Genomic DNA, 144,179 nt, shown 5'->3' on the forward strand with positions numbered 1-144,179 from the left:
TATACTGTCACATTTTTTAAAATTTAATTATTTTTTTTTTTTTACATCCTTTTGGCTCCAAGACTGCTGTGTAAAATCTGTTTGATCTCTTGATGTGAGATCATACTCTAATGATAAAGCTGAGTCCTAATTGATTTATTTCTATATAAGCACTTTGGAAAGGGCTGTGCAGGGAGTTTCAGTGCACTTGAGAAAAGAATTCTGAGTCATGCTGAAGACTTACTTGCTCTCCTTGAATGCAGAAAATAAAAGGAAATGCCTCCTGGGCTACTGTTTCCATTTCCACACTGGTCTGCCTGGTTGCTGCCATTGAGTATTCTCCTACAAAGTCTGCCACAAGCACATCCAAACACATCTCTTTTATGCACTGGTCCCTTATATCACAGAGATATGATCCAAGTCTCAGTTCTAATATTCAAAAGTCCAGTGACTTCAAAATATATATCTAAATAAATTACTACATGGGACTATGATGGTATTAAGAAACTTATAATTTCAATCAAGATGAAACATTCAAATACCTGATGGAGACTAAACCATCTGTTTTTAGCTGCCAATCTAAGCCATCATTCAAAGTAAAACTGAGGAAGATGGTTTTGTTGATATTTTTAATCTCTTTCTTTCTGTCTTTTCTGTTTGAATTCAGTTACAAATTTTTAGTTTTCAGTAGGATGGCCCTTATCTTTAATCTTTAAAAGAATCTTTAAAATTTTAAAAAATCTTTAATCAGACTTAAATTGAAGTTTTTTAGATAAACTGTTGAGATCTGCATTCAGTTTGGACACTGTTTTGTTACCTGGGTGGGATCATTAAAGTTTTTTATCTCCCATTTTCAGATAGGAGCTTCTATCAGTTGCCATTCTCAGAGTGAAACAAATCAAATATCCTTTTTTTTGTAAAGGGCTTCTCCATTTGTCTTGCCAGAAGTCAGAGTCACATTTCTCATACTGGAACCATCATCAGGTTGTGTTGGCAGGACCCACACACTGTTCCAATGACAGAAATCCACCTGTGCTTTCCAAGATCTCCAAACGAGCTTTGTAGGGCTGTCTGCTGCTGCCCAGTTATGAGAAATGTTGCTGTTTTTCAACCAGAGAAATACTGGCTGTTTTTAGCAAAGCAGATGCTGTAAACTGATCTCATATTTATATAAATATCTCACAAAAGCCACCATACCAATCTCCACTGTACCCTCCATATTGGTAGAAGACTGAATGTTTCTTAAAATAGTATGAAATTTTAAATTCCAAATATTTCATCTTGCCAAGGAACTTTAGGTTTACAGTTCTCCCGTGGTCTCTAATAGATGTGAAAATAAGTATTCACTGTAAAGTTTTCTTTATTTTTTGTTACGTTTCAGTCCTGTTATACAATTCCAACTCACAGATATGTTGGCACCAACATACTTTGTTGTTGTCCCAGTGACCCCTAGTCTTGGCTAGATGTTCTCTTAGTCCCATTATTTACACATTTCCCATTGCTAAATGTCCCTTTTCCCAAGTTCCATTCTGTCTTGTCTTGACTGAAGCTCCTAGAACTGTAGAATATCCAACAAGTTAAAAAAATGAAATAATCTTAAAAGATTCCTCTGCCTGTGATGAGGAGTGGAGCCATGCTCTGATCATCATCCATTGTTTCTCTCCCCTGTCAAATGTTTCACTTTTGACATTCAAGCATCCTCTATGTAATCAGGAACAATTTATCATGAATTTAAAAGTGAACAGTATTTCTAGAGTAGATACTTTCCTGTTGATTTTCCAATTCCATAAATCCACTTAATTGTCTTTTCTTTAAATAAATCAGCTACTTTTGAGTGCAAGGCATCCTATAGCCTTTTACCATCAGTATAAATTTAAATATTTATATTTCTTCTAATCATTGGAGCATAGACAAAGATCTCCCAGAGCAAAGGAATTCTTTTTCACAGGAAATGTGTTGCTATTTTCCAAAGTAATTTAACAAAGACTGAATTAGAAATGAATACAGCAGAATTTCAGATTAGCTGATTATCAAGTGTTTACTTATCCACTAGATTGAACCAAGAAACTCTGCAGTAACTGAAGACTTTCTCTCATAGTAGCAGCAATACTCACAGTAGGGAAAATTACATTGATTCTCCCAATAAGTTCTGAAAGTAAGTTCTATGTCCCTAAACCTGTGCCCAGTGTGAAAGAAAAAATAGGTAGATGGGTATATGAACACCCACCACAATTTTTCAGCCTCGATTACTAGAATATACAATGGTGTTTCGTCTGAAAAACTGGTAAATCCATAAGCAAATGATGTGTGAAGCAAAGTCCAAGAAAATTCCTTTGTTTATGGCTGTCTGGGAAATTGTGTCCTAGGACTGCCTGCTTTCTCACATCTGTTTCTGTCCATGTAAATTTCTTTGCTGATTGCCTTGTTATAATAAATTAACTCGTAAAATACTATTCGCATTTTTCCCATTTGATCATACTGAAAACCTTGTTTTTTCATCAGGTCAATAAAACTTTATAGATTCCTATTCAGATTGCAACATGTACCAAGACATGGTACATGTTTCCTTCAGCAGACAAGAGCCTTCAAACACGGTTTGGAGCATCATTTTAAACAAGAGGAATCCCTTTGTTACCACAAAATTGTTTTCCCTTTGCCCTTTGGATTAGTTTCAATTTACCAGTATTTACTTTTAAAGTATAGAACACAAAATCAAACCAAACACTGGTGCCAAGTTACTATGCATCAATGCCAATTGTTAAAAACTCTTTTAATCTCTGTTTTCAACTTGATCCATATGTAAGGCAGCATTAAATTAATGATTGCTCTCACCTTTAGATGAACTGTAAACTCACACCCTGACCACCCACAGTTCCACAACTCCCATCACAACACAGCTGGCACCTTTTCAACCCTGCTCCTCCTTGGACCTGCAGATCCAGAATACAGCCTGTCACCACAATCACAAGCCTTTGGACACTTAATGCTTTAGGCAGTGCTGCTGTGAAAACACTGTGGCTAGGAAGCCAAATAAACTTGTATTTTGATTACAGTTTGCAACAGGAAATGGAACCAGAATGCTATATTCATGTTGCCAAATTTTAAAAGTCATGACAGAGATGACACAGCATTCTTGGAGTCTGGATGTGTGTTGGGGATGGTGAGAGGGGGGGTTTGCTTGGTGGGTTCTTTTTTAATTGAAACATGGGATAACAATGAGGGCTGCTGTAATATTCCACAAATATTTTTACAAAGCCCTGTGGAATGAGATCTCTGATCCTCTTCTTTAGCTATTGATGCTTAGTTAGATGGTGCTTGTGTCACACTTATGCCTCTACCAAACTCTTGCTAGATCAGTGAAACACAGACTTTTTTCTTTTCTTTTTTTTTTTTATTTAGAAGAATGCTCTTGAATCTTATCTGAAGAGCTGTTTTGTTTACCCCAATAAAATGTATATCATCATCAAGGAATCATCATCAACGTATATCATCATCAAGGAATGCTCTTCAGCATCAGGGACAAAACACTTTTCCTTCTTGACTAGCACTTACTTGATTCACTGTTTCATATATTATACACCAAAAGAAAAAAAAATCCTACTGTCTATGTAAGTCATCAAAAATATTCAGAAAATTAACAGAGACCCATTTCTGATCGGCACCTGTAGGAGCTTTAATAACTAAAACTTTCCAAACTGCAGGTTTCTCATTTCAGCTACACCTCTCATATTCTCTCTGGAAAGCTACCAAGAGCTGCAAATCATGAGTTTTGCACAAACTCAAATTGTAAGGTACCTTTCCTATCAGGAATTACACATTGATTAGCTATTTTAAAACTCAATGCAATGTAGTTATTATCTTGACTTATCTTTCAAAGGCCCAATATTTGATGAACGAAAATTCACAACTCATTTTGTGTATTTGAATACCAGTTAGGCTAACAGGTTGTGGATCCTTGTGTCAAGACCATTTGAGTAAGTTTGCCTTACTCAAGACACATTTGAGCTTTCACAGATTCTTTCCCATGTCTACTAGCCAAGTCAGTAGATTTCACTTACCAAGATACAAGAAAAAGCAATGAGACTGATTTGTTCATTGTCAAAATCCTAATTCTTTATATGCTTGAAGGACTTTTCTCTAACATGCTCCATTAAGAATGTCTGTAACAGCTGTATTCAATCTTTTGACACCATCATTGTCAATCTGAATTGCTTCCATTAAGCTTGTATTGTTTATTTATCTTGTAAAATAAATACAATTTTAAATAATTCAAAACAATAGAGAACACAGATAATACATATTTTCACTGCCATGGGTATTAAAGTGTTTTTTGAAAAAAGGTCATCTTGTGTTTGCAAAGCTGTGTGTCTCTACACAACTGCAAGTGGTTCAGACAGCATGGCTTACTAAGATCTATTTTTGTCTTCGTTAGACATTTTAAATGGCAAGACAGTTAATTATTAATTCTGAACATATCCAGGACTTCTGGAAGGTAGGTTAGAGGTTTAAGTCTACATCAATGATCATGCAAATGATGTGCACGCCTTGCTTGCCAGAACTGCCTCACATCATTGGTCTGCTCCTCAGAAATACACACCTGAAAATCCACTTGAATGAGCTTCCGTGCCATTCTCCCTTTTTCTCTTCCTCAATATCATGATATAACACACTCTTCATTTCAGGACCATTTGGTCATCCTGTAACTTGAAGATCTGAAGTGTATAATCAAAAATGTTCTTGCCTTTACAGTACAAACAGCACAATTTCATATAAATGATGGATATTTTTAAAAATATCTAGCACTCTTAGTGCTATTAAATGATTTACCTAAAGGGAGTAATGGAAGTCATACACTACCAATGCTCCACAGAAATTCTGGTGTACAAAGATTAGATGATGCAATATAGACTTTAAATATCTATTAGTTCATAAAATATGTAAATTGAAAGATTGTCAGGTCTACAATTTAATATTTTAATTTACAGAGAAATTTGAGACAAACTTTTTGTCAGTAATAGAACTGTCTGAAAAATCCCAATAATTCTCTATTGACTTGAGCTTATTCTAGACAACGTATTATTTTTATATGTTTCCTCTTTTAGAAGACAAAATTAATACCTTTGGCTGATTTTTGAAATTCATTGTATTATGACAAAGTAGTTATCCTAAAATAAAAAGGGACAATGACCGAATCTGTATTTTCTATTGTATCACAGATATATATATAATCCATCATGAGTCAAATAACCCACTAAATCTGAGAAACAGTGTCACTATAAGTAAAGACAGATAGATCCTGCATGTTTTTTTAAAACACAATGCACAGACATACATCAAATACAGTTAGTATAATTTCATACAGTAAAAGAATACATTATTGGTTACTGGAATTAGTGGAATATATTCTGTCTACATGGCCATGCTGAGATTAATTGATTCCAAAACAGGATGACCTTAAAATGATGAAGGGTTACTTTAAATTAGACCCATACCCATTGCTGCCTGTTAAAACATTTTCAGGTTTTATCTTGAAACATCAGCTTTAAAATTATGGGTATTTACTTTGTGTGTGTATATGTTTGCTTTTATATATAAAGTTAAGATTATCCAGACAAATATCAAATAGCCCCAGGCACTGACTGAAATTTATGCTTTATTTTCTTTGCAAATCATTATGTTCAAGCTCTACCACCACTTTGGGAAGCAAACCTGTAAAACATCTATGCCTGTTTAACATGCCCTGTGCAATTACAGAACATTATATCAGCATTATATAATTTTTAAAAAAATGTTCAGTCTAATTACAGTTGAACTATTATTTTGACTTGCTATGTTCTAATGGTGTGTTTGTTAATTTTCAAGAACAGCTTCCATTTCATCTCTCCCAAATGTTTCAAAGAGAAACATTAATTCAAGTAAAAAAAAAAAAATTCTAGAATTTTAAACCTTCTAATATTTTCTATGAAGTCAATGCATGACTTCCTTTGCAAAAGAGCTGCCCATTTCCTTCACACACAGTGTAATCTCACATGTTTACATCTCTAAAATTAGCACCTATCCTCTTCTGTTTGGCAGTTGTGAAATAGATTGCACCTTTGATCAGGAGTTCATCTCACTAGAGATAACTCTCATTCCCAACAGATACTGATATATGAACCCTTTCAAAGAAGTTATGTTTGTTGTTTCTCTCATTTAAAAAAAAATAAATTAAAATTTGTTAAAGCCAAGGCATTAATGACGCTGACCACATCTCACAATAACATTACCTTTTATTAGAGATCTTATTTTACATATCCCCATAAGATATAAAACCTTCCAAGAGAAAATATCAAAAACCTTCTGCTGAAATCAGTTTGTTCCAGACAATATGAGCAAGTAAACCAAAGAAAATTAAGATAAAGGAATGTAAAAAAACCCCAAACCATAAAATCAGAACAGATACAACTCTCATATGGAAAGTAATTACAAGGTTTTAAGCCATTTCTTATACAGCATTGCATTTAAAATCATACTGGCAAGGTAAAGATGCTTGTTTCTCTTAACCAATAGCTACAAGCCCAGCAGCTATAAAGAGAGAAAAATATCCAAAATAATAACATTTAATTAGATGGCCAATTCACAAAAAGACAGCCTAAGAATTAATTAAGACTCATACAAAAAACCCCAAAAACAAACAAAACAAACAAACAAAAAAACCCCACAGAAATCCAACAAAAACCCAAGCCAATAAAAACACAACCTCATCAACAGCAGCATTCTGAATCAATTCTGGGAAAATTATTTTTGAGACTTTGACTGGGGTTTTGATTTAGTTAAGGAATTTAGGAAATTGAAAGCTGTCATTACACAAAAAAAAAAAAACCCAAAAAATGAAAATAAAAAAGCAAAATAAAGGACAAGGATTACATCTGCTGGTTAAGGAAGATTCAGGCATCATGATTGTACAGCTGATGATAAAAGTAAAGAAAAGTATATGAAGAATTTTTCAAAGCAATTCCAAGAGGCAAAATACTTTAAAATTTTATTGCATCAAAATTTTCCTTTTCTGCCTAGCAAAACTGAAATAGTATTTTGAATGTTTTCTTGCACAGAACACATAAGAGACTCTTAAACATTTTCATCCTGAAGAAGCAAGAAAATAAATGTTATGAGAAATTTCTGCTGGCAAGTCTACTAAGCTTTGAGTTCCAACAAAACCCAGCATTTTCAAATATTCTTTCTAAGAAAAGTTACAGTACATGTTTATTGCATGAAAACATCCACTTATTGGATCTATCTGATTCTTCCATTTGTGGTTAGTGGTTCCTATATTCTTGATGTAACTTGCACCAGATCCTACTAAAGTATTCCCATTATTACAAAACACACAGTAGATTGAATTAAGAAAATCTACACAATCTCAACAGAGATCCAACCTCTGACAATACATAAAATCAAAGTCTGACTTTCATTTTCTTTTCAGATAGCCTGTAGCTACATGAAATAATTTGATAGACTTTGATTTTTGATATAATTGTTGAACAACAGGATGAAATTAAATACAGGAAGCAATATTAAGAGTTAGCACATCTTTTTACCAGTTATGAGGACTTTTCATGCATTACTATTAAGGATAAGCAACAAGGTATGGAAAAGTAAAGCATAAGCAAGAGATAGAAGAACAAGCTATGAAAATAAATGAAGGCTATAAAATGGGATCATACTCAAGTGAATGTTTATATATAGTAACTGTAAACAGCAGCTCTACTTAGGGAAATACTTTTCACACTTGGATGGCTTAGATACTAAATATGAATTATTATGGGAAAAAGCAAAGTCTCCATTCTTCAGTAACATGAACACTGGCAATGTAAGTGAGGTTGCAAGTTTGTAAAATGTTGTTTAAAATATAGGCACATGATTTGGAATTAACAGGTCACTACAGTCTGTGACATGCAAGCACATTTCTTGATGGGTTTGCAAACTATATCTTGCTTACTATCAACTCTCTGCATCAAGCTGCAATTTTCTTGAAAGCAGTTGAATTTAGCTTCTACAGGAATTCTTTTTTTGTTGGTGTTTCATGTCATGACATCATATTAATACATTCAATTAGTCAAAATGTTCAGAATAAGATAGCACAAACTTGGTGCAGGAGTACATAGATCAGTGTGGCCAACATTGTCCAATAGGAGATACACAGCTTAAATATTATATAAACTACCTTTTCCCCAAAAACATTAACATAGACACCAAAATTGTAACAAGACATATCAAAAAATAAGGCACATTTATTTTGATGTGGTAATCTTGAAATAGAAAACTCATTTCAGAGAACACTGGTATCTAAATGAGTTTTATAAAAAATCTTGTATTCATGACAATTATGGACATTTCTCATCATGGTAATGGAATAATTGCACATATCCCAGTGTGTCAAGTAACAAAATGGGAGTTTTATTAAACATTTCCATTGCAAAATTACTTTGTAGATTCATGTTTTTCTATTTACATAACTCAGGTGAATGGTAGAAGTATTAAAATCTACCATCACTTATCACAAGTACTGCAGGCTTTCATTTTACCACAATTAATAATCCCCTTTGTATTGAATAAATTGAAATTAATTGTGGAATAAATTGAGATTATTATCATTTATATAAATGATTGCAAATATTTGGACATTAGCTAGTACACAGGAGCATTTTATTCCATTTTATTTCCAAGCTGCATCAGGACTTTCTACACTGAGTTATTTGTACATAAATTAATCAAGAATCAGGAAAAGAAGGCTGTTTAAAATCCAATCCCCTATTTAAGAAAATTAAAATACCAGAAACATCATTAATTAGCATTTAACCTGAGATTTAATCTGTTGAGAGGTTAACATCCATAGAAATTTCTTCACTTGTTGTATTAACTGATCATGATGTTGCTATTTTATGGGGAAAAAAACCTGACCAGAAAAAAAAAAGTTGCTTGCAACATGGCTTTTCATTGTGTTGGTAAAAAAAAAAAAAAAAAATTATAGAATGCATCTTCTTCTCACAGTATCCAGAAGCTGGAATAACATTAATGTGCCTCTTATTGCACAGGAAACTCAGAGGAGATACATTTGCAGACTCTTCTCTATCTCAGTATTAAAGCAGAATTTCATCTCAGCCGAATCCGGAACGTATTTATCTCCATAGAACTCATATTTATTTCACTTATATTTCTGGCATCTGGAGGTGAATGCATCAAAGATAATGATGTGGGTGTAAGACTTTCCACTCTGAATTTGCTAAAGAGTTTATGCACCTTTATCTGGAGGGGAAAAAAAAAAACAAAAACCTACATTTAGAAAAAGCAGTAAATACCTTAAAATTGCAGAGCTCCTTGCAGGAACCAGCAAAGAAATTCTCATGCCATTTTGAATATTTTTAAATATCATAATTAAATACTGTACCATAATTTAGACCTTTTTAGACAGTATTTACTTGCTATATTTCAATGTAATTTAATTAGAATATTCAAAAAGTACTAGAAATATTTGGATTTGAAATCTTGTTTTAAACAACGTTATATTTACTCTTCCCCCCAAAGAAAATCCCAAACCTATTTCAAAATTTTATTTAAAAGTTCCTATAGATTAATAACCATACCTTTCCCTGAGTAGTGGAACAGAGAAGACCCATGCCTCTGTTTGAAAATCTACAATCAAATCCCTTTCTGTGAAGAATCAGAGCAGCTTCATCAGATGGTTTGGTATCTACCTACAAACAAACACTACAGAAGATTACTCACAAAGTATCAGTCAGGAAGACATTTCATAACATGAAAAATATTATCATATAGCAGATGTTACATTTACGCCTTAAAAAAGGTTCAGCCTCGATTGAACTGTCATGGTTCTTTTCAAATTTTATGAAGCTAAACAAAGAAAGAACTAAATGGTAAAGAGTTGAAACATGCAATGTACTACAGAATATAAACATAAGTCATTGAATTTAAAGGTCAACAGATACACATGTACAGAGTCAGGACTGAAGTGTAGCTATCATACCTGTATTAAATGGCTTCCCACAAAAATTATATGGCAAAACAGAAAACAAACTAGAAATCATATGCTAACTACTGTATGCAGTTTTACTTATTCAATGGGATTATGCTGAACAAACTTTCATGTAGCAGAACTGATCTCAGCTTAAGGTATACAGAAAAATGTACACTGAAATACATATATGAAATAAATGTTATGTTTATTTCTAAGATATTCAGTGCTTTTGAGCCTCAACAGATATTAAAGAGTAAGCTGTTCCTCACTGGATTTGTGCTCCACACCCTCTTCAGATCCAGTGGCCTCCCCTGGACATGCTCCAGCCCCTCAATATCTTTCTTCTGGCTGCACCCCTACAATCACTGTAGCCACTTATTTACTACGACGAATTACATTATTTCTTTTTTTATTGTTGTTTTACATTCTTCAGCTCTTAATTTTATTATATATATCTAATAAGAGCACAAAAAGGGTGGTTCTATCCGAAGCCATGCTAGTTCTTCAGGCTATTTTTCTCTTGCTTGTTTCTGGTTTACTTGCTCTTACACTGGTGCTTTTTCACAAAAGCATCTGCCATGAGTTAGGTTCATTTTGGTGCTGCAGGATGTATCTATTGCTTGGAGAAAGCAATGCCAGCAAGCATTAGGCACTCTGTGATGCATTAGCTCCTGAAGGTGTACCAAACAAGAGGTCTTCATCTAACAGATTTTGCATGCTAATTTCTTTCCATAAAGGAGATGTAGATCAGCTTGTACCAGCTTTTTTGAAACCTAGCATGACAAAGAATCAGAGTACAACAAATTCATAGTATAAAGTTCATACAATAATAAAAATATAAGCTTTGTGGGTTTAAGTTGCTAATTTAAAATAGTAAAAAATTTACTCAGTAGTATTTGGAGTTGAAATGAGATATTTTTTAGCAAAAAACTGAACGTTAGAAACTTTGCATAGTTTACAAATCACGTATAAAACTCAGTTTGAAAAGATTCTGTGAACAATAGATTATAACCACCAAAAATCAACTCTTTAATTTATGAATAGTGCCTACATTCAGCATATGAAAGAAGTTTCCAGTATACATAAACACTGATGGCAAAAGAAGTTCACTGGAACAGTGGTACCACTTTCACATGAAGTAAGGTAATAGCTGTGATATTTTCCCCCTCGTACTATGAAACACCTGACTTGGTTTTCATTGTCACTGATGTGACAGTGTTGCACTCAAAAGTAGATATTTTTATGCACACAAAATAATACCGTCTGCCTAAACATCAGATTAGTGAAACATTAAAATTCATACTGAAAAAGCCTGACTTCCTGTGGGGTAAGTTAATGATAGAAATGACAAGCCAGTAATGGGTATCAACACTTCCTCTAATTCACTTAAATTATCTTTTAGTAATCTGCATAAAAAATGCATGCATGCATTTCAAATGATGGCATGAATATTTCATCTCCCAATTTTTTAGAATTAAATATTATCTTAATTAAGATTCAAAAGTTTTAAAACAAAAAGGTAACAAACAATTAATGTCATTCTGAGTAAAAGTGCTTTGGTCAGTATAAATATCTATGATTTAGTACTCCACCTTCTACCATGCACATAGCAACCCTGTGCAAAAAATAAATCTGTTCTAACTCATTATCAAAGCAGCTGAAAGACAGATTACGTTGTCACAGCCTCCACATCCACTTTAACTTACCTGTTCTTGTATCATCTCTAGGTAAATTAGATTAAGTACATTTAAGGTTAATGAATGTCTGAGCAAGGATGAACTTACCTACATCTTCTAAACATGACCAAGCTAACTTCATGAAAACCTGTAACAAACTCCTCAATTCTCAACAAATAGCAACATTCTTAACCTTGTAAAACTTTACTGCACTGTTTTTCAAGAAAAACATCCCCAAACACACTAACTAGCTTTCTTAGAAGAGCTGACAAAGTTTGATTTTATTTTGATCTCTGAGAATTAAAATGTGGCCTTATAAGAAAATTGTTAGACTTTCTCATAACCAGTATCCCAGGGCAATCCTGCTAAAATTTTGATGAGCAAGAAAAAAATGTTTAAACTCTTTTAAATTTTTAATTTTTTTAACTTTTTTTAAAATTTAACTACTGTAAGTTAATAGACACACACTGCAAGGTTTTTGCAATATGGCAAATTTATGTCATTTCTGTTAGTATAAAGGGACAAATCTACTTTGTTCTAGATCTTGAGTCCCAGTTTATTTACATCAGGTAAAATGTGTTTCTGATTTCTCAAAACCTGGAGTTCTATTAAGAAAAAAGATCTTTAAACGTTGTAATCCCAATGAATTGGACGCTTCCATGACAAAATGAGATATCTTACAACAATAACAATATTCTTTCTGATTTCTACTTTAAATATTAACTTTTTCTTTTTTTTTAAATTTGGTACGCTCTAATCTGAAATTGTAATGGATTATAGAAAATCAGCTTCAACAGTTTAAGCAATGGTGAGGCGTATATCACTGGAAGAAAAATTCATTGTGTCAATTAGCCAGCATTACGTCACTTGTCATTCAAATTCTTGAAAGCTAGAGAAAGGATGCAGAAAATGAGAAGAGATTTACAGAATTATTTACAAGGCATAGCACCAGTTTTGCTGTGGGGAAGAACATTCTGCATCTATAATGACAGTTTTCCTGTCCTCTGACTGCTGTAAGCTTTCACTTTGAAGTGGACATATTAATGCTACAAACTCAAGAGCTGTCAATCAGCAATCAATGAAACACACAGCTGTGGACAGGGAAGAGATCATAGCCTCAAACAGTCCTATATCAGTTGGAACAGTGGGGCCAGAACAGCCCAGATAAAATCAGACAATTCACTTACAAGTAGTAACGTTGAATTAAAAAAGCAGACACTGAGCAAGCCTGTCTTTTCACAGCTTTCATCCCCAGATCATACAAACAAGAGGATGGATTTACACCTCAAGAAGAGACAAGGAATATGTTCATGAAGAGTCTGCCCCTGAATTTGGTGTGTTGAAGTAAACCTGTGATGCTGAGCTGGTTGATGTAAATGAAAATATACACAGTGAAGTATGAAATATTCACTTCACATGAAGATTTAATTTAGTATCAGGCTTCTTCCTAACTTTTCAAAGGCACAACACCTACAAAATCAAGAGATTTTCCACTTTGAAATTCAAAATAAGAACCAGTCACAGCTGAAGGAGCTAACACAAGATTGAACTACTTACAGAGAAAGCATGAGAAAGCAAATATTGTTGAAGTTTTAAAATACAGATTAAGACAGAATGAAGAACAGATTAAACAGAATATAATCTGATGTTAATACAGACAAGATCAGCCATCATGGAGACTCTAGAGGAAAAGGGATAAATCGTTTGTATCTAAGTATGGCAGAATTAAACAGGGATTTCACTGTGGTAGCAGCATTGGTGAATAGCACTGCAGTACAACATAAAGCTAACATAATCACATTTTAAAAGGAGCTGAAAAACTGAAAATAGTTTATAGAACAGTTGGCATGAAAAGAATGTAAAATTAGTGCCAGTCCTTCAGTTAATCAAAGGGAAAATTAAACTCTGGTGGTTACATACCTTTGTTTCCTCTGAAGGAAAGTGTTTTTCAACACTCAGTACAGAAGAGCCTTTTTTTTGTTTGACTTTTTTGTTGGTATTTTGTTTGTTGGTTTGGTTTTTTGGTGGTGGTTAGATGTCTGGGTTTTGTTTGTTTTGATTTAGTTTTGGTTTGCCTAACAGAGAATGTTTTCACAGGAACCAATCATGAGATCCTGTTAGAATAACTAAATTAGGTCTTGTAATTAAGCTTAAAACCATTTTACCAATAAAATTTGGGTTAAAACTATACTCTTTCTTAAAAACATACCCAGAAGAAACTCTAATGGCCTTAAATTGAATTCTTCTAATACAGAAAAGGCTGAGGTATATGAATGGTTCTCTCTTAAATTTTGGGAATTTATTGAAATATACCTCCTCCAGAGATAGAATCCTGCACTATGCATATTAATACCTTGTGAAGAAAACAATCCCTTCATTTCATGTCACTCAAACAGACACAAGTCTCCAGCTCTTGTGGAATTACCGAAAGCTTGTAATCACATTGTAGTTTATCATATAAAGCTGCCCACAAGGTACTTTACAAGAATAAATTATTTGACTATATTAATAAGCTTTATCACATGTTTGCTCATAAAAACCAGTGGTTTGACCTTACCTTTGCTTGGATTGTTCTCAGATTGACAATATGCATGTCACAAGGCATGGATGACATCAGTGGAGAAAAAGTATTTATCAGCTCTGGGACACCTGAATCTGCATTTGTTGTCATTGGAATTACAGGATGATTTAAGAAAAGAGAAGTCATATGGCTAAGAAGTGATGGAAAACTGACTGGTGCCTTCTCTTCATTCTGCAAAATATAAAAGAATGATTCAAGATAACATATTACCACATCTAAATTTTGAAACCCACTTACTTTATACATTATTCCAATAATTACATAGAAAATTTTAATTTCTAGGCTGCCCATTCAACTTTTGGAAACTTTTGATAATGCACTAATTTTCTTCTGTTAATAGGAATACTTACTTTTTTTTATAAACAAAAATCTTTCAAAATTAGGATGACACCAAATTTTACAGCATTCCTTGTGTTTCTGTGTTAGCCCCTGATGTTTCTCCAGTACAGTTCAGAGAAAAAAATTAGTAACTACTTAAGTGAGTTGCTCCTATTTATTCAGTATCTCTTTCTATGTGAAGAGGCAGACAGCCTTTTGCAGGTCTCCTTTTCCACATCATCTTCTGACCTGTATTTCTTGATTTCTCCAACTTGTATCCCAAATCCCACTTCCTATTTTAAATCTATTTACCTCAAATGATTCACTGGAAGAAATAGCAGCTAGCATCTTTGTCTTGGTCTGTATTGCAAAAGATTTCTTCCAAAAATTTTATTTCAGTGTCACACCAGCAGGAACCAAAGGTATATTGTCCAAAGATTTTACAAATTTTGTACTTTCCAAAGTTTCATATTTGCAGTGTTTTCACTTGGCTGCAGAGGCTGCCTTACAAACCTGAGATGACCAAATCTTACATATTCACAACAACCAGTTAAAGCTCCAGAGAAGCCAAGATAAGAAAACAAAAGAACTTTAAAAGGCAATTTCTATTTTAGAATGTCAGTGATGATAAGAGTAGAAATGGAATTGAAAACTTCTTTTGCTCTTATTTTTCCCTTGCATACTTAATCAGATCAATCCCTGCTTGTTGGTGATATTTAGTGAAAACTTTGCAGTAAGTTTATTGAAAATATAGTATCTTAAGCACAGATACATTAAATTTGCACTTTATGATAGGCTGGAAACATTGAATTAAAAAACAAAAGGGAGACACTTAAAGCAAAGGGGAAGATTATTTTTCACCTTACAACAGACAACCATAACAGTAATTTCTGTCTTGGGGTGTGTATGCATGTATGCATATTTATTTGTATCTCTGCAGTAGCACAAAATAGAGATGACAGTGAAGAAATTCAAAATATTCCAGGCCTGAATCAATGCAAGATGGTAATTCTCTTTTATTCTTGGTGCTTTCCTTATTAATAAGTAACACTCTGCTCTTTGGTATCAACTAGGCATTGAGGCTTAGTATTTTTAAGAATATATTATGACCGCCAAATGCTAACAGTGGATTGTTGTAGAGGATTGCTCCTCCATATGTCTCATTGCATTTATTTATACTGAATTCCATGTGCTATTTTAGGGAGTCTCTAATCAGTATTGAGTCTAATTCCTCAGTTTAGCCTTGATTTTTTTTTTTCCATTACCTTGAGAAGTTCAGCGTTACTGGTAGACTTCCATGCCATTATTTTCTTCTGTTCTAATTACAGTATGAGCAAGCTTGCTCTATGTACAGTTTAATCTAAAAGTCTTCCATTCAACTGTCTGAATGCATGCCCTCCCTATATACAGGGAAAATGTGCAGATCCATGTTCTTTCAGAGTTCCTTTTTCTACCCCAAAAGGAACACTCTTCACTCTGTTGCCATAGAAGTGGTAAAGTCTGTCAAAACATTTAATTGCCATTTGTTTTCTCATCTTTCACCTTCTTATTTTTTCCCCTGTAATTTGATTGCTTGCATCTGAGAACTTAAAATTAGGTCTTCATTCACAAATGAATCAGAAAAATAACCTATTCATCCTTTTATAATATTTAGAACAAAATATTTCAATAAGCACAGCCTTGAAGGACTGGTAAATGCTAGGTTCAGAACTAATTCAAATTAGTCCATTTTTTCTCCCACTGCACCTGAATGTGGTATCACAGGCAGGAACATTGTTCTTATGCATTTTCCACTTTGGAACTAAGACTTAGGTGGAGATTTTATAATGAATCTTGTATTCCCACATCTGGAACAACAGTCAGTTCTGGATGATTGCACCAGCAGAAAAAGTCATTCACTAAATCTGTGTAACAGCAATGGGAATGGAGCATACAGAAGGTCAAGAGCTGCCAGGAGATCAAGGGAAAAAGGGTTTTGCAAACATGGTGAAGACAATGCTTTCACAGAAGTCTGCGAAGGGGCTCTTCAAATCACACTCTCCGCTAGGCACATCACAATCGTGCAAGGGTTGGAGTATGTCTTTCCCCTCAAGTCTGGTGATCCAGAATTTAAACAGGACTGTCTGGAAAGAGAGATGAGAAGGGTGTGCACACACAAACAATGTAATGGGAAGAATAATTACTCTGTGCACACCTTCACCATGTGGATGGCTTTCAGCAGCACCCTGCTGATGCTGCATTAGAAGAGGTAGTCCCACAGTCCTAATCTAATTAAAGTATTGCTCTTTCAAAAGTGACATTATTTCCTCTATTTCCATGACAGCATTTATCACTCAAAGTGTGAATGGAGCTCCTCTGGCAGCCTTACAAATGTTAAGTACTGGCAAGAATCTGATGAAAGCCAGATGATGATGTGCTGGCTTAATGAGCTCAAATCAAAGCAAATACTGCCTTTTTAACCATCTTACAGTACATCCATATACAGTTATCCAATTGGAAACTGTGTTGAAACACAACTTGAATATGCAGTAGACATAAATGGATGTAAATGTAAAAAAAAAACCAACAAAAAACCCAAAAATAATAGACTTAAGTGGATTCTCATTTAATCTTCCCTTGTCATTAAAAGTAACGTGAATAATTCTAAATTTTCAGTTTTGAGGAGACACAAGCCATAATCCAATTTAATATTAGATCACAATTTGCAACAAGTTTTACGAATATAAATAGTATGAAATTATAACATTATGTATATAATTATAAATATAAAATTATATTTATATAATAAATAAAATATTAAATAATTTATAGAAATATAAAAAGTTCCTTTATATCAGAAATTATCTATTTCATTGATAATCATGGAAATAATGGAAAGCTTGGGTTGGAAAGGAGTTAACAGTCAACTTGTTCCAATCCTTCTGCCACAGGCAGGGATGGATGAAGGGGACCAATCTGATTTTTATTTATGCCTCAACATACATTATACCTCAGCTGAAGGATTCCTATAGGGGCTGTACATGTGCTGGCAACCCTGTTCCCCAGGGAGGCTTCTCCTGGCAGCTGATCAGGGCAGAGGAAACTTCCAGGATTGGGCTGTGAGTGATCCCCCGCCACTCGGCAGTGGGGCAGATGCACGTAAGTATGGGAAAAAATGCCTGGGAAATTGGGCTGTGGGAGGGACTTTAGCACACAAAAGCAGGCAACTACAACACAAGGGAGTGCCTATTTGCTTTGGGTTTCTTGGAAGGATCAGGAGCTCACTCAGAGGGTCAGCTTGACCCTCCTCCCCTCCTTGGGCTTTTCAACTCTGTGGTCCTGCTTCCCTGCCCACACCTGCTTTGCCCTTCTTCACCATTTCCATGAAATTTGGTGTTCTCTGCTGCTCCCCCCTGCAGAGACCACTGCCACTGCTCTATTTCCTGCGCTGCCCGCTGCCTGGGTAAAAAGTCACTCTGCCTCCAAGACTCAGAGGGTTTTCTGGCAAGAGCTTAAATTCAGTAACTAAGGTCTTCAATTAGAGAGGGGAAATACTAATTAGACTCTTCAGAAATCATTTAGTAATTGAACAGAAGACAGCAATGGAAAATTCATAGAGAATTCATAGAGAAGAAAGTAAAGCTGAAGAAGTTGATAATCGGACACCAATTTAGCTAATGGAGAACCAATGAACTTTTCAACGCAGACAAGTATATCTAAAATTTCCCATATAAAACCAAGGAAAGGAAACTAAAGCAGACAGCTTATCAAATCACATTATCTTGACTGTTTTCTCCTCCTCTAGACTCCTCTCTGCAATGACAAAGTCACCAAAAACACATTAATTATAACAGTAAACCCCCACTGGCATCCACACTACCAATTATAACACGCTGAAATGGGCATACTGACTCAGTGTGTATGAACAATCAAATAAAACTGGAAACAGGTAGAATTCTGGGCCTGCTAAATCAAGGGATGCAGACTAAAATAGTCTGATAACAAACCACTTGGATTATTGCTGGAAAGAAAAAGTTTCTCATTCTCTTTCATGTTGTGTTAGGACAATTTTTATCAACCTTCTCTCTAACAGATTCAGAAAACCAATGGGCAGCACATTTCAAAGGAGAATATTTCTGGACTTAAAAATTTAATTTGTGGAGCAAAAACACTTTCCAGAACATCTTTATTACCAAAGCATATGGAGACAGTATTTTTAAATATCCTAATCATAAACTAGCAACTGACAGCAATCAAGAATGTGAGTCAAAGGATTCTAAAGGCAAAATCAGGAAAAAAAATTGTTTCTTTCTGTACAATTCAAAGACTGAAAATCCATCAGTATGTTTGATGTGATGCTGCTTCTATACAAGAAATTGATTCTGTAATACTGTGCTAGGCTGCTCATAGGTGAGAAACAAACAGCAGACAACATCACTGATGATGTGAATTACAGGTTTACAACATGTGACAAAAATAACTGACAGGGTTTAAGGGCAGATTAAATAAGAGCAGATGTCTACACTTTAAAATTACACACATTTTTCACCAAATGCAAACAGTTTGAATCCTTAACTACAGTGGCTCCCCACTTGTGGAAGGCGGAGTCTCTAAGCAGGAAGAGAATGAGAAAATTGCATGTTGTTCTATACACACATTGCCCTAAGGCTCACAACTTAGAAGAGAAATTCAGGTTTTGTTTCAGACTGACACTAGTCTAGTTCATTAAATTGACATTAAGTAATAAATGGCTTCAACTTAGTAATAGGCTTTGCATGCAAGACTGTCTGGCTGTTATCTCACCAAGTGAAAATCAGATGTTCTTGCTTTAAATTAATTCAAAGTTGCACACTGTAATGCAAAAAGAATAATCAAAGTCTGAGAAGATCTGAAAATCCTGCAGATATGGGTGATTCATTCCCTTTCCTCTAAGGTTGACACCTGAAGCTAGATTTTCACATGTCTGTAACAACTCCTAGTCATTTTCAGAAGGAAGGAAGACAATGGATCTTACACCCCTAATACAACAAACAGCAATTAATGACGGACATAAACTGGATTAATTCTTCTGAGCTGAGTCATTCCCTTTTGGTGTCCAAGAGTGCAAGGATAATGTGAGCATCTGACAAAGAAAACAGTGACCAAGACTTCAAGCAGTTTTGAAAATAGCTGGTGTTTGCAGAAGGAAATTTTGCATGGAAATCAAATAGGGTCATAGGAAGATCTTCTCTGTGCCTTGGGATTCTGAACATCTAAGACCTTAAAGCTGCACAAAAATCTTCAGCAGAAAAATCTTCAGGTAATCTCTGTAAAAAAATCCAAGCTTAGACTAAATAGATTTTTAGGAAAGCCTGGGTAACTTGCAACAGAAATGACAGTCACAAATATAAGTACTGAACAAGCAGATATCCTGGAATCTTAAAAAGACTGTAAACAAGAATACTGATGCCAAATTATTTTCTGCTATACCAGAGCATTTGGCATTCCTGAAATGCTGGGGGGGGCAAAAATAAAGATAAATATAAGGATTAGAGTTATTTGTATATACGTTTTTCTCTACACTTAAAAATCCATCAATTCTGTTACATTTTTGCACATCAAAGCGGGTTTTTTTGGTTTTGGTTTTTTTTGTAATAGGTTTCAAATACTTTAATTGAGAGCCATGGTCTGGAGTGCTTAGGGTCTTTTGACAGCTATTGAAGAGACCAGGAAAAGTCAACTCATGAGAGCAGATTAAATCTGATTTCATATCTTCACCTCAGGGAATGGAAAATTTTCTATCAATTCACTTGGCCATTGTTAATAAAAATGCATTGGAAATGCATGACTGCCACGCTAACTGAAAGGGGTTCCTGGAGGCTGATTGTAGAAGAAATGAGAATTCTGAGGCACCATAAAATAGCCACAAGACTGGATGTTGTCTCAGTGACTCTAAAATCACCACGTATTTTCCATACCGGTATTTAGTCGGCACTAAAACTGCACAGGAAAAACCTGGGACTGTTGCAGGCAATCAAATCCAGGGAAATCTGCTTCTACTGGATGAATTTTTCCCAGTCTACTAGAGCCAAATTTGGCAGTTTCCAGCAAGAGGAGACTCCTCTCATTCCAGGCTGCTGGATAGGAGCCTGCTGTGGTCCTGCTCCTCCAAGACCATGCAGGAGAAAGCCAGCACATTATTCCCATTAGGCATGTACGGAAACACATGGCCATCCATGTGAACAGAGACAACACCTTTGCCAGAACACTTGGGTAACAGAAGTAGAACAGACAATCCAAATCTGATTGTGCCCTCCAACTGACCAGGTCTGGAGTTCTAGACCTCGATTCATAAAAATACTCAACAACCTCTGATACCTCAATGTGGACTATAAACCCTTCTGATATCCAGGTCTGGATCTTAGGCTTCCTAATGATTCACCAGGTCAGACTTCACTTTCTTCCAGGAGCTGGCCTGTGGCCTGTCAGCTTGCAGTTTGCCATTTACAGGCACACACAGAAAATGCAGGTCTTGCCAGCAACTGGAGACCAGTTGTACTGGTCCCGCTGACTATAGTGTATCTCTCCAATAGCTGTCACACAAACCTCTTATTCTGCTTGTTCCCTAGTCTTACCTGAAGCTGGCTAATGGCTCACACAGATTCAGAAAAGGTTGGGTACTTGCACAGGAATCAGATTTAATAATCCAGAATGGACTGTGGTGATCAATCACTGGACTTCATCAGACCCTTTTATGCCCCTTTTACCCCTACTTTTTCCATTTGTTACTCCTCAATCCTTCTCCTTCCCCTCCTGTGTCAGTTCTACTGAACATCCCATAGCTATCCTCTTGTTTTACAAAAAATAAAATAAAATATTTTAAAGACATAATTTTCTTAGTCTGGGGCAGTTTCTGATGATTCATCTTGTTGGGTTTCACACCAGGAACAATCTAATTTTCTCCCTTTCATGGTCTCAGGAGCAGCTTGTGCTCCACTGCTCCACTTACCACAGTTCCTTTGGTGCTGCATTTAGTAAAGTTAGTGTTCAATCAGGTGCCAAAACAGAAATCATGTTCTATAAAGAGATCATTTGGAGAACACCTGCTCACTGGTCTATGGAAGAATGCAGATGGTAAAGGAAGCATCTAGTCACCATGACCGTAAGCACATCACCACAACTGAGGCTTTTTACTAAGCCTCATTTGTGGTGATGTTACTAAGGCTGAAAAATACATAGCCATAAAAATAGCTGGATGAAAGTGATCAGAAAAGCAGATAGATAACAAGACATGTTTCTTTGGCAATAAATGTATTTTATACTTCAGTTATAACCTTTCCTATCAATTTTATTTCTTCTCTTCTAATTCTTCTTAGAGTGTTTGTATTACTTAATAATGGCACAGGAGGAGGGACTTAATGACTAAATAACTACCCCACTTTAGGCTTGTGGAAGGGACCTGGTACTAGGTTTTACCAGATGATTGGCAAGAGCTTACCCTGTTCCCAATGATGGCAGAAAACAGTGATCAGAAATTTTCTGAAGCTCAGTTTTGATGAGGAAGTAGTTTAAAAAACTGATGCTAAGGACAGATAGTACACAGTGAAATCTGCTAATTACCAGGCATTGGAACTCTGCTCCTTATACAAAGTTCTTGCTACTGGTGGAAACTTGAATGTGCAAGGAGATTATTCCCAGAGTAATTTCATGTGAGAATACAAGAAGAAGCAAGAAGGATCTGCACTTTCTCCCTACTTTAGGGAGGATTCTGCCCTACAGTTTGATCTTGCAGCAGGAATTAAGCCTTCCTAGAAGTGGTGATACAGAAAGGTTTAAATTTCAGACATAAAAATGAACCGGCTCAGATAAGCTCACCAAAGAAAGTAAAGAGGCCTACCCTTGTCCTTTGATGAACTATATGAGCTAACAGTGGACTGACCAAGGTTTTATACTATGCATGATACTGAGGTAAAATTCTTTCTACCCAGAGACAACAGATGGGTACATACAAATGAACAGATAAAACCAAACCAAGACAGGCATAGCTGGATGTCCAGAACCCAGAGGCAGACAGTCCTCTGTAGTATCTACTCAAGCCAGGAGTCAGCTACAAGTGTCTGCTGCCCTGTTACAGGATGAGAATGCTTCATAACAGGAGAATAAGAATGGAGCTTGTAGACAAATCAGTCTTTATTCAAAAGCTCTCTGCAACACATCTTTGTCACTGTATCATGAAAAAAAAAAATTTGAAGGAAATGAAGCTGTAAAGTGTCCTGAAATAAAAACAATGGCAGTGCTTGCCTGAAAACAGATAGTATTTGTAGATAAGAGAGATAGAAACATTATTCTTGATTAGCAAACACAAAGTTCCTGCGTAAGAAATACAGAATAAATTATATTGTAGTAGAAGAAATAATGAATTAAAAGTAGTGTTTCAAGCAAAACTGGAAAGTAACATATACCTAAATATCTCTTCAAATGAAATACAAAATTAGTGTTCAGCCCTTACTACATATATGCGGTAAGGCTCTAAAGAAGATGTATTTTGTGTGAAAACGAGATGGAAATGTCTTTTCCTTCTATGGCCACCACAAACCCCCAAAACCTTAATACATATTTGATGAGTTCACTGTGGCAGTTACAATTAAAAATGATCTTAGAGTATCTGAGCTTGTCACACAGGAGTTTGGAAAAGCTTCTAAATGGTAATAATTAAAGCAATGTCAAGTTTCTGCTTTTTTGAAACATCAAGTTAATTATGTTTGTTAAGGTGTGGTTGCATGTAGCATAGCAATGCACAGTATAATAAATAGCTACAGTGAGAAACATGCACATGCATTATAAATAAGCACATCAATAAGGAGCAAATGCAACGCAATAATAAGACAAAAATAGCTGTGTCACCAACCATAAATTTCTAGAGAAAGTAGGTACTTACAGAGATTTAGTAAGTAAAAAGAGTAGTTGTACATGGTGGAAGAAATGGAGTTTGATTATCTCCTACATATTTGTGATTTTATTAACTGTATTATTGTTCCTCTTAACAACCTCCCCCAAAAGTAACAGCCATTTGAGCCACTGAATCCTGGCTCTCTGCTTGAGCCCAGTCTATAAATCCAGTTACATAAATAAACTAAGTCAATGTATGAAACAGGAATCTGAAGAAGTAAATGTTTGCCTGGCGTGGCATCTTTTCTGCAGCTATGTGTTTGATGAAATAATATATTACCACTTTCTATAGATCCTATTTCTTTCACTCCTATACTGTCATAACATGCTGGGATTCAGAAAATAACAGGATATTAATTATTATTTTTCCAAAACTTACAATAAATATAAAGTAGTCTGTATTTTCAAAAAGATAGAAATATTTACTGTTTTGACAAGTATTAATAAACTGTATTCAGCTTCATTCTCAGCTAAATATTAATCCCTTTAATTTAAAAATGACATGGATTCAGTTCTTGGTTAAAAATCTGAAGAAAGAAAAGACAGTCTTAGAAGATGATTCAGAGATATTCAAGCCAAAATATGCTTGCAGGAAGAAAATGAACATATAAGAAGGATTAGTTACATCTAGTAGAAGAAAAAGTTGTATGTAGACATTTTATGAAAAATACAGTAAAAAACATCTGAAGCCTGAGGAACACAGTTATCAATAAATGAGGTGAGTATAATGTAAAGTGAAATGAGATTGGGACAGTTCTTACTACAAACACAGCTCACTTAACAAACAATACTGTCATTGTGAATAAACATTTAGTATCCATCTTAGGGGAAAAAAAAACAACAACAACAAATAAACAGAAAATATAACCACCTCCCTCCCAAGTATTTTCCCTCCCCACAAATACAAAACCAAAAAAAGCTTCAGCAAAACCCATCAACCTGAAGTCTTCTGCAGAGACAGTATCTGAATGAGTATTTATGACTGATTAGTTGAGCTAGAATTCAAGAGCCAAAACCTAGGTAGTACTAGGATTAAGAATCTATTAGAATATAGACTATTTGAGAATTCCAACAACTATTAAGAATTTCACCCTATCCACCCACTAGACATGTGAGTCTTACACTTCAGGACACTCATGTGGTTTGACCCTGCCATTAAAATTTACAGCTTAGGATGGGGTTGGGGGAGAAAAAAAGTATTTCAGAGATATAAATGAAAACAAACTTTTGGTAGATATTGTGATAACAAAAACTCTCCACAGAAATTTCACCAGTGATGCACAATTATTTGAATGAATTTTAAAGATCTGCACATGTTACACTTCACATACTCTCCTTTTTTGGGGAAGTTTCACAAAGAGCAAAAAGCATCCTGTTCTTCAGAATTGTTTTTGAGGAAAAGATAGAATTATATGTTCTGGAACACTAGGAAAAGCTTGTAATGGCAAAGATGTCAGATGGTCAAAACTTTCTCCTCCAGTGGCTCCTGAAGTCAATAATAAAATATGGCTTGACAACGAAATCTAGGTCAGTGTATGAGTCACACTGTAGCTGATTACATATATAAACTGCATAATACCATCATAATTTTTTCTGACGTGGTTATTTTTAAGCTATTATAACAACTACCTTCTGAGTAACTGGGCTAAAAACAAGTGTGATTGCACATCTAATGAAACAGAAAGAGAACTACCACTTTAACACTGAAACAGTAACATGAATCAGAAAATATTATGAATGTTCAGATATATTTTGAAAAACAAAATTCTGGAACATTCTAACTATATGAAAGGGGAATTCCAGATACAACACCAGAAAGAAAACGTTTCCTTAAAACATCTTGCTTGGCTCCTGGGGCTTGAGTACATTGGATCAGTTGGGACAACAGCACCTCTTGGACTGTGCCTACACCCCACAGCTCTGATTCCACTTTCTATGAAGTCCTTTCAAGAGTGTATAAGAACCAATGGCCCTTAAAGTCTTCTGCAGCCATTTAAAACCATTATAAGCTCAGCATGAAGAGTTAGAGGGAAAGGAAGATGGTGGAACACAGGTTTCCAAAGCACCTCAGGAATTTTTGATTGTAGTATGTAACTGTCTCTTCTCCTTTGAAAGATTCTCAGGAACTTGCACAGAATCTTTCAAATCTACAGTAAATTTTTAACAAAGAATTTTAACAAAGAAAGGGAATTACACTGTTATTCTTCTGAGATGATACTTGTATCACAAACAAGTTGGCAAACATATGCAAAGACACGTGTAAATAAATATTCTGCTAACTAGAGAATCACAGAATTGTTTAGGCTCCCTTTACTCTAACTGAGGGAACTTCAAAATGTTTTCCAATGGAGTGTTTTGGTCTGAAGCAGCAGCTGTTCTGAAATTGAACTGGTGGCCAACTCCACTCAAGGGGGCACTGTGTTACTTTGCAGAGCAATCTCAGTGTGTGTGTACCGGTTTCCTTTTAGAAAGAAGTAACCAAGGAGCTTCCCTGAAGTATGGAACCATACTCTAACCCATCACATCTTGATCATGGTCTGAATGGATGACTAACCTTTTATCTCTGTTCTGACACAAAAATAAATTGCATTGAGCAGGGACTGGACTGGAAGAGTTCCAGATGTGAGTTACTAGTGAGTTATTTTATGGTTCTACAGAAAGCACCAAGGCTGCACAAAATGTCACCGCAAGCACTATGGCACTAACTGATTTGATCTGCTTCTGTTGTTTCAAATTATTTTCTAATGTAAACATAGATTTCCATGTCCAATAACCAGGTCCACATTCTAATTTAATACAACACAAATTACCCTGGGTACTAAGGAATTTTTGGGTGGCAGTATAGATCCTGCTGCAGGTTTCCTCTTGCAAGGATGGATTAACCTGTGCAATGCTTGTTGACACAGTCAGACTGCTGCTGACCTCAAGTTAGCTTGGGTAGCTGCACATCACACTGATACATGCAGTTAATATGCAGTCTGCATTATACATAATGAGGAGCTAGAAAATCATAACAACATGTGCAACCTGAAAGAAAAACAACCACTGTCAATCATTAGATGGTGAAAATTAGCTTTAAGCTTGATATTATCATCCTCTCACAGTGGCTAATGATATCCATCATAAACCAGAATTAATTCAGATTTATCTGCATATTCATTAGGAGCTTGGTATACAACCTCTCATCTTTAGCTATGCAACGGTTTTAAAATATACTCAGTGCTGTCATCATGATTCTACTGCCTCTCAGTATGAAAATGTACATTTGATTTTGTCCTTCTCGAAAACGATAGATTTAAAAAAAAAAAGAGAAAATACAAAGAATGGAAAGAAAATTGAGGTTATTCAAAAGACTAAGATACAAAAAGGCAAACTGAAATACGTGCAAATGAAAAAAAACCCACTTACAACAAAATGGTTTCAACTTTCCTAGAATCATAATGAACTGAAAAGATTTTTATGTCTGGAGTCTAAATATTTCCTCCTGAATCTTATTTCCTGTGAATTCAGCCAGGACAGGAACAGGAGCCAGCTGACTACTGCCTCTGAGGAGCTACCTATCTATCTGAAGCCTTGGGAATCTTTCATTTGAATTGAAAGTCAAGATACCACTCTGGTGTTATGTTAAATAAGTTACAGGTCAGTTACAGACTGGGTAATGTTGCTCCCTATATGGTTAGGCTACTAGAATGTTCATCCCCTATGGTTATATCATTGTGTCTTCCTTTGTTCTCATCTTTGGTTGGTCACCCCCACAGAGCTCCCCTGGTTATTGTTGTTCAGCTTTTGGGCATTGTCCCTATTTTCTTTTATTCCTTATTAAAGTGTTATTTTCCTGGTGCCAACCATTACTCCCTCTCCTATTTATTTTTTTGTCACCCTCTGCCCTGAAATCTGGGGACCTAAAGGTTTTTTGCAGCCACCCCTCACTGTGACAGTTTCTTAAGAAAATTATAAGAGGTTTTCTCTTTCTACTCATTCAACAGAAACAATTTGTCAGCTTTTGTTTAGACTCAGTTAACATTGTTAAGAAGCAGAACTCACACTAATTAGCAGCTTTTTAAAGCTTGTTCAGTAAAAAGTAATTAAAAACAAAAAAAGAGACTTGCACAATGGTACCCCACTTGTATGTTGAAGTGTGAGTGAAGAAGTAGGTGCTGCAGGATTTATGTGAGGAATAGTGAGAGATGAAGTCTTTACAATCAGAATATGCAAGCAAGATGACAAAACTCCCTTGGAAGCTATATTTCCTTAGTTCTACAGCTCATAGAATAATTTCTTTACTGAGTTCCTTGCTGCTGCAACAGAAATTAATATTTACATCTTAATTGGCAGAAAAAATCCAGTCAGTGAATCCTACCACATCTGTTCCATGTCTTCTTTCCAGCAGCAGTCGGAAGACATTCGCTGTAATCTTGTTATCTTGAACACCTTGTCCAAGGCCACGGTTGTCATCCTGCATAAGCCGACGATCCATGATCACTTCCAGCTGACCTGAAAGAGCAACATGAGGATTATACTAGTATCAAGAATATGTAAGGGTTCTATTAAACATAAATAACCTGCCCTAAAATTTAACTTATTTTAAAAAATCATAATATTTCTCTTGAGTTTGGAAGAGTTAGTGATTGATATTGCTAGGACATACAATGAAAGCAGTTTATACCACTAGACTGTGGCTGTTTATAACCTTAAAAAAAATTTTCACAAGCCTTTCTGCAGAATGTCCAGCTTTTTTTACTTTCAGAGTTTATATAACAGTTTGATATGAAAAATTATTACTATTAACTACTATTTGCAACAAGGATACGTGGTAACCAAACATCCAAGATAAGAATCACCCCCAGGTAGCTGCAGTTGTATGGAGAGAACTTCTGTAGAATTATCTTCAGCTTGTACTCCATTCTTTTGTTTCACATTTGAAGCCAGAAGGAAAAATAGCTATCAGCAGGAGTGTATAAATACTCACTTCTTGTATGGATAACTTCACGTGTGGGAGTAGGAAAGAACTTTGCACTGGATAATCACTGAGCATGAAATTCTGAGTTTGTACTGAACTGCAGCACGGCCACTCAAAAAATAGTGCTTTAAGCATGATGTTAAATTATACATAGCCTGGACAAAGAAGTTCACTTTTTTCTCAAGTGTATATCTCCAGAAGGAAACCAGATTGGGGCACGTAATTAAGGCTGTTATAGTTTTTGCACACTGAATCTTCAAATAAGTGTACTTGTTTCCTAAATAAAACTGGAAGACTGAAGTGCTTGTATCCTGAGTAAGAACTCAATTTAAGCTTCCAGAAAAGGCTGCTTACTAAGGCAATCTTTTTTATATTTCAGTGTTCTACAAACACTTACCCAATTTTCTCAAATACTCGTTCTTCCCTTCCCTCGAGTACAAACAGATTTTGTTTATCCAGGGCAGAAATCAGCTGACAATGAGAAAGAAAAAACCTGCTATTTTGAACCAAGGTACTGTTCATGTAACTTTCAGATGGTGGGCTATGCCTTGAGACACACCTGTGTCTCAGATACAGGAACACAGGTACTGAGGGTTGCTTGCCTAAACTATAAGATTTTTGAATTTTCTTCCGTGATCCTTCTGAGCTCCTGAAAGACCTTCAGAAAAAATGTCATGAAGTATACCCAGCAACCACAGAATCTTCAGCTTCATTTCTGTTCTTTTTTGAGGAATACAACATGTCTTCAGTAAAAGGCAGCCAATTTACTAATTTAATGAAATATTACTTAATGATAACAAAAATCAGATTAATTTCTTCTCCTCTTTTTCTTAGTGGGTGCAGAGTAAATATTTGATGTTGGTGTATCTTGAATGACATAATACAGTTTGTCAAAGGGTGAAACAGTCAAGAACTCAATATCATGTCAGGTATGGGATGTATCTGTTGCTCTTTTATTTAACTGGGGTAGGTGAAAAGCCTGTAATGTCCTCTGATAGATCTGAAACAAGTGCTCACAGGAGGTCAGTTTCTCCCTGATGCTTGCCTGCTAAACATGTCAAACAGTGCCAGCCTTAACTTCCTAATTTGATGGCAGAGAGTGGGGGTGTCTGTGGATTAAGATGTGCATTATTTTGTGATGCAGAGACTAAGATCGTTAAAGAACAAATACAGACATTATTATCAGGTAATAGAGCCTCTGCAGACTAATTTAGTCCCCAATACCCGTTTAATCAGTGCTTAACAACATAGGTGGTGTCAGGGTCATTCACAAGATCAGGCCAATAAAAATTTGGTTTTCAGCATGGGGAGGCATGAAATGGGGAGGTCTTGTATCCAGTAGACTTGGAACAAAAGGCTGGTATTTTCCACTTAGGTTTTATTCAAGCATCACTGTAAAGATCAGTGTTAATTCTCTTGCCCTAAAGTGAATTAGGTTGGCTAATACTGCCACCAATCCAGCATGGTATTCACCTTTTGTCAGAACTGATTATTTATGACATTTTTCTTAAAAGAAACTGGGAAGTAGGGTTTTGGTGCAGTTTCTGATGGACTCTTTCTCTTCTGAGTATTCATTCCATTATTATTCAAAACCACATACATTTAAACGGACAATATATATTACAGCAAGGAATTATACATCTTAAATTAGGAATTATATACCTTGTTTTGCCCAGTACCTTTAGCTTTATTTGAATTTGAATACCTCCCCCATTCAATAGACTGAAAAAATGTCCTCTGTTTCCAGGCTGGAGGATCATCATACCCTTTTCTGCTTCAAGGAGCAAGACTGTGTCTCTTTTGGAATTCTTAATATGAATCGTTTTTTTTATTATCATCATATTCATCAGGTTTGTCAAAGTACTCCATTAAATTTTTGAGGTATCATTTTGCTTCAGAAGTATGTTCACTCTTACCCAGGGCCACATTTATCCTTTTTTCCACTAACTCGAATCTTCAAAAAAGCTGCTGTTGTTTTTCCTTGACAGGAAAGTTAGGCTATGCTGTATATACCTTAAGACTGGTGCTGTCTACACTAAAGCAAACAAACAGAACAAAAAACATGATCAGCATCCTTCTTAAGTCCTCTCCTACCTCTCCTCTCTCTCTACAAAAAAAGAATAAACCCTTTAGCTCTGCTGTTTCATTGCTGAGTTCCACCAGAGTTCTTGGGTGAAAAACAGCTGATTCTGACAATTTATTGCTCCTTCTGTCTTTTTCACTATCTTTTTCCTCTGCCTCTCATTTGAGAAGAGATCTTTCATTGAAGATGACAGGTTCTCATGTGGGATCTACCTCTTCCTCCTCTGTTATGGACATATTCTAAAACATGTCAGAGTTGGAGAAACTTACTTCCTCTCTTCAAATGCTTGTAGGTAACTCTGTGAATGAACTAGTTCAGAATACCATGAAGGAGAGACCTTTGCCATATCTATCATCTTGTATTTACCATTTTTCAAGCTTGCAACACCTAGAGACTGAGCTGAATGAAGTGTCAAACGAACGCCAACATCTTGGATATAAGCCATGGTAGTCATGGGATAGATATTTGCTTGAAGAGGCAACTTGCTCATTGTCAGTCTAGGCTGGATCTGCAATGTGAAAACAAACTTCAAAAATGTATGTTCTTTTTATGCAATTAAATTTCAAAGACATTTTCAGACATTTATCCCATGTGCTTTGGAAGACCAACAGCCACAAAAGCATTCACTCAACTGTGTTATTTAGGTTTTTGGAGATTCGTGGCTAAAATTACCACTTTGGAAATGGTAACTTCAATGTACTTTTAGATCAAAGAATATTAAAAAAAAATGTGAAAGATTCATCAAGGGAACCTACAAAAAGGGAACCTACAAAAAGGAATAATCACAGTTATAAAATGAGATAATTTTTTTTCTCCGCTAAAGAGCAAGCAGTGAATAGATTTAAGGTACCAGAAAAGAAATTGTTGGTTTATAATGGGCACTTATTGAAATGCTGTTGAAATTCTTGAATGGTACATGACAATTTAGTACTAGCATTAAAATTATTTTCATGTTTAAACATTCACTGTCTCCAGCAAAATGCAGTAGTACCAGTAACTGAAAAACTAATAGTCCTTTACTCAGGAGTCATGGTCTCCCTTGTGTTTGCAAAGCTGTTTTCAGCAAGAAAGGAAGGTAAAGAAAAACAGTTTTTCTCTTTTGTGTGTGCTGCATAGTTCAAGCTAAGACAATAGTCCTTTGCTCAGATGTATTACCAATAGAAAAACCATAATACATCTGAAAATACATCACTTATTTCCAACACAGCAACAAGCAGCTGCTCACCAGGTCTGGCCCTTATGCATACTTATCACTGTATTATCCAATGGGTTTTATCTAAATAAACAGAGCAGAGGGAAAGAAGGCATGCACATATACAAGTGACTACATGGTGACTTGTCATAACTGGCTGTATTATAATTCTTGTCTTAAGAAGAATATAAAGGAATATTCAACAAACTCCTTAAAAGCTTCTGGTTATTACTTCTTGGTCTGGTTTATAACCATATATATTTTTATAACCAAAATATATTTTATATATTTTGTAAATATATAAAATAACAGGTATTACATATATTTATATGTATATAATTACATATTATATATATATTATATATAGTATATAAATATAAGGTACATTTTTTTAAAAGCAGTTCTTCTAAATTATTAGTGCAATTTGACATGAGAGTTTGTTTAATGCACTTTACATTTAGCAGCTGACATACTAAGGTTTTACAATTAAAAGATGGTAATTACCTGATATCCATTAAGATCAGTAAAGAATCTATTTTCACTGTTTATGTCAGATGAAATTCTCATTGCAAGTTCGCGATTATATTCTCCTCTAATGTCCACAATATTGGAAACTTCAACAGACTGACCTTCCAAACCTAAATGAAAAAGATGCATTTAAAATCTCTTAAAAGTGATTGCCACATGTATGAGAATGACTGTGCTCCCAGGACACAGTGACCTAGTTTTTCCTTTCTGTTATATGTAACCAGATATTGGAAGACAGTTCAGTTAGGTAACAGATGATTGAGCAGTATTTCGAATTCTGTACAAATTGAACAGATAATCTGAGAGAGAGAGAGCACTGAAAGGGAACAGGAGCAATACATGGTAAGAACCAATGTGAGTTCCAGTAAAATCAGTAGGAAACAGCACACAGCTGTTAAGTGTGGTCTTTAAATAAATATGCCAGAGCATATTTAGACCTGGTCAGTAACTTCTCCCCTTCACTCTTAAGCAGCTGTCACCATTCCTAGAAAAGAATGAAGTCACCAGTTTCGTGAGAGAACTGTTCAACTGAGCAGGAAACTGTGAGCAGCTCCTTTAATCAAAGAAGCGAGAATCTTCCTTAAGGACAGTGAATTAATAAATTTGAACTGATGCAACCACAAGCAGGATGCAAAAATTTGTTGTCAGGGTTTATATTTATTAAAAGAAGGATTAGGTGTCTGAAAATTCAGACAAGTTGTGCAGTGAGATTTTTTTTTTTTCTCCAGCACCTTATAATAATAACTTACAAGTTATTATTAAATATTTTTAATAATAACTTGACCTTTTCAAACAGTTCAAGCCACAGTCTGGAGTGGAATCATACCATCATTCAGCATCACCACTTCTACCCTTTCTGTAGTCTAATGGGATTAATGATTGCAAAAATAATTTCACCAAGCGGAACAGAGATATCTGTTTGTTTCCAGATCTGTTTTAAAATCTGAAGGCCACCTGCAGAAGTACAGCAACTGTTAAAATGTTAACATTTACCAATGGCTATTAAACTTCACTGCTAAATGAAAAACACTTGATTCAGCTAATTACTTCTATTTCCCCCAAAACTAGTCTGGAAAATGTGGATTTATACGCTCCACTTTTGATGCTCCCAGTAGTAGATTTTCCAAACATTTCAAGTATTTTTTCCAAATATTTAAAAGCATATGTATGTTGAAGAAGAATACAGTATTTTAGTTTAGACTATCATCAATTTTGTATTGCATAATTTGAGATAATACAAAAATACAGCTATGAAGGAAATAAAGTATGACAAGCTTCTGATAAAAAGATTTAAAAAATCATGCTAATATCAAAAACAGATTCCAATGGCAGCAGAAGTTAAAAAATCACTGTGGTCAATTACTGAACAGAGCTGTCAACCCAGAGTATTTTCTGCCCAAAATCAACAGAATTTTAAAGCCAAAAGTGGTAAAAACTATTTTTTCACCAAAATTGCTGAAGAAGATGTAGGAGTTGGGAGCAGTATCCAACAGCTGGATTCAGTATCCAACAGCTGGATTAGCCACACAATCAGTCTTGCTACCCCTTGACAATCAGGTAAGTTACAAAAGGAGTCCTTATTTGAAATCAAAATGCATTTATACACATGCACATATTGCTTTTTTTCCACATGCTTTGTTACTGTACATATCTAGTAAGAGTTCAAAATACCTTATTTTAATTGCAGTAATGTTATATAAATAACTCCCCTTACAAAGCCAAGGAAATAGACATCAGCAAAACAATGATGCAAAGCTGTCAAGTTTTAAACTTTGAAAAAGAACATTTGAAGAAATTTAAATAAAAACACACAAAAAAGCAAACAGACAATATACAAAATATATTTTGCATCGTTTTTCCTTGTCAAAGCTAGAAGCATGGTAAAGGACTTACCCATGTACACATGTAATGGTGTAAGTATTGAAACATTGTGATGTTCAAAAAAAATATGTCAGAAAAACCAAAGGGAAAAAAGTACATAGTACACTCAAGAGGAAAAATAAGTACTAGGAATTAGCAAGCAAGTGATCTTCCCTGACAACTCATTTTCTATGAACTGTGAAAGTAAAAAGCAAATACTTCTAGCAGGAAGTAAAATACTTCTAGCAGGCATTTAGTAGCAAATTAAAGAAAAAGGAGTACTACAGAATAATCCACTTTAAAATAACAACCTCACACTGACCAAAAAAAAAAAAAAAGCCTTTCAGGCTTTTTCCCTCCCCTCCACTACAATAAATATTGTCCTGTATAAGTTCTGTCCTTGCTGAGAATTTTAGTTTACTAAGACTCACACAGGAGTGTGAGTAACTTTCTTTCCACATTCCTGGCAACCTGGTACCTCTTGACCTCAAGGTATCTTTTTTTCATATAAGATGATTTTAAATATTTGTCACATAAAATGAAGAAACCATAGTATTGAATATATGTTGTGTTTCCTGAGGATCTTCAGCAATGAATTACTATGCAAACTCTTAGCTGGTGTTCCTAAGGAGTGTGAGTTAATGTTTGACCCAGAATAACTGTATCAACTGGCAAGTGAATTCTGATCAGCTTTTGGCATCTGTATAAACTCCAGCAACTTCAAACTTCAATGTGCACATGTCACAAAAACAAAACATCTGAATCAACTTTAGTTCTAGATCAAAATACACTAGAACTAAAAAAAACAAAAACAAACAAAACCCACAAAAAACCCAAAAAAACCCCAGATGATGTCAACACTATTTTTGAAACTTAAAAGAAAAAAGGAAAAGAGCAAGCAAGACTTTCAAAGTACTTATAACTTTTTTTTTTTTGTAGAAGTTGTTTAGGAACAATAATTAAATATGATAAATAGGATTTTTTAAAAAACGTGAAGACAATTTTGATTCCTACAGTAAAGTTGGTAATACAAAGCATGTAAGCTCCTTGAACAGAAAACATTAATCTGAGCTTCTTTATTTCAGAATAATCCCAGAAAATATAAATAATGGATAACAGAAAATGCATGTTTCTTAATTACAGAAAGATACTCTTAAGCATGTAAACTCAATTTTCCATATGAAAATACTTGTATACAATCACACCATTTCCTCCTTCTTTTACATTTTCTAGTGGCCAATTCAATCAAGTTTGGAAGGCTAGGGAGTTTCCTAAATTACTGTATACCTAGAGTTTCCTCGGAAATCAGTAGCTGAACAGTAGAGAAACAAACAACTGAAAGCCTGACTGAAGAAAACAAAGGAAAAATGATACGAGCCAAAAGTTCTAAGAGCCAAAAGTTAATGTTTGGGGCTGGTGCCTCTCAATAGACATAGACAATTCTGTCATGAGTTCTCCCAAGCAGATAAAGGACACAGGGGGACAAAGGGAGGACATAAATAGCTAAAGCCTAAAGATGTGAAGTAAACTAGACCTCTCTATTAAGGCCATTGATATATATTGTGCTTCCATCAGTAAATGTGAAACTATGAAATAAACTATGTTTTTACATTATCTCCAAGGTATTTCTATTTTTTTTTCCTGATTGTCAAAATGTACTGCTAGTTACAGCATTCAAGCCTGGAGAGGCATCTCCAACAAATTTAAGTTTGTTGTTTAAGTACACCAGCTTAATGATTAGCATTACACTCAGAGAGAAAACACAGTGCACTGGAGTAAATACAGCTTCATCTCATGAGTTCTGCACTCCTGCACAAATGCATTAAAACATTAAAAAGACAGGTAGGATCTAAGACCATAGTGGTGTAAAATAACTGGCAAGATAGAATTTCACAACTCTTACCCTGGACTTTATACAGCCGCATGGTATGTGTCACATGGTGAAAAAAACAAACAACTTCCGAGAAAATTTTTCCATGAGCAACTCTTATGGTAGGTGGGTCTGTAAAAATATAAGGCTACAAAAAGAAAACAGAAGGAGTGAGTATTTTGGAAGTTTTGCAAAAACATAGTGTCAATAAAATAAAATATTTAGTAAATATTAGAATAGCATCCTCTTAAACCATTCTAGATCTAAAAAAGCTGGAGATTAAAAAATTACTCCTAATCTGAAATTCAGCAACTTCTCTTCAGAGCCTTACAATTTCTTTAGCTAAAATTAGGTTAAATCTCATTAAGTATTTTATGAGGATTAATGGATTCATACAAGGTCTACAGACAAGCACATGAATGCATTGATACTGCATCCGGACTGAGCTCTTTTGCTAGCAAAATTACAACTACTAACCAGTAATTAAATACTGTGGTTTCAAAATTTGGGGCAGGTGGTTTAACTGCTTCTGTCAATGGTACAGACTGCACAAGGAAAGCCTCCCCTACTCTACCATGTGGATCAGTTTGCCTATCTTTTGACAGTAGAAGAAAAAGCTCTTACTTCACCAGAAGCAGCTACAGTTGCCAGTGGAGCTCTCTGGAATGCAGGGTAGTGTGGACCTGATTTTCTGACTCTGAGACAGCCTGTCAGACTCAGAAAATCAGGTCCAAATGGTAGGGCTCGGAATCATTATGAAATGTCAAGAAGGACAGTGGCTTACTACACATGCTTCCCACAGAGTAGGATAAATTTTGCATATTCACAATTGTCAAAGAGACGAAGAAAATTATTCTTCCATGTAGTCACAGTATATAAAGTCTTGGCTAGGTAAACAGTGACTTTTTTTTTTTTTTTTTTTAAGCAGTTGATCCCACACTAAACTGTTTGCACCTGATGGAAATAAATGGATGGCTGCAAAGGTAAAAATTAATTAAATACTGAGAGTGTACAAGACAAAAATCAAAATACAACACATGCAACTACTTCAGCAGGGAAACAGCTGTAAATAAAGACTTCACTCAACAAAGCCCCATCTCAAATGCTTGAAAAACACATTATTCAGAGGGATCTAGGCAGAAAACTCTCAGAGGGTGGCTTACTTCTGTACACATAGCAAGGCCATAAGGACAGACCATGGTCTTTCTTGAAGCAATGACACCAAAGATCAAATGTATTTTGAGGAAAAGCAGAAATTAAGCTTACATACATACACACAAAACACACTAGAGAAAAATACGTACATGTAAATATCAATATTCTCTGAGCATATAACTGTATGTATATTTACAGGGAAGATTTTGAGAAGTATAAAAGGAAAAACTGAAAGAGACTTTCAAGGTTGAAAAGCCCACCTTTTCTATCCAACATACTTATTCTTAGAGCTTCAGAATATTCTTTAATAAAAGCTTTGCCAGAGCTACAAGAGGCAACTCTGCAATTATCAACAATTATCAACTAGGAATATTTTGTACAGGAGCTTGCTAGAGAAATCAGTTACTAATACTTTGATAAGACTGTTTGGAGAGAGAGAGAGAGAGGGCTTTTTCCTACTGAAAAGAAAACCTTATCCAGTTAATCAATAAGAAACCTCCAAATAGTGTTTTGGACTTCCTGATAATCTACGTGAAAAAATGATGGAATATTTCCATATGATCTCATCTCATCAGTAAGACAGACAAATGTTATCTGTAATGCAAAAAACATTTGCTAGGTGAGAAATACAGAAGGAGTATTCAGGGTATTCAGGGGGCACATAAGACAGATGAACTATTATGCTAAAATGAAATTCCAAGACCAGATCTTATTTCCATGAAAAACTGATAATGTTCGTAACTGTAGACTGAATTCTCCCCTTCTAGCAGAAGAGATTGATATTTACTTTCCTATTATATATAGGAAGAAAAGACAAAGTCATTTAATCTGTAACTACATGGCTTCTAGAAGTTAAAAATCCCACAGAGGAGGAACTGGATGATTGACCAAATGGTGGAATAGTCAAACCCTTCAAAATCCTCCCTGCAGGGCAGAGCAACATGAAGATACCTAAGCTAGTAAAGACAGACTGAAACAGCACCTAAAGGAACTCTCAGAAAATTAGCCGAGAAACCTGAGGTCATCAGGACAAGCCAATTACCTGTGACCAGTGACCTAGGAGAATTAACTTACACAGAGAGCAGACTGCCAAATATATTCTGTTATCAAAGTTATGCAGATCTTATGGTCTTCTGTAGTTTATAAGAGTATTTCTTGCTGGGTTCTCACTGGAGCTAGCCAGCAAAATGAGAGAGATGCTGGATGAGTGACACAGGAATATAAAAGGCTGTGCACTTATTAGAAAAAAAATTAACTGAAGTCATTTTAAAAATCAAATATTAAAGAAAAAACAAAACGAACCTGAACATTTGGAGGAGCTCTTTCCCATTGAGCTTTTTAGTATAAAACATGACTGTGATATTGACAACAGTTATGAAAATACATAGAAAGCTGAAATGAGATGGACATATCAGCTGTCAGATTCTGGGATATTGCCAGAAATAATAAGTTCACACACCTGAGCCTCCAGGCTGCACACGTAGCCAAATTGGCTCTTCTGAAGATTAAGACAAACACACACATTCTGAACTAAACAGAAAGATGAGCTGATGGAAAATGAGCTGTTATTTTACAGATATTGCCTGAAACAAATAGTTTTTTTAAAAGTAGTAATTCATAATTTTGCTAGGACATGCATTGTATTTGCAAGTCTCCAATTCAGTCACAATAGTAGAAAAGTCACAAAAGAGGAAGGTGGCTTACAAAGGCAGATGCTATCACATAGTTTTGTGGATCAGACAAATTCTTTCTGATAGAAAGTGCAGAAATATGATGTACACTCAAGTTCTCAAGGATGACTTATGTTCCCTGATTGTTGAGCAAGCAGGAAAAATGAAGTAAAAATATGGCAGTGATATAATAGGAAAGCCTTCTAATTCATATTTAGTGCTTAGAAAAGCACTAATCCTAGAACTTGATTTGTTGATAGTTACCAGGAGAAATTCCAGGCATACAGAACATATAAAGAGAAAATTTTCCAAATTTGCCTCACCAAAAACATTTCAATCAACCAAGTTTTTAAGAAGGAAAACATATTTATGCATTGAGTGTGCAATTCTAGTATCATTGTAAAGATCCTTGGTGAGATGCACAGGTCTGTGAAATGATCTTGGTCCTGGATCTGAAATACAAAGGTATTTTTGATGTGAAAGTTTAAGTCAATGTGGAAAGAACAAACAATGATAGATAACTGCAAAACTGATTCGACAAAGTCCTTGTCTCAATTCAGTGTTAAGTGTGCTTTGTAAACAAGTATGGACTAAAGGACCTTCCACAGCATGAAGTAATCTGTGATTACTCACACCTTGAACTGGAATAAAAACACTTTGGTTTCATATCCAATGGTTAGTCTGAAGAGTCCGTTTTCTAAAGAATTAAAATAAATAGTTGCTGTAATATTTGTTCCCCTCAGCTCCAGTGGAATTAATTCCATTGTACAAGATCCAGCAGACCGGTGAGGCAGCTTTTGTTGAGCCTGGAAATCAGTATTCTTCAGAAACAGGACAACAGAATTATGGGACAGAGGGTTCCAAAATCATCTTTCTGTACTCCTACTCAAGAGAAATAAGACAAGCTTCCTTTGTCAAGATAGTGGGCAGGAGGCCTGGGAAGAAGCTAGCTAGGAATTTAAAGGGAAAACACCTGGAACAAAATAATACCTCGGGATCCCCAGGATATATTAAAATACTTAACATCAAAACAGGTGCCAAAGGATGGAAATAACTGGAGATATACCTTCACCAAAACATTTACATGCTTGTAATGAAAACACAGTGGCATATTGCAGCCTGGAGGCATGAAGCATGGACAATAAGCTTTCCCCCTCATAGACAAGTGAAGCACTCCTAACCATTTTAGTAGGGCCAGGAAACCTCTGGTAGTGCAGCACACTGTTGGTCTGGGTGTCAGAAAAACCATGCCCAGGGGAAAGCTTTCAACCACAGATGGAATGTTCTGGACGGGTCAAAAATATAAGTAAGTAAGTAAGTAAATAAATAAATAAATAAATAAATAGATGGATAGGTAGGTAAAGAGATAAATAGATAAATAATTAAATAAATAAATACATGCATACATACATAAAATAAATAAATACATACATACATAAATAAATAAATCTCAAGACAAAGCCTACAGGAAAAGGAGTTTCTCAATAGCAGATTGCCCCTTATTTGGTAGGGTTTGATATTAGGCTGAGCTTGTATTATGTACTTTAGTTCTAGCACTAAGAGATCTTTGCAAGGGAAAAAAAAAAATCTATTTTTTTATGTATTCTGTTAGTACATAAGTACCAGTGGGAGCTACTACATACACAGTATCAGAGAACCAGCTGCCTGAGGGAGAATCAAAATTTACTACTCTGGGTGTATCAAAAAACATCACTTTGATACTGAAAAAATTATTTGTAAAACAAAACAATCAACTATTCGCATTGATCCCATAAACATTTAGTATCTGATGCTTTGGAAAAAAATGCTTTTCTCTATTCCCTACTGATACCAAGGATGGCTAGTAAGAAGTCATCAAGTATTGAGTGGTCTTAAATACACATAAGAAAATACAGTCATTAAACTATCTCAAAGTTTATTGAATACTTAGGGTTTTTTTTTCCCACAGATCTACAAAAAACAAGTTGGACATTCTTCACAAAATCACAGGAGATAAGAAACATGTTTTGCCTCCATGAACAAGACATCTTGTTTATATTTGTTGTGAAGTCCAAGGAAATCCCTTCCTTCCAAACCTTGGTAACACTGTCAGCCAGTTACACTGCACTGCCATTTTAAAAAATTAAGATTCTGCCTTACTCCCTGGTGCCTTGCTTTTTTGTTTTGATTTTCCATGGTAGGAGCACTGTCCTATCTCTCTAGATCTGCAGGATGGAGCCCCCACTCTGTGCCTCTGTTCTGGACTTCACACCATTGTAGTTTAGCACTATAGCTAGACAAACTATTAAACCAGACAAAGAAAAAAAATTCTGAGTAATGCAGAACTGAAAATAAAGTAACCAAAAGATTTATCAGACAAAAAATTAAACAGTTAACATGGGCAAATAAAACATATAACTCTACTCATACCAAAGGAAAATATTCCAACATAAAAAGCAATTATTATTTGCAAATTTTGCTGTAATATATAGAGTAAAGGAGGTAAGAAAAAAAACAAAACAACAAAACACCTAGCCAAAAATCAAGAAGACTGCCTGCTATTGCCAATTCACACAAGGACTTAGAAAGTTAGCCAATCCACATCACACTAAGAACCCTGAACAGATGGCATTTCTTTTAAGACAGAAAACATTAGCTCAAACTGGTTTAAAAACTACTATAGAATTACACTGTTATTCCCAGTGGGACAATTTAATTAGTGTTATTAAAATGCAAGCAAAATGAGCCTTATGGTGAAGCATAATATCAATGAAGCAGAATTTTCAGAAGTATAATAATTTCATTTTTATTGTATAAAATGTTAGAAAAGTTGAACAGCACCCTTTTAATATTAACTTAAAATGTAATTTAATTCAATTTTTCTTTTCTAATTGTACTTGCAGACATGTGACAGACTCCTTCTGTTTAAACCACACCATTTTGCTACCTCAATTTGTCCAGATAATTTTCATAAAGCAAATTACTTAAATGTTAAAATTATGTAACTGCTGGATTTAGTGATTATTTTGAAATGTAAAAGATTAATTAGAATAAAAAGTGAAATCAGTTAAAGTGTGACCATGCAGCTAGTGAAAGAAAAATTAAAAACCCTAAGTAATATTGTTCAAGTATTCACAGATAAAAACACAATAAAATGAAGAAATATGAAATGGCATATAAAATGAAGGATGATAAGGGATCCCTGATGAACATAACTGAAGTAAAGAATTATGGTACTAAATATACAAAATAGTCCAAAACTGTCAACTCACAGATTTCAAAAGATGTGATTCTAGGAAAGACTGCTGAAAGAAAACTGTTCTGTCCCTTCCAGACTGATTTACACACATAAAAGGGGGAAACAGAAAAAGAAAAAAAGAAAAAGAAAAGAAAAAGAAAGGAAGTCAAATACCTTTCCCTCCCGCCAAAAGTAGAAGGATTACTCTTGCATATTTCCTAAAATGGTAAGCATAGAACTCACAGTTTGCCTTATGTATGCAACTTGAGTTTTCACAAGAGAAACTCAGAAGAAATATGCTGCCAACTAGCTACCTTCATAAATGTTCATTATTTTATCTTTTGCCTTCTGAAATATCACCATTCCAGTTCCAAGAGGGAAGTAGTACACTCCGTATGGTAATTAACTCACTGTAAGAATGCTGCAATTTCCAATTTGAAAACTAATAGGAGTATGCTGTTGCTCTCCAATAATTACACAGCTAAAAATACAGATAACCCTAGAGAACTAAATCAGAACAGTTCCTTGTTACTCTGTCTTTATATTCACCAATTGGGATTCAATATCTTAATTACTATATTAAACTAAATATGCTAATATCAGCTTAAAAGGTAGCTCTGAACCAGAAGCAACTCATTCACAATTAAAAAACATATTAAAAATCAGAAAAGTGAAGGTGTAGCAATGAATCAGTATGCCCTACACATTTTCACCATAGAAGGTAAAAACTAAATTATTTTATTGATAATGAATGGACACATCTCACTGGATTTCCTGCAGGGATTGCATCTTAAGTTTTTATCATAAATATTCTGTAGATTTTCACATTTTCAAATTTCTACTGTGTTTTCACTCTGATGTAGGGTTAGAAAGGATGAACTTCTGCCAATCATTTCAATAGCACATGTCATTATGTCTAGCCACACAGCTTTTATTTCAGCTTTGGGGACAACTAGCTCTTCCAATCTGTATTTGCCAAACACTTAAAGTTACTTCAAGATTAGAATCTCTTTGCAAACAGAATGTTTACCTTGGCATCTCCATCTGGTAAGAAGAGATAAGCTCCACTTTTATCTCGGTTACTGGTAGTTCCATACCAAGCAAACTCCACCTTCATTTGATGATTTTTACCATCCTCTTTGGTATTTAATTTCTTAAAGGACAGAGATTCATGTTAGGTTTCCATAAAGAAGCACAGAAATATAAAATATAGCTTTTTGAAATAAAATACAACATACCTCCAGTAATCCAGACATTCCAGAGAACCACAGTTTCATGTGTGCATTTTCTAAGATTATATTATCCACAGAATGCTGCATCTCTTTGATCTTGAAAACTCTATCTGTGTTTTCCTGTCTGCTATTCCTTACATATATGTTATAGTCAGCTAGAACTGCTTCTGAACTCTCATCCTCCAAAAGCTGGTAAAGTCCAATGCCAAGAGGTGGTAGATGTGCTACAAAAGAGATCTGTTGGGAGTAAATAAGCAGCCTTTACTAAAAATAGTAAAATATCAACTTTTTTATACTGAATTTATGTTCAGAGTAACTCCTTTTTCTTGAACAGTTTTAGGATGGCTGAGTTTTTGTTGTTTATAGTCCACAGATATATATGACGAATTAACAAATAAAAATATCTGCATCATAATTTGCTTAGCATCAAGATTACCATTATATCAATGGTATATAACCCAATATTCAATAATTTTGAATTCTTGTTAAGAATGTTAGCTGTGATATGCTGCTCTGAGTATATTTGCTTTTCATTGAGGATCTACATGTACTGGATCAAGCGCACACGGACTGTACTTATTTTGAAATTTAAAGTTAAAAATGCATTAATTTAAATAACTATGTATAAAGCATCTCATTTTCAGTCTGTTTTTTTAGGAGCTATAATCTGCATAGAAGAGTAGTATACAAGGTACATCCCCAAGGCAATTTTTTTTAGAAATTGAAGTCCAGACAAGTAATTTCATTTCCTCTTCTCCAGGCAATAAAAGCAATAATTATTGTGCTGGTTTTGGCTGGGATAAACTTAAAATTCTTCATAGTAGCATTTTTGGTGCTTGGTTTCAGAATTAACCAGGGATGTTTCAGCAATGGCTGAGCAGGGCTTATGCAGCATCAGGGCCACTCCCGCTGCTGCGCTGGTGAGAAGGCTGGGGGTGCACAAGGATTTGGGAGGGGACAGCCAGGACAGCTGACCCCCAACTGACCTAAGGGATACTCCAGACCATATGACATGATGCTCAGCAATAAAAACTGTGAGAAGATAAAGGAAAAGGGGATGTTTGGAGTGATGGTGCTTGTCTTCCCAAGTCTGTTCTGTGTGATGGAGCCCTGCTCTGCTGGGGATGGCCGAGCATCTGCCCAACCTTGGGACACAGTGAATGAATTCCTTGTTTTGCTCTGCTTGTGTGCATAGCTTCAGCTTTACCCACGAGCTTTCTCACCATTACCCATCAACTTTTTCCTCCACCCCACTGAGCCAGTGAGTGAGCAGGTGTGTGTGGTTGAGCTGCTTAGCAGGGTTTACCTACAATAATTATCCTTTTAGAACACAACCGAGAGACAGTTATAGAATTAGCTTCACAGAAATATTATCCTGAACTAAGTTCCTAGGTTAAAAGGAATCAAAACATAAGCCTGAAAGCAATACAGTATTACTATTACAGTAATACACTATTACTGTATCACTAAAAATTTATTGAAATAAATTTCTGATGTGTGATGTGATCATTGAGGACAATTTTCTATGATCATGTACAGCTAAAAAATTCTCAGAAGTTTTGCTTCAAACAAAAAACCAGGAGGTGGACTTGAAGTTATCTGTCCAGCTTGAGTATTTGGAAGGGAAGAGGACATCTGAATGTAAATGCTTAAGCCATTGCATGTACAAGGCCTTCCAGCTTGAGAACATACAGGCTTATGTGACTGTGGGTACAGAGAGGCACTTGAAGGAAGAAGCAGCTCAGCTGAGAAAGTGAGGGGAAAAGACACACATCCAGAATTTTCTGGTCATGCAGCTGAAACTGATCCTTTAAATGTAGTAAATTATATCACAAAAGTTTAACAGCTTATCAGTTTAAGAAACATTAATGCTAAACACATATATGTTGAGCTTTTAGGGGGTTTTTGTTTAGTTTTGTTTTTTTTAAACTTAAAATGACTGAATTACTAGCATTGTCTACAGAGAATAGAATTGTCAATATATGAAGTACACTTTCCATTTTCTTCAACCATGAAGCTACATTATCTGTCAAAAAACATATTTTAATGCTTTTTACTTGAAGTAGGGTACCTGGTAAGCTTCATGTGATACTGTAGTTGCTCCATCCCAAACAGCACTAATCTGGACTGGAACAGGTTTTCCCAAAGGAGACAATAATTTAACTCTGTGTGAATTCACATTGACTGAAACCACTGAAAATCGCTCTTGTTCTGTAGGATTATATATCAAAAGGTATCTGAAAAAAACATAATTACTAAATTATCTTTTGGCAACCAAGCTTCCTCCTTCAGGTTTAATCTCACTGCACATAAATTTTACATACAAAGGATTAAAACAATGTTAGAACAACAGGTACATACCACAACAAATAAATATATAAAACATAACCAAGAAACAATGGATATTTAACATCAATTATTTGCAGATCATCTTTTCTTAATACTATTACATCTCCAAAAAATTTTGAAAGTTCCTTGAAAAAAATACATCAGCTTCCCTTTATAACTGCTAAAGAATTGCTATTAACAGTTGGAAGCACAATCAAGCTACTTAGAGGGCATTTAAAATGTATTTTTTAGGCTGAACTATGAAATTCTCATCCACAACAGCTTTTTTTTTTTTTAACACAGCTTAGAAAAAAATGAGGGAAGAAAACCGGTTCTACATATATATGTATTCACTAAAGGAACTAGTTTCTCTCTCCTGTAAGGGAAAGTACAAAATTATTTAAATTATAATTTAGCATCATTCACTAAGGCAACCATTTGCGTATCTTCTTAATAGGTACATATGCAATGTTTGGTTTTTTTCTGTAATTTTATGCCATTTGAACGCAGTTTATGATATTAATGAAAATATTCAGCCCTAACCTGAACAGACAGACTTTACTAGCCTATATCTATTCTTTTTATTATTACAGATTAATGTACTGTAACATATATAAAAACAAAATTATACTAGAACATTTGTGGCTCATGCATCTGTAAGACTATCATTGTACTTCACACTGACAAGCTCAAAGAATACAGTATTTACAACTGTTCCCTGAAGTTTCCCTCTGGTCATGTCATCCTTTAAAAGAAGTCTTTTACAATGAAAACTTCCCTTGCCAAAACTTCTGTTATCTTCTTAACTATATACAGCAGAACTAATACTCTATCTTCACCTCCTTAACACTCCTCACAGTTACTTCTTCATGGGATCTGATCTTTCATCAGTTCCCATGAGATCCATTTCTTACTTATCAAATCACTTCTCCCATATTTCTTCAAAGCAGATTCTCCTTGTTCTCTGCTCCTGTTCTCTGTTTTCTGTGCAGATTTTTCAGGGTCTTTCCCATGGTTTTATTTCTTTTGCTTTCACATCTCAAACCTCAAATTCAATTAGCCCCTTCACAGATCAAACCACTTCACCTAGAATTGCCTCCATCCACCCAACCTACAAATCTCATTCAGAATCCTGACCAGGCTACCATTTCCCCCTTATCTTTTTACCAGCTTCCTTTGTTTGCCTGCATCAAACTTGGCTAGTAAATTTCCCAGAACTTCACTGCTACCCTATTACCTCACAAACAGTAGGAAATGAAAGGTCAACTCCAACTTCTCATTAGTTGAATAAACAAAATCAGAGGCTTTGTTAGCTTTTTATATCAAGAACCTTTGGATTACTTGCCATATATCAAACGAGTTTCCCATAAAAAAATATTTTCTTTTTAACTCCTTAAATTCCTGTGCTGACGTATTGTTTAAATCATGACTTCTCAGCATACCAATGATTTTCAATGTGTATTTGTGATCACAACCAAAAATGCTTTTGGATGGTCTCTTTTGCCCTGTTTGACACTGAAGACTCCTAGATTACTAGATAATATAATAGTTAACCATAGTCTGGGTCAGCTTTCAGACTCTTTAAAAAGTTGTGCAAGATTTTTTGAGAACCTCCTCCAGACCTGGGTAAGGCATTTAACACTTCTAATTATCAGGAGCTGTCTTCTTTCAGGGCAAGATTTTAATTTAAATGTTTTGGTTAATCTTAATAGGTGTTTTTGTTGGATTGTTGTTTTGGTTTTTTTTTAAATAATATTAGTGGAATCAAAACCTAGCAAAACCAACCCTGCTCTTGACCCATCACAAATGAAGAAATTATATAAAATGTTTTTAAAAGCTCCTCATGTCCTGTGAAAAGAAAGTGTTAAGAACTCTGTTAGAAACAATACAGATTAAGAGATGACTGAACACCAAAGGTCAAAATAAATCCGAATTCTCATCCAGCAACAGAACACCATATCCTTTAAAAAATGGCCACATTTTTCCTTTATTCTTATACAATTGAATTCCTCTATTTTTATGCCTCCAAGTAAAAGCAGACCTTATGCATATAATAACTTTTCAGTAATGCTACACATCCTCATTAAATTTAAATTATCTGCCAAACAAAGAACATATTAGTGCAAAAAATATTTCCAGTAACTTTGTTCACCTTCCCATAGGTACAAACATATTTCACAACTTTAATTAGTTGCATGACAAATTTACCTACAACAAAAGAACTTAGGAACTGTAGTATTAATATTATATTTCATCAGGCTACTTTTTTATTCGTATTTGGATTAAACAAATCTATTGTATCAAAATATATACATTTTTTAACTTCTTGAATTAATGTATTTTAAGTTTGTTATGTGTGTGTAGAGTAAAAAGACACAGGAAGCTGGCAATGACAGGGCATATTTTCAGCACTTGAAATGCAGGAATTTTGACTAGATACTAATATTATGTTTTGACATATTATTTCAGGAGGACTGTAGTAGTTATAGAAAGACATAATTCTTGTGTATATACAAAAGCACTGACTAATGTAATTAAATCACATTACTTCGAAAGCATCATTCAACTCCACCCTTAAATAATACCCCACCATAAAAATTGTAGATTTTAATTGAAAAAAAAAGCAACACCTCACTTAAACTGTATCATTCCAAAGAATGTAATGCAAAAAGCTGAGTACAATTGCTTAATGCATTGTGGTTCCATTACATAGAGGAGCAACTTCATAATATTCAAAGGTTTTCTATTCCTTATTTTAAGGCAAAACCAAGAATATTACTGTCTTTCAGAAGAAAGCAAATATTTTCATTATTCAGATCACTGGTTTTTGGCAACAACACCAATAAAACTACTAAAGTTTATAGCTTTCATTCAGTTAAAAAGTGAAGGGTTTTAATGGCTATTGGTAAAATTCACATGAAAAATTTTATCTGAAATATTTTACTTTAGGGGCACCATTATGGCCAAGAGTCAGCCATAATTTATTTAATTTATTCAAGATATCTAAGAATCCTAAAACTATGTTAAAATAAACTTCATTGATACAAAAACCATGACTGAACCACTCACATGGAGACCATATATTTCATCTCTGCACTGGGAGCAAGAGTTAACAGCTCCCAGTCCATCAAAAAATGAAAAGTTACTTACTGCAGATTTGAGCTCCTAATCCTAAAGTGGATGCATCACCTGTAATTTAAGAAAAGCAAATCCTGGCACCTTTTCAGACACTTTTCAAAAGATAGACCTTTAATTCTTTTACCCCATAGTTTCTTGGGTCTCTGAAACTCAAAACAGGTATATTTTAGTCACACAAGCATGACCACTTTCCCTAGATAATCTACCATTAATAACATTAATAAACCCTATTAAATGTATACATACAAGCATCAAAGAATACTTTGACCAGTTTTTCCCATAGTACAAGATTTAACTTGTGGTGGAACATTTTCAGCAAGGGCTGGAACATGGCCACCTACCCTCTTCTTATTTCAAATACTCTCATTCTTAAATTAAGAAAATATGTAAACTACTGTAGCTTAATTTACAGACAAAAAATATAAATAAGTATCTCTAACAACTTTAATCACTGCCTCCTAAAAGAATATTGTTTCTTAAACAGAAAAGCTTCAGTATTTCAAAAGATCATGCTTTCTGTTTCTCCAATGTGCATAAACATATGGGCATATATACTGATACACACATTTAGTGGTAACACCTGCAACACAATTACCATAATTACCACTTCCTTTTGAAGTTCATTCCTTCTTCTTTCAAAAGGGATGCATTCAACTAATGTGAGAAACCACAACTCACTATTAGTAAATGTCTGAGCATCATCAATGATAAAGGCGTAGCCAAAAACCACCTCTTCAAGGTGCTTGGATTCACAGTTCAAGACAACAGTGTTCATTGGTCAGCAGAGTACCTTTATTCAAATACATCTAGGGAACCAATTCCTTGAGGAACTCTAGCTTAGACTGACCAATTTTACTAAAATTTCTCCAGCAAACCTTGTGAGATGGATTGAAGCATTTCCCATTATAAATGGTTTCATCAGTCAGTTCTCTGGACCCATACACACAATTTTAAATCAAAGTTACATGAACAAGAATCAGCTTTCAAAGCTGAATAATTTGTTTCACTCTGCCTATAAAGGCCAAGGCAAAAACAGCCTAAGTCATGCAAATAAAATGCAACAAGTACACCCAACACTGAGAAAAGATACGAGCCATGAAGCCAAATTATATACTGTATCAGTGGTCTTCCACTGAAGAACAAAAGAGAAGAGATGCATGTGAGTTCTGAAAATGTCAAGAGTGGAGTAATGAAAACAGATTAAAATGCTTTAGGCTATATAGAAAAGGAATTGAAGTAACTACATATGTTAGAACTCACCAGAAAGGCTGGTGGGTTAGAAACCACAATTCAGCTAGAAACGTATTATGAGTTCTCGACTGCTGGTGGACTTTGATAGATTAGGACTTAAAAATTGTAAACAAAATTGAAATTCTCTAAAAAAATCATCTCACTGGGTAATAAAATCAAAACTTTTTCACGTCTTAAAATTGCAAGAAAAAAATTGCTTTGAAAGATGGGAGAAGAGTCAGTAGGTTGTAATACTTATTTACTGAAGGCTGATGTATGTGAGGTAGAAACAAACTAGAGCTTAGCATTTAAACTGCACAAAGCACTGTTTGCCATGGTAGCTTCCAAATATACCGTTAAAAATCAAAATTACAAGACTTCTAATGTACGCCAGAATTTCAGCAACTCCCACCTCACAAAAGTCCAAGAAAACTGGAATCCTAAGAAATTACCATGAATTTCCACTACACAGGTCCATGTCTTTAGGGATGCAGGTACATAGAAGGAAAAGAATCAAGACCATCTATTTAAACCAGGCATTTATCTGTTCATTGTGAAAACATGTACAACCTTCCCTGATGAAAACCCTTCTGTGATTCTTGCACTGAAGCCCAAGAAAACGTCTATATACTTATTTTCCTCTTTTTTTTTTTTTTATACAGAATAAAACCATAAGTAACTTGAGCACAAAAATAACTCCCCTGTTATTTAGAAAGCTCTCTCCTTGCTGTAGAGGGCCATGGGGAAAAAACAGAATAAAACCTAACCATAACAATTCCCTTTGCTTAAGAAGGAAATCGCTACTGAATACTTACTCAGACTGGAAGGTAAAAAATAAAAGATTATGTCAAGTTACCTAATTTTTTTCAGAACTCTAATAAGGGTCAAGGCCTCCTCAGTCAAAAGTATGAATAACATGACATTTTAAGTACAGGTCCCCTCATCCATTTTGTATGGTTTTTTGCTATGAATTACTAAAGATAACTGATAAAATATAATTATAGAGCCTATAAAATAATTGTTCTGAAAATAAATGCCATATATACAATCTTCAGGATATTATCTGTTCATAGTGCTCCTCTGGTTATACAGAAATCAGACATTTTCCAATATCTCAATACATGGTCTGTTTTTAATATTCCTTTAGGAAAAAAAACTCATCAAAAGCCAACTGTGCAGGCTCATGATTTTGATACTCTCCTTGGCAGCAGATTAATGCTTTTTTCCTACAGCTCTTCTATAAATTACCAAATTGAGCTTCAGAGAAGCTGTGTGTTTCACAGCATTTCAAGACACTTTTCAGTTCTATTCGAAATTCATTTTGTAAGAAATTTGGGCAACAGAGAAAGTTTTGGGCAAATTTATTCAAACCCTCATGCATGAAAATCTTGTGACCAATGTCCCTCAGTTTCTGAAGGTATTTGGGTCTGATCCATGCTCATTTCCAAGAAAATTTGACTCCGCAGGAATTTTAAACTAACCTTACTTTCCCCTCTGCGAAATGAGTATTTATTTCTCAAATGTAAAATATTCCCATGATTTCACCCAAATTATACTTTGTCTATTATATGTTATTGTAATACTGAATTTTATGTCTCTGTGTACCTCAAACTATTATCAGTAACATCTGATCCAAAACCTTCTTTCAATAGTAGCACACTCTATTAAAAAAAAAAAAAAAAAAAAAAAAGGAAACAAAAATTATCAAAATCAGTTTGTCAATTAATTTTGAGATAAAACCCCAGAAGCCCTTCAGGAATTACTTAATGTATTTTGGAACAGATATGCATGGGTACTTGTAAAGTAATACAAAAAACATTTTCTTCCTAGCTCCTATTTCAAAATGAAACAAAATCAGCAATATCCATTAGATGCCTCAGAGGTTTTTGTGGTTTCTTTTCCAGAAGGGAAAATACACTTCCAATGTTAAATCATACCAACTAATTTACAGAAATCTGACGTTAGGGATTTGGGATATTTCTTTTGGAAACATAATTTCTGGGGGATGAGGAGAGGGAGGGGTGTAGAGAGGCAAAGGGAAAATGCAGGATTTTCCAGTATGAGGAAATTTCTTGACCTTTTGCATTCCTACAGAGAACTGATCTGTTGCTACCAATCTACACAGTTAGTACTAGTAGTTACTGCACTGCTCAATACTCTTCACCACATCTGAAACCCACCTACCTACAGTAACAGTAATAAAAAATTCACCAAAAAAAGGCCTCTGCAACCCCCCCCAGATATCACTCTGCAAACATTTAAGGCATAAAACAGTTGAAATAGCCAGCACCTAGAAAATCTTTAATCAAAAGCAAATCTCCAGCTTTTAGAGCAGGTTTTCCAAGTGACAAAGTAATATTTTTCAGATGAAAAAAACCTTTTTGTCCGGAATAGAAAATTCTGTTTTCCTGTACAGCAAACAGCACATAAGTTGCTGTGCTTGTGCACAATATGCAGAGATGGTCTCTCAACAGAGCAACCAGTTCTTATATAAACATCAGGCAGCATTTAAGATCATCGGAAGGTCCTACATGCCTTAAACCAATCCACCTTTCTCTTTTATTCCACCTGGTCATACACAAGTCTGTGCACAAAATGGACTGCCCTATAACCTATTTAGGTCATGTTAGATATTACAAAATATTCCATTTTGCTATGATTCCCAAGAGTAAACTGAAGAGAAAAAGGAAAATCTAGATATTAGCAAGACCCACCCCCCATGGTAGTAGGTTGCTGTAGCCTGACCTTGTACACAAAATGAGAAATCAGGAGGACAAACTTTGAAAAATGTTACAATCGCTATTCTTGAAAAAGTCCAAATCTGATGATATTGTTCTGCAGCTCAACGACCAGTTTTTCTAATATGAAAATAAATTTTTAATTATTTTAAACAAAATTTCCTTCAATTATGTCTTCCTATTTTTCCACTGTATATATAATGACTGTAACAAACTTGTATGCATTTATAGATTTATCTTCCTTATTATCAGTCTTTTCAAATGAAACAGATGATGCTCTTTCAATGTCTCTTTGGCTGCTTTCCTTGACTTAGTGCTTTTGTTCTCCTATTGTATCTTTCCAACGTCTCATCCCATATTTTTAATGAAGCCTTCCTCACTCTTGAGTCTAACACACTGTTTCAGCTGCGTTTTACAAAGAACATTTTCACTTAAATCATCCAAGAGTAAAATTGTCCTTGACACCATACAAGTAACTCTCTCAATTTCATCTTCTCTCATACCTAGTCTTTTGCTTCACTAACGTCCATTTGGTCAGTCCACACATTATTTTTCCATGTGATGTGCAATACTTCCACTTGCCTACCTCTTTGATTATGAAATAATGTCTCCAGTTTACCAAGACAGTTTTAAATACTAATCCTATATAGAGTGGTTGTTGCCAGTATGACATCAGCTTTTACCATCTATTTACATTCTACTCTATTAGCATGACAGATGGAAAAGAAAATAATTTATGGCTTTGATATCTTACCTAAAGAATTCCTTACTTGTTTTTTGGTCTCACTTTGCACAAAAAAATTACACCCTACTCAGAGTGATACCAAAGGATATAATTTGAATAATATGGGATATTCAGCATTTACCAATGAACATTTAGAAAACAGCTAGGAAACCAGCAAGTCTGTCTATTAACTGAGTGAAGGTAGTACAAAGTTAAGGTCAAAGCCACATATGTGACTACAGTGAAATTGTGCTTAAACTGCATCATCAGCACACCTAATTATTATATTAAAATAGTTTCAATAATTGCTACAGATTAAATATGTCTGCTCTGAGATTCAGTAGATACTGAAATCATTTGCATTCATAACTATACAATCCTAGACATTTAATTAAATTGAGAAGTCTTTTGTTTATGATTATGACCTATGCTCTCAGATATAGTGTCAGTTATAAACACAAAACCTGGGGCAGTAGGAATATAGGTGATTTATTAAAAATCAAGTTAAGCAGTTTTCTATTAAGTTGGAAAAGCAGGTTCTTCCCCAAAAGAAGATTCCAGTACTTTCCCCCAGGGGTCTTTTAATTGACTGGATAAACCCTAAGGAGATTTATCAGTTTACCTAGCAATTTAAAATAAATAATTCTAATATGTTCCTCTACATCATATCCAGATATGATTCTTATAAATTCATCAATACTGCCACAGATGTAACAAGAAAAAAAGATCAATTTACATTAAAGCAGCAAATTATAATCCAATTAAATTGTTCATTCCAGAGTAGAGTATTAATCCTGAATATATATAATAAAATATTATAATATATGAAGAAATAGTAGGATTTTTGCCCTCTTCTTAAATAAAACATCTTTTGCAGTTTATGAATAATATCCTGTGTAATAGTTAGTAGGATGGTAATCTTAACCTCAAATTACCAGCACCCAACATAAATTTGTGTTTCTTTCATAAGGTGTAAAAAAGTAGAAGCAAAACCTATGATCCAGGGATCAGCTTTTCATTATACTATCAAACTGGTGACATCAGGAAATAAAAAGATACTATCAGTAAATAAGTAAATTAATAAGAATCTACTTCAGTAGAGTTGCAACTAACACAATATATTGCCATAATTATAACAGCATTTGGAAAGAAATGTGTATTTTAGAAATAGAGCTACACTAAAATTACATATTATTTCTAAGAGTAGTAATGTCTGACAGTTCTGGCTAACGTACAAATAAATAAAACCAGTGATTCTGTGCTTCTAAAAAAAGTTCCATAATCTTGGCTTGACATTTCAGAATCACTGCAGGATCACCCCTCCTAATGACAGCCCCAGATCTGAACTTCAGACTCACAAATAAAGGTGAGAGAACTCACACACATGCATTCCTATGAATTTATAACTCTACAGAGAAATCTTTATAATATCCATTGCTCATGCAAAAGGCACAGAGTTAGGCAGACAACAGGCACATGATCCATCCCTCCACTCTCACAGGACAACAGGACCTTTGTGTGACTTTCTCAAGAACAAGCCATGGAACACCCTCAAGAAAACAGTATTCACAAAAAAAAACCCACAGACAACAGCACAGCAAGAGCTATATATTTTGAGAACATAAAAAAAATAACATCAACCTAAGACAAGACTTTTAAATGTTATGTACCTACTACATATGCCAGATACACATACTTCCTATGATTAAGATGGATTGTAGTGGCACACATATCCTGATCTGGAGCACATAACTACTCTCCAATTGAGGATAAAAGGATTAAGTCCAAAGGCACTATTTTAAATTTTTCTTTTACCACAAAGTTGTGAGATGTTCTGAGGTCCAAGATGGGCTTGAAGCCCCCTGACTTTTTCAGGATCAGGAAGTACCTTCACTAAAATCCTTTCCTTGTTCCTCTTGTAGTGCAGGCTTTATAAATCTGCATTTAGAAGGGAAAAAAAAATCTGGTTCAGAAGAACAGAAAGACTTTTAAATATTCCATATCACTTCAGTCTGTGCCTTGAGAGCCTTTGACTAACTACAATATTGCCTCAAGGTAACTCCAGTAAAAAGGCTGAAGGGGCCAGTGCCTGGAAAATAAAAGAAATAATATACAAATGTACTAATAAAGTGAAAATATGTATATTGTACTTCAAAAACTGCTTCAAAAAGTACATGCATATAATGCAAATCTTTCAGCTGTATTCAATCATTCACTACCATATTTTTTCATAATGATCACTTTCTGTGTTTTGAAAACAAGCTCAGGGTTTTTCCTTCCACTAGAGTACGGTTAGTTCACCCATTCTCTTCTGCATTTCACGATACTTCCACTACAGTGTTCTCAGAGGAAACCAGAAATTCATTGTAAGACTTAATTGTCATATTTTATTTTAATGCTGAAATTTTTTATAGCAACTGAAGCATCAAACACCTTCTCTGTCTGATTGGACTGATACTGCAAACCCCAACAAAAGATGCTGATATGCTGTGCATTGAAATGAAAGGACTAAATCTGTGCCATTTAGAAAAACAGCAAAGATTCTATGAATCCTAAAACTATGAACTCATTCACTGGCTTAATTTCAAAGACAGTCAGTAAACAAAAATATTTAGAGCAGACTGTCATTGGTTCATCCATAGTAAAACAGACCAAAACCTGAAAAAAATTTTGATGTATAAGAATTTTTATACACTGAAAAATTAATCTTTAAAAGTTTGAAATTAAACAACTTTTTACAATAACTTGAATTCAGAAGCATAGCATTCAAAATCTGAGTTTTAAAAAATAAAAATTAATTCCACAAAAGCCTTGAAGTACAATTAATTGCAAATCAAAACTGCTTTTTCCTTCTTCATAATGAAAATTTATTGTATCTCAAGAAATGTACCAAAGTTCAGTTTTAAAGGCCTTAAACAAAACAAGGCATTCGTCTCTTAGCTTGTCGTTTTGTTTTCAGACTTCACAGATAAATTTTTAAAGTGATGTCAACTACCAGTGCCTTGAGTCAGTTCTGAGATAAGCCTGTATGTGGTATATTTTTCTTAATGTGTTTTTAGTACAAAAAGTAGAAAACTCACACAGAAAATCTGGAAACCTCTGAAAAAATGTTATGACTTTACACAAAGAGTGAGAATAAAGAGATCAAGGTCCTGTGAAACTCTTCCATACCCCTCACTTCCTGTCCCATTAGACACTGTCAACAGAGAGTTTGCTGGTTTTGTCATAAAGATAGTTGCACAGCTAAGTTCCACCTAAAAACCAGAATGAAAGCATCATGATTTTTTGTTCATTTCGAATGAACACCACTTTTACCAGAATGATTTTTACTGAAGTACTTATTCCAAGTTCACTTTTAGTGACATTTCAAGATTCAGATGTCTGAGTTATCCTGAGTCAGCCAAGCATTTCGTTGCCTCTGCAACAGCACTTCCATCATGAAAACCAAGGAGAATGCTTTTTAAATGTCCAATCAATTTAGACAAAATGACCTTGAGTTTACTAAAACCAGAAAATGTTCTTGGCAGTTACAGGTCACCTGAAATCCCGTAAATTGATCAGGCAGCTGAACACTGAGATTAATATTTTATTTTCAAAAAACCATTAGGCTGTATTCAGCCTAAGCAGCCAGGGTATTGGAAACTAAAGTGCAGGCCCTTCAAATATCACCTCTAAAGCGTTTTTTAAATTTTTCACCTACTTGCATTAGTGTGTGCTAAATAAAAGGGTTTAGTTAAGCATTATCTCTTAAGAGAAGCAGTATTAAGGCTTGACTGAATGACTTCATCCAGTCCACCTCCCCTAAAAGATACTAATACACAGATTTCACTTAAACAAAAACACAAGGTTGTGCATATTGCAATCACTATTTCATCCAATGAAAACTTAAAACTATGGGTTTGGTTAGCATTTGTTTGTTTGCTTTTTCAAGATCTATTTTCTTCTCTGGGAAACTGGTGTGCATATTAACAATGCATGAATTGCCTCAAATATTTATGAGCACATCTTAAATGTTAGGGTATTCTTTCCTATTTTCTTTAAACTTTTTTTTTTATTATTGAGAATTGAAAATACCTTCGTTTCAGCTGTCCTTTTTTTCCCAGCTGTTTTTGAGTATAACTAGGAATACATATGCCTCTGAAATCATACAAGCATAAAAGGCAATGAAGATGTTTATTATTAAAATGTCAAATGCTGTTGGAGGGTCCTCTCCTTGTAACTATGTTGGACTAAAGTTTAGATAGTTTGTACCAAAATGGGTAGCATACATCTAAGGGGGTAAAAAAGGAAACAAAAAATCACCACCAAAGCAAAGGTTGCCAAATAAAGAGTATTATCCTGATCCAGTCATTTTCTAAGCTCACAAAGACACAGTTATGGCATGTGACTAATAAAATTTCATTCTCAGACAAATTATTCTTAATGTAGTCATCCAACCAAATACAGTAACATACACACTGCTCTGTCAAGAGTTTTTGACTTTTGTACATTATTCTCTATCACAGATTAAAGTTAGTAATATAGCTTTCATTTCTACATTACAGTGCTTTGTTGAGAAAGCAGTGAATACCCTGCCAAGTGTATTTTTGAAAAGATTATCAACTCAAAAAATTATATAGGTAAATTGGGATTTTCTTTCTCAAAAAATACTACATTTTTGACATTATGGGAAAAACACAACTTACGCGAAAGCTTTATTAAATAAAACTTTATGTCAAAACCTGCTCATGGATAACAAGGTAAGGATAATAGCCCAGATGATTTTGCATCCTCTATTTCAAAAAAGGAAATTTTATTTTATAATGTGGATATCACTAAACTGCTTTGACAGATCTTTGAAGAAATAATTGATTACAGTGTATCCTCCTGTAATTAATTCCCTAGGCAACCTAAATATTTCAGCTAGTGGAAATATGTGTCTGCTAAGCTATAAAACTGGCCTGATAAGAAGGTTATCATATCATATTGTTCCTCTAAGATGAGCCGACAAAAGTTATTTGTGGTTAAATTGTAATAATTAGTTAAGCACTAAAAATACTCCTAAATTGATGATTTTAAAAAATTTTTGAATGCCACAGTATCTTCCGATAGAGCCGAGTGCAGTGGAGCTCAGTATTGAAACTGTCCAGCTAGGTATGTGAAGGTTCAGGATTTAAAAAAAAGGGGGAAGAAGAGATAAAAGCCAATGGCCACTGTTAAGCCTTTTCACTAAGATTCACAATATTGTGCCAAACAAAACAACTACCAGATCCAAGCTGGTGCCGACAGTCAATCCAGTCATTTGGTTGTGTGTCATGCTCCACTGCAACGCTGTCTCCAGAAAACAGCACAGACAGAAACAGCTGGGAAACCCTTCCCCCCACAGTCAGTGTGGACTTCATTTGCTGCTGACAGCCTAAACTGGACAACAAGAGGTTCAAACACACCCCCCACCCACTGAGTCCAGTGAGTGCAAGTCTTTTGCCATTCAGGAAGTATGCTCTCCAGCAGACTGCTCCTGAAAACCTATTATTATATTAAATAGCTGGGCAGTCACAGAGTATGAACCAGCATCCAATTTATCAGCACACTCCCCAAGTGTCTGTTTCCAAGTGCCTTTTTGTCTCCAAGACATGCAGTAATTTTAAACTTCAGAACAAGACTGGAGTAGTTCCATATCTAGTTGAATATTATCTTGTGAAAGCTCCATTTTGCAGCTGAAAGAAACACTTTTTTTTTAAGAACATGAAACTTAATTTATCAGTTAAAAGGGATTTAATGTAATTAAAGACTCCCTAATTTCAGTATTCTAAAGCCTGATCATAAGACCACTTAGTCATCCTGAGGTGGTGGAGTCAAAGTTAAGATCTAAAATACCCTGTAATACCTATTTCATCAAAATTAACATGTTACTTTTAGAATAACAATACGGATTCATAAAGATATCACAACAGAGAAGAGATGCTCAGGTGGGAGCAGAAACAATACCAAACAGGTTACAGGTGGCACCTGCCTAGAAGCAGTTTGAAAGATAATTCTCAAGTACACAACAATATGGAGATACTTCATATTAGAACATTATCAACTGGAAGATCTTTTCCTGCTTTCTTTTCTTTCCATGTAACCAAGTTGTTGTAGCTCTCCTGTACAGTCTGTCAGATAAGTTTTCACTACTGATTACAACTTTCACGAGCACGGAAGAGCACACTTAACTAAAAAACACCCAAAAGGAAGGATGGATGAAAGAGGCAAAAAGCATACTACCAACTATGTACCTGTAGAAAGCAGCTGGTTATATTTGCAATCAATAAAATAAGTAAAAAAAATAATTAGTGAGATTTGAAAAGCCATTATGAGCTTCCCATCAGCAGTGTCCCTCTAAACTCACAGGTGATATGAAGCAGACTTACAGAAGAATAATCAATCTAGAATACAGATATTTTTTTTTTTTAATTCTGACACAGAAATGCAAAAATACAAAAAGCTAAATAGCCAATCAAAGAAAAGTAACACCTTGCCAGTTAGACTGATTTAATTTCTATGCCATGTAATGACATGTTAGAACACACTAGAGGAAAGAAGTCTAGAGATTCAATTATACACAGGTGAATAACAAAGACTATTAGAAACAGAAGATAAGCAAATAACAAAGTTGTGGTGAAAATCAGTATTTAAAATCTGCTGATGCCCCAAAATTTTAAATGTAAAAAACCACTTTCTTATAAGCTTTAAAGTTTGAAGTTTATGCACAGTAATTCTTAATAATAGATTTATTAAGTTGAGCTTAGGCTTCTACAGAAAATAACATTTCTCATGAACTGCTACAAGAAAACTCAGATGAAATAATCACATGGATTTAACCAGTAAACAGCTTACAAACCACTTTTCCCAATGGTAATAAAGTGACTGGAGATTCAGACTACAACCAGAGATAAACTTAGAAGACTAAAGAGGCTAAGCTAATTTTTATAAGCAAAAATAGTTTAACAAACAGATACTCATTTGAAAATTTTAACAACAAAGAAAGCATAGAGTAGTGTACACTTATGTGTTACTTCCAAAATGTTTTCAAATAAAAAAGATGCAAAAACCCTCAGGGTTTAGTCAGTAATATCAATATCAATATTCTCTTATAATCTTTCTTTGCCCTTTCTGTCTCGTTTTTTCCCTCTCTTCATTCTTTTTCCCATACTTCTGATGGCAGTCTTTGGAACATATATCATGCTTTGTATGACTGTGTGGTACCTTCACAATACCAGACAACATAAAGTCAGGAATTTTCTAGTAGTACTATTTTCTCAGTAAGTTAAGTCCAGTTTAGAGAATAGCAGCAGTAGTCTGCTAGGATAATATTAATGGTAATGTCATGTATATCTGTTTGATATACTAGTCAGAGGGGAACAAAAAGGCAAATGTCTGAAATTAAGACCAAAATGGGAAAAACTTACTCAGCAAATTATGCAGAGAGAGTGGAACACTGTATGCAAACGAAAGGGGTATTAGGGGATGAAAGTGGCACAGGGAAGATTTCAACAGCTAACCTAGGTAAGGAAAGCAAGGGCAATAAAGCTATCCTCAAATGGCAAAGAAAATCTATATCGTAACTTGCCTCCAACCAAATGCTTACATACTTGTATACTACTATTTATATACAATCCTCTTCCAGAGAAGAAACCTGAGGAGATAATTTTGAAAATCTAAAACATTTTAGTTAAATAAATATGCACCTGAATTCTTGGCCATTTTGGACAAGTTTAAGATAATCTATTAGCATCTATATAGCACTCCAATAAGAAAAGAGAATTCCTATTAAAAAAAAACATGCACTAGAGAAAAGCATACACTAGACACATTATGTACATTCAGTGCTGGAGCACTGAAGACAGCTTCCCCCAAATGGGCACAAGATCTAAACTTCAGTCACTTTTTCAAAGTCTTTAATTATATTTTTTTTTAGCAGTAGCAGTTAGTCTGCTGAATTGTTGGACACCTGCATGAATTAGGCAAGTAAGTCTTAGTGGCTTGCCACTTGCTAGAACTAGAGAAATCAAATACTAACATCAGCAAAAATAGCCTTCTCTGCTTTTTAAATTAATCTTAAATCTTCTGTTCTGTAAGCAAAAAACCTTATGCTATTTGATTTACACACACATAGCACGTCTCATACCCAGACATCTTATTCACTTCATTTGGATCAGCCACTTTAAAAGAATGTGTACATTATTTCAGGTGGGATACAGAGTGTTCATGGGCATAGCAGCATGCCAGCATCAGCTGACTACAACTACACAGAAATAAAAAAGTAACCCCTCCTAATAGAATGGAAAGTTGGAGTTAAGAGAGTCTTAGTTTATCTTCTACTTTGTTTTTAATGACAATTCAGTATTTATAAATTGTGATTTTTATGCCTTAGAAAAACTTGACATTTTGCTCACAGAGTTAATTAAGGCACCTGTAATTCTGCTTAATTAGAATCTTCTATTGCTTCCTCAAGCACAATCTGTTTAGTATTATGGTGCTGTAAAAACACAAAGAAACTGAATACTGCTGTGGTATGTGAGAAATACCTATAGTTTTAACATGCTGTATCCTCTTTCAAGTAGACATAATAATATTAGCATTATCTCCCAGTCTAATTTTTTAAATTTTCTTTATTTTTTTCAACTTTAATTCTATTTTGAGCAAAAAGTGAAAGAAAAAAAACTGAAAAAAGGGGAACGGCATAAAAAACTGCTTACTAGGTAGTGAAAACACATACATTGCTATAAGAATCTCAGACACTGAGTAATATATAAATTATTTACCTTGGTTGCAATGTCAGCTTTATAACTGTCTTGCGTGGCAAAGAATCTTGAGAAGCCTGAATATCATCCTACAAGAAAACATCTTTGAATTTCCTTTTGAATACAATTCAATGGATAATATATGAGCTTTGTCTATTATATGCATTTTGTGGAGTACAAAACCACATAAACAACACCATAAACCAAAGCTTATTTTAGCACATTACTGAGGATGACAAATAACAAAATTTAATAAACTAAGCACTTCACACTGACAAAAGAAAGATGCTCCCTTTGACCAATTCACTGCAAAATATTTGTTTTTGTTAAAGACCTTATTAGATTCCATTATCACATTATAATATCTGTGTTTTCATTTTTGCATGCAAGACTTCATAATCACAAACTACCTTCATATTTTGCAAATATTTATTTTTATTAGATTTCCCCTGCTATGAATTTACTCTGAAACACCACACTCCTGTGCACTTATCACAAGGATTCAGTGTTGTTTCCTGGGAGCTCTCATTGTTACCTTATATTGTACACAAAGAAAAGTTTCAAAAAACATAATTTAGGGTGTAGTGTGGTACACTTCCACTGAGGAAAGGTAGAGACAAGACACTGCTGTCACTACTGCATAGCCTAAGAGAACAGCCAAACTACTGATTTATCACATCCTAGTCTGTTCTTACAATGGTGACCACTACAGACTTGGAAACTGAAGTGCAAAGTTCCTCAGTTCCTCAAAACATCCTCAAAATCAAGTTTTTCAAATCCAGCAATTTCCACTTACATTAAAATTTTCTTTCTGCAGAGAAAGAACTAAGACTAATGTACAGGAATTGTGTAATGGTTGCGGTTTTATTTTTGCAGTTTGAATCTCATCCATGATCCAACCAAAGCTGCATCATTCTGGGATCTTTAAGTGACTTCTATTTTTCAGTGTATGCCTTCCAAGTGATTTTTTGTTTGTTTACTAGTGTAGAATTTGTAAAACTTAACACAAGAAGTACAAAGTGTTCAGCTACCAGCTGAGAGAAACATGATGCTTTTGAGTACTATTAATAATTAGAAAGAGAAGAAAAAGTACAAACAGTATCATTCTGGATTTCTTCAGCAGTGTCTTATTCCCAACTTCCTTTTTTCTGCCTCCAGGGAAGGGAACTTCTCCCTGGTTGTACCAGTTACCTGCTGGAATGCTGCTGCTACGGTCTTATGCTCTGTTCCTCTAAGTGTTTCTGATTTTTTCACCCCTCATAAACAACAGCCACTTTCAGTCTTAGAGACTTCATCATTTGTCTTTCTCAACTCTCCTGACATTCATTCTGAACACCCATCACTGAGCAATTCTTAATGTCAGCTTCCATCAGCCACCAAAATACCACAATCTGTACTCCAAAATAAATGCCTCTGAACTTCCAATTTGCTCAAGGTTTGCAAAGGTTCTGTAAGTATCCTGAAGTTCTCCTGTTAGCAGTCTACAAATCTAACATTAAAAAGGTTGCTATACCAAATGCATAGCAGAGATACTAAATTAATGGTATGCTGCAGATATTGTCTGGCATACAGATAAATCTTAATCTGCTTTTGTAATCACCTTATTTTTTTGTTTTATATAGGCACAATAAAATTAATTGAAATAAGAACTTCCTTTTTAATCTCTGCTTTCACAGTGGTAATAATAGCTTATTGAATTAGTATGCTACTAGGTAATATACAGTTTAAACAGCAATTAGTACTTCTACAGTGCAGTGGTATTAATCCAGATTGATAAAGAACACGAACAACAAAATAAATTTAGTAAAATAAATCATGGCAACGTCTTCCAATATCATTCAGAGCAGGAGTAAAACCTTCATCCCAGGCATGCCTTCAAAATATTCCTACTTTGTGAAAGTGCACATTACAAAGAGGAGAAAAATTATATATTTATGACATACAAGCATATAGCATACACATTCAGCATATATACTTATACATGTATATATACATATTTGTACAAAAGTCATAAAAAGTATAAAGAACTATTCTAACTTTTTTTTTTATGCATACATGTGACTGGAAGTATAATTCAAGATATGACACACCTGGCACAACTAAGCCATAAAATGTATGTCATGTTTATTATGTCAGAAGTATAAGATAATCATATCATAAAGACTATCTTTATGCTGTGTTTATACACAAAGAAATTAAAGCATCTCATTTTGTCTTTCTTCAAGGTAAATGCACTTAAGTAGACTTCCTAAAAATTCTTAGTTATCACAGAAGAGAAAGTGAAGAAAGTGAAGAAACTAAGAATTCTGTCAGGAAGCAGTATTAGCAAGTGTGTTTCTTCAAGGTGTTCTTCACTGTAAAATATGTCTAAAAATGATACAAGAGGATACATTGCTTACTTTATCATCCATTTCATTGAACATTCCTGTTTCAAATAATTTCAGCAAAGAAAAGAGTACAAGGTATTGTCTAGACCTCATCTAGCAAACTAAGGTTAGACTTCTGTTAGTGATGGAAATTTTCTTCTTCCCACAGTTCTTAAGTTAAAAGTGAAGTCAAATCATAGGACTGCATACTGTTATCCATTCACTTACATATGTATATCACTTAAGCATCCAACAAATTTCTGCCCACAAGAAAATTAGAACACCTGCTCTTACTATCTAACACAAAAAGGGGAACAAGATCCCTTTCCTTTAGCTGTGTGGGCTTTTTTCAATATCAGCCGCTGACATGTTCACTTTTTACTTTCTAACATCTTCAATCTATATGAAGAGTGATAAGTAGCACATTTCTGAGAAGGCATTACCTGAAAATTTAGTTCTGATGTTTCCCAGGGCTACTCAAACTGTATTCAAAATACATAGTTTACATTTCATTTTTGTAAAAAATCAAGGAAGAGAGCTCACCATCTTCAGGAATGGAGTTGCTGTGTCATAATCATAAGCACTTTTGTCCTTTAGGATAAGAATATGAGCAGAGTCAATTATCACTTTCTTCACATTCATTATTGAATGGAAAAGCCTGTTAAAATATTTAAAGTCTCTGTTAGTTTTTAATTATTGTTATTCAACATTGTAATATCAAAATTTAAAAACATTAAAGAACCTAAAACTATGAGTTGCAAAAAAATAAATAAAAATTTTAACATCAATATCACATGAAATTAAGAACAGTTAGTTGCAATGGGTGCAATAGCTTGAAAAATGCAGAAATAGTCCGAAATATATTCTTGTCATACTGCAAATGAGGTACAATTCCTCCTGTATGTTGTGCTACTAAAGGTGTATCCTCAGAATACCGACTGCTTTTTCAAAATGCTAATTTTAGGAAAGTTTGCAATTTGTATATTTGATTTTCAGTTTCTATAGTGGAGACAAGCCTGAAACACTGGTTACAAAGTCAAGACTGTGTTTACACAGGATTAAGAGAACAATCAGAAACATGAAAAATATAAACTATAAACTATACAAACTATCAAGAGGCCCACAAGTTTCTAAATCCAGAGAGCTGGATAATTTTATTTGCAAAGTGAAAAAAGCCTTTATTTTGCTCTCTTATAACTAAGTGCATTGTGAATACTTATGATTTAGTGGATTGAAAATATGGAAATATATATTGAAATATTGAAATATATTGAAATATATATGGAAATATTTAAAAATAATTGTCATGAAATAGTTTTAAACAAGAAAGAGTATTTTAGAAGCATTTAAAACAATTATTCATTTAATGAACATGCTGTATCTTCAGGCTACCATCATCACCTTAATTAATCAAATTTACTAGTTCTAAACATTCCAATATGTAAGATTTTTCTGAACAAACCCATAATTAAAGCATGTGTATACACAGCAATATATATATCATGCAATGTTTTTTAAAAAAATTCTATAAAGACACTAATACTGAGAAATACCCCCCAGATGAAACAATAAACAATGACAGACAAGTAGAATATTTTCAACATGGAAAAGATTTGCCACTTTTAAGAAAGGTAGGCTACAGAGGGTGTGGGATTTTCCAAGGAATATATGCATAAATTAGAATATCTTTGATCATTGCTTATGACAGACAATTATAAAAAGTACTCCTACTTACTGCAGAAAAATTCTGTTATTAAAGAAATCTCAGTAATGTGACTACTTTAGGAAATATCAAAATTTTGTTTGGACATAAAATTCTTACTCAGAGAGTTAAAAAGTATTTCATAAATGAACAGCATGGGTAATCAAATCCACTTCTCATGAAGAGCACCTCTACACTTTCAGTGGAGTACACTGCTGCTTCAAATGTGTATATCTGAAATAAAAACTTCAGTTCTAAAAATGCAAAAGAAAATTAAGATTTAACTTTCTGCATTTATAATAAATTACCTGGTGCCATAATCCACAACTACCCAATCTTTGGCTGTTCCCGTAATAGCATCATGATGCTGAAAGAGGCCAAGGTTCCTCCTAGCTTCTGTCAGCAATTTATAGTTATCCACAGAAGGAAATACATTCATCTTCTCAGACTTACTGGACTGTACTAAGGCCAAGTAGTAAAGAATTTCAGCTGCCCTGGAATTGCAGAGAATAATCAAGAATTTATACAGGGTTAAAATGTAAAAAACACATTTGATCTAAAGAATAAACTGTAAATAGTTCCATAAGCTCTATAAACCTTGTTCTTGCTCATTTTAGCCTATATTCACCCTGTAGCTTCTTGCATGACCTCTATGATGGAAAATGGACCTCTAAAATAAAAATATGACAGTGAAAACTGAAATACACACATGAATGGGTGAGATATACGGATTTGGTCTTAAAACCTCACAGTATGGATGGAGTGCCTTACAAGAAACATACAATTCCCGTTTCAGAAAACAACTTATTAATTAAACAAATTTGTTTTAAATAAATATACTAATCTCTACATTATCGAATATCTATTCTGCCATTCGCACTTACAGCAAACTAAATTCTTATAAAGGCTTAAGCATCTCATGCATCTGCTCACTTTATATTCACCTGAATGAAGAGAACACTGGATTCCAAAACCCTTGAACAGAATGCAGAGGCTTTCTCTTCTATATCTGTTGCAGAAGCCCAGCACTAAAATATTACCACTTGATTCTTACTTGCTTTATGAGATTCTAAATTTATTTTACAAAAATATCCCCATAATTGCCAGTTATTATAGATATTTGACTGACAAAAATGCCTGCATAAATTCTGGGGAAACATCTGTTAACTTTTTTCCTATCATCTCCTAAAATGTTACAGTTCTATTTTTGCAAGTCTGAAAAGCGTCAGATTATTTTTTAAAATTTATTAGAAGTTAATGAACATTTCTCAAGTACTTGAAGTAAAAAAGATGATAGAGGTTAATGACACAAAAAGCAAAGAAATCACAACATATTTTCTTGTAATGTTAACTTCTAAGAATGCAAGTAATAAATTAAAAAAAAAAAAATAAGTTAACTCTTTTATTTTCCTAAGTTGGCAGTGAGGGCATGTGTTCAGTTTTAAACAAGATACAACAAACTATTAACAAAAAAACCTTGATTTTTAGACCATGAATGTGATTAACTGTTAACACGAAAAATTCCTTTAGATTCAATTTTCTATTCATCTTTATAGAACAGATAGCTCACAGTTATATAAAAACTGCAACTACCACATACCCAAGGAAACTGAAAGGTGCACTGTACACATAACAGCCTAAACTATTTTCATATTGTCAATATTTCATGAACAGCATGAGATTTTGCTCCTACAGGTTAGATAATTGCTCAGAAGCTACATAGAAAATCAAGGTGCTAAAAAGTTATAATTGCTATATTTAGTTACCAGTGCCAGATTAACCTTAATGACTGTAATTGAAATGTTTCTTAGTGCAAATTCCTACTTCTATGCATCCCTCTTACTTTGTCCTATTGCAGTTCAATTTGAAAGAAAAATGAAAATATTTTAGTTGTAAAAAAGGCATCAGATGCTCATCCATCTAATGAATAAACCCTGGCCAAAAGCATTTTACTGTTTTTAAAAGAAATTGAATCAGCCACTAAACACTGATATAACTTAGCTATAAAGAAGAGAACACAATAAATTTTAGTCCTTAAAATAAGGTGAGATCTCCTTCCCCACAACAATATTAATTTAATTCCTTTTTTAATATTGGGGATGTCTCTCAGATGTATTTTCTTTTCATGTCTCAGTATTTTTCTAAACACTAAAATGGTTCAATGGTCAATGATGAAGGACATTCAGAAACACAACACTCTATTAGAAAACACTTCAGTTTAAAGGCAAGCATCTAATACCATCTAATACTGTCCATAAAAGCTATATAAAGCCTTGGCTCTCTCTCCTCTGTTTCAAACTACTGCAGATGATCTAATATAGTTTTCAGAAATTTTCCACTGTAATTTGTAATATCTGCCCCTGATAGAACACTGCAAATAGATCAAAATTTGCTTCACTGGTTTGTCCAGGCCTGCCTTACTACCAAGGATTACCTTAGCTAGGTCGAGTTTATATTTATTCTAAATAAAAAATTTTGCCAAGAGATTTTGAACTCTCCAGATGTAGTGTTTTCTATCCATCTGTATAGTTAGAAGTATCACCATAGTATTCATCTTCTAAATTACTTCAATAATTTTTTTGCAGATTTACTGTAATTTTTCCCTGTTTACATCAGTAACTAATAAAACCACAGATTGTGTCCCTAACTTGCCTCAAATTATGCTGCTGTACTTTTTTCATTACATTAAATAAACTTCTGGTCACATATTTTATCACCCTTTAAACTACTTCAATCCATCCATCTTTCACTTAAGATTAAAAAGTCAATAATGTCTCAAATCACTGTCAATCTTCATTATAAAATCCTGAAGCTTTCTTACAGTTCTTTACTACACAACCCCCAAAAAAACTCTTTCCTAACAGGAAAACCTTTAACAACCATCTCTTTTCTCACTCAATGGTTAGTTCTCACATTGGGTCCTGAGGCTGAACACTATTTCCTGGATATTAAATAACAGTGAAGTGCTACTTAATTCTGGTACTGCTGGAACTTAAAAATATTCGTTCTTGGTAAAAAACACACACACATGTATTTACCTTCTGTTCATGGCTCCTTCCCTCACAAATATGGACATACACCAGATAGACAGACAGATAGATAGATGGATGGATGGATGTTAGCTCAAAAATGCTATGGAAATAATTCAGGAGTTTGAGGATTAAGTATGATCCTACTGTATTTCCTTTGACTTTAAAGAAATAAAAGATAAAACCCCTACTCCTGCTGTTCTCAGAACTAATGACATTCATGAAGATTCTCATGGCTTCTGAAAACAACTGACAAAAAAATATAATATTAAAACAATGAGAACACATCTATACATTTTATTTTTACATGTTATTTAAAAAGGATAATGAAAAATTAAAACTCCACAGGTACTTTTTTAAACTATTCTTTAACACATAAGAACATTGACAGATTAGTGTTTCTCCAGAAATCCTTTACCTATAACTTTTTCAGAAGTTAAAGGTAGGTGAAATGTTTAAATTAAGGAATCTCTTTAATAATGTAAAGTTTTAAATACTACAAATTCATATGAATTTTTCTCCGATCTCTGTTATAAAAACCAGAAAAATGACAATTAATTAACCACACCTAAAAAAACTTGAAAAAATACATTATGAAGCTGAAGGAAATTAAATCCTTAGTGCGTTTTAAAAAACAGAAAGGAAATTAATCAAAACTATGAAAAAACAATTAACTAGATAATTCAATTTATAAGAATATTATCTGTCCTGCTTTTCATGTTCTCTTGTGCATCATGTCTTCTCCAACAGTATTAAACAATGTTGTTTTCACTGAAAATTTAAGATTCCTGTAATGAATCATCCACTTTCCCACAGTAAAAACTGGATTTCTTGGAAGAAGTAAAACAAGTTCTGTTAGATACAGTTTCTCTTCTGAAAGGTACTTGTATCTGCCTCCAAAACACTACTTTCCAAGCTCACTTGGAAATGCCTCTTTCCACACCTCTATTGCTCGTTCCACTACTGCAGCATCCATAATAGCAAAAAGTTGTAATCCTTTTAAGGAAGGCTACACATGAAATGTTCAGGGTTTACATCATATCCATCTGCCCTAGATTTCTTTCTGGAGCTTAATAACAGTTATTTATAAGTTAAATCATCTTATGTCTGCTACAAGGGAGACCCACTTCAATACTCCATTACCAAAATTCAGTACCAATCTTTTTCTTTAATGAAAATGTAGACAGTTTTCAGAAGAACAGTAGTGGTAGATCACCAGATGTCGCAGTAGAGACAGACAGTGACACCTGTTTCTTCTTCCATCATAGCCCCGTCTTTATTGCACACAGCTTATATTTACATGGTTATCAGAAGGCACCGTGTTTAATCCCAGTTGGTCAGGAGCTCAGGTCACTGGTTGGTAATGGTGAGTGTACATGTCAGTCAACACTTTATCCCTAACAGCGTTCACACACTTTTTCTACTGTTTTCATGGAACAGATCCCTCATTATTACAGGTGCACTTGGGTTTTTTTCCCCAGTAATAGTTTGTTATGTTAACAAACTTTTCATTCTCAAGATGTTTTTGCATGGGAACTTACCAGGCTAGCTGCTAGCTATACTAAGCCGAAGTAACAAGGCCTGAATCATGATTTTACAAGGCCTTTCTTTTGTAAGGTTTTACCTGTATGTGACAACTTGGTACACAATATTCCTGGTTATTTCTCAATTTCCTCTGAGAACCTCTGTTGAATTCACACCTTTGTATTTCTCTAAAAAAGTTCACACTATAGCCATAATTCCTTACTTTGGTTTGAATGCATTGTGTGGGTTTTGCTTTCCCTATTAAGCTGCCTTTGTGTCAATTCATGAGTTTGTAGCTTTGACCCTTCCAATTCTCCTCAAGATCCTGCTGGTGGGGAAGTGAGCAAGGGGCTGCCTGAGGTTAAACCATGACAAATACTTACACATTCATCTCTCCTGTGTGCCAAGAAACAGGTTCTGAGTGTACTGGACGGCAGGATTTACCTTATGTAGGATTCCAAAACTCTGTCCAGGCGTTTATAGAAGGGTCGTGATGTAAAGTATCCACTCCAGTAATGATGATCTCTGTCTGCATAGGTGAAGAAGTCTCCACTTACAACAGGAAAAAGTGAATTGCTGCTCTTTTCACCCAAATTGCTTTCTCTGCGCAGAGCTTCAAAGTAATCAGACAAAGTTCCAAACTGGGCCTGAATGAAAATAAAAATTACTGTAATGAAGTTCCATTTTTATTATGCAGAAAATACGAAGAAAATTAATATGCTTGGAAATACATTTCAGAAACATGCCACTCTTCCAGCAGATTTATAGAAGGCCTATCCTAAAAATCTTTAAAGTTCCCCTGCACATTTTTCAGACAAAATTGGATAGCATTTCAAAAGTCAGTACAAGAAGTATTTTCAAAAAAGGCAATTTGACTCAGTACAAGAAAGAGATGGATCTGTTGGAGCATGTCCAAAGAAGAGTTATAAAAGTGATCAGAGAAACACCTTCCCTACAAGGAAAAGCTGAGAGAGGTGTGGCTGGTCAGCCTGGAGAGGAGACTGCTCTGGGGAGACCTTACTGCAGCCTTTCAGTACAGAAAAGAGCCTTGTAAGAACGATGAAGACAGGCTTTTGAGTTGGATTTCTTGTGCTAAAACAAGAGGTAATGGTTTTAAACTAAAAGCAGATAGATTCAGACTAGATAGAAAGTCAACTTTTAATATGAGGGAGGCGATGCACTCAAGGTGCCCGCAGAGGTTGCGGATGCCCCATCTCTGGAAACATTCAAGGCTGGATTGGATGGGACTCTGGGCAATCTGGTCTAATTTAAGATGCCTCTGCTTATTGCAGGGCAGTTGGATGAGACAGCTTTAAAGGTCTCCTCCAACCAAAACCATTCTACAACTTATGAAATATGATTTTATTATTTTTTAAATTTAAATAGATATATAAAATAAATACCTAAATATATAAAACAATATCTAAATGAAACATGTCAACAAACAAGTGAAGCATTGTTTTGTATTTTATGAGTAAATCTGCAATACACAAGCTAAGTAATACCTCAATATTACCCACATAGCTTTCTAGGCTAAGTAAGAAATTTAATTTAATGCAACAAAAACATAGTTCTCCTAATCCTGTGTTTTCAGAATTAGCTCTCCTGTGCTCCAGATCTTGCTTAACCCAAAAGATGACTGTTGATCCAAAAAAAAAAAAAAATTGTGTTTGCTTTCAGAGGCTGGTTGCTTAAGCTATGTACAAAGAAACTGCATTTAGAGATGTAACATGCAAAAAAAGAAATTCATTATCTTCTGGTTATTTTAAGAAATGCTCCGGCATTGTAATAGCAGATCTTTACACGGTAGGTCAAAAATGGTATCCTCAAGATTCAGAGCAACAATAAAAAAAGAGAGAAAATAAATTATTGATGTCAATGTTATTAGTATTGAGAAATGCTGTTAAAGAAGGCATAGAGGACAAAATGGATTTTGAATGAAAGTGAAAATAAAACATAATGGAAGCTGGAACAGGACAGAAGACCACATTATGTTACCAGAAATATCCTCAACATAAACTATAAAGATAAAATCAAGTAACTTTATTTCCTATTACTATTATTATTTTTAACAAGTATACAATGTAGCATACTATGATTTACAACACCAAAACCAAGTTTCAGTAAAAATCTTTTAAAAGTGACTTGGAATATAAGGACTATCAGACTATCAATGTGACAACAAAATCACACTTTTTAATCATTTTAAAAACCCCAAACGCTTTCACTTCAAAGTTATTTATCATCCAAGTATTTATTAGGTGGATATAACATGGTGACTTGCCACTTCAAATGGCAGTAAAGCAGAAAAAGATAAATATTGCCCCTGAAATCCCATCATTGGTAAACCTTGTCTTATCAGGCACTTCTAGGATAGTTGATGTTTTCTTTCACTGCCATAGGCACCTACAAGCAGAAAACAAAAAACAAAACCAATGCACCAAGAGAAGACACAGAGATGATCTCACTTCTGCATTGAAGCAGAGGAGTAAAACCTCACCAGAGGAAGTATCAAAGTCAGGTGAAAGGAAACAGTGAAAACCCAGTATTCTATTGGCATACAAAAAGATTCAGCCTCTTTTATGTATAATAGATGCAAAGGAGATCTCTGGATAGGAGACTGAATTCCTCAAGAGCGAAATAGGTATGTTTTACAGTGATGTACCACATACCTGCAGAACAGAATAGTGGCTGGCAGGAGAATCTCAATGCTAACAGACATATCCACCAGATAAACATCACAAAGAGCTGTCTGAAAGAGCAAATCTCTCCTCAGATCAGAGAGGCAAAGTAGGCACTCCCTTGTGTAAGCAGTAATATCCCAGGCAACTCAGTACTTCAGGAAAAATGTCAACTCTTCCTTTATATAATATAGATTCTTACATAGCTGAGCATGTCCTGCTACTTGCCTGTGGAGTTACATTCCACTAGGAAAAGTGCAGAACAGTGTGAAAGTTCTCCATTTAAGCTCATGTTTTCAAGAATGACATCAGTTTCAAAAAAAACAAATAATCAAACCAAACAACCACCAAAAAAAAATCCCCAACAGGCAGACAATAAACAACTAAGAAAGAAAGGAAAAAAAAAAAAAAACAAACAAACCCAGAGAGCAAAAAACCTAAGTATCTGAATACAATGGAAAGGAGAAATGCTCTGATGCCAACAGACTTTCAGCTGACCAAAATAGGTATGAAGTGACTGACCCAGAGGTTTTAATATCTTTTTGTCTGGGTATTAAAAACCAGAAAAAGGTTTCCGATACTTCCATGAGGGAACCAAGGGTTAAGGTGACTCCAGACGAGCACATCTAGCCTAATGAAGTAGACTGCTAGAATCCTTGACAATGGGATTGTCATTTTTCTTTTCAGGAGAGGAACTTCCAAGAGTCTAAAGACAGCATTGGTCCTTGAAGAGTGGCTTCAGAGCTAGACCTTCAGTTTTTGCCCCAGAGACAAAATCATTCAGTCCAGGTTAGTAAGAACTACAGAAAATATGTTGCTGTTAGTATCCAAAGAGTACCTATAGAGTACATACATTTTTGGCAGAAGTAAAGCTAGTGATAGCAGCAAGCTTAAGTTTTAAAAGATGGCTTTAGGTTTAAAAAATTTGAAGAGTACTCTCCAGGTCTGTCTCCCTCCACTAAGACATAGTGGTCCATCACCATACATCATGTCATCCACATCCCAGAGGAAACACATCCAAAACAAAATCCAGTTTTCAGATAAAATATAATCCCAAAATATCATCTTTCTTAGGCAGAACACAAGTCCAGAAGTCAGCAGAGAGTAATAACAGACTACAGGCACTACTCAAATGCACTGTTGGAAGAACCAGGGGAGGTAACAGAAAAGACAAGGAAAACCAGATACATGAGCAAACCATATGAAAGATACCAGACCAGGTTGAAAAAAAAAACCCAAATATGAAAGCCGTAAAAGTGCTTTTTATCACTCTCAGGTGACTCAAAAAACCCAAGGCTGTGACCCCCATTTGTTGCTGTCATGCAAAAAATGCATGCAAAGATGATGAAAAGTTGCTGGAATACAGAGAACATCTATAGTACAAGTCCCTAGGGCCATCAGCTTACACATTAGAGCATATGAATGTGTGTTTTACACATAATTGTTGATTTGAATTGGTACCTCCTCTAATAATTGTGTTAGTATACTCAGTCCTTTTGTAGTCAGGTCAGTCTTGGATTTCATTGTATTCAACAATATGTGTCAGCAATGGCATCTCTTAAGATTTTTTGGTTTGTTTTGGGATGTAAGACCAAGAGGATGCAAATAAAGCAGAAAAATCTTCTTGAACTTCTAATAAGAAAATATAATAGTTTTAATAACAAAGCCTATAAGTCCTGAGTAACAATGCCTGAAGCCTGTGAAAACAGGAGCACAAGAAAACAGCTAAACCTGTTCTCCAAATTAACCTGGTTTGGAAACTATCTATAGTTTTCAAGCCGATATTATTAATAGGAAAGGTTTTGGTTTTTGGGGAGAGAAGATGGTAAAGGTGAAAAAAATGTAAGCTACCAAGACACATCAATCTCCTGCTAAATAAAATATAAAGTTTCACATTTGAAAAAAACTCAAACTTAACCACAACTGTTTTTCCCATGAAGAATCTCAGAATACTGGGAAATAGTGTTTTCCCCATGAACCAGAAAATGTGTTGTAGTTACCTTAACATGCCACTCAGAACGAGAATTCATATAATCAAACAGCTTCTGATAATTATGGTACTGCTGATCCCATTCTGAGCTCTCAGCATAGCGGAAATCATCCCCAAGTGGAGCTAACAGAACTTTCGTACGGAAAAGTTTTGACTTCTTCCTGTATTGATCTAATATAATCCAAGCCCTTGAGGAAAGAAAAAAATAATTCAGAAGACAGAGGGAAAAAAGCCAGCATTTGGCAAAACAATTCTTGGATATCAAGTTGTACATTAGGGTGACCCTAAACAAGACATACATGACTCTGTTATCTACCGTTGTAACAAAAAAGCTGGATGCAATTCCCCCTGCTGGGACACCATATTCAATCTACTATTGTTGCAAACACTATGCTAATTAAATCCTTCAAGTTTTATCAAGCTTATCAAGCTTCATCTCAAGTAATAGGACAGTCTGGATCAATTTGTGCCTGTGCCAAAACTAACCTACAATTCAAATTATGTTTACCTGCTTTATATTTAGATAATAATCCTAATCCTCCCAGCCTCTATTTACAATAACAAGACAGCTCTTCCCACCCTCTCTGGCACTTTCTTTGATATTTTGCTTCATATCTTCATGTCCTTGGCAGAAAAACTGCCCACAAATTAATCTCAGAGGAACTCCAGCTTTGCAAATAAAATAAATTCAGGAGGGAGTTTGCTGCTAAAAATCACTGTTCTCCTTTCAAGCAGCTTCTTACACATCTTAGAGCCATCCCTCTTGAATCCTTGAGTCCCGAAAAATTAAAACCACTGCTTTCATACTTTTTGCCTTAAAAAAACCCAAAAAAACCAAACAACCCAGAAACAAAATACTCACACAGGCATACACAGAAAAAACTGCAGAATTATTCTTTGGCACCTACTAATTCTAGGCAAAGTACCAGTTCCACAGCAGCAATATATTAAGAATCACAAGTCTGATAAACAGGTTACTGTAAAAGTACATTTTCAACCCTCCCCCTCCAAGTCACAATTACCAGCATCTTCAGATGCTGACACCTCTAATTAAAATCATGTAAATAATTCTCATAGGAAATATACACCAAAGTAACATATTTCAGAAAACAGAAATACAAATGTCAAGGCTTTAAAGACAAAATAGCAGAAAATTCAGATTCTAATGAGGTTCTTCTGTTTTTTCATGTCTTATTAATAGATGATCTTGCAAAATCACCGTTCAATTCATACCCCTGAAGAAATGCTGTATAAACATTTATGCAGAAATTCTAAATTATGTGTTTGAAACACCTATTTCTTCGAAGAGCATGTCAGGGCTTACTCATTTATCTGATTGCAGAAGTCCTGTATAAACACAAGATCTGACTGTATTCTGGAGGGAGAAAGGGGCCACAATATTAAATTTAGTTAAGGATCTACAGAGTTCTAATGAGACTAGAATTTACCGAACTAGTAGCTGGCCCCCCAATCCCCTATCTATTAGTGAATTTATGGTTCAGATCACCTATCAATAATTTCCACAAGTTTCAACAGGCTGTAAAATTTAAACACAAAAGGTTCCTCACCACACAGCTACCAGAACAAGACTTGTCAATGCTTCCTTCTAAGAAGCCAGTCTAACTCAAATTTTCCATATATAGTTATGGTTGAAAACATAATTTAGTGTTCAGTCTCTTGAAAAATACAGGTTACAATTAACAGGATATTTGACTTTCACATCTCTCTTCAAAGCTGTCCTCTAGTTTCTTTCCAAATAACCTGCAAAATTCATCAGCAGGGACAGCAAGATCTTCCTCCATTGCAAACCACTTTTATTTAGCAAAAACACCGAAGAACATCAATTCAGGTATAATCTTCTAAACTTCTCTCAAATAACTTCCTAAATCATTCATTAATACAGGAGTGTGAAAGTGCCAGCAGAAAGCTCTAAACAGAGCACGGTGAAGACAAAAAAATATCCCTGGAGAAAAAAAATATTCCAACAAGCCTCATAAATTTCTTCCCTTTGTTGTTCCCCAGTGAAACAGAATTAGATACATTTTGACATGTTTATCCTGCCTCACTGAATGAAAATCTGAAAACCACACAGGAGATCAGCCATGATAAACTTTTTGGTTTCAAACTTTCAGATTATCACTGAATGCTTGAGACCTTTCACAAATAAAGAAAATACTTTTGTATCACAACTTCTTTTAATGCAAAAAAATAAGTATTTGAGTAAATAAATACCAAAACAAGAAACATGGCTGCTTTTGACACTTTCTGTTAGGAAAGAATTCCTAAATTAAATTAAATTCCTTCCTTAAAGGAAGAGGAGCAATCACTGAGGCAGGCAATCACAAACATTAACCACCACATGACCATACAATGTGACCACAAAGATAAAAAAACTGAAGGGCAAACCTACAACCTTGAAAAACTTATGATGTAAAGATAAAGATATGTAAAACTTATACATCTCCTCATCATAAAAATTTTAAAACCTATTACAGAGGTCAGATCAATAACGTTTTGGTTTTCTACAATATTCCAACTTTTTCAAAAAATACATGTAGTGTTTTAGCATTGTCCATTAAAACATTACTGTGTTTTAGTGGGTTTATTTGAAGCTAGACACTAAAATGAGGTTCCAGTGTCAAATGTAAATAATCCAAGATTCCAATTCTAAGGCCAAGTCCTAGTTTTACTTTCTCTTTAGGTATAACATACTGATGTTTCAACTCCCTGTTTGACACCAAAACTGCTTTTATCTAAATAAAGGTCATGCAAACTATTAAGTTTCAGAGACCATATTGAGACAATAATCACTTCAACTTGATCATATGTTCACTACATTCCTGCCCCATTTATCTTACTCTTATCCTTTGGTATGTGAAAACCCATTTCTTTTACAAGGTCTAGTTTAGATTGTTATGCAAAGGTTGAATCTTGGAAGCACAGGGATTAAGAATAATTAAAAACCAAGACCCTTAAAAAGACTATTTCAAGCAGACACTCTAAATTATATTTATAACATCTATGCTTCAGGTATTTGTTAAACAAGCTGTTGCTCTTCTGCAAATATTTGTCTCAGCTAATTGAGATATGTAGTCAAGATTTTTCTTTTTACAACTTGAATTTAATGACATATGAATTTTCCTTCATATATAATAGGCACGGTGTGTGCCACAATTTTTCTACATTTCTCCTGTCACCATCATATTTCTTTTCTCTACTTTAATAAAACCCCCTTTTTCCTATCATCATTCCAATTTCTACCTTTAAATACAGCAGTTGTAATGCATTATGTTTAATTTTGGTTTTATCTTCAGTAATATTTTCTAACTGTGTGTTTATGTGAAGTTTTCATGATGCTTGTCAGAATTCTTACTCAGAAAAAAAAGCAATGCATACTTGACATGTAGAAAAGCAGTGAGTCATCATCACATCATCACTTTAAAACTTCAGCATTGAAGACAAAAAAGGTCACCCTGTTCTTAAAATATTTGTTACACTCAGTGATTTGCACAAATTACAAACAGCTACCTCTACATTTAACTCTGGAAACCTGGTATAGTGTGAAGCCTGAAGACAGCAACAGGACCATAGAATAACACCATTTTCTGGAAAAAACCTTTGGCAGTTTAACTTTCTCCCCTTTGGTTTTTTTTTTTTTCTTTTTTTCTTCCTTTACTCCCCCTCCCCAACTCCCCACCTCCAGCCCCCACCCCTGTCACCCAAAATTGAGAGGCAGTTTTGTAGAAGTGTAAATTTTTGTAGAAGCGTAAATTTTACAAGTGTAAACTTGTAGAAGTTGTAAATTTGTAAATTTAACTGAATCAAATTTACAACAACAAATTAACAAAACAAATCAGTGTTTCTGTTTGAAAACTAAAACTGAGGTTAATAGGAATTTCCACTCCGGGGACAAGGAAACAGGAAACTTCAGGTTTACACTTCAGGAAACTTAGGCCAAATTTTTCAAGGATATACCATGGAAAATATTCCACTGTTTGTAGTTACAGCACATCAGTATTTCATGCTGCCCCTGAAGTGTTCCACTTGTAGGGGACAGATCGCTGTTCATAAAATTCAGAAAAACCATAGTAAACCAGTAAAATGAGTTCAACCAGATAATCAGAAAATGTCATTCACAGATTGACTCACACATCATTAACAGAAAATTTTTAAAAATGCCCCTTGCTGTGGATGCTAAATGCAAAAAGAACAGAACCTGTGTGAAACTAAGTCACAGACTTCTCATTCTGGCCTGAGAAAGCATGAAAAAGAATCCAAACAGTCCTTAGTAAAGGACAACAATCTTTGCAGGTGGTGTTTAGGAAACAGTCAAGGAGTGATGTTACACTTAACCATAACCAATGATGGTAGACGTGTTGCTTTAATGACCAATGAGAGTTTTACCTCTCGAACTTTCTCAAACATGTCTGTAAAAGAAGATTGAGAATAATAAGCTCTGCTCTCCTGTTCAACTCACAAGAGAGTCTGTGTCGTTCTTCTCACCATTCCCAATAGAGTGACAGCTTGCTAACTCTAACTTTTCCTCTAATTTCATTGACAGTTATGTTCCCAACTAAGATGCAAACACTAGGTTATTGTTTAGCCATGACAGGCTTATTTTAAAAACTTGCACTGGTTTTGGCTGGGGTAGAGTCACAGTAGCCAGTATGGTGCTGTGATCTGGATTTGCTCTGATGACAGGGTTGACAACAGAGACATGATTTTGTTATTTCTGAGCAGGGCTCACAGAGCCAAGACCTCTCCTGTATGTCTCCATGAGTTTTCTCATTTTATTCTTCTGTATCTCTTCACCACCCCACCATGGTGACAGTGAGCTTAGCAGACCTGAGCTGCTCACTGGGGTTGAACCACAATAGAATTAAATTCACTAAGCTGTGCCAGGTGTCATCTTTGACCAGCATAATTACTTTTTTTTTAAGGTTATCCCCTTGAGGAGTATGTAAAAACTGTACCTGTGTTGAACATTTCCAGCATGAATGGTTTCTGGTGGGACTCTCCAAGGGCAACTTACTCTTCCTCCAGGAAGCCGTTTGAAATCAAACTGGCAGCAGATCTTCGGATCTGGGCCACAAGTATGAGGAACATCATAGCTATAGAAAGGCATCATATGACAAAGAATATCTGTACTGGATCCCAAATCTGGAATTAAATAGAGTGAAACTTAAAAATAAACCCTCTCAGATTTGTCAAAAGTAAATCACTTCCACATGCTCAGTCCAAGGATTGCACTGGAAAGATACCACATCAGGACAATTTTTTTTTTTTTTGAATATCCATAGTTCGAGTCTATTATTGCACATACCTTATATGCATAAAGAGGGTAAAAACAGAGATACAACAAGACTGGAACGTGCCAGTGAAGCCCCAGCTTATTGGGAAAGGCAGGAACAAATGTTAGGTGTGTTTAACCCAGATAAAACTTGTGATTTTCAGAATTTTAGAAGTAATAAAACACATCCTTTATACTTCGAGTGGATTAAAACAACTTAAAACAGCTAAACATACAAACAAAACAAAGAAAAAAAACAAAAGCCAATCACCCTACTGTCACTGCTTCATTAGCACAATATTTGAATTGGTTGAAATGCTCCTCCTCCCACACATTTTTCCATATAATAGGAAATAAAGGAGTAGGAGGAAGAAAAAAAGTAAAAACAAGTGAAAGAATTTTTCACACCTTTTACTTTTCTTATGTATACTTGCAAGGAATATGAAAGAATGGAAAAAAACAAGAGAGGGTAAAAGCAAAAACAAAAGTGAAAAGAAAGGAAGATCAGAGGAACAAAGGCAATAATATCGCATTTACATTTAGTGCCTTTCCTAACTCACAGATATTCCCATTTCCCCTTCTGTTATTCAAAGAAGAAAAAAACAAAGAAACAAAAATCTCCTAAATTTAAGCTGTTTTTTAACAGAATTGCAAGTTTAAAATTTTCAGGTTTAGAGAAACTCTGCTAAATCTCTTCTGGAAATATTTCCACAGTACTTATTCAAGTTCTCTTCCTAATTTATCTGTATAAATTAAGAAAATAAATCGACATGAAGGAAAAACACATACCCCAGTTCTGTCTCCAAAAAAATTCTAGTGTCTTTTTTGTTGCAAAATGTTTTTTTATTGAATAATGAACTCTCTGTATAAGCATATTGGAAAATCCTGTGCGCTTCAGAAGATAGGCCATTGTTGGTGAATGCCCAAATGGATCAATGGCCCATCCAGCCTTTGGTTTTACTCCTGTTGACAAAAGAAAAAAGTAAGAAGGGAAGAAAGTTTCCACTCAAAGAAAGTTATTCCAATAATTCAAATGAGAGTACTAAAGATAACATTTCCAAGATGATATACCCAGGTAAGTATTAACTATTAAAATAGTACTCCTTGTTGCTACACTGTTTCAAATTTGCATCAAACATCTTTATTTGGAATCATTAATTAATAAACATCCTCTTTCATTTAAAGTAGTTTACAACTGTTGCAATCAAAAAAAGTTGAAAGAAAATGAGTGGATGTGGATGGATAAATGCAGTAGTTTGTTGACATTTTGATGTTATTTAAATAATGGGGGTTTTTTTGCTTCAGAACTATTTTTTTATTATTTATTAGTTTGTTGATCAATAGAATCATGTTGATTAATACACTCTTCTCACTGAACTTCATCCTAGTAAATAAAGAAGCTACACCTAACTCTTGTTTAATTAACATCAATATGATTCCTTTGGCACTTTTTACTGTCGTTCCAAAAAGAACAGTAAGGAATGCATTACTCTTTTATTAAGTCTTCCCTTCCCCCTCCAATTAAGTCAAGCTGTGTTTATGGAAATTGCAATCTAAGAAAAACAGTGAAACAGCTGTCCAAAATAATTTTAGTTAATTGAATGAAATCACGTCAATTTATTATTAAAATCACTGTACAAGTATTTTCTATATAAAAAGGTTTCTCTCTTCTTACGGAACTAAACAAAAGAAGATCCCAAAGCCAGCAAAACAGTTCAGCCAATGTAACTGCTGTCAGTAATTCCTCAATTCTAACATTGCTATAGGTTTAGACTTTATACCTACTAATGCTGCATAAAATTTATTTTTTTTTTAAAGCCTTACAGGAGAGAAATTAATACACACAGAGCAGGCAGAATAGATCCAAGCAGATAAAAACTGTATCAATTTTTAAGTTGTTTTAAAAATTTTGTCATGATTTTCAAATGACAGAAAAGACAATTAAATACTGTTTAGAGCAGACATAGGAGCTAAAATTCAGCATGATCTAGCGTTAATATTTGGCTATGCCAATATAATATGCATGTCTACACTGATCAGGACAAAGTGCTGTGGCATAAAATTATTCAAATACACTTTGTCCAGGAACTTTTTATCTGCAAGCAGGAATGGCAAATACCAGACTTGATTCCTACAGCTTCCTGTAAATGGTCTGATTTAATGTTTCAGGAAAGCTGAGTGAAAAAAGAGAACCTTCTAAACACCTCAGACTTTTGAAAAAAAAGTATTTTCTTATTGACTTCTTATATTAACATAATTAAATTTTAGATTAATATACATACCAAGGTTCTTTTCTAGCCACTGGTGTCCTTCTATCAGTTGGTCAATTAAAGAAAAATAATGAGCAGAAGCTTCATCAGGCATGACCCACCCTCCTGTTACTATTTCAAATTGTCCATCTTTTATTAACCTGAAAAATAACATAAATCATTTTCAGAATCTTCCATATGAAGACACACTCTTAAAATAAATTTCTGTATACTCAACAGGCATTTACCAGCAATGCGATTCCAAAATCTAAATTGTTTATGCTACTTCCATCACTTGCCTATATTTCTTTAATCAAGGGTAAAAATGAACTGTTGAACAGTGAAATATTTAATGTCCCTGTGCAATGAAAACCAACTCTACTGCATATGCCAAATTAGATTTTTATAAAGATCAGTAACAAGGCTGTCTTCTGTACAGCTTACAAAAATAAAATATATGTGCCACAGCACTGAAGGCTGACTGAGCAAGATGCTTATACACTCAAGATGCTTGCACATTTCAAGCATTGCTAATCTTGCCCCATCTTTGATCTAATATTCTTTTTAGAGTTTTAGAGAGCTGATAGATCTTGGAAGTTTATTGTATTTATAAAGGCTTCAGAACATCTCACTCATTAAAATGGCTTCTTGAAACAGGTCACAGTACAACCCAGTCTCTATTGTCAGAGAACATAAAAATGGCTCTCCCAGCATCAGGTTGTCCCTACAGTTTCAACACTTACACTGTTCGCCAGTGTAGAATTGCTTAATGAATTCAAGAAAAAAACACGGTGAACTCATAAAAAGTTAGTCCCACCACAGATGATACCCACAAGAGTAATGAAAAGCATGCAATAAAAATAATTTCAAGTGCAGCTTGAGATTCTCTTCTCCAGTCTTCTCCAGCCTCAAGTGCAGTTTGACCAATACCTGACTCCTCTGAAGAGAGGACATAATTCCCTAGTGATTATCATTTACTGTTTACTGTGTTCCAAGAGATATTTTTAATGTCAAAAAAATGCACAGCTGTGCTCTAATACCCACTGTACATAATTTTTTTAATAAGTAGGTTTTTTACCTAGATCCCAAGATTTCCACCTTTACCTAACTTTTGCAGCTGTGAAGATGTCACGGACTTAATGCAAACTGCAATACATGCTCCTCAAAGAGGGGCATGAGAAGGAGGCCATCACAAGGATGAGCTAAGAACTGTCAGATCACGTCTTAAAACCAAGTAAAAATAAGGAAAAAGTTCCCAACTTTTTAAAACTCAAAACTAGATCCATGTTGCAAATTCATCCAAACAGCCTGCTTCCTTGTCTCAATGCCTACGCAAACCTTTTACTTCTATATTCCATTTTGACTTGTGATTTTAAAAAAGACTAACAGCCAGGGGAGTGGAGTACGTATGACTTTACCATTAAAGCAGCTGCATGTTTATAAAAAGCCTTTGTACTTAAACATAAAAGAAACTCACAAATTTTTATTCAAATAAAAATCTTACAAAATTTTCATATGCGTTATAGCAAGGAAAAAATATCATATATAAATAGCTAGTATGAAAGATTGTATTTATTTTATTGCAAATTCCTTAGTGTGATTTCAAATAAAGATTATGATCACTACTCCTTTACAATTTGAATGACGTGTTCATGGTGGTACATGGGAGCTTTTAGTCAAATTTTTAGGCAATTCAGTAATTTGTCTCCACTTCTCTGAGCAGATTTCTAGATTGCAGCTAGGAGAAAACCCAAGCCCAAGAAGTCAGAGCTGAAGCAGTTGATTATTACAACTGTTCTGCATCACAAGTGATATCTCAAGTTTACAGGTGTAAAAATCAAGTGCAGTCAAATACACAAAGTCTCAAAACAAGATACACGGAAGAAAAGTTCACTATTCAAACCTTTTAACAGCATCCTTTTTTTGGCTATCTATTCCGTCCCACCATTTGGAAAAGTAAGAAATCTCAGACCATAAAAATTTCCTTCGGTTGTCTTCTTGCAGTTTTATAACCATATTATTTAAAATATGCTGTGTCTGATCTCTGAAGTAATCATCAAAAGTCTTCAGCCAACCTAGGAAAAAGAAAATATGAAATAAAGCCTGTTTAGAGAAACAGCTTCTTCGTCTCTTTAGAGAAGAGTCTCTAAGAGAACTGGCTCCTTCTCACTCCCCAGAAAAAGCTAAGTAAAACTGTTCTTAAAAAGCTGACCTTTACATTCCATGAACAGCTTCAAGTGCTACATTTCCAAGGAGTTTCCTTTTACAAAGAGTACAGGTATTTTGTAAATGTGTAAACATATGGAAATCATTAGGTTTTTCACTTTCTAATTTTTCTATGCTTTTCATAGTAGCAAGTCTGATCAACAGAATACATGGACTCAAATAATTGTCCTTCAGTGAGATGCAAAGGAAAAAGAAATTTTAAACACATTTTCAGACTTTACAGCCTTACATAAAATTCTTTAACCTCTTCATAACCTCTTCTTGCATGAGAGTGTATATGCATCTTTCTTCATAGAACCTGTAACTATAGCTGAAAAACTTGTCTGTCTACCTCTACTTACTGTAAAGTGTCACATTCCTACTCCTACCAGCTTTTGTCATGTATGCACATTTTAAGATTTTGTGAAAGCTTCCACACTCTGTGAAGACTGCACTCCAGACAAATAACAGAGTAAAAGACTAGTAATTCCACTCTTATTTACCAATTCAGTTCTGCAGAGCCACTGCCATTCTAATAGTGCCAGTCTGTTTATAGGATACAGGATTAGGCTGTTATGGAATGGAATTATATTGTTTCAAGGAAGTTACATAAATGCAGAAACTTTTACTACTAAAAAAATCATTCTCAATTTTAATAAAAAAAAAACTTCATAATTTAATAAAATGTGACTATTGACTCAGGAAGGATATATTATACTTTATTTAGGAATGCAAAACCCCAAACATTCTTCTTAGGTAGATGCAGAGCTACTGTTTCTAATTTGCAAAAAAAGAGATAAAACTGTAACTCTCCAGAGGAAAAGTCCTAGGTTCATTCTAGTTCATCCTTTTTATCTTTTACAAATGTATAGCATCTAGAAAACTCATTGTCTTTGATACAAGTTTCTGTACAGATAGACTAGTGAGGTCTAATCTGTCTCAAAGGAGAAAAAAGCATTTTGTCAAGTTAGTTAATATGAGGGCTTAAAGTGTAAAATTAAAACATTCTTTAGAGGAATAGAAATAGCTTAACACAAAAAAACAGTTGACAGTGAATTACTACTATGCAATAAAGACTGCAAAAAAAAATGTGATGAGCAATCTGAATTTGTAATCAAATTTTTTTCTGACCTCTTCCCATTTCAGTCTGGGTTTTTTTCCTAATAGACAGTTCCACTCAAAGAATTGAGATCACATAACAAATTATTCTTTCTCAATTCTCATTTACTTTTCAACAAATCAAAGGAATATGTTACTGATAATTATATTTAAAATATCCATGTATTAGACTACCAGTTTATAGCTTTATATTAGAAATTTCTTCGGCAAGAGAGGTATCATCCTAGCACACAACTAAAGGAGGATAAATTAAAACCATCCTATGATTTTCCTGTACAGAAATATATCAACATAATAAACCATTTAAAAATATTTTCATATTGAAGCAATAAAAGCAAATTTACACTAAATTATTTTTCTGAATCATTCGTTAAAATGCTAACACACCAGCCTAACTAAAACACCGAGTGAAATGTCAAAGTAGGTGACAAATGAATATAGCACGATGTAGAAAGAACAGTGTTATAATGAAAGATTGTTTTGTTTTAACATACTCAATTTATTAAGCTAAGGAAGACTGTAACATGGTTAACACACTGAACTGAATACACTCCAGAGAATCCTAGGAAATCTTTACAGATGTTCATAGATTTGGCTGAAACCCAACAGAAAGCCCTCTGAAATGCAATTACAATACATCTATTTATTTATTAATTGAACAGAATATTTTGTATTGAAAAGTGCATGTAATGATCATCTAGTCCAACTGCCTGACCACTTCTGGGTTTACCAAAAAAATGTTAAGAGCATTATCCAACTGCCTCTGAAACAACCTCCCCAGGAAGCTGCAGAGAGCAGTGAGGTCACCCCTCAGTCTCCTTTTCTCCAAAATGGACAAACCCAGACTCCTCATCTGCCCCTCACAGGACAGCCCTTCCAGCCCTTCCACCAGCTCCCCTGCCCTCCTCGGGGTGCATCCCAGCATCTTCACATCCTTCCTAAAGTGTGGTGCTCTAAACCAAATGACTTACAGAGACTCTTAAATTTTGCATGGAGACATACAATAAAAATTTTAAAATAAAAATTGATTTTAACAAAATCAAAAGCTAAACAAAATAATGGATAAATCAATGTACAGTCGCTAGCTGGAGTATCATTTCACACCTCAGTCCCTAATACAACAGAAGAATCTACAACTCAAGTTCATTCTTGTGCTTATCCACAAACTAAGAATTTGTTACTAGGCTGAAAGAAAAGGTCTACCCGTGCATTTTAAATGGGAAACTTTCAATACAAAGACAGTTTACACATGGAAAAATTAGAATAGTTTGAAGATGCAATTACAAGACTAAATATGATATTAACAGCAAAAGAACACTTGGCAGTTTAAATGTACATAAATCCCTTTGTCAACATGAAAATCACAGGATCACAGAATCACTGAGGTTGTAAAAGACCACTGAAATTATCAGTCCAACCTCTGACAAACCACCACCTTATAAATCATACCATGACACTGAGTGCCACATGCAGTTTTTCCTTTAACACCTCCAGGGATGGTGACTCCACCATTCCAATGTTTAACAAACCTGTAAATAAGAGAAAAAATAGCACTGTCTTTGATATTATTATGCTAGATTTGACTTAATGCATATTGAGGACTTTGCCAGATAGTTCCATTTTCTGCCAGCCCATGTGGTAACAACAGAGGGTACACACTGCTGAGCTGTTTGCCTTTTGATTCTCTCTCTCATGCTTGTCCTCAAAAGTGTGTAAACTTGCTATCTCCCCCTACTTCCACAAGATTTATCATCATTTTGCAGCTGTTTGTGTCATTGATTTTTTTCCCCACTGTAATGTAAATCTACTTGGCTCGACAGCAGACTCCAAGAATCATGTATGAATGTCAACACAACTCATTGCTCTGCAAAAAATCTGGAAACATTTAATTAACTAGTTTGCCACTATTCCTGCCTACACCTTCAAATTCTTTCTTGAAGCTCAACCCGCTCCTTGCATTAGAGAAAGGCAGTCTTGTGTCTAGCATGGTTGACAAAGATGTAGAGATAAAGGGAAACTTTCAGGACAAAATCAGAACAGACGTTGACAAATTAGCATTATTCAAAATGTAACTTCATTAAGCAAAAGCACCTAACAATATGACCATAGCGAGAATCACAAATCTATTTCTAGCAAAAGTGTTTAGGCACTGCTTACATATACCTGTTTTTTTACATTTGCATTTTTTTGTCTCTTGGTTCAAAATTAACCATTCAAATAAAACAAAGCAGGCTTTTCAATTGCTTACTTCCACAAGTCACCCTCCAATGTTTAAGGGGAAAGGTGCCTTTAAAAATATTTCTTGTTTCTGATGAAGTCTGTTTTAATGAAGAAGCAGACCTCATGAATTTCTGAAATATTATGCCAGTATATACTAGATCAGTGCATTTTTTATAGAAGTTTGCATCTCTGATTTACTTTTCAGGAGATCATAATTAATTTCACTGAGTCTAAAATTTACACATCAGTGAAACTTCTTGCAACACAAGAAACTTGAGTAATTTATTAATTTTATGCTAGTATTAAATAAAACCATTAAATTTCAGCTAGCACTATACAGCTTTCCAGAAAATAAAAGCATTCTCTTTGCAAACATATTAGTGGAACTTCAGTTCTTTGCAAACATATTAGTGGAACTTCAGATAATTTTTATTAACAGTTCCAAGTTCGTAAAAATTATCAGTAATTTTTAAATTTTTTTTTTTTGCATTTATGTTTGATTCTCAACTAACTAGTACATGTGAGAAGACAGTTAAGTGATTGTTTTGATAGTTGAGGAAGTAAAAACGTATCATAAACTGCAAGGATGTCCTGTTAATTACATCCAAGCTCCACATAATGCAACAGTAAAAGGTTTTCATAAAACAAAAACCCCTCAAAAATCCAAACCAAAAAAACAACAACAAAAAACCTAAACTAACAAAAAAAATTACATGTGCCCATGACTTCTATCCTCTAAAAGAAGAGCTCTAAAGAACTTAAGCATGGTGAGCATGTTTCTTTAATTGATCATACACAGGCAATGACAATAAGGCAAATACTAGAAATAAATCTAAAAGCTAAGTTTTAATTTACATTTTAGAAAGTATCATTACAATTGGAAATAATTTGGCCTTAGCTCCTTTGTAGGTTCAACATTTTTAAAAACACCTTATTTTAAATTAGAGAACACACACATAATTTTTTTTTTTTTAATTTAGAAGCACTGCATCATCATTCTATGACGTAAAATACAGAACAGACAAGCAAGTTAATATTTTATGGGTGTTTCTGACATAACACTTCGGTGCTAATTTCACCAAAAGTATCTTTTCAACAAAGATGAATGACTTACAGACAAGACAGTGAAACAAATTTGAAAAACCTGATGGTAAGGCAATTTCAAATTAAAACTAAAAGCTGTATAAGATTGTTTCTCATTTTTCTGTTTCACATAGTCAAATCAGAGAAAGAAAGTTCCCTGAAACATTCCAGTGTTAAAGCATTCATTCTGATTCAAAAGAAATTAGATAGATGAGCTTCTTGTTCCTGCAAAATAGGTACCAAAATATATTAATTTATCTAGAAGAAGATATGCTGAAATTAAAGAAGTATGGCAGAGTATTTACTTTTCCAACAGCATACCTTAAACTTGTAAAAGATCTCTGCTAAAGGTAAAACAAGAACCATTTGATTTATCAGGCTTAATTTCATAAGCATAATTAAAAACTCAAATGATTGCACATTTCACAAAAAGTAAAATCTACCACGATCTGTGAGGTACTACCAAAATTACAATTAGATTTCTTACATTTTAAGTCCTATGCAAGATCTACTTCTGCTTTTGTACATATCAAGTTTGCTGCCATCATAGCTAAGATGGAAAGGAAATTTCTACTGATGAACAGTCAAAACTATCCTTTCAGTCCTGTCAATTTTCAAAGGAACTGCACTGCTTCTGCAAACACAGACATATTGTGAAATAAGAAGGTATAAAATTGCTTCATTCAGCACACCAAAAAACATTTGTGAGCTGCCCATTTCTTGTATTTTGGTGGGTTAGACAACATTTTAAGCAATATGTGTTCCAAATATGTAAGGAAAACTAAGTCACCAGAAACACATATCAAGACCTGGTCAACAGAAAAGGTACGTGAAAATCAGCGTACTAACAGCATCAAATTTAAGTTTTCTCATGTCTTAACACTGACTCAGGTCTATACAGATTTCCTCCTGAGAAGTGGAGACTGTCTTAAATAATAGAAGGTGATTAATGTGAGTGGTAGCAAGGCAAAGTTACCAGTGTTATAGATAATTGATGAAGTGTTTAAAAGTAGCGTTTAGTTCTGACCTGTGTGCCCATACACTTGCATGTGGGTGGAGAAGCAACAGAAAAATCTACTTCAGTCACTTCCAATTCCACTTAAAGTACTGCTTATACTAGGTCTTTAACAATCACATTCAGCAATGAAATACTCATATCTGGTACACACATATTTTAGAAAGCTCACAGGTCTCAATTTTTAAATAATTTAATAAGTCATTATCAAAATTATTACAGATCAATAGATGATAGAAGAGTCTTTCCATACCTCTGGTCATATCTAAACCTCATCTTGCAAGTCCATCTGTGCTGGTTCACAATCTTGCCATCCCTGAGCAGAGCTCTCCCCTCTGCATTTCAGCTGCCTCCTCCACTCCAGGCAGCCACAAAAACCACAAAAACCAAGCAGGTGTGAGCCACCAGAAACTGGTACAGCAGGTCATATGCTCTCTCCTTAATCTACTCCTGACAGAATTGCCATCTATCTGTAATAGCTATAATGTCACACAACAACCAAACTTCTCTCCATGGTTTAAGATTAATCTGTACTGGGTGAGTCCTCCCAAAATCAGACATGCTACTGAGGTGTTCAAATCTCTATCAACTGCCAGCAACTAAAGACAATTGTGCCACATTGATCGAAAGTCTGAAGGGGACCCCCTCTCAACACTTACTTCCCAAAATATGTAAACACAGAGAGAAGCACAAAAGACCCAAGACTGCAGGTCATGGTTAAATTCACACAGAAGCAGTTAACCCAGATTTAACATCATGAAGTGCTTCAGAGCACTGGCACATTCAGTCATCCCTCCAAAAAAGGTGGAACCTAAACCCACAACCTTCCCTACTGATTGTGTCTAACAGATTCACAGAGTGACTTGGACTGGAAAGAAACATGCAATTTCTAGCCCCACACCATGGGCAGGGATGCCACCCCCTAGACAAGGTTGTTTCAAGGCCTTTTCTTTGCCTTTGAGCTACACATTCTCACTAGCATAACTGGTTATATGAAAAGTTAAAGTAGCATCAGATGAGAAAACATAAAATCTAATGAAAATTTAAAGCTGCAGCTAATATAGTTAGACCTTTATTGACCCCATTTCTTGGTAAATATCTTTCACAGACATTGTTACACTGTACATTCATGATGACTTAAGCTTTTTTTTTTTTTGAGAAGGCATCTCCTTTGCATAATGCTTTTGGTTCTCTGTGGGAATAAGGTAATAGGGGAACTGAACTGGCTTAGATGGATAGTGGCTTAGCTTGGGTGGTTTGTACAGAAGGCATAAACCTGAGACCTGGGAGGCAGGATACAGAAAGGATGAATACTAGGATGCTACTGGGATCATTCCATAATGATCAGGCCATGTTTCTGGTTCTGGCTCTCAGTTGGTTCAGGATCTATCACATATAATGTCCCTGGTCTGTGTTTGCAATTTGACCCCTGTTCTCAGCTACCCCTATATATTAAGGTCACCACACCTCTTGGTCTTTGGAGCTTGCCCCCAGAATGTGCAGTTTCTGCAGTTTGTTATTTTACCATCATTGAAGTTTTATTTTTCAGGTAACTCCATCATTCTCATCCCTCTATTTTGCCACGCTCACCCAGTCGGACCAGACTCAGAGTCACAGTGAGCTGACTGTGACAGGAGATTCCAGATGTTACAGATATATTTTCCTTCTTTCAAGTGCTTGTTAATATGCAATTTCATACTGCAAAAAGTTCCACAGGAATGTCCTTAAAAAGCAGTATCAAGTCATGAGATTTCCATAACACCCTTTGAGAAAGCAAACAATAACCAGTCTCACATAATCACCTTTGGTGAAGGAACTGTTTACTTTTCCCAGGGTCCTATCTCAGTTTATGTCTACTGAATATCAACTGAGAAGCTTGAAAAATCTGAGAGATATTTAGATTGCATGCAAGAGGAGATACAGATTTCTTCATTTTAGTTGCTGCTGGTGGAAGCCAGACATGATTTTATTGTAAAGGCATGAAGAATTTACATTCTAAGAGTGAAGACTCAGGAACAAAAACCAGATACCAGCAAGAAAATCACCTTTCAAAAGTAAATGACAATAGCATTAAGACTTCAGGCAAGCCCTTGTGAACATAATTCAGGAAAAAAAAGTAGCAACAAAATGATGGGATACAGCTCTCATAACTTCATAGAATTTTTCAAACCTTGTCATTGAAGGGACAGTCACAGGGAGAACTTCTCTCAGAGATAAAAGAATAAGCACCTTACTGTAGATCTAATTTATGACTCCCTCCAAGACAAATGTCATAAATGCCTGTAAAAATCCATCTCTGAAGCTATGCTCACTATGGCCTACATCCGTGTTCGGAAGAGGGCCAGAGCAGTGCTGGAAAGGGCAAAATAGAATCAGATTAAAGTTCCTTAAATGGAACTCCCAGGTATACCAAGAGGCCTCACTCATATGTAAAATTAAAAAATAAACACATGGCTAACATACCTCCTAAGTAAAGAGGAAATTCCATGATTGATAACACACGAAGTTAAACAGGAAAAGATATTGGTAAAGCTACCTCTGGTTATGGAGCAGTATTTAGACTTTATCTGTCTTACAGGTTTCGTAATTTTAGTTACTCACAAACTGCTTGGGTGGGGGGTTGGGAGGATGGGTGGTTTTGGTTGCATTTTTTAAGAGGAATTTTTTGGCTGATGCTTTAGGTGGTGTAGTTGTTTTTCACCTGGAACCCAGTTTTTGGTTTGTTGTTGCTGGGTGGTGGCTGTTTGGAAGATTTTACTTGTATGCTTGTGGGTTTTCTTGGGTTTTCTGTTGTGCTTTTTAAACACAGGCCAAGAACCAAGAAGAATGCCAAAGAGAGGGTCTTCAGATCTAGAGAAAAAACCTTGCTATTCTCTGACTTTCCAAAAGGTGGTATCATATTTCAAGCACCATGGCAAATATATAGTAAAGTTCAAGTCATTTTTCACTGAATGATCTTAGTAACTCTCATCCTTATTTGGAGACTTAGAAGAAATGTTGTGGGAGTTGGTCAGGCAGCGACTGACAGTGAGCTGGCCCTGACCGACCACGCAGACTGAATCAACTTAAGGCCTTGAGAAGTGGAGAGCTAAGGAGGAGAACATCTAGATAAATTATGGGGAGAAGCATAGGATTATGGTTTAGTTATGTTAATATGGGTTACATCATAATTTCTATATAAGGTTATGTGTTAATGATTAGTTTGTTGCTTTTCTGTATATGGTTACATTGTTGTTCACAAGTTCTTTGCTCTGTTACCAAGGTTATATAATGTTCTGTTACCTGTAATATTGGCCTTCTGTTGGCTGCCCACCCCAGAGTTTGCCCCCTGGGGCTACTGCTTTTATTGACTCTATTAAATTGCTTTTCAGGCAACCACAGTTGTATCCACTCCTTTTACTTCACCAGTAGCCACAGCAGACCCCTGGCAATGGTTGTCTTGGTCAAGCCAGTGACCTAGTTTTATCTCTGGACTGCGACAAAACTACCAACCCTGAGTCAGGGTGTTCCTCAAGTGGGGTCAACCAGACCATGACAAGATGTGGCCACCATCCACTGTTTTGGGGACCCTTTGTATAGAAGCAGCACAGAGCAATTCAGTCCCCTAGTATCAAAAGACATACAACTAAAAATCTAGGGGCTCTGATGAATTTCTGCATAGCCTGCTATTAATGACCTTTGCTAGTATCCAGCTGAGCCAACAACAGCCTCCAGACTGCACAGCCTCCTTGGAATACAGTGAGGAGGAATATGGTTTGTAGTGACATATAGTAGTCTCTACCCAAATAATCACAATTATTTGGGTCAGAGAAGGCCTCTAAGAAAATCAAGTCCAATCATTAATCCAGCACCACTGTCTTCACCACTAAACCATGTCCCTAAGTGCCCATATCCACCTGCTTTTATGAACACTTGCAGAAATGGCACTTCTCTAGGCAGCCCATTGCAATGTTCAAGCACCCTTTAATGGAAAAAAATTTTTCTAATAGCCCATCTAAACATCCCCTGGGCATAACTTGAAGCAGAGTTTCCTCCTGTACTGAAACTTGTTACATGGAAGAGCCCGATCCCCACCTGACTATAACCTCCTCTCAGGTAGTGGCAGTGATAAGGATCCCCCTGAGTCTGTTTTTGCTCCAGGCTAAATACACTCAGATTCCGCATCAGACTTGTGCTCCAGACCCTTCACCAGCTCCGTTCCCTTCTCTGGACACGCTCCAGCCCCTCAATGACTTTCTGATCAGAGGGGCCCAGGACTGGACACAGCACTCCAGCTGCGGCTGCGGCGCTGCCCAGCACAGGGGCACGCTCACTGCCCTGCTCCTGCCACCCCACTATTGCTCACACATGGCCAGCACGCCCCAGGCCTTCTTGGCCACCTGGGCCCAAGCTGGCTCACGTTCAGCTGCTGTTGAGCAGCACCCCTGGGTGCTTTTCCCAGTTACTAAGATCATTGGCCAGCTTTCCAGCCACTCTTTCCAAGGCTGTAAGCACTGCAGGGGTTCTTGTGACCTAAGGGTAGGACCCAGCATTTTACCATGTTGAAACTCATACAACTGGCAATGGTCCTTAACCAATCTGTCTGGATTTCCTTGTAGAGCAATATGAGAAGGGGTTCAGTAAACTCAGAGAACTTGAAGTTCTCAGATTCTGTAGAACAAAGGCTCAGTGGGCCATTTTTCATAAACAGAACTGGTGCTACAGTGTGAACCAAATCCTATTAAAGCACCCAATGCCAAAGCTTCTCATACACAAAAGGTGTTGCCTGTTGTTGTGGTTTAAGTCCAGCTGGAAATAAAGCCCCATGCAGCGACTCCCTTCCCCCGACCTGCTCTGATGAAATGAGACAATAAAACTGGAAGAGAGAACAGAAGATATAAAAATAAAATAAAACCAAAATTAAATTACTAGAACCTGCAGAAAAAGTATCAGTAGAAATTTAGATGAATAAATAAAATTTTAAAATAATCTAAAAACATAATAGTGTCAGAACAGTGAGCCCCTACTAAACCTCACGATTTGAATAGACACTGGTGAAGTTATCTGCAAATCTCTTCACAGCTTACCTCAGGATATTCCCTTGCAGCTCCTAAGCCTCATGATCTTGAGAAGTTACCTCAGCTTGAATGTGCACAGGATGTTTGTTCAAATCAGATAAAAACATTCCAGGAGGACAGAAGTGACACCAGGCAACTGGCATCTAGTGGACTGCCAACAGTCCTGTACTTAGGATATGATTCCAACAGCTTCAGCAGAAAAAAAGGGGGACAGGTAAACCCCACATCCTGTTCTAGGAGGCCCAAGAGATTTAGGATTGCTTTAGGATTGCTTTGATTCATTATGTGCCTGTACAGAGTTGCTTCTTTCTAGGGAAGTTTTTAGGAGAACTATAACCAGAGAGGAAATAAATGGACACAGGTTCAAAGACAGTTCAATAGATAGGTAGATCTAGGTTTATATTCTGATTATTTTCTCTGAATGTTTTTATCATATCTATGCTGTATTTATTTACCTGTCATAAATGGACAATATAGTAATTCCACATTCCAGCATTCATTTTCTTTGAAAATGCTATATACATGCATATAAATTTTTCAAATTTATTTTCAAACTACTATACCTTCACTCAGATCCACAGTACTTCATACAACAAATTAAATTTCAGAGAGTTATACAGTAATAAAATTTAGTATCACTTAAATTGTGTGTTTCTGTGGTAACAACCAGTGCTATCAGACTCTCATGGTCAGTGTACATGTACCAGGACCACAGCGTAGCAGTATAATTTGCTTTTTGGTAAATTTTTCCCACAAACTCATTCCAAAATAAAGGAACACTTCTCCATTTCGTTTATTACACTGTAAACTTGGGTGGAAATGAAATTATGTAGGCATACCTAGATTTCTGTTTAAATCTAGACTTTTCATTATCCTACTATAGGTTGTGGCTGCGCACAAAAAAAAGAAAAAAATTTCAAAAACTTCAGATTTGCCATTGTCACATCTTCTAAAAGCACATTTCCTTAGCACAGCCTAAGGGTTAATTATCTATGACAGTTCAAAAATCAAAATAAGAATTGATGGCATTTAATGCAGCAATGGATAAACTGAATAGGTTACCTATTCAACACTGAAGTTCTGCTCCAGTTAACAAATTCAGTAGACATACAACTTGTATCGTAAAAGTTGTCATTGGAAGTCAATGGCACTTGGATCATACATCTGCTTAACTGCCTTGCTAGACTTAAATATAGCATATTAACTGGTATGCTTCAAAAAAACCCAAATCTTAACAGAAAAGGCAATGCATTTCCTAATCCAAAAGCCTCTAGATCCTCAAATCAATAAAATTAACATATTACCTGGATCATTATGTGAGTGAGGCACAACAAAAACTTGAAGTGGTTCATTGTCCCATTCATTTTCATTGTATGTGATATCAAATCCTTGTTTCCAAACGCCACCATCTGGATTATCAAAAGGAAGAATGTCATAGACATCCAGCATCTAAAAAAGAAAAATTAAAGGAATATAAAACATGAATTTGCAGAAACAGTTCTGCTATCAAAGCTGTTTTCACCTAAAATGGATCAGCTTGTTCATTACAGAGGGAGGTATGACATGCCAAATGAATAGAAAACTGACAAATGAGGGCAAGTTTCAAATCACACTAGGAAGCCCAAGACACAGCTGCCAGGAAGAGAAGCATTTGGCATTCTCTGTTCTGAGGAAACTGACATTGACTAGATGAACAGTAGGTATGAGACCCTTAAGTCACAAAAATTATTGCATCTTACAAATTATGGCATTGGGCAGGAGGGTATGAAGAAGATTAAACAAAATAATAATACAGTACACTAAACAGGAGAATGCAGGAAATGAAGAAAATAAACTGAGCAAGAAGGAATGACAGCATGAGAGAGATAGAGGAAATGTCAAACTCAGAAAAAGTAACTGAAAGAACCCATCAACAAAAAATGTTGATAACTATAGCCAATTGCTATAACAAAGCTTCTTGTACATTTCCTGTTGCCTGGTACACCAACTGTACAAGGAAGGACATATTTCACTTGTCAACGCAAACAAAAAGGCTACAGATAAATAAACCAACTCTAGAATTACCGTAACAAGTTCCTATGAAACTTAGGGAACACGATACAGCTTCAAAGAGAGAATACTAATATCAGATTCAAGTGAATTTATTTTTTTTAAGGCTCTGGTTTTCTCTTAAGAAAGAAAACAAGATACAAACATGGATTGACATCAGACAAGCAATTCCTGACACTCTAGTTTAACAACTAAAGTTTAATCAGCTCCAAACCCATGTTAGAATACAATTGTACACCTGACAAACTTTCTACAGAAACCAATTAATCTACATGAAAAAAGGACTCCTATAGCAGTCATTCACTACTTCAACACCACAAGAGTTAAACCTTCCCAGTGGTAAGGCGCTTTATGTCCTGCTAGGAAAACTAAGAAGACACTACAAACATCTGAAACAAATACCTGACAAAAGAAATTAAGTCCTTGCAATTGTTGACTTTGGCTTCCAGCCTGCTGATCTCTCATTTTTCCTCATGTACAGAACACAGGGAGAAATATAAATATTATGGGTGAAGATAAAAACAGGGAACACTTATCAATTTTCATCACAGAAAGAACAGACCTGACTTTGGGAACATTAAATTAATCTGTTGCAAATTAAAATAGAATTGGATAGTGAGAAATCAGTCCATAATGTTTCCCCTCTGACACTCTCTGCTCACATTTTTTGCCTGCTCCAGCATGGGAGCCACAAGCCACAGCACATCAGGAACTCCTCCAGTGTAGACCCCCACAGGCTCCAGTTCCTCCTGAAAATATCTACCTACACTGGCATGAGGTCCTGCATAGGTTTCAGGGAAACACTTGCTCCACTTGTGGTCTTCCTAACTTGCTCCTCTGACTAGAATGCTTTCTGTGCGTCCTTCATCAAAGACCGTGGTGCTCACAGAATGGCTTCTCTCCCTTTTTTAGCCTTATACCACACTGTCAGGCAGCATTTTGCCCTTTCTTAAAACCCATTCTGCCAGAGGTACTACATGCTTTGCTGATGGAGGCTGTGCCCTGAGCTGGGTCTGAAGCTGTCTGGCACAAAGCAGGACTGGCCTCTCCTCTCCAGATACTGGAGACCATCACTGCCAGCACCTGGACATCTGCACCCAGAGCATTCCACCCTCACCTCTGTGAAACACTTACTTATGAACGGTCAATAAAAGATATACTCCTCACATATTCTTCACAAACTTCACTTACATTTACAAAAAAGTCCCCAACATTTCCCACACTAAAATCAAAGTGACATAAAAATCCTGAGGAAGTGGAAATTTTTACACACACCTATGGATGCTGAATGCAAGAAGTCAGGCAGGTAGCACAGTGTCTGTGTGAAACTAAGTCACAAAACTTTCTCACTCTGGCCTGAGCAACCATAAAGAGGAATCCAAACAGTCCTTAGAGAAGGACAACAACCTTTGCAGGTGTTGTCTCCTTGTTTACTTGCAAGAAACAGTCAAGGGGTGTTCCTAACTGTCCAATGATGGTGATGTGTTGGTTTGATGACAAATGAGAGTTTCACCTTTTCAGACCTTCCCAGAACTGTCTATAAAAGAAGATCTGGAAGAATAAAAAGGGCTCTCTTTTGCAACTAAGGCTAGAGACTCTGTGTTGTCACTTTCACCGTTCCTAATACAGTGCAACACAGACCCCCATACAAGGTAAATCTCTCCTCCTTGTTCTTTCACCTCATAAGAACAACAAAAGAATCCCCAGTTATTTCACTCTGGCAGTTCAGTCCACGTTTGGACCATCACCATTCCCTATCTCTTAATCCTCAAGACTCAGATTTTGGTGCTTAAAAGAAGAGCAGTGGGTTGACCTTGGATGGGTTGGAATTTGACAGCCAGAAAAGGTCAATCCACCACAGGTCTTTAGCTTAATATATAAAGGAAACTAAGCAACGTAAGAAGGGAATACAATGCAGTAATCCTACATCTAGCAGAGCCTCAGCTGGGCCTGCAATGTGCATTAGATATCTACAACCAATGAGAGCTGTACACCAGACATCTGTGGCCTGTATGTGATGAATTTGTCACATCACTGCTACCCCAGGATTGCTTCCAATACTTTAGGCAATACTGATTAGTGGAAAACACGGGTGCAATACTTGAAGATCTGTGCATTCTGTACTGTCAGTTTGAAGGGCCCAAATAAGGGTTATGCTGAAGTTGGCTAGCCTAATAGCATGTATTCTAAATACACAGAGGCTAATTTATATAAAGAATAAACAACACCTATTATATAATAGATAATATATTTTTATTACATATTTTCTAAATATGCTATTTTCTAAAATCTGAGTTTGAAGAACCATATTTTTTCTCTGCAACATAATGTTCTGAAGAAAAAGTGCATGCACTGTAAATTTGCCAGTTAACATTAAATGGCCTTAATACTGATAAACTCTTTGAACATTTAAACCATGAAAATATTACTTGATTAAAAAGTAGTAATTCATGGTATTCCACACATTCCTGTGAGTTTTTCTTATGGATGAAGTCTGAATTTAACAAGTAACTTTCTGACTGTAATTTTTACAAGTCATAACATTCATAATTTTTTTCCCTGACATCTAGAGCTTTACAGCTATTTCAAACTAAACTGACATGCCTATGAGCTCAAGAGACAGAAACTGCACTTCAGGAAATAAGTCTTGGAATCCATACCAACAGTTGTCTGAAATAACTGTTTCAATGACCTGACCCATCATCTAGAGATGTTTGCTGTCTTGCAAAGGCCTGAATCCTGGATATTGTAGAGGAATTGTCAAAGCTTGTCCAGTTCAATGACTACTATCCTTTTTTGTACTTCCATGTGGGTATTAGTGATACTGCCAGAGGCAGACTGCATCAAAACTGACTGCAGAATCCTGTAGGTAATCAGGATCACAGGTTGTGTCCTCTTCTATCCACATGTGAGGGGAGTAAAAGTGTGAGAGGAGAACACTGTTAATATAGATCAATAACTGGCCTCAGAGTTGGTGTTTGGGGTTCTCTGACCTTATTTTCAGATCTGTGTCTGCCTGAGAGAGCTGAGATCCAACTAAGGGCAGCAGAGGTACCTTTGCCAGGAAGACGGCTGAACCACTGAGGACAGCTTCTGGCTAAGAATAAAAGGAGACAGAGAGAATCAACAGCAGCCTGGTGAGGGAGAAGTGGTCAGGAATGATGTCACATGGAAGGATTTTTAAAAAAATACAGTATAAGAAATAATAAAACAGGATCACCTCCAACATTTGTAGATAAGCAAGGAAGTACCTACCAGGCACAATCACACAGAAATCCCCAAAATCCTTCCTAGGAAATTAGCATGCTGGGGTGCCTCTCTGAAGGCTTCCTGGCTTGTATCAGAGACAATGTGGCCAGCACAACCAGGGAAGTGACTATCCCCCTGTACTGGGCACTGATGAAACACCTCAAATCCTGCATTCAGTTTTTGGGCCCCTCACTGCAAGAAGGACATTGAGGTGCTGGAGTGTATCTGGAGAAGGCAACTGAGTTGGGAAAGGGTCAGGAGCACAAGTCCAGTGAGGAGCACCTGAGGGAGCTGGGGGTGTTCATCCTAGAGTAAAGGAGGATCAGGGAGTCCTTATTGCTCTCTACAGCTCCTTGACAAAAGGGTGTAGCAGGTGGGGGTCAGGCTCTGTTCCCACGTAACAAACAACAGGACAAGAGGAAACAGCCTCAAGCTGTGTCAATGGGACTGAAGATTAGGAAAAAATCTTCAGGGAATGAGTAGTCGAGCTCAGCACAGGCTGCCCACAGAAAGGGTGGAATCACTATCCCTGGAAGCGTACAGAAAATCATGTGGATATGGAGGTTAAGGACATGGTTTAGTGATGAACACAGCACTGCTACATTAACAATCACACTTGATTTTCTTAGATTCAATGATTCCAAGTGTAAGAAGCCAATAGAGAACTTACGGGCAAGGACTGAAAAACAGACCACTATGGGTGTAGTGGATGTCTGCAACAGGCCATCTGATCAGGGATAACAAGCAGAGGAGACCCTCCACAAACATTTGCAGGGCCTGGTCCCCATGGGGAATTTCCACGACCCTGTTACGTGCTCAAGGCAGCACAGCTGGGCATAAGTCATCCAGAAGGTTCCTGGAGCACAGCAGTGGTATATTCCTGATCCAAGGGACCAAGAGGTCAGTGAGGATAGGTGCTCTGCTGAACCTCTTACTTGCCATCTGCGAGGGACTCATTAGGGCTGTGAAGCTCAATGGCAGCACTGGCTGACCGTAAGAACCATACAGATCATAGGACTGTAGAGTTCAGGACCCTGAGAGTAGGGAGGGGGACAAAATATAAGATCACATCCATGGACTTTGGAAGCACAGCCTCTGGACATTTTGCTGGCAAAATCCCACCACATAAGGCCCTGGGATAGAAAAGGGACCCAAGAAAACTGGTAATAAGGACCGTGCCCTCCAAATTGAAGTTCACCCCAACAAGTAAGAATTCAGGCAAAAATGTCAAGAGGCCTACATGGATGAGCAAGGACCTCCAGTCAAAAGTCAGACACAAAAAAAGAAGCCGACAGAGGGTGAAGAGAGAGACAGATAACGGGAATGTGGTGGACTGACCCTAGCTGGATCTGAGGTACTCACCAATGCCCTCTATCAGTCTCCCCTTCAAGTAGGCAGGGGAGAGAAAATACAATGAAAGGCTGACAAGTCGAGATAGAGGCAAGGAGAGACCACTCACTGATTATCACCATGGGAAAACCAGACTTGACTTGGGGAAATTAGTTGAATTTATTACTAATCAAAAGCAGATTAAGATAATGAAAACTAAAACAAATTTTAAAAACACCTTCCCCCAGCCTTCCCTGCTTCCCAGGATTAACTTTATTCTCAATTCTCTACCTCCCCTGAGAGGTGCAGGGAGGTGGAGAAGGGGGATTATGGTGAGTTCATCACACGTTGTTTCTCCATCCACTTTTTCCACAGGGAGAAGTCCTTCCCCTGCTGCAGCGTGGAACTTCTCCCATGGGAAACAGTCCCCCATGAACTTCTCCAGCATGAGTCCTTCCCATAGGCTACAGTGCTTCATGAACTGCTCCAGCACAGGGTGCAGTGCTTCAGGAACAGCCTGCTCCAGTTTGGGTTCCCCACAGCCACAAGTCCCTCCAGGAAACCTGCTCCAGTGTGGGCCCCTCTCTCCACAGGCCTCAGGTCCTGCTGGAAGCTTCTTCCAGCATGGGCCTCCCATGGCATCACAGCTTTCTTGGGCATCGTCCTGCTCCAGTCGGGGTCCTGCACAGACTGCAGGGGGATCTCCATGGGCTGCAGGGGCACAGGGGCTTCATCACATGCTGCACCATGGGCTGCAGGGAAATCTCAGCTCTAGCACCTGGGAGCACCTCCTGCCCCTCCTCCTCCACTGGTCTAGGTGTCTGCAGAGCTGTTCTTCTCACATACTCTCTCTCCTCTCTCTTTTCTGGCCACAATTACTTCTATACAGAATCATTTTTTCCCCCGTCTTAAATCTGTTATCCCAGATTTATCCCAATCACTACCATGTGATTGGCCCAGCCTTGGCCAGAGGTGGATCCATCTTGGAGCCACTTGGCACTGGCTATCCAGACATGGGGGAAACTTCCCACAACTTCTCAAAGAGGACATACAGTCCCCACCCCCAGCAAAACCAAATTTAATACAGGGAGGAATACAGAAATATTCTCTGAGCTCCCAGAGAAGATGTTAGGAAAGCTAAAGGACAACTGGCATTGAATTCAGCCAGGAATGTCAAAGGCATCAAGAAGAGCTTCTGTGAGCAGACAGGTGACTAAAAGAAAGCCAGGGTCTGCTGAATGAGGGAGAGCGACACAGAACATGGGAAAACTGAGGTACTGAATGCCTTCTTCACCTCAGTCCTTATCTGCAAGATTTACCTTCAGGAGCTGAGGGGAGACAGAACTGGTCTGAGGAAGTATGTCCTTCTTGAAACAGGGACAGCTCAAGGAATACCTAAACCAATTGGACATATCTCAATCCATGGGCCCTGGTGGGATGCACCCATGAGTGCTGGCTGTTGTCACTGAAAGGCCACACTTAAAAAGCTTTGAATGATCATGGTGAATAGGAGAAGTGCCCAAAGACTGGAGAAAAGCAGCATCACTTCTATCTTCAAGAATGGTAAGAAGGAGCACCCAGGAGACCAAAGGCAGAGAGTGCAGGGAAGGTGGAGCCCAGAGATAGGGTCAGAGGTGATAGGCACACACTGAAGATTCCTCCTGAATATCAGGAAAAGCTTTTTCCCTGTGAGGGTGACCAAGCACTGGTACAAGTCAGGCTGTGCAATCAGCATCCTTGGAGATATTGAAAAGTCACCTGGATGTAATCCTGGACACCTGACTCTTAGTGGCCCTGCCTTAGCAGGTGGTTGGACAAGATGACACCCAGAGTTTCCTAGCAACCTCAACCATTAGTCATTTTGTGATTCAAAGATTAATCAAAAGCAGTTTAAAAAAAAATTCAAGGAAAAAAAAATTAAAAACTTCCACTGTAATCAGCTAAAGCCAGACCAAGCTGAAATCTTTACGCTTATGATAAGACATCTAAAAGACAGAAGTTGAATCTTTTTTCTCTTTCATACAACACCATCCTCAGTAGGAACTGTGCAAAGGGTTAATTACATATTGCATCATCACTCAAAGTTACAAGATTGCAAATAAATAACAAATTCCAAGCCAGTCAGTAAAAAGCAAAAGAAGTTAAAGGATGAATTTCATGGAGATATTTAAATTCACATCTAATTATAAAATACTGATACAGTGAGAAAGGATTTTGTAAAAACAGTAGACACATAGACTTGGATGTCTGCCTGTCTTCATTGTGGCTGCTTCAGAAGACAGCCATGTTGCTACAAGATTTTTATTAGAACATTGGGAAGATTATCAGTTATCTTTTTTCTATATGGGCTTATTCTTTCTCTATACTGCAGGACTCAAACTGCTGAAATCATATAAATCTCATGAAAACATCATAACATCCTAACAGTGAATACCAAACTACTGCTCAGAAGAAGTAAAAGCTTATATTGCATCTCTTCAAGACACCTCTTCAAAGAATGATTCATGTGTCATTTTCAAAAAGAGTAATATTAATAAGCCTAATGTTAGATGCTTCAGTAGTTGAAATGGACAAGACAGGAGACACCTCACTGTATTATTTAAAAGACCTTCCAGCCCAGCACAATGGCTATTGAGAATTCCATCATCTCTGAGCACAAATGCCAGATACTTCTTCTCTAAACTGAAAAAGGATTAGATCATATCCATATTTAATCCAGTCACCTTCATTTTTGTGGGTTTATTACCTGTCTCTATTCCTTATTTTTTTGGGAAAAAAGTAGACATTAGTCTTTTGCTTGACTTAAATTATAGCATTCTCAAGTCTGCTGTATTTTCAGTTTCCAGCTCTATTACAGTTTTCTGACTACTTACAAACAGCACAAGTAGCAAGTAAACAATTTCTTGATTTATAATTCCTCAATGAAAAAAACATCCTTCAGCTGTCTCATCTGAGAATCTTTTTATCTCATGTTGTTAGCAACTTGGTTTTTCTGTTTTATGAAATCACATCTTTGAGTAGCAAATCTAGCAATATTTATCACTGTACAATCACAAGGTTTTTTTAATCCATATTTGAATACTTTCTTACAGTGGTTTCTCCATTATCTGAGACTATAACCAACTTCCATGATTTAGTCAATGAAGACCCTTTTGCCTTCATTCCATAAAGTTATTTTTTTATCCAAACAACTTAATCTCACCTATATTAGCTCTTAGTACTTCCTAGTCTCTTACACACCCACCTGAGAGACAAACATGGGAAAAGTAATGTAAAAATCTCTGGGTTAAAGTTAGTGTTTACAAACAGCAGCAATTAACACATATTTCTTTCAAAAAGTGCTCAAAATACTTACTGAAAATGTTTCAAATAAATTAACTGAGCATGCAGAATACATCAGGGTTGGTAAAGTATTAAATAGTAAAACTGTTTTCAGTTTTACTATTTAGATCAGTGATTTAGATCAGCTCATTAATGTGGTGCTAGAGGAATTCTGCTAAAGTCAAGGTCTTAGATTCCATAACTGAAATGCAATTCAGATTCACAGGATGGGAAACTAACTGTATACAGAAGCACTATTAAAGTGACTTAATGATGGCAGTGAATAACCTGCTGAGCACCCAAGAGTGCACTGTAATGCAATGACACAGAAAACATTAAAGCCCTCCCTTCCTGCACAAGGGGGAACTGTAGAGGAACAATGTTTGCTTCTTATGTACATGCAAATGTACTTAAAAGTAAACAAAATTATCCAAAAACAATTTAGTTACAACAGCCTCCCGTTAGGTAGCTAGTAGGTGCATTGGGTGACAGGAGGTGTATGTTCTGCAAGTGTGAAGGAAAAAGCAAAGAACAGTTTTAGAAAAATATCTTTTACCTTCCATTCATGGAAGGTAACATTCTGAAGAATGTTACATGCCCCCAAGAATTTAAGACAAAATATGTTATCTCAAAATTCATTCACTAGAACTTATTTTTAATGCACATAAAAAAGTAGATCACCTAACATGGTAACAGACTGTATGATGAATAACCTGTTTATAATCCATTAACCTGAAAGCCTGTAACCGCAAGTCCAGATGCTTCACTTTCCTGCACAGAAGTCTTGATGCATATCAGACAGAAAAAGAGGTCTTCAGATACTGCCTTTAAAAAGTCTACTTTCTCTATGAAAGACATTAAGGTAGTGCCTATTCCTGAAGAGTTCAACCGTATTAAGCATGACACATCAGAGGTTACAATTGTTCTAATATGTGTATTTATTTGTTTGAAGTCCACTGTCTTTCTCCTGCAATAGAAACACTTTAAATTATAAAATGAGAAAGCTGGACTTCAAAATTTAATCTTTGCTTTAGTGTACTATGAATATTTATAGTACTTCCACAAGACTCACAAAAACAGTACAGATCACAAACTTCACAGAGTAGTCTCAGTGCTCCTGAATCACTCCATTAAAACTGAATATATAAGAGTCCATGAACCCACAAGCATCACCAGAAAGCAAAATAAATTCAACTTGAAGTGTTTGACTTCAAAAACTTCAACCTCCCAGGTCATGCCAACCAGTCAACATAGTATATGTTTCTCCTTTCTGATCGTATCTATACAAACTGGAGACACACAGGAATGCTGAAATACAGGAATGTCTTTCAAAAGCGAACAAAGGAGTGAAGATTTTTTTTGAAATTACTAATTCTTGAACATTCTTTACGTCCCCATCAAACTTCATCTACATATATGTCCCTAAAAGTAAAATCTATTTAAACCAAGACTACCCACTATTTCCAACTTATTTTTCATCGGTCTTAGAAGAGTTTGGAGAAAGTCAAAGATATTTTCAAATAAATTGTTTCCAAAGAACTAATGGGACAATAACTACCATGTTTTCTTTGGTTTCTTTTAAAAAACTTTTAAGCTTTCTCAAATGTTGGCTCTTCATAATCATTATTCAATTTCCAGAGAATTTTTAAAAAAGATACAAAGGAACAGTTTCATAACATCTGCTAAACACACCAGTCACTTCAACAATTCTATTATGTCTTAGTACCAAGCTTTTAGCAGCAACTTGACATTTTCAGAATTAAACACATAGTGACAGCTTAAACTCCAGCAGAATCAGAGAGAAAGAAAGGCATACTGCTTACCTGTACACCTGAACTGTGACTTCCACTTTTTGAAGCAAACAAACAATCCTCAGAATCAACTGCAAGCAAAACTGAAGCAGAAGGGAACAGCTCAGAAAGAGATCCTTGACTGAAGTTTATAGCCTCTGGATTTTTTTGTCCATCCTTTACTGATTCACTCAGATTGATCACAGAATCACGTATGTTTGAAATAATCTCATTATTTTCTGCCAGCAGGCGCTCTAAATGATCTATTTTTTCTTGCAATATTGAAAGCTGGCCCTGGGGGAGAGGAAGAAAAAAAGTAAAGTTTAATTATTTTTCAGAAAAATTCTTGACAGACCCAAAAAAAACCAACAAAAAGCACCAACAAAAATTTTACAACAGTGTGTGATCACATAAAAATTCAAATATATCTTTATTTTATATTTTACATAAAGACAAACTAATAAGGAATTCACCCAATACACAGAACTTCCTCTTTTCAGTACAAGAGAAAATAGCAAATGATGCATTTTTTATCTATGAACTTGAATTCACAGCACAAGACTTAATCAGTGATACAAAGATACTCTTTAAAGTCTTACAGTGTCAAGTAGCAATTATATCTAATTCAACTTTTTTCACATCTTTCATTTTCAAAAGACTGATCTTTTTATTTATCAGAACATCAAGCAGAAAGCAATTTTTTACAAGTCACTCACTTCGTGATGGATTAAGAGGATATTGTAAACATTTCAAGTTTTTCCTGTACATGTAAAATATTTCAATAAACAATAAAGAAATAATATATTAATAATATATAATAATAATTTAATACAAATAATACCATAAATACCACTTTTCTGATTTTCAGCAAAAGTTGGAGAGAAATCAACAAAATAACTTTATCAGAGTAAGAGATCCCTTAACTGCCTGATCATAGGAATAATCTGTATAATTGGACCATTAAAATAATCAAGAGAAACCCGTAAAAGAGACTAATGGCATTTTCAGTTAGAAGGTCAATCTCCAGCTGCCAGACAACTGGATTTTGTAGATATTCTAGAGAGCTCCACAAGAGGAAGGCTGCAGAACAATACCAGTGTGAATTAAAAGAAGCCAACACATCTTCCAGGGCAACTTGGAAGGAAGAGACAGATCCCACAAAGCAATTTAATACCATCTAATCACTGTTGGAATGCAGGTGGAAGCACAGCCTAATAAGACACCTTAAAACGCCACCACCTTCTCATGTACTAGCCACTGATTCCAAATTATTTGAGGGATGCTTTTTATCAGGCATGAATGTGTTAGCTTTTACAGAATCAAAAAGGCCAGATTATTTAATATGATCCTAGAGATATTTCATCATTAACAGCAATTTCTTTATTTCCTCAGAATGACTTTAATGTAACAAGAAGTGACAAGAGAAGAAAAAATTCAGTCACTTTCTATTACTAAAGTTGAATTTAGACCCCAAATTATACAATGTATGATTAGATATTTTTGCAAGCAGCTGTCATAACAGCAAACCCTGCTGCAGTTTCAGGCATCTACATTTTACAATTACATTCAGCACAAATACCAGACAGCTACTCTGTGACTTACGATTTTAATGACTTTTTCTCAGCACCACGGCCTTACTTTCTTAGGTCTATAGTATAAAATTCAAAACAACATCTGGATGTGATACATTTTTTCCCTTCAACAGTAATACACTTGAAAAATTTGCATTTTTCTTTTCAGCAATTGTAGCAAAGGATTAGGTCTCCTTCCTGAATAGATGCATACATTCTTTCAAATTCTATTGACTTTGTGAAGCCTGCAGAAATTTAAAAAAAAAAAAAAAAAAAAACAAAAGAAACCCCAACAACAACAACAAACCTTACCAAGAGTTACCAACTAGTTTCTTTGGAAGGTGTTTTTAATTTTCAGACAATATGTTTTAGTATTTCTTTAAACCTATTGGTTTGTCTCGGCATTTTATGTGCTTTGTGAAGCACTGATCACTACTTGTTGTTTATGTTTCTTAGATTGATACATACTGACAACAGTAAGAGGTTTTAAAATGCAACACAGGCAGACAGCTATTGCTCCCCAAAAAAACAAAAATATATTTTGCCAACAGAATCAGATTAAGCTAATTGAGATGCAGAACCAACATCCTAGAATCCCAACAGTTTAATGATAAATTCTAGAAACTTATAAAAGTGATGAAATGAAAACAAGAAGAAATCAATATGCAGATGATGAAGTACTGGAAAAAAAAAAAAAAAATTAAAAAAAGGCAAGAAACAGTCTGTAGTCCCATGCCACCTGGTGGCACAAAAGAAACAACCAGACTAAAATCTTTCAAATGCTGTGTTAAAGATACTGTGTGCATATTTACATGTAAAATTAATGTTTTCCTTTGCAGTATCTGATGTTTTGAAAGTAAGAAAGGTTTCTCTACACAAAACCTGATAGCCTATTATGCCAGTCAATCTAAAAATAACATATATAAAACAATATTTGATAGGGGTTTCACAGGCTGCCCAAAAGAAGCTCTGATCTTTAGATTCCTAGGAAGTTACAGTACAGCTGCTATCCATAAAAATCATTCCTGGCTTCACTGCATACAACGACAGTTCAGAGTTATCAAGTGTGCACGCAGCTAAAGCACTCACCTATCACACCTATCCCACCACTACCCACACTGTTTCTACAACTATAAAATCAGATAACTGTTTAAATTTCTCACTCATATATGTTGTAGAAGTACTTTACATCTTCTTACACAAAAAGCTTTACATTGCTTAGCAATAGCCTGTCAGCTACCTGGTCACAGAATACACCACCAATCTGGTTTATATCACCTAGCCAGTTATATACTCTCCAGGACAACAGACACAGTGAAAACAAATATATATACACAAACCTCATAAAGTAAGTGTTTGATTGATCCTTCCACCAGCATATACTGCCAGTCTCTAGAAGACAGATATAAACTTCCTCCAAATTTGGAGGTCATGTCATATTTCGTATCTTTAAGATACACCTTTCATTTAACTTATTGTATTTTAAACCTTGAAAAATCTATAACAAGTTCTACCAGTTTACTGTTTATTACGTGGCAAAATATTTTTCTTTGTAAACCAAGTTCCCTGTCTACAAATACTGTAACCAGATGACCTTCAGAGATCAACAACTTCATATGTTGCTACACACATCCAGAAATAATTTGTAAGCTGCAAGGTTTCTGCCAACCTAGGACACTGATTTTCAGAAGTCTGTTAAAGTATGTTACTTTAACTTTGGAGGTAGATCTTCTGTTATTTGGAGAAAGAAATCCTGATGAAGACCTCCCACTGTGGAACATAACCGAGGACATTAATACAGAAAATCCTGCTTCCTTTTCTGGAGAGTGTGAAATACATTGTGCCTCTCTTCTAAAGCCTTTAAACATACCGTGTTCTAACTCAACTTGAATGCAAAACATGAAATAAAAAGATTCGGTTAAGACTTCATGCAATACTCAAGTTAAAAATGCAGAAAATTAAAAATTTGAGATCATCAAAATGGTTTTGCTTTTAGTTGTGAAATGTCATATCCATGAGAATTAACTTTAAGAAACAACAGTGTCTCAGACTAGAAATTGATTCCAGTCTTCATTCAATATGAAAATAATTAATGTCAGGAATCCATTCTCAAGGTGAAAATTTCACATGGATACAAATTATGCAAAAGCTAGGTCTATTTTCATTGTGCATTCACCTTTGCTTCTTCTTAATTTTAAATAGATATTGCCTGTTCAATAGTAAAATTATTTTAAAAGATTAACTGAATGTGGAAAACACTGCAACTCTTCAAAACAATGAATTTAGCAGATGAAAATAAATTCATTTTCAGCATTTTAAAAGGAAGGAAACTGTCAAGGCCAAACAGTACCAAACTGAACTTACCCTAAATCTGTTTTATCTTATTAATTGCTAGCAACAGACCAGAAAAACAGATTAAATGCATGTTACAAGGAACACTAAATAGGTCTAATTAAAAGATAAAACATAGATCCTCTCCATTACTAAAACCATACCCCAACAGTATTTTTTTTTTAATTAAGTTTTCAGTTTTTCCACAGATTAAAGGGTGAGCAGGGAGAATTTTTTTTAACTGTTTTTAATCTGAGCAGAGATGTACCAATTTTACGTTAACCAATTCTGTCTGAAATGTTGGGTTCTGCATGGTTTTGTAGATACTGAATAGCAAAAAATAAGTCATAAATGTTAGCAAAACTATCCCTGACTTCACAGCATCAATTCTTATCAGAAAAGAAGCAACCTTGATTCAAGGTTGAGAAATGCCTAACTGCATATAAAATTGGAGATACACTAAGTATACCCTAGTACAAGTGAAGAACACTAAAGGATGCTGTTAATTTACATACTTGTTCTAACATAAGGAAACTAAAAGTAATGTGAATCACTTGGCCTACACAACCAGTTAAGTTTGTAACAACTTGGTGTGCTTCTTTCTTTCATTTTTCTCTGTCTTTATACATTGATGAATGTATAAATAAAGATTTTATTAAAAAGCAATAAATCAAATCCTCCTTCTACTTCACAGCAAAGGAAGCACTTCTACAAGAAGTGCAAAGTGTAATAAGTCTATTGAAAGTAGCTACAGCTGCTTTGATAGGAGAATGGCATCACATGAGCAGCATTCCTGTTCACCACCCTTGTAGTTACACAGGGCTGATACTTAACCAACAAAATTTTCTATTGTGAAGGCAACACAGATCCACACACCTTCCTCCCATTGGGAACAAGAAGTGTCCGCACCTGTTAGCTGCCCTGAGAAACCTGCCACTACCACCACATGAATCAACTACATAAACAGCTCCTTATGCTTCAGTCACTCTGAACCCTTCAGCAGTTTTCATGCCCCAAATACTTCAGAGCAGTCTGCTTTCCCACTGCCCTCTGCTCGTCCTTCTCTGTTTGCTTCCAACACTGGTCTGATTTGCAGCTCTCCAGAAAGGAGCACAGTGACACCCAACACAAGGAGGGAAGCCCAGTAACACAATGAGAGTCCAATGTGTTTCATTCTGAGGAAGTAAATAATGTTCAGTTTTTCCTGCCTAAACATTATACATTGCAGAAAAGATCCTAGCTGAAACTTTCATTTCCTGAGTGAGTGCAGACTTCTTCTCTAAATGCAACAGCTTTCAACAGACAGAAGCGATCATTTCATCAGGAAAAAACAGCTAGCTCAAATAATTGAAAAGAGAGTATGATAGGGCCACAGATGAGATCTCATAGAAAAAGGCAGGCAGAGTAAAAATCCAGAGTAGAGACTTGATGTTACATGATCTGAAATGTGGTTATTTGCATCCAGACTCAGCCAGCAACCACTGGGAGCTTGGTTCAAAACAAGCCAGAACCCACTCCCTTTCTCACCCACGTGAACAAAAAGGAGACCACAGAGGAGTGATCAGTGTCCCTCATTAGAGGCTCTAGTGTACCAAAGAACTGTGGTGAAGAAAGTGGAGCACCACAAAGGATGGAGCTCTCCAAAGGATGTGGAATTCGAGATCATTGCCTATACACATTCACTACAGTAAACAGTGAGGAAACCGGACCCAAAGTCTCATTTTCAGGCTGCACGGAATCGCAGTCATCATAACAGTTTTCTGTACCAGTCTTGTCAGTGACTATAACCAAGTACAACTCTAGAAACCACATGCTATCTTTGCCAAAATCTTGATATAAACTCTGATTCCAGCTTACCAAGATGGTGAGACCGGAAGGCATTCTCTGTTCACTATCAGAGCACTGTACAGTGAACAGAATATATTAAATATGCAATTAAATGGTCACCTCCTGCATAGAAAAAACAAGCAGGTAAAAGTTAAAAATGCAACCCGATGTACCACCAAAGCTGAATATTTGAGTACACTGTTTCAGCATGTATTCTCTTTGCAAGGCAGGATACAGAACAAAAAACAAGCATACAATGTATCAGTTAAAGGATAAATAAAAGTTTAAAGGCTTTGCTGATCCATGCAGAGGGCTTATGCGTATTTGTGACAATGAATAGAACATAAGAATTTTCTACTTTTAAATACTGTTCTAAGAAAGCTCACTTTAGAGAGACACTGGAATTCTTCTGAATTAGATAACTACCACAGTCTGTTCTCTTAAGAGAATGAGAAAGTTCTGATCCAAAGATGCAGCAGCCTGACAAATAAATTTTAAGAAGTTGATATACTTCCACATTTTGATTTATTACCAGAGGCAGCAATAACAAGAATGTGTAACATACTATTAATACACAGATTTATGTTTGATGCCATTTACAGAGACAAATATAAGACATGCTGTTAGGGACTACTTTTAATACCATCATCAGTGACCTGAAAGCAAGGAGAAAGAATTCTAGAAATATTCAGTTTAAAATCACTTAAACTGAAAAATATTCACTTTTTCTGACACATTTTGTGTTCACCTCCTTGCTGACTCTCCTTCCTATCCTATGCTGAATCTTTATTTAAATGTTTAGCAGTACAAAAGTGAGGCACAACTTATCTGCCATTAAGAGTAGGAACTTTAATAAGTTATTTTCATTTGAACAAGTCAAAACTTAATGTGTTAGACAAAGAAAAGCTCAAGTAAGAATGAACTAGAAAACCTTTCTGTGTTTAGTTTATACAGTTCAGTTAGGTAATGATTCTAGGTAGCAGAAGGGTGTGCTCAAATATAGTTAAGAATTACTGATTTGTAGACTATGTATTCTGAAAAATACATTTTGCGAAACATTTCACACCAGATTTAAAGACTGTAATTGAAGGAGCTTCTAATAGCTTCTGCTTGACTGCTACTTAGCCAGAACTTTACACAAAATGTGCAAGCAACAAAAACAAATACACTCTGTGAACATTAGGAAAACAAAGAATTGTTACTGACCTGTAACTATGTTCACAAAGGCAGATGCTCCTCCTTTGCAAAATACTAGAAACTGAGCAGAAGTAATCCTAGATTATCATTATTTGCACTCAAAATCATTTCCATGACATTCAAAGGCTTTCAGATTGTGAACTTACTAAGTGTAGTTAATAGGAACTTGTTTGTTTTTAAACAAGTCAACACGTTTCAAATACAGAAAAATTGTTTCCTTCTGTGGACGTCTTCACTCAACACTTAATCTCCTCTGATGTAAAATTCATAAGAATGCTAGTAAAAGTGTCCACAGTTTTTCAGTGCTCAGAGGTCAAAAATTCAGTACTTCTAAATTATGCACAACTTTAGTTACTACTATTCACATTTTAGAGAGTCAAACAAGCATTTCCTAAAATACCTGACCATGCTTCTTCCAATACTTCTACAAACAGGTCCTGTTCCTTGATATATAACAAAGGTCAGAAAGCTCCCAAACGAGCTCACAAAAACACACCAGTAACTAAGAACATGCAGCATCAAAACACACGTATCCATGCTCCACGGGAGTAATTGACTTCAGCTCCTTCAGTATGGCAAAGTACACAGCAACGCTTTAGCTGGAAAAGGTGTGTATAGCGTATCTGTGGGGCATGGTACCTACCAGCATGAGCCCGGTAGATACTCCTAGTGGAGGCAGAGCTGCCCTACAGTATTGGAAGGGAATTTATTCCAGCAGAACCCTGGAGTAAAGCTCACCACACAGATCAGAGAACTCTGGTCTTTCTGCCATGAATTTGGTCCTAATTTCCTGCCACTACTGTTCTGCCCTACTGTGATTCCTATTTTGGCCAAGTGGTAATACTGTGAAATTATTGGCTAACTCAGATGAAAGCACCCCATACAGGAACTTGTAGTATTTATGCTGGAGTATCTGACACACTGTGTAAATGCCTTGAAAGCATGAATCCAACAAGAAGCTTTAGCAGTGCCAACTAGCAGGACACTTAATGATTTGCTGGAAGGACACTGGAGCCAAAAGAAAAAAACAAAAAAAAACAAGCCAGCTACTTATAGAGGAACTGTACTGGACCACCTTCCTTTGACGCAGTGCAATCAGCGAGTTCATAAAAGCCATTAACACACATGAGATGAGAGTATGCTCCATATAATGGTGGTCAAAGAGGAAGATGGGGAAGAAAACACAGTGGGGGCAAAGAGATCTTATTCAAGTAACAACTGATTAGGAAGAAAAACTTTAGGTCCATTAACCTACCAGAATCATAGCAGACTTGACTTTCAAAATACATTTCCAAAAACAATATTTCACACACTGCAGAGATACTGTCCCATAAAACCTAAGCCAAGCCGTGTGAAAAAGCAGTTAGAGGAAAAAGCTCAAGTTCAAAGCATTACCTGTCACATAGTGACAGAGGATGATTCAATGTGATGTTGCTTCCCCTTGCTTAGGCATAAAATTCACTAAGAATTAACTTTCATCCTAAGACTACAGAAAGAGCATATATTTCTGATGCAAGACACTATTACAATCAAACCCGCCTTTTTTTTTTTTTTTTTTTTTTTTTTAACTGGACTTTTAGTATGTGCCATGAATGCTTAGGTGAGAGTCTTAATCAAAATAAATACCCCACAACCCATTAGACTGATTTTATTCTTCTATATGAGTCCAAAATCCAGAATAGATTCATATGGATTTATCAGTATTTGTTATTCATCTGTATACAATCACACAAGTTCTACAAGGTAAGCTGTTTATGGGTGTCTTCTCAGACTTGATTTGAATGTAGCTTTCAAGTAGTAGCTATCAATGTAGCCCACACATCACTTGTACGTGACACTGCACAGGCAATGTCATAGGACTAAACACCACTTCAAACCTTCCTCAGCTCTGCACAAAATTCCTGAGAGGATATTGTATTGCTGCTAACAAAAACAATACACTCATCCCTTTTCCCACTAAATTCAACTAGAAGAATCTTACACAATGATCTGTACAGACAACTGCTACAATAATAACTTTGCACCTAATAATAATAATAACCTTAAAAGTGCACCTAAGACTATCCCTGCACCTTGAGCTCATCTCTGCATAACATTGCAACATGGTTCCTAGCCTTGAGACAGGACACTAGGGCTCATCATATTCTGATATTTATCCTGAGACAGAAGCATTCCATGGCTAGGAACAGGCTCAGATAGAGCTTATGATATGGTCATCACCAGAATAATATTCACTTGACAAATAGGCAGGATCCACAAAGATACCTGCAGGAATTACAGAGGAGGGGTCAGTAAGCCTTGATCTACATGTATTATGGATATATACATAATATTATATATTTTTCTCAAATTAACGGTGGCTTCCATTCTATGGCAACATACAGATCTTCTGCTATTATGATTTAAAAGCATCATCAATGACAACAAGGTTATAAATCACTTTAGCTAAAGTTCTATTGTAGTTGCCTTGATGCCACCCTAGCAGAGATAGGTGTGGCAAACACTCACAGTAAAACTGACTATTGATGCCAGCTTTTCCAACACAAACACCAAAAGAGACACAAAGTTACTGCTGTGTCCCAAGCCTGACCATGAGTTCTGTTTACTACCACAGTGAAAAACATTTAAATATTTGGTTAAAGACACTAAGGTCATCTGTCTCCGGATAGTCATCCATCTTGCGAGAACTTGCCCAAAAATTACTTCTACATGACAGTTTTGTTGGTGTCCTGAACCCTCAAACTAGTAAGTTCTGTAAGGACACTCTTGACTACACTGGCCTACACTTAAAAGCCTAAAAGAAGACTGAGTCTGATGCAAGCTACCTTGAGACCACACAAAGAGAAGGCAACTTGCTTTAAAAAACATGGTAATGAAAGTGGAGCAGCAGTTCTAATAACTTATTTTATTATGTTAATGGCACTAGTTACCATGACACTTTGGGTGAATACAGCTGTACAGGCCATACGAGCTGAAAATCTCCCATCTTTTGTTCTGGTAGAATTCAAACAGAATACCTAGATAGCAAATGCTTATAAACTAAACAAGGGACTGCTTCCAGAAGTACCCATTTCTCTGAGGTAATTGTAAGCCACGTAGGTCAGAAAGAACAAACTTATCAATGTTCAACTTCTGGGACATGAAAGGTGACGTGTGCTGTTACCAGAACTTCATAGAGAAATAGCAAAGCACATTGCCAAATCAGAGAGGTATAGTGAGTCAAACCAATAACATCTGAAAGAAAATAGAAAGTCTTAATTCCTTTTTCTAAGCTAAAAAATTCTGACCTTTGTCATCAGAAAAGAGAAAGCATTCTTAAATCAACAGTCTGCTGCCACAGTTTTTTACAAACAAAAACAGGCTGAAGGTTTTACATCTGTGGCTAGTTTCACTTAGAGTACTTTGAGCTCTGGCAACACTGTACTGACACAAACAACTTTTTGTCAGCTTAGGCAGTAGTATTAAAGTGTCTCTTTCATATATTTCTGAAGGCCTCTATTCCACTCTTTATCTTTTGCATTTATTTTAAACTGATGTTCTAAAACTCTGAAAGCATTGCTGGGTGTCAGAGCTCTTACAGTTGTAACAAAGTGAAACATTTCTACCACAGGCATAGCAAAAGGAAATGACAAAATCATATGAATTTCATCTGTAACTTCCTCAAAAGACAAAGCAGTAAGAAAGGAAAAGGTAACTGTTCCGCCCAAAGGAAGGACCAGAGAAGTTTCTCCAGTGAGAATCAGAAGCCTCAAAGAAATCTAGGCATGGAAAAGACAAAAAAAGAAAACATTCATTGACTCTTCTAGAAGACCAAGGGGAGGGAAGAGGATGAAAGGAGTAACGTGTGCCTCTAGCTGACTGCACCATCTAGAAGGAATAGGCCTGAAAACAGATTAAGGTACCAAACCCACAGTCACAAGAGGTAAGACCATGTTACACCTCTGACCAGGATTACACTGTAGGACAGGAACAGACAGGACCTTCAACTGCAAGACACTGACAAAGGAAGACAAAACATCTAACAAATCTTCCTTGTTTGCTCAAATATTTCAACCCAAAAACTAACACTAAAAATAAAAAACAACACCCTTTTATGAGTTTTACTGTTCCATACTTCACCTGTATTAAACTTAGCTTGTAGAAAAATGACAGATTAAGTGATTTCCTCACATAAGGTACTGCCCATATCCCCAGAGCAGCACTTGTACTCAGTCTTGTACTTGTACAAGACTGGCCTGTGGCATTACCCTCCTGCTGGAGTTACACACTGAACAGACACAGCTGCTGTAGCCAGTCTTGTCTTGCTCCACTTCTCTTCCTCTTGTTCTCTTACTTCCTGCAAAAACTGAAGGCTGACCTCTGAACTGTAACTTGAAGGAATAAAGGCAGAACAGATCTACTCTCTTTCTTTACATTTAAGTCGAGGTCTTTGTCTTTACCATTAAAATAATTATATCAATTATTACTTTTGCATTGGATGAAACAAGAGAGGTTCTAAAAGAGAGATGATTGTTACTTTTTAACTAAGCTTTTAGTCTCACTACAGTACTAAGCTATACTTTCATTCGGTATGTTTCTAATAAAAGTAAAAATAAGTACCGTGCAAGCATAAATAGGTTGTAACTTTGTATTCTATTCTTTGGGGTTTTGCTGGGTTTTTTTTTTTTTTTGTCTGTAAGAACACACAGTTGTGTATAGCCAGCAGTATTGTGCCGTTCTGCACAGCAAACCACGTTCTCTCTGAAATTTATGTTTCTTTTCACGGGAAAACATTGCCAATTATTAGAACAGAAACACAACACACAGCTTTTAAACTTCTCTGCCACGCAGCCAACACAGGGAAGTGCAGAACTGAAAAACTGCGTCGTTTAATCATGAGAGGAGCAGTCGGGTCAGCCAGTTATGGCTCCAGCACGGCTCAGCGGAAAGGAAAACAGACACCAAGTCAGCATTTCCCTAAACCTACCTGTTGTTGACACGGCTGAGGTTCCCGAGTTCTCAGCTCTCCCCGTCCTGCCCGCGCACGCCCCGCACTCCGCGGAGCCGCCGCATCCGCAGCGCGTCCCCAGCCCGTCCCGTCCCGCCGAGCGAGCTCCGCCAGACCCCGCTCCCGGCTGTGCCCGCTCCCGCCGCAGCCCCGCGCCGGGTCGGCACCAGCGCCGCCCGCAGGCGGCCCCGCTCGGCCCCCATCCCGCCGGCCCCGCAGCCGCTGTGCCTCGGCCCGCCGGCAGCCCCGGCAGCTCCAGCAGCAGCCCGGCCAGGGGCCGGTGGCGGCGGCACGGCCGCCCTCCCCTCCACCTCCGCCCGCCGCGCCCCGGCCGCCGCCCCTCTCACCTTGGGGAAGGTGCCCTCCCGCCGGGGGCTCTTCGGATGGTCGAAGTGGCCGCGGTCCAGCATCAGGTACAGGGAGAAGATCACCACGCAGAAGACCGCGCTGCCGAACACCGTGAACTGCCGGCTCAGCTTCATCTCCGCGGCTGCCGGGCCGGCGCCGCTGCCGCCGCGCTGCTCCCGCCGCGGCCGGCGCACCCGGGCCCCTCTCGCCGCCCCGCGATCGGAGGCGAAAGGTCTCCCGCCGCGGCGGGGGCCCCAGGCGCTGCCGTCCCCGGAGCGGGGCGACCCAAATCCTTCTCCGGAGAAGTGCGAGAAGTTGCCCCCGTCACTCTCTTCCCCCGCCCGCCTCGCCGGGGCCGAGAGCTGTTTCGAGACCCCGCCGGCGCGAGTGAGAGGAGAGCCGAGAGTTTCCGGGAGCGGATCGAGTTCGCGGGCAGGAGAGCGCCCAGCGGGGAAGTGGCGGCAGCAGCACCGCCGGGCCGACCAAGCGGCGCTGCTCCCCGCTCCTTTCCTCCTCCTTCTCCTCCTCCGGCCGCCCCAGCAGCCGCCCCCCTCCCCCTCGTTGCCCGCACGCGACACCGGAGTTTGGCACCTCCTCCTCCCCCGGCCGGAGCGCTGCTGCCGTCGCTGGAGCGCCCGGAGCCGCAGCGAACAAGCTCCGCGCCGAGAGAGCCCCCGCCCGCCAGCGCCGGCCCCGCCGCCGCCGCCGGGGCGGCGCGGCCCGCGGGCGGCCCCCCCCCCGCCGGCCGCCCCGCCCCGGCGTTCGAGACCCGCGGCCGCCGCCCCTCTGCTCTCCACGAGCAGGGGCAGCACCGCTGCCCGCACCCCGCTTGGAGCGGCGGGGCCCTTCGGGAGATGCCCCGCGGCCGCTTGGAGGCGCCGCGCAGCGATGTCCTCGCTGCTGCCGCCGCCGCTCCGTCTGCGGTCCATGTGTGGCAGCCTCCAATGTGGGAAGCGAAAAGGCTGGAGGAGGAAGCCAGAGGACGGAAGAGAGGGCTGTCTGTCTGGGGACTCCGCCGTTCTGCCCACACCTCGCCGCGGCAGGGGACTGGAGGAGAGGGAGTGCGGGCCGTGGAGAGACCTCCGGTTGCGAACGACCCCGGCATCCGCGTTGTTCAGCAGAGTCCCTCCTCAGCTCTTCTGGGTGAACCCTGTTGCCCGCTAGCACCATTAGGCATGTTTGTGAGCCGCTGCCAAGCTCCAGCTTGGGTCAAGCTCTTCTATGTACGAAGAAGTAAAATGTTTTACCATGCTTTCATGCGAAGTACTGCATGTTCCTACAGGAATGGGTCACAGCTGAAACAGGCCGGTTCATGGAAGGCCATTGAGGTTGTGCCCTCTGTTTGGTATATTTTAGCTCCCAATTTTTACAGATTTAATCAGCTTGGTCTGAAAATGTGCATGCCTGGCATCTGCTCCTGCCCAATATTTTGAGGAGCTACTTAAGATGCACTGGCTGCCATTGAGAATTAGACACATCCTGGGAACATTGTGTGTGCTTCTTTATAGAAGACTGTTATTGAGATATGCACCTATGCCTTAAGGCCAGAATGTATGTGTTAGCACCTCTTATTTTATTTTCTTTTGCCTAGAATATCATCCCCTTTTCCACCCTGCTTGTTCCCTGCCCCCCAGTTGTCAAAATTGTAACAGTACACAAAATTTTGGCAACTAAATTTCAGTGAATCTTTGCAGGAGCCAAGAAGTTTGTACCATTGCTAAATTTTCCCATGTCTTGAACTTTTTCTAATATCTTAGAGAACATACTTCAAATTTGGATCATAATTTTCCATTTCTCCCACTGGGCAAAAAATTGAAGTGCTGGATTCCATCTTTGAAGAGCAGTAAGGACGGCTGCAGTCACTGGGTGTGGATGTTAAGTGCTACTGTAGTTGCTGAGGGGAGGGGAACCTCAGTCCATCCATCTCTTACTATTTGGATGGCAGGGCAAAAGATTCTCAGGGCCTAGAGAGAGATGGCAGGAGCGAGTAAGCTTCTGACGGGCAGAACAAAGGAATTCCAGCCCTTCTGGTCTGTAAGTCAGCTTCTGGCGGTGAGGAGGGCAACTTGAATGCCTCTGTGGATACAAGTGTCCTGTCCTATTGAAATACATGTAACTACCTGGGGATAGATGAGGAGCCAACCAAAGGTTTACAGGTCAGGATTAAAGGGAGGGCAGGGCAGGTGACATAAGGATGGGGTTCTGCAGCAGGCTGCCTGTTGGAACTCTGGGCACAGAGAATTTCATGCTTTCTGTGCTGAAAGGCACAGAACCACAAGAGAACACTGTGTTTGACATGAGGCCATGGAAAAGGCTTCCAAAACTGATAGACAGAAACCATGAGTGTGTTATTTGAATAAAAGTGTGTCATATCACTTGGTGGAAAATTTAGACTTTAAAGGTTTTAGAATATAGTAATATGTATGCAACAAGAGGGAGGTTTTAGAGTGCTAACTTGCTTTGTTCTTTCTCCTCCTTCATGGATTTTAGTAATATTGTGTGATTGGATAGAAAAATCTGCAATGTGGAACACGGGTGTTTGGTTATTGGGTTAAAAGTAAAAATAAATTAGTTGGCATTTTGTAATTGGGTAGTTGACACTTAAAAAGCTTTGGAAAGAGATACCTGAGGCTCCATTTTTTTGACTGTGAGCTTAGTGTGCAGATGAACATAATGTCTGTGAGAATGTAATATAGATAAGGGAAAATAAACAACTGAGTCTGAACAGGAAAACTGTCCCTCACTCCAAATAATCCCAACCTTGAGGAAAAGAACCCAAAAGAGACTTTTTACAAAGTGGTGCTCGTCCTGTGAGGAGCTCAGGGTCGGGACCTCCCTGAATAAAAAGAGAAAAAAGAAGGCAGCGGAAAGCTGGAAAAATGTCTGGGAAAAAAAGAGAAAGCAAAACGACGACACGGGGATTCCCAGAAGCTGGTGAGACGGAGGAACCAGAAACCCCTGCTGCTGGACGGTCACGGAATAAGGGAACCGAGAGGAACCATCTGACGGCAAAAGTCAGGTACGCTTCAGGGTTAATCATATTTAATTACGGGAAACGTAATGTCCAGATCACAGATGCCTTTAATCTCCTAGAATCAATGATAAAGGAGCATCCCATATCTGTCCCAAAAGAGCAGCCGAAAGAGCTCTTATCTTGGGTACACAACCAATTTCCAAATGCAGACCCAGGGCGTAGGTGTGGTGCACAGGTGCACATCAGCGAGGTACTCGCGGTGTCCCAAAACCACCCCGAACAGCAGAAGGCAGCGCGGGAGGAGCCCCGCCTATTCCCTCTCAGGCAGCGTGAGGGAAAACCCCGCCGAGCGGGGCACACCCCAACCCTGCAAAGCCACTCCCGGGGACTCCCTGAAGTATTTGGGACCTACCCGGGCGTGGAACCCACAGCAGACGGAGAAGACAGAGCGAGGAAGGACAGCTCCACCGCCTTTCGGAAGGGGGGCGGGGAGAGGGGGGTGGGGGTCAGCCACGAAGGATCCCAAAGCGGCAGGCACGGCTTTGCCACAGGTTTTAAAAGCTCCAGACACGGCTTTACCCCAAGCCAACCCGGCGGGGGTCCCTCTCGGCGCTGCAGGCAAGCCCCCCGCGCAGGAATGTGCCCCCCCCCAGTTTGAACTCGGCGCGGGCTCGGGCGGTTCCCTGAGGCACTACTGCACATGCTCCGTACAGCAAGCTGTGCAGAGACCTCATTGCGCATGCCCGGACGGAGCCCTCTTGTGGAGCATGCGCACTGCCAGCGACGCCATTTTGTAACCACCGAGGCTCGCAACCTCCAACAACAGCGGCTCCTCTGGCCGCTTCTATTATTGCAGGGAGAAGAGGAGAGCAGGACGAGAGTTCAATCACCAAAAGCACAAACACAACAGCGAGATAAGGATTTTCCCCCCAGGAGAAGAGACAGATTTGCAAGATGCAGGTTCACCGGATCCAGGAAGAGACCCATCAAATTTTAAATCAAGGGAATTTTCAGGAAGAAGTTTAAAATCAATCAACTGGGTTGAAGTGAGAAGAAAAGCTTTAAAGGGAGGAGATTTCGACCTAGAAAAAGACTAGTTTATAGCCTTGCCAATGCTCCAACACAGAATGAGATGAAGGAAGCTCGTGGATTTTTAATCTTAGAGAGCCCCAAAACCAATCTTTACAATGCTAGAGATGACATCATAATCAGAGCCAGAGTGAGATTGCTAACAATAGCAGGCAAAGATTTTGCAGTGTTTTACCTACCATTGAAAAGAGAATATTTCTATGGGCAATGCAAAAATCAGAAGATTTACAAATTGCATTATTGAATTATTCAGGTGTTTTTTCTATCCACTTTTCAAGTAAAAACTGTTGTAAGTGAAATTGAGCTTCAGAGAAAAGCTCATGTTGAGTGAAATGTCTTTTGTGTTAATAGTATCAAAATTAATTAGAAAGCTTATGGAAATTGAATTTTAATTTTGCTATATTTAATTTCATATAAGTTTAGTGTTGACAAGATTAATCAAATTTTCACTATGTTTAGGTCTGAGCAATGTTTAAAATTGTTTTCTATCAAATTTAATTCATGTCAAGTTTGGATGTTGTTTGATCTAAATTGTCTCAAGTTTTGTTAAAAGACGCTTATCTAAACTGCAAAATATAGTTATTTTCTTTTAGAAATAAGATGATTGAAACAGCTATGATGAAACATTGATAGACACGTGCTTGTGGATGGGAGAAGATACAGTCTATTGCATCCTTGATTTCATCAAAGATTTTATTGTTCATTACAATCTCTACTGTTTTTGACTTTTATAGGTAACATGGAAGAATAGTGACTGTTATTAATACTAAGATGTTTAAAAGTTTTTTTATTTTGTTTCATTTCTTGCTATTGATACATGAATGTTTTATAAATACTATCTTAACTTCCTCAGATACCTGCTGCTGATACATTCATTGTATAATGTGAATGTACAGATTTTTTATGATGAGTATTATTCATAAGGTATCATTATTGTATTTACAACCAGCTTCTCATATACTTAACATCTCTCTGTGTGATCAACTACAGGACACGTGTCATTGTCATTCTCAGGATCCTTCTTTTGTTCTTTAGCTGAAAAATGCACCTCTGAACAAGCTGTTTAGCTAACCCTGTGCAGGTTTCTCTCATTCTTTAGTCTCTTTCTTCTTGTTTGAACAGGGTTGTTATGGACTTAATCCAGTGCAGCTCATGATTTTTCAGTATTTCCGAAGTTAAGCTTCAAAGAGAACCAGCTACTGGATGTTTGATTAGTTTCTAATTGTTGAGAGTCTTGTTTTTATAAAAATGAGTTAAGAGTAAACTTTTCAGTTTAAAGCCTAGACCCTGGCCAGGCCTTGACTGTACCTGGATGGAAAATTTGCCAACAGACCCAGGTGGTTTTTGCATCAGCTGTTGCAGACTCTGGGATGACGGTACAGTATTTTAGTGAGTGATAATCATCTAATTTCACATATGTTACTAATTGTATCAACTAATTCCTAATTGCTGTAAATTTCTTGTTTACTGTGTGTTTTGTTTTGCTTGGATGTTTCTTCATGCTCACAACAAAAGACATCTTTAAAGACACAAAGGGAGGCAGAGGCAATGCCTCAAGTGAGTTTACATAAAACAGAAGTTGATCAGAAACCCAGAAACCGGACAAATTAAAAGTCCATTTTTGTTAATAACCTGGGGCAAAGGATATGTTTGTGTTTCCACAGAAACTTCCACTAAAGTAGATTTCAGTGAAGAGTGGGAAGCCATATCAAGCACAGAAAGATGCTGACAACTCCAAGAGCAGAGAAGCAAGCACACAGACATGAGCTGCATTGAGAACACAGCTGATGACAAACATCTTTTGTCCCACATGCAGAAGCTGTGAACCTTGGGTTGCCAATGCAAGAACTGTGGGAATTGGTATCATAGAGCCTCGTTGGCAAAAAGCATGATATGGATCTTGTTACAATTCAGAATTTCATACAAGGTGTAAGGCCATCAAAATTTTAATTGTATCAGGTTACAAGGAAGAATATAGTCTTCGTCTCCACAGTCTTTGGAGAGAGCTGTGGGGAGAATTAAAAGAAGTCAAAATTTGCAGACTTGAATGTAAAAGAAATAACTTAGTGCCTTATATTTGACTTGTTCCAGAACAGAATTGGGAAAAGACAAAAAAGGAATGTGCAAAAAGGTACGCCTGGAAAGGCACGCACAGTGCCTTGACTCAAAATAGAACCCAAAGAGAAAAATGAAACTAAATCAGATATCATACTTGTGCCTTATTACTTCATTGTTTGTCTTTGGTTACATGATCCTGTCTGTGAGTCACTAAAAAAACAGTGTGTGACCTTGGCCAATGCATCAGGCTTGGATACTATTTGACATATTCAAGTCCAAAAAAGCCATTCTCAACCTGCTTGGCTGGCTTACTGGTAGACAATTGGCCAGTACCAAAAGATGTCTCTCCACATCTTTTACAATTCATTATGAGTCTCATTGAGGGATGGGGTGTCAACCAAATTTCTCCCTGAGGCACCCTATGAACCTCAAGAACTGGAAATCTTTGGCTCAGTGAAAATGAATTTTTGCATAATATTTGACTTTCCTGAGTCAAAACAAAATAAAGACAAAATCACAGGTGTCAGGCCTTGTCTACTTCAGTGTATCCAACAGTGGTTTGACAAGGCTGTCAAAACAGTGTTTATGGTTCAAAACAGGAGGGGGGAGATGTTGGAACCCTGGGCACAGAGAATTTCATGCTTTCTGTGCTGAAAGGCACAGAACCACAAGAGAACACTGTGTTTGACATGAAGCCATCGAAAAGGCTTCCAAAACTGATAGATAGAACTGAAACTGTGAGTGTGTCATTTGAATAGAAGTGTGTCATATCACTTGGTGGAAAATTTAGACTTTAAAGGCTTTAGAATATAGTAATATGTATGCAACAAGAGGGAGGTTTTAGAGTGTTAACTTGCTTTGTTCTTTCTCCTTCTCCTTCATGGATTTTAGTAATATTGTGTGATTGGATAGAAAAATCTGCAATGTGGAACACGGGTGTTTGGTTATTGGGTTAAAAGTAAAAATAAATTAGTTGGCATTTTGTAATTGGGTAGTTGACACTTAAAAAGCTTTGGAAAGAGATACCTGAGGCTCCATTTTTTAGACTGTGAGCTTAGTGTGCAGATGAACATACTGTCTGTGAGAATGTAATATAGATAAGGGAAAATAAACAACTGAGTCTGAACAGGAAAACTGTCCCTCACTCCAAATAATCCCAACCTTGAGGAAAAGAACCCAAAAGAGACTTTTTAAAGCTGCCTGACTAGGAAGTCCAAGGAGATGTCACTCCACAGACAGAGAAGAGCAGCCTTATGTTCACAAGCCCTGGTCCTCACAGGGGACTTCAGTCAAGTCTGTTGGAGGAACAGCAGAGCACAGGCAATCCAGGAGGTTCCTGGAATGCCTTGATGAATATTTTTTTCTCTAAGTTATAGAGAAGCCAGTGAGGAGATGTGCCATAGTGAGCCTTATTCTCACCAACGAGGAGAGGGCTGGAGTGGGGAGGTGGGAATATGAAGCTCAAGGGCTGGAGTGACCATGATATGGTGGAGTCCAAGATGCCTGGGGCAATGAGGAGGGGGCACAGCAAGTTCACTGCCATGGACTTCAGGATAACTGACTTGGCCTGTTCACAGGGATCTACTTCTTAGAGTATCATGGGATAAAGCCCTGGAGAAGGCACGGGAAAGCAGGTTAATAGCCAAGGGTCACCTCTTCCAAGCTCATGAGCGATTCATCCAACAAAAAGGAAGTTAGGAAAACCCACAGGACACCTGCATGGTGAACAAGGAGTTTCTGGGAATCCAAAGGAAGCCTATAGAGGGTGGAAGACAGGTATTCTGAGAGAAATATGGAGAACTAGTCTGAGTACTCAGGGTTCTGTTAGGAAAGATAAAGCTCTGATAGTATTAAACTTAGCCAGGGACATTAAGGGCAAAAATAAAAGCTTCTGTAGGTATGTCAGTGAAAAAAGAAAGAATAGGGGAAATGTGGGGGCCTCTCCAGAAGAATATAGGAGATTACCTGGGACATGCAGAAAGATGAAGTACTTCATGACTTATTTTGCCTTAGTCCTTATTGGCAAGTGACTCCAGCCTCGCTACCCAAGTCACAGAAGGCAAAGGCAGGGATAGGTAAAATGAAGAACCACCCATTGTAGGAGAAGATCAGATTCAAGAATATCTAAAGAAACTGAAGGTACACAATTCCATGGGTTCTGATGAGATGCATCCACAGGTCCTGAGGGAACTGGTGGAGAAAGAGGCTAAACCACTGTATTTGAGAAGCTGTGATGGTCAGGCAGGGTTCCCAAGACTGGATCAACCTCATTTTTAAAAGGGGAAAAAAAGAAGGCTCAGGGAACAACAGGTCATTGAGTCTCACCTCAGCACCCAACATGATCACAGAGCAGACCCTTCTCAAAACTATGGTAAGGCACATAGAAAATAAGGAGATGACTGACAGCCAGCATGTCTTCACCCAAGAACATCTCTGGGAAGAAGGACTTGGGGTGCTGGTAGATGAGAAGCTTTTCATGACCCAGCAATGTGAGCTTGTTTTCTAGAAAGCCAAACATGTCCTGGGCTACGTTAAAAGCATAGCCAGTGGGTCTAGGGAGGAGATTCTTCCCCTGTGCTCAGCTATCATGAGACTTCACATGGAGCATTCAGTGCTGGGACCCCCAGCATAAGGACATGGACCTCCTGGAGCTGTCAAGGGACAGCCACGAGGGTGGTCAGGGGGCTGGAGATCTTGTCTATGAGGACAGGCTGAGAGAGCTGGGGCCATTCAGCCTGGAGAAGAGAAGGCTCCAGGGAGACTGTATAGCACCTTCCAGTACTTCAAGTGAGGCTACAAGAGCTGGAGAGGGACTTTTCACAAGGTCATGTAATGATAGGGCAAGGGGGCATGGCTTTAGAGTGAAAGAGTGTACCACATTGCTGTCAGGGAGCTAAGAGAACAAATGTCATATCCACAGGCCTTTTGAACACTTCCAGACAGGCAATTCCACCACTTCCCTGGGCAGCCTGTTCCAATGCCTGACTGCCCTTTCAAGGAAGAAATTATCCTTTATATACAATCTAAACCTCCTTTGGCACAACTGACGCTGCTTTTTCTTGTCCTGTCACTTGCCAGGGAGAAGAGACTGGGCGCCATCTGGCCACAACCTCCTTTTAGGAAGTTGTAAACTGTGATAAGGTTCCCTTGAGCCTCCTTTTCCTCGGGCTGCACAACCCCAGCTGCTTCTTATCAGACTTGTGCTCCAGAGCCCTCATCAGTTACGTTGCCCCTGTGCTCGATCCTTCCTGCCCTAGCTTGCTTTTTTCACCATGCTAAGCATTCTTATTATTCCTAGGAATCAGGTTTGATACAAATAGACATAGGGAGAGACAATTCTTAGTTTCATTTTCTTAAGAAATTCAGCTTGTCTGAAAAACACTCTTCTTTGTTTTCTGCTTCAATATCCTTTCAAGTTCTGGATGCAATAACCTATATTTGACAAAGATGTAATATTAAAAGCACTTAATTCTGATGTTTCCTCAATGTCAGATCAATCACCTTTATTTAAATACAAATGAAAAATCAACCAGGAAATGGTTTGGCATTGCCTCATTGCCTACTATTAGTATCATGCTGCAGTACTTGACATTTGCATTTATTGAAGGTGTAAGGCTCCAGACTGCAAAAATCAATCCACTTTCCAAGCAGTCAGGTCATTCTTCTCTAAAGTATTAGGAGCTAGTAAAGGAAAATGAGATACTGCTTTCACCTACATTGAATTTATTTGCTTATTTTTTGTATATAACTTAATGTTAAATGCTCATGGCTTAAGAATTAGACTGCATTGACCCAGTGTTGATTTTGAAACATTCTGATGTATATTGATCTTGAAACACTATATAATAGAGTGGAGTATCAGGCAATTAACAAAGCCTCTTGCATTTTCAGACCTGAACTGCTGCAGAGATTTGATTTTTATAAGGTACTTGAACATACGTACAAAGTATATATATGTATATATATATATGTATATATATATATATGTATATATATATATATTCTTTTACATACAGAACTTGCCTCTAGCTGCATTTAGAGTGCATTGTTTTAAATATATGTTTAGTTTATGTCTTTATTTAACAATACTTCATTTAGAAGGGGAAAAGCATTGCGGTGCTTCTCTTCTAAAATCAGAATGTTGAAACTCTATGTCTGCACAAAGTTAACACAGAAGCTGACAATCCATTACTTCTGTTATCCTGATAGTCTCTCATTCATTATATTAATCATATTAAATAGGTTTGTCTTGGTTTGAAAAGACAAGTGTCTGCTAAGGAAGGCAGAAACCTCCCTTGACAGATGTGGTTCTGTTGAAGCAGTGATCCTGTAGAAGGGTGTAGTTTTCCTCTGAAGGTCCAGTGCTGGTGTAGATGGGTCTGGTCTCTCTCCTCTGGGAATCCAGTGGAGAAAGGCTGCCTGTGGTGTTCCAAGTCTCAGGTTATATCCAGGTAGGAATGCTTGGCTCCTCCCCCTGGGTGGAGCATCTCCTGATGGGATGATGTAATTTTATCAGTCCTGCAGGGAGACTCAATGGCCCATTAACAGAAGATCCCCCTGGAGGGAGGATGGGTTGTGGTAGAGATCAAGAACACTGCCCCACCTGGTTTTAACAGATGGTAATAGAATACTTACTTTTGGTTACATCTTGCATTGCAACCCAAGACAAGGTTGCACTAAACTGGAAAAGCATAGAATAAAACACTGTTGCACAGACTGACAAATCTCTCTTTCATGGAAGACCTTTTGTTTTTCTACAAACAGTGCTAACTATACTTAACAGTCCATTCAGAACTTCTTGATCCCCCTTACCAGGTGCTGACACATTTCCAAGCTTTTTCACAAATCATATGACTTAACCTGTGTAAAGGATGTTTTCCTTGAGTGCTGAATTAATTTTTCCTAATGGATGGCCAGCTTGCCCACTAACTGTAGGAAGGCCTCTATTGGGGAGCTTTGAATTGAACAGTCCTGCCTAAATCTCAGATGGGTCATAACACCTGGATTCCAAAGGACAGAGAGCTCCACAACATGTGTTAATTTGCTGAGCATGGCATGACAAAAATCAACAAGTTACCTACAAAAAGCTTAGAAGTAAGATGTGACAAGCCACACGTTGTTAGCTCTGGCTCAATGTGTGTTATTAAAACTTCCTGAAGTTATTACAGACTTATAATATGCCACTGTGTAACAAGGAATGGTCAAATCAAGATGTTAAATACCAAACAGCAAAATTTTTTTTATTGGGCAAGTCTGTTCATTCATGATGAATCTTGTCATTATGCAATGTATCAATGCATTTTTACAAAGCATTAGAAAGAATGTTTTCTTTCTTTGCTGAATACTACTGGATATTTAGTTTCAATTTGTACACTCAGTCATGTCTTTAACTATTTGGCCATTCCCTAAAAAATGAGAAAAAATACACAAGAAAAAAAAAATTAACAATGTATCTGCTATTACATGTATTTTATTTTCAAAACAAAAGCTGTTTCAGCACAAAGCAGAGATCAAACAGAGATACAGCACTGGCTATAAGAGTAAGGCATAGGCTGAGCTAAGGAAAGAATATTTTGGGGGAGGGAGTTCTTTCAGGGTCATTCAGTTCTTAAGAAATACAGTCATCAGTGCTGTTATGTAATACTAGAGTTGCACCCCCAAAACAGATATAGACAGTTTTCTGCATCTCTAAGTATCCCAAAAGTACTAAGTTCCATCTCTAGAAAGCATAACAGAAGGGGAGTATTTAATTAAAGATAGAGAATATAGCATTATCCTGATTATTCTCCAGATTATCCACAACTGGGAAATCATTCTTGGAACTGCAAATATTTAAGTGCAGATATAGTCTAAGGAGAATAAAACAACAAGTGTGTGAAGATAAAGTTCTGTTTAGCAACATCGAAGCAAAGAGCAATGTCTCAGATATGTCATATAAAGTTAGATAGAAATACCAGTTTCATTTTCTAACTAACTAATATTGATGAATATTAAAAAGAAATGAGTAAAAAAAAATGCTCATCAGGGCAGCAACACTATACCTTTAAAAAAAGCCAGTTGCAAGTATAGAATTAATAATATCTGCTTCAGAAAGTCTATTTTGTCTTAGTAAGTCTAGTAAGAGAAATAAGTGTTAACCAAACTTAGCTTATGTTTCACTATGTTGTGATATATTTATTTAAAATACAGGCTTGAACACGTGACTTAGCCTCTAAAGCATAAAAGATTGACCAAGTATCAGTCACCTACATTAATGCAAAGATTAAATGTATTAGAGACATGATTTGATCTTTTTCAGAATTTATCTTGGGGGTAAAAAAAAAGCTAATTATTACAGAACATCATTACTGCTCTTATGCATGTTTTGAATCCACAAGTTTGAAATGGTGTGCTCTAAGAAAGAAGCCAGACATATCCACAACTCTCTCACATTATGCAGCAATGACCTAAGCAGCCAGGATAGTCCAGAACTACATTTGACAGTGAATATTGTAACATATTTGGAACTGATGCCTTGTAGTACATGGGAATGTGCAATTTCATGACCCACCTTAACAGAAAATAACTGTTAATTTCTACATTAGTCCTAGATCTTTATTTGAAGAGATAATTCACTGTAACTTCAAATGTAAACAACCCTAATAATATAGTAGATATTTCTAATAGAGGAATATACAAACTAATTAAACAACATACTAGTTCAGTATACAAACTAATTAAATCACAGCATATATACAAACATACTTTTCCTGGAATAATGTTGACAATATGGAACAAAATTTGCATATGTCTATTGTTGCTTTCTACCTACTGAAAATAAAGCTTCAAATTGGAGGAAAAAAGTATGGTGTATTTTCAGATGATATTCTGGTTCTTATTTTTTCCTTTGATCACTTTCCAATCCAAGTGAAAATTATATTGTGAAGAGTATTACAAATAAATTTTACCTTTTGAGAAATAATTTTTCTCTTTATTAATACAGTTGACTAAAGGAAAAAAAGGTTATGAAAAGTTGTCACTAAAGTTTGAGGTCTGTACAAGACAACCAAAAAAAAATTTCTGTAGGCAGCCCAGCTGCAAAGAAGTGATGCTATTAGAAGGAAAAGACAAACAAAAATGGGCAAAACCCCCCCAAGCATTATGCACATTCCACTATCTGTATTTCTCCTGACCAATCTAATCCTTCTTGTCTTCCTAAGTTACCCTAAAAATTCCTAAAATGCCTAGGTTTTATGATGCTCTCACATGTATCTCACAAACATGCTAAAGATTAATTCTGACCAAACAATTAACAATATTACACTAAGCAAAGTGGTAAACAGTAAATTCCCACCTTCTCCAAGCCCCCACTATAGAAGGGAAGTGCTTTCCACACTCTGGCTGCTGCTCTGGGCTGTTTGGGGTTGAAGGAGGTATTGGCAGCCTTAATGCTGCTTAGGGAGCTGAGATTTAAACAGAAACTTTTGCAGTAAATGTGTGCATTTATGTGGACACTATAAAACAATGAATACCTGAACAGTAATACATAAAAATAATGAACTTTATCAAGATGAGAATACTATAAAGTAATATAGTATAAAACAGAAAGAATGCCCATTACTGTGTCAAGCACCTTGCAACTTCTTCCCACCAGCCCATTTTTGATTTTAAACTGATTTTTCATACGTAATACACAGCATAAATAAATCCGTACTAAAGTTATAATTCTGTCTGATAAAAATCATAGCATATTTCCAGGAAACCTTCTCTGAAGAGATTATAGTGATATGCAGCAAGGCCAACATGAATATGTGTCTGCAAGGAGCATATTTCCAAGAAACCTCTGTCTGATAAGATTGTAACTCATGAATATTCATCTGGAAGAAGTGTATTTCCAAGAAACTGACAAGATTACAACATATACACCCTGAACAACATGAATATTTGTTTACAAGAAGTGTATTCCAAAAGACCCTTAAAAAACCTGAAAACATTTGTGATAGATTTGCATTAAAGAAAACAAAGAGAAACACCTAAAGAAGTTAAAACCACTGGAGGCTGGTGGGAGTTTTTCTCCTGGCCAACAGCTGACCATTTCTAAGAATTGACAGCAGTTTTAACCATTGAAAAGTGAGATCAACCTGTGAACATCACCTTAAGACCTAAGCCTGAGAATTTCTTTGTCTCTTTGTTTCCTGGCTGTGAAAGGTAACAGAGCTCCGGCTGGCCTCCCGTTCCCTGCCCAGGCCATGCGGCCCGGGCGGGGGCTGGGCTGAGCCTGCCACGGCTCCCGGCCGGGAGATGGGGCCTGCGGGGCTTGCCCCGGGCTCTGGCCGGGCCGGGCCGGTTCCTGGCTCGGCTGCAGTTTTTTTGCCGTGACGGAATTCACCAGAGACTGCCGAGTAAAGGAAAAAAAACTCTTGACCTGCAGCAGGCTGAGACAGCAACCACACTCTCCAGAGCAGCCATGAAGAATCTTCCATCGCAGACAACTCCAGCGGCTGCTCCGGAAGAGATCACAGAACCATCTACAAAGCCTGGGCAAGATTTTAACCTTTTCATTACCCAGATGAGACTGGCAGATTAATCCTTTTTTCCAGAGAGAGAAAGAGAGAGTTATCAACATGTAAAGAGACTTTAAAAACTATCAGAGACAGTAAAGAAAGGAATTAAGCTTCAGAAGAGGTAGAGAATAAGGAGATGCTTTAATAAGCTGAAATATTTTTCTGTTAAAGCTATGGAGATGGACAATAGTGTTCTGAAAAAACTCCTTTAATTCATGGCAGAGTATATAGGGAGGAATAAAGTAGTTCAAAGTGTGGATTTTAAGCAAAAAGTAAAGTAGTTGTGATACAGTGAGGTGCTGGACGGAGAGAGAAGTAGTAGTTGAAGATTTGTAGCTTTGTAGAGGCAAAGAGAAAACTTCTGTTTCCAGAGAGGCTCACAGAGACAGATGAAGAGAACTTTTGCCTTTGAATAACTCATCCTTAAAAATGACATCCCTAGACTCATGACCTATAACACACCTCAGAGTGATGTGAAATGGGAGGAGAGAACTGATGGCAGGATTTTCAGGCAGCTGGCATCAGAAAAATAGAAAGCTATGAAGAAAAATAGTTTTCTTGTGAGAAACTCCATAGATTAGCAGAAAAAGACTTCTGTTTCTCCACAAAGACTGATGAGAAGACTCTAGCAAGAATTGTGACTGTTTTAAACACCAAAGTTTTTTGTCTCTATGTTGTCATGTGAACAAGAGAATGGTTGGGTAGTGGGGGAGAAAAGGGTTTTCTGGAGGTTTTATTCTGGTTTCTTATTCTTGTAGTTTTTGTTAATAAACTTTCTTTGTTCCTTTTAAGTTTAAGCCTGTTTTGCTCTTGTTCTAATCCATATCTCACAGCAAGAAATAAGTAAGTTTTCTAGTAATTTTTTAGTTACTGCTTTAAAACCACAACAACATATAAAAAGCACCTTGGGACAGTTGCAGTTTGTGAAGCATGGTGAAGTGGTGCTAACAAGCCCTTCCCTGCCTCACCCAACGCTGTTCGCCTGGTACAGAGTAAAACTGAATTTTGCTTATGGCTTTTCATGATTGTATTTTTTAATAAATTATTTTTTATTAATCAAATTGGCTACTCATTTATAACATCATACATCCAACTCTGGCAGCAGGGAGATAGATGGCCTGCTAAAGGCTACTGGTCAACAGTGCCCCTGTGCAAGGTCCCTGGAGGATGCTGAGGTGTTACCTTGAAAAGGAACAAAACCCCCAAACCAACAACTTTACAATCTGGAACATGTTGCAGCAAGCTTGGATGACCCTTTGCAGGTCATGACCTACATTGCAGGGAGGCACAACATTTGGCTGCATTACTCCACTATTTCATGTCACAATTTAGAAAGAAAAATGAAGGAAGATTACAGCATTATTTATGCAGTTCTAGCAAAGATGGCCCCACAATTCCTGTGGGACTTAAATGAAGGAGGAATTTTGTCACATGGTGCTCCACAGTTACAGCATTTTAGAAGTTTCATTTGAAAGCCAAAAAGCAAAGATAGGAGGAGAAAGAGCAGCTGTTCTGTTAACAGCAGAACAAGACATAGTTTCCTATCCTTCTTTTTTGATCCTTCTTTGATTTCAATTAATTTAATAAAGGACAAGCACCATCTTTCACAGTGGTGGCATTTATTAACCTATTCCTATTTTCCCTTGGGAAAGGCTATGTTTGAGTAAGTTTACTAATTGTGTAAAGCAAACTGTGAAACTTCTCCAACAGGACATGATTGGATGGCTGCCCATTTTTATTAATTCTACAAGACCTCATCTTATTTATAATTGTTTTTCTGCAACATGAGATTGGTATTTGCTAGTTGTTTTAAAAGTAATAGAAGAGACAGGACACATGAGCATTCTTTTAATTGAATTTTATTTTTCCTCATTACATCAGGAATGGTGCTGAGATTTTTGAGAAAATATTGATCTCTGTCATGTAAAGATTTATTAAGTGTCCTTCACCACCACAGCAGAGAATATTGGAAACAAGTACTCATATAAATGTGTGCTATTAAGTATTGCAACTATCCTCAACTCAAGTGGTCCTCAGATTATTATGAAACGGCATTAAGCAGGAATCGCAAAGTTGTTATGGTGTTGTTAACTTTGCTTTTCTTTTGGTGATGTTGCCTTTCTTCAGTCAGTGATTTACTGACTCCTTAGTTTATCTCTTTCTTTTGTTAGGAAAAATACATCAACAAAGGGGAGGAAATTATCTCCTATTCTCCTCTCTGCTGGAGGCAACTGTGAGAGGATTGACTTCTACAGCTTTTTTCTTCACAGCATGCAAACTTCATCACAAGCAATTACATGCTTGTCAAGATGACCATGTCTGCTCCAGGACCACTTTGCCTGGTGGTCAGCAAGGTACAAAACTCTCTTGGCTCTCCATGTGGTGGCAACAAGTAATATGGGTGTACAGAAATCCAGATTGTATCATTTTTTTCTTGCATTTGTAAGAAATGGATATAATTTGCCTGCTCATTGTTCTCATCACAGGAGTAAGCCATTCAAGTCTCTTCATTGCAGACACATGCTGAAGATATTAATCTTTGACTTCATAATTCATAATCATTCAATTCAATGATTCATAATCATTGGGACCAAGATCTTCCTTTCAGAAAGAAAGTCAGTTTTGAGGTTTCTCTGTTGATTTTGTGTTTCATAGCTTTCTTTATTTGATCGCTAGAAGCCACCAGCAGAAACTTTGAAGCCTTAAGAGATGGAGAAAATGGACATGAAAACCTTGTTCTTAAAGTAGTGCAGCAACTGAAAAGGAGCAGGTGAGAATTAATATATAGATCAGGTAGAAGGGAACCTCAGAGAAAGGTGGCACAACTGAATGACAGAGATTTATAATTATCAGCCATGGGCTCAGAACTTTGTAATGAAGTAAATTATGAGACATTTTTATGAGGAGCATGTTGAGTGCTTAAGTGCCACAAGGCTCCTACATAAGCAAGGTTTGTATGGTAAAGGTCTTGAAGGTCCTACTCTGAATAATGACAAATGAGACTTCAGATCACACAGGTGCTAGAAAATTCTGGGTGGTGCAGGGTTATTAGTGGTTCGTGCCTGCTCTACTTTCAGGAAACATTTAAACCCTTTGCTGCCTTTCAGATGAAGCTTTATTTTTATGCATATCAAGTGGATAAGAAATTATTTAATTACATACCAATAGTAGAGAAGGTACCTCCAAGAACTTCTGCAATACTTGCAAGCTTGAATGAGAATACTTTGGAAGTTACTGGAGATTTGTGAGGCAATTGCAGATTAAGATAATATTCACACTTCTGCCTTTGGACTGTAGAGCAAAAACACTGAGACTGAATTATGGTATTACACAGAGTATTTTTCTGTATGCAGTTTCAGCAAAATTGTGCATATTATTGTGGCACTTTCAGCTTGAAACCAGGCAGAAACACCGATTTAAGTGTAGTGGTTTTGGTTCACTAATTTAAGTTTCCTGGTCATTGTAGTGGGTTTAGCACTGGCTAAAATCATTGGTGCACCTACTAGAAGTATGTACGCATTTTCTGTTGTGAGATATGAATTAGGAGGAGGGTAAAGCAGGCTCAAAACTTAAAAGGTATAAAGAAAACTTTATTAACAGAACTAAAAGAATAATAAGAATCAGAATAAAAAATTCATACACTTCTCCTTCCTTCCCCACAACCTCTTTTTTTTCCTCTAACAACATGGAGACAAAACCTGGGATTTTCAATCAGTTACCACCTCTGTAACAGTCTTTGATCAGTTCTTGTAGCAAGAGGAGTTTCTCTTGCCATGCCGTGGATTTTTCTCCACAAGAAACAGTTCTCTTGGGGCTTCAATGTCACAATGAATCAGCCGCCTGGGAAAGGAAAATCTGTTCACAATGTGAAAGTCCCTCCCCTGCCTTGCAGCTTTCCAAAGCTGCTTTCATGGGCCGTGTCAACTTATGGGGTACTATTTTAAGGATGAACTTTTCTAGCATAAAAAACCAAAAGTTCTTTTATCTCTGGGAACAGAGGCTTTTCTTCTTCTATCTTTGGGGCAATGTTTCTCATCTGTCCAAGCTTTTTATTAGATTACAGCTTTTCAGCATCCGCACACTCCAGCACGAGTGTGCTTTTCTCATGGGCTGCGGGTGAATGCTGCACCCCTATGCACTTCATGAATTAGAGAGAAAAAACTCTGTCTGATATATCAAAAGTTTATCTTTGCCATAGCCTTACAAAGAAAATTTCAGCCCAAGACTAAGGCATCTCCTCAATCCCTTCCTAACTAGTATTTGACTCCTTTACTGACCTCAGTGTCCCATGTTTTCCTTACGTCTTCACTCTTTCCTTTTCCTGATTCAGGAGAGAATCAGTGTTCGTAGGTTCATTTATTCTCAAGCTTTATCATCTTAAACAGTTTTCATAGAGTTCTGCAGCGCTGAAAGGTTGATCTCGTGCAGTCTGGGCACCAGGGAGATTGCTCACCATGCCTCCCACTGCTGCTCACGTGGTCTCCACTGACAGCACGTGAGCCGTGCCGGCTGCCAGCTCCACTAAGTTTTCCTTCGTACAGAATGCCAAAAGCAAGAAAAGCTGGTTTTGTTCTTCTCTCCACAGCATGGCTGGCTAAAAGCAGCTAAACAAAGTTCATTGGGAGCCATGCCGAAGCAGCCACGGCCGTGTGCCACTGTCCTGTTGTGCTGATTCCGGCCGCGCAGCCCTGGCCACGCGGCTGCTCCCGGTACAAAATGGTGGTGGCCGCTCCTGGCCTCAGGGCCAGCCCCAGTGCAGACCACAGAGCCACTCCTGGCGTTGGTCCGGCCACGTGGCTGTTCCCAGAGGCAGTATAACCCCCAGCTGGCATGGCCCAGAGGTGCCGCTGGAAAAAACACTGGTGGGCTCCACCAGGAAGGGGCCCGGCCCCGCTGGGAAGGGGCCCCAGCTGCCCCCCGGGCCAGGGCTCGGTGGACTCCCCGGTGAGGGGCTCGGCAGCCTGCTCACCTCCCCTCGGGGGCAGGAAATCTTGGCCAGGCCGCATGGGGCCGGTCCTACCAGCACCCAGTTACCTCTTCAAAAGCCGGAAGCCAAGAGTGCGATTTCCTGGGCTTTCCCACGTTTAAAATGTGAATCTCACAGAGGCAGACTCAGGCGAACCTAAATGGTTCAATAGCTTGTCAGTTCTCAGAGCTAGCTGTCTGTTGGTTTTTGCTGGGCACAGGCGAAGCTCTTAGCAGCTTCTCTCAGAAAAATAATTTCCGTGGGTGGCTTCTTCCCTCCTCACCAAATGTCACTTAATGCAGAACCAGTACAATTATGAACTGTGGCTATTGCTTTATGCTTTATATTTCATGTGTAGCTTATTGATATCTTATAAATTAAAAACTGACATCTCTTTCCTATTGATGATATGCTTTGATGTTCTTAAAAACGAGATTCACTTAATAAATTATAAAAAGAATTTAATATAAATAAAAGACAATTAGGAGACAAAAGAAATAAAGCAAAGGGTTAAAACGGCCGGGTGCCCTGGCGCCTTGCCAGGAACACCCCTGGTATCTCAGGGATACCCTTTTTATCCCCTCCTTGCTGTGAGGGGTTAATGCATATTCAAGCATGTCCCCTCCCTGGTTCCGCCTTCTTGGATCATGCTCTTGCACAGTCTCATTTTCTGCTGGTCAGCATAATTTTTTTGCTGGTCATCATTATTCTAGCTGGTCAGCATTCTTTTGGAGTCTGGTTTCCTTTTTTCTGCAGATGGTCAGTTGTTGATAAGGGTCTGGGCCCCTCATCCTTCTTCTGAGGGCAGCTGAGCTTATCTTTCCCCCCTGCCCACGTCCTGGTACCGGCTTTTTGATAACAGTTTGCTCTCCATTTCCTGCTGCTGATAACAGCCTGTTTTCCACAGCTTGATCCTCCCATTGTCTTGCCTTGTCCGATGAAACATATCCTTACCATTCAGAATTCCTATCTAAGCCTATAACTTGCTAAGAGAGAAAAGAATATAATGAAAGCATATAATATATATTTATCAGAATAATTGTGAAAAGCCAATATTTACAACATGAATTCACAACAATGTCAAGAAACTGAACACATAACTTGATGAAAATATATGGTCATTTTCTAGATAATAATAATATAAATCATTAATGTATTATTTCTCTTTTTAGCAGGTTTTATATTATTTAAATTACTCAGACTATTCACTTATTAATGTATTTTGTAATAATAGAATTAATGATAATTCTAGAATTAACCTGGGATTTAAATAAAAATTCTTATTAAGATTTAAAGTAGATTTAAACTGTTACTTCAGTTGCACAAACACTAATCTAGCAGATAAACATTTGAAAACTGCTCTGAAGTTACTAAATCAAATGACAGTTTTTTCTGCTTGAAGAAACCATACATGATCTGTTACTGTCATTTACTTAATAGTATAGCAGTAATCTTCTGTGGAGGAATGAGGGCAGTCGTGGCAATTGCTGAAAACTTTTGATATTTAGGATGATGGAGAGTAGTGAGTCTGGACTTCAAACCAGACCTAGAAGGAAGAACTTTGCTTTTTATTTTCATAAATAGGGGGGGTTAGGGGGGTGTCATGGTTGCAGCTAGCCTGTATAAATTTGACCATATCAGACCCCCAAACTCAACCAGTCTAGGAGTAAAACAAGTCCCCAGGTGGGGCAGAGATGGGCTGGATTCAGACTCAAGCAGGGACCTCAGCCAGTCATGTTCAGTCCAGAAAGCAGACATATCACTGGTGGGAGAGCTGGGCAGTGCTAAAACCTCAACCAATCAGTTGTCTTGAGCCTGGAGTTTTGAACCCACTATATAAGAAGGTTCTGAACAATAAAACACACTATTCGTTGAGGACCCTTGGGAGTTTGTGTCACTTCTGTCTCCATCCAACGACCCCTCGTGTAATAAGGGGGTACTGCTTAAAAACAGTTTCTAAGATAAGAAAGGATAGCTTTATTCTAGAACCGATTTTAGTCCTCAGATGAGGCAGGAAATTGTTGTCTAGATAATATATTTCTCAACAGAATAATTCTCTTTCCCTTTATTTTAAGACAGCGTGCTTTCTTTTTGTGTGTTTTGTTTCTACTGCTACTAATGTTAATCAATATGTTAACTGATATTCAAGGGCTAGCTCTTTCACCTTCACATAATTTCAAAAGAATGATAATTGGGGTTTACTGAATCACAGTTCACACAGGGTAGAAATTCAGGCCTTTAATGGTACAGTTTAACTTTTTTGTCACTAATGCTAACAGAGCCAGTTTTATGTTTGCACAGCTTCTGAATTCACATCACCTGCCTCATGCTACAGCATTTGAGGTCATGATGTTTCATGGTCAGTGCAATCAGGCAACCAATGAAGCTGATACCTAAGAAAACAAAAAATAATCCATACTGAGCCAGCCGAGTTCCTGAATCCAGCTGCCCCTTTGATTGCAGAAATGTGCTGGCAGAAGCAAGAGAGCATAAGTTTCTACTGGTTTAAGATGAACATTAAAACAACACTTTTTGTTGTAAAGCAGTTTATGTGTCAAATAAAGGCACATTTACTTACAGTTTTAACACAGGGATGCAGTGATATGAATTTCACACGTATCTGGATTGTGCATAAGAATCAAACATGCAATACTGAAATTCATTACCAGTTGCTGGATTTGTGTGACAAATAAAAAGCTACCAATAGTTCTTCAAATGTATCCTGCCTCTGCAGAGTTTTTGGGACAAATTCTCCAGAACCAAAGAGGAAAGCAATGTGAATTTTGAACTCAAACTGTTGTAATGGATAAACATGGCATTATCTTTTCTGGATTTGTATTATTTCTTTGAAAGAAATACAATATATTGGAAAGCATCCACAATAAATTGAAGGAAGCTGAGTAACGGTAGTCAGAATTGTTCAGAGCACTCAGGATTGTTTTACTCATGCAGTTTATAAATCATCTGTCTAACTATCCAAAAGTTATATAACTATATGAAACAGAATGAAATTAGATAATCCCTCTTAAAACAACTTGATTTGCTAGCAAAAATAGAGTAAAAGAATGTACGCTTAATAGCTAACAGCTGTTGACAATTAGAAACCTATATGTTCAAATACAGGTTAGAAGAGCTTTGCCTTTACTTTCCTTAATGTTGATAACAGCAAATGTAGCAGAAGGGGATATTACTAAGTAGAAAAACTATTATCAATAATTTTTAAGAGATTGAATTTATTGTTACTCTGTGCAGAGTTTTTCTGGACCTATCTTTGCTCAGTAAGATTGTATGTCATAGTTACGTTACATTTCTGCAGTGAATTATTTTAAAAGTGTAATCCTGCAACTTGTCTATGACTAAAACAAAGCATAACCATTTACTCATCATGGTTGGCACACTTGCCCAAAGACTCTGCAGAATTAAAGATTATGGAATATTATGATATTTCCTAGTGTTTACCATTGGTCTGATCATTACTACAAAGATTAATCAATGGCACTTGGCTTTTATCGCAATCTGTCTGTATGCATAAAGTTGTCTACATAATTCTCATTAATTTACCAGTAAATATAATAATGTAATATAATATATTTTCCTAAAAAAATAAAAAGAACTGTGTTAGTATATTTGCATTATGCAGTGCAGTGCCTAAGCAGAGAATGATATCACAGTGAACAGTTCTCCCAAAGCAAGCCACCAATACAGCTCTTCCAGCTGAAGAAACGTTACAATGTTTTAATTCTTCTTCATGGAGCAAAGTAAAGTGGAGAGCCTGGCTGTCAAATCTCAGCACATCATCTTTCTGAGAATGTTGTCTACTCTGCCTCACATTTATGCTGTTATGTGCTGAGGGGAAAATCTTCTAGTTCTTTGAAATACTGATATTTTATATACGTTTTGTATCAGCAATAGTGGGCATATTTTGTTGGAATGGGAGGTAGGGAAGCCCAGAGGTACAGGTGAAAAAGATCTATGCCAGCTCTCAAGAAATTAAATGCACCATATTTACCAGGATTACAGAACATAAACATAAGCCTAAATATTCCCATTCAGATATGCTTTTTTAGGTATTCATCACTGACATGTTAAACTGGCAACCTGTTACCTTCCTGATAACAATAATGGGCAGCAATCTGATTTGAATTGAGAGAAGTCCTTAAAATGGTGCCTGTGAGAGATAATGTTAAAGCTGTTCATGCAAACGATGTTGAGAGCAAGAACTAAATGCTTGGAAATGTGTCTGGATACAGTAAGGAAATGAATTTGAGTAGATGTGATGCAGAAGTGGCTGCTTCATGAATATAGACAGCTTATTTTCTCCAAAATCCTTTCTCCACCTTCTTCTCAAAATGATAGCTGCTTGTACTTTTTTGTTAGAACCTGGACATTTATTTTCATGATAACTTGGTGCTTGATAGCAGTCAAAAAATGAGACATATTTTGCAGAGATATTTGCTAAGTAATTGTGTTATGTTACACTGTAAAACTGAGTAGGAAAGACTGATCTTTAGCACTCAAAGAGATCTTGCATCCTTCATTGCAAAAGGCTAACATGTCAAGGGTGCACTATTGATCAAAATATCAGCAGGCTTGCAGCACAGCAACCATTTCACAATACAGGGGAAAAAAGTTGCTTCTGTCCATGTAATGTAAATCTCTTTGTAAGGCTTTCAGTCTTCCTAGAGGTATACCTATAATCTCACTCTGGCAGAAAATAAGAACTTCTATGAATAAACTTACTGTCAGTCGCAATTATACTCTGCATGGACCATTGAATGTTAGACAGCATTCTGGCAGTAGCCAGTCTCCTACATCTTGATAGCCTGACCAAATTGTGCAAGAAATAAAGGCTAGCCT

The 144,179-nt window shown here is 36.7% G+C and overlaps 1 protein-coding gene across 2 annotated transcripts; it reads right to left on the reverse strand.

Moving 5' to 3' along the window:
• Positions 1 to 6,230: 6,230 nt before the first annotated feature.
• On the reverse strand, positions 6,231 to 120,362 carry MAN2A1 (mannosidase alpha class 2A member 1). 2 transcript variants are annotated; one of them, XM_014258751.2, is made up of 22 exons: positions 119,692 to 120,362; positions 107,465 to 107,725; positions 96,998 to 97,142; positions 84,898 to 85,069; positions 83,028 to 83,155; positions 81,535 to 81,708; positions 80,429 to 80,615; positions 75,466 to 75,643; positions 71,229 to 71,431; positions 66,540 to 66,725; positions 65,073 to 65,187; positions 62,185 to 62,240; positions 45,315 to 45,480; positions 43,250 to 43,480; positions 43,042 to 43,164; positions 36,003 to 36,117; positions 32,216 to 32,349; positions 30,886 to 31,027; positions 27,837 to 27,970; positions 14,228 to 14,422; positions 9,603 to 9,713; positions 6,231 to 9,264 (listed from the first exon to the last, which is right to left on the reverse strand). In XM_014258751.2, exons 1-22 carry the CDS (start codon positions 119,824 to 119,826, stop codon positions 9,112 to 9,114), a joined length of 3,444 nt encoding a protein of 1,147 aa, XP_014114226.2. In that variant the 5' UTR covers positions 119,827 to 120,362; the 3' UTR covers positions 6,231 to 9,111. The 2 variants fall into 2 exon arrangements, with proteins under 2 accessions (XP_014114226.2, XP_005530046.2); XM_005529989.3 differs by having other exon boundaries at positions 62,185 to 62,252.
• Positions 120,363 to 144,179: the final 23,817 nt, after the last annotated feature.

Source organism: Pseudopodoces humilis, chromosome 4 (assembly GCF_049639895.1).
Source record: "Pseudopodoces humilis isolate 2021_Gansu_Grassland_sample_001 chromosome 4, ASM4963989v1, whole genome shotgun sequence".
NCBI classification, from domain to species: Eukaryota; Metazoa; Chordata; class Aves; order Passeriformes; family Paridae; genus Pseudopodoces; species Pseudopodoces humilis.

Coding starts and splice junctions, on each gene's coding strand:
- MAN2A1 (XM_005529989.3), bottom strand. CDS start 119,826: ATGAAGCTGAGCCGGCAGTTCACGGTGTTCGGCAGCGCGGTCTTCTGC. Junction 45,481..62,184: donor AAGCTGACATTGCAACCAAG/GTAAATAATTTA, acceptor TGTTTTTTTCAG/ATACCTTTTGATATATAATC. Junction 14,423..27,836: donor GAAGACATGGAACAGATGTG/GTAGGATTCACT, acceptor TATATTTTGCAG/AATGAAGAGAAGGCACCAGT.